Genomic DNA, 143,204 nt, shown 5'->3' with positions numbered 1-143,204 from the left:
ATTCTTCGATAGAGAAAATTGAATAGAGTTGTGGAGCAGCTTGGTTCAAACCAAACATGGCCATAGTCTTCCTGGTTTTTAAGATTTTTTTAGAATAAATAATGATTGTTAAGCTTGAATACTTAAATAATACTGATATCTTCTTCAGGTTAGCACGTGGACCCTTCAAGATCTCACTTAAATCTCCGTAGAGCAAGCTTAAACGAGTTTATAACATTGCAGTAGTTCAGAGTGTACTCTAGAACCTATAATCTTGTTTTAATAAATGCAAAAGGAAGAATTAAAAAAAAAGAATATACAATAAGAACTAGAGTTTCAATTTGACAAGGGCCGCAGCAAAGTCACCCATTGGTGTGATATTATGGGAAGAAAAACAAGGATATGACGTATAGATGGAAAACATAGAGTAATTGATAAGTTTATTACAACCCGATAGAGATTATATAGTATTGAGATGAATATTGAATTGACTGAAAAATACTGTTCTGGCTGAATTGTTGTGAGAGAAAAACACTGTTTCGGCTAAAAAAAAAAGCTGAATAGTGTGAATTATAAGGTAAGCCAAACGGGCCAAAGATGAAAGCAGCGTAAGCTGTCACCTCAAGTCATCAAAGGATCCGTTCCTGCCTCCCTCTTGGCCAGAAGGTTCATGTTTTCATATCTTTGGAAATTTTGGGGTGCACGAAAATTAGTTGGGAATGAGACATTTTGGATCCGAAAGCCTTGGACCTGTGAAAGCTCAAATTTAGTTTTGGCTAATTGATGAAACCTATTGGACTAACCCTTTATCTAAGTGTGAAGATGAGTAAGGGTGGTCCAAGTCCAAGATGTGGAGCAAGATGATACTCATGGTGATACAGGTGGCCAAAAGATGGTGAATAATGTGCTCCAACTTGAAAAAGGAGAAAAAAAACAAAACCCTTTTGAAGATCAAGGCAAAGGTATAAATAAAGATTTTGTTTTGCCGGTCAAGACACTATAGAGAGTGTGACCGGGTTTAGGATAAATGGCCGCACTATTAAGAGGGGAGCTCTATTGGACAATTCGGTCATCTAGTGCCACTAGGTGTTGGAATATTATGCATTGCATATAGGCCTAGTGCACAATGGTGAGCAAGCAAAAATATTTATGAAAAATGTTTTGAAAATGCTCACTTGGCTCTAAACATGTTTGTGAAAACTTTTGAGAGTTAGCATCACTTACAAGGGCTTGTTTGGGATGTCGGTGTCGACACATGGGTGGCACCGGACAACTATCAGTGCGCGCAGCCAAGTGAGGGACAGGGCACCGCCGTGTCTGGTGTACACTGGACAGGGCACCGAACACCCTATCCGGTGCACCGCCGCGGCCACCGCCATATTTTCCCCAAGACTTGGTGTTTGTGGGCTTTGTGAAATGAGGTCACCGGACAGGCTGTCCGGTGCACCGCCATAAAATTTTAGAGAGCAGGGAAAACTTGAAATGCGCGTTTAGGGTCACCGCTAGGGCTGTTTGGTGCACCGGACAGACTGTTCGGTGCCACTGGCGCGTTGGAATTCGACCGTTAGGGTCACCGAACAGGCTGTCCGGTATGACACTGCCCTGTCCAGTGACTACACAGAAAATTTCTCCATGGGAACAACAGCTCTATCGTCTCATGGAGGGGCTTATAAATAGCCCCCTTGGCCGGTCATGGCCACTCTCTTAGACCCCCAAATTGCTGAGAAAACACGTTGTGAGCAATAGAACACAATCCACTCCATTGCATCACTTGGAATCACATTTTTGAGTGAGATTGAGAGTCTCTAGTGTATTGCATCGATTTCTTGCATCTTGTGGCACTAAGAAGGGCGAGTTGGGCCGGTGGTGCACTTGTTACTCTTGGTGATTGTCGTCACCTAGATAGTCCGAAGCTTGGAGGATCATTGAGCGGAAGTGGTGATTGTTTCCGGCTCCGATCATTTGGTTGTGAGGGGTTCTTGTGCTTTTTTCCCGGCTGAGCGCCAAAAGCGACTCTAGTAAATTGCTTGTGACTTGTGTATCCTCATCTTGTGTTGGTTCTTACGGCGCCTTTGTGTAAGGCTAGGCTTGTGTATGCCTATTAGCATGTGAACCACCAAGTGAGTGTGTCGTCACAATGAGGACATAGATTGCCGGCAAGCAACTAAACCTCAGGATAAATCATCATGTATCATTGGTATTCTTGTGTGTGATTTGTCTCTTGCCTCGTTTCTATCACTTGTATTACATTCTTTCATTAATATCTCTTGTGCAGTGATAGTTTGTGTAGCTGATAGAATAGAGAAGCAATTAGTTGAGTAGTTAGTTGTTTTTAGTTGTAATTCTCTTGCTAGCTAGCTCACTAGTTTGTAAAGTAGTGACATAGCTCAATTGATTGTCATAGAGATCATAACATAAGACTATATAGGTAGGTGGCTTGCATTTTTAGTAGAGTGTTGACGGTAGTTATCAACCATTATAAACCATCAATAAAACCTGTATAAATGATCTCCAACATAGGTTTAGGGGTTTAAACTGAAAAATTCTACGAGTTTTGGTGAATCTGTGTTTTCAGCAGGGTTTATTTAGAAAACTATCAAGGTGGACCCAATTGGCAGAATTAATCGTAATTATCCACGATGAAAACAACTTCAGAAGGTTCTATAAGACACCAGAGGGTAGCCCACCGAAGAAGACCACGAGAGGATACTAGGTGGGGCCTGTAGGCCAGCCAGCCCTGGGACCCACTTGTCACCTCCTCCTTCCTACGTCGGTTCTCCACCGCCTTAGGGTTTGCATCTATGCCGTTCTTTTATGTCGGTTTGATCCAAGGGTATAGAATTGGCGCTACCCCCTATATATATATATGTATATATACATACATATATATATATATATACATATATATATATATATATATATATATATATATATATATATATATATATATATATATATATATATATATATATATATATATATATATATATATCAGCCCCTTCCCCCTCCCTGAGGCATCTACAATAAGAAGAAGAATCATATCAAAAGTTAGGGTTTCCAGAGAGAATAGAATAGATTTTCAATTCTTCAAGTTCTAGTATAGACTAGCTAACAAGATTCAAGTAGAGTTGGGCTATTGCTTAGGATTCCAGATTCATCATCTGGAGGCTGGTATAGCCATTGCATCTCTCTAATATTCATGACTTTGTGCTATTTAGATACTATGTTTCTATTTATTATATTCCTAGTTTGCTCTAGTAGTATGCTTGATATAGTCATGATTGATAATGAATTTATGCATAAGTTCGCAAAGCGCTTAGCTTAGTACTTGAGTGAGTTAAGTGGTCGACATTATGTAAGCGTGGTGCTTAAATATTGTTTCCCTATGGATGCACCCTACATTTCGGTTCGTGTGGTAGATCGCGAGTGTGACACTCTCGTTGAGTCCTTTATAGTCCACTCCCCGTTTGTAGGACAAGTAGGACCTGGTTGCGAAGAGAATCAAGTTTTGTTCTTGATCTTCCTTAGTAATATTTCTTATGCTTAGATGCAGAGTTAATTATGCTATAGATGAAAGTATATATATACTAGGGTGTACAAAAGACTTAGTAAATAAGAAATGACTAGGAAATCTTATCTCTTAACTAATCTCCTGCCTAGCCATTCTACATTTATGAGTATCTATTTCTATCTTTGGATTATTATCAATGCCTTACACTTATCATTTATATATCATCTAGCTTACCCCTGTTAAAGCATATGTTTAGTTAATGATCTGATCATAAGTATATATATTTGTCAATATCTCTAGCCACCACTCCCTCCCTGTGGAAAAATATAAATAACGATACCTGGTATACTCCCGGGTGAAATGCTACAATGGTATATTATCTGTGCGCTTACGGATTACTTCAATATATAATTTTTTCTAAATATACAAGTGTCATTAATAATTACCAACAAACATTAATGGCATCATTGCTAGGGATGACAACCTAGTAAAAGGTGATGTTAAGAAATGTCAACATAGAGCTAGAGCAAAACCGCAATTATCACTTTGTTGTTATCTAACCTTTTGCTCTAGTGATTTGTAGAATTTTAAATTAGGCTATTCACCCCCTCAAGACATTTAGGACCTTTCAACCCCGTTGGGTCACGGACTAGGCTTTAGCTACTGAAAGGTCCTTAATGGCTAGAGGGAGATGAATAGCCTATAAAAATTTCTACAACAACACTTAAGTAAAGTGGTTAGACAACTAAATGGCGAAAAGCGTCTTGCTCTAGCTCTATAAAAAATGCAAGCCACCTACCAACAATTCTAGTCAATTATGATCACTATGCACTCAATGGCTATGTTGCTACTCTCTACACTAGTTGAGCTAGCTAAGTACTAATTACAACTAAGAAGCTAAGCTACACAACTAGCTATAACTACCACAAGCTCTACACAAGATAAATACACAAAGTAGTACAAGAGGGTGGTAGAGAAGATATACCACCATGGCAAGTGATCAATCAATGAATGCCAAAGAATACCAAGGAGACAATAATGACACAATGATTTTTCCTCTAAGGTTCACTTGCTTGCTGGCAAGCTAGTCCCCATTATGGTAATTCACCCACTTGGAGGTTCACGCGCTAATATAGGCATCACATGCCTAACCCGCAATCAGGTGCCGCACAGCCAACACAAGATGGGGATCACACAAGCCATGCGCAATCCACTAGAGTTGCCTTTGGTGCTCCTTCAGGGAAGGCACAAGAACCCCTCACAATCACCATGATCGAAGCCAAAGATAATCACCTTCCTTCGCTCGATGATCCTTCAATCACCAGGCCATCTAGGTGTCGGCAAACACCAAGAGTAACAAGATCTCCACTAGCCCAAATCGCACAACTAGTGCCACAAGATGCAAGATCACTATGCAATGCACTAGAGGCTCTCCAATCTCACTTAAGATGATGAAATCAAGTGTAGAAGTGAGTGGAGTGTGTTTGCCTGCTCACAATATAAAATCTTAGTACTTTGGGGTTCAAAGAGAGTGGCCATGGCTAGCCAAGGGGGCCATTTATAACCCCACCATGAAATAGAACAATTACCCCTTGGAGCCAAGATCTACGAGGGCACCGAACAAGGCGGTGGTGGCACCAGACATGCCATGGCAGTGCCCCCCAACGGTCGACTCAACAGCTAGTTTGACTGGCTGTAGGGGCACCGGATAGGCGGTGGTGACCACCCAGCCAAACCCCCTAAAAACCTGCTCTCTGAAAAAATAGGGCGGTGCACTGCCCTAGGCACGACGGTGCCCAGGCGGTGACCGATCCTATTTCCCCCACTCTCTGGATAAAAGGGGCGGTGGCACCGAACAGCCCCCGATGGTGCACCGCTGTGCTAGGGGCGGTGCACACCGGGCAGGGTGGTGCCACCCCCTTCTTTGCTGCTCACACTAGAGGCCAGGTGGGCACCGCCCTAGGGGTGGCCGTGCCACCGGATAGGCAAGGACGGTGCCCCCAAGGTAGCACCCCAAGCTCGATTTCGCCTCATGTCTTCACCTTTGCCAATGTGCTAACACTCCAAGTGTTCCACCATTATGTGCAAGTGTGTTAGCATTTTCACAATCTTTTTCAAAAGGTTAATCACTTCTCCCTAAATGTGCACTAGGCCTAAAATGCATTGCAAGTATTCCAACACCTAGTGGCACTAATGATCGACTTGTCCTATAAGAGCTCTCCTCTTAATAGTATGACCATCTATCCTAAATGTGATCACACTCTCTATAGTGTCTTGATCACCAAAATCAAAATGGCCCTATCAAATATACCTTTGCCTTGAGCCCATTTTGTTTTTCTCTTTCTTCTTTTCCAAGTTCGGAGCTTGATCATGATCACATGTCACATGTCCACTGTGGACTTCATCTTGCTCCATCACTTGACTTGGACCAACCTATCTCAATTCCACACTTAGAGCATAGGGTAAGTCCTAATGGGTTTCATCAATTCACCAAAACCAAACTAGGGCTTTCAACTACCGAGTTTTCCTCCTCCACGTTGGATGTTCCAAAATGCTTGGGGTATGATTGGTTCTACCTCCGTGGTAGTCATCTTGGCTGCTTTCATGGCGGTTAGGACAATCATCGTCTCTACGGTGATATTGGTTGGGCTATTCGGAGTGTTGTCCCTTACATTGATCGTATCATGGGTATCCCTGTTTTCCTCAATCTTGCGTTGGACCAAGCCATGGTGTTGCAATCTTGTTCTTCGACTTCCTCTAGCATCTTTGTTGGCATTGTTCTGGGGCACTAAGTCATGATATGTTGATGTGTCATGTCGGTACTAGTGACTCCTTGAAGTACTTGACGGTGTTCACCGCCTTGAAGATGATGCTAGAAAAGCAGCTTGTTTGATGAGGATCTTAGTTTTTCGATGTGATCGGGGCAACTTGGGTCGTTCAACACCTAGAGGTTATGTAGAAGGCTGTGATAACGATGTTTTGGCTATTTTGGTTGAAGACTAGCACAATTTCACCATCTTGTACAATCTCATTGTAAATGTTGCGTCCTTAGTGGTGCATATCTTCAAAGTCATACTGGTGCTGGATCTCAGACTATTCATCCTCAAGTCAGTGCCTTTCCAACTCAAGCTTGACTTGCTTGGACTTGAGTAGATCTTGTTCTCGTAGTTACTCATTATACTCTTGTGGACCTTGTACTTGTTCTGGTGTATCCTCCATGTAGCACTCTCGCTATAGGTGATAACTTTGCACTGCTTTTATCATACCATGTAGCACTCTCGCTATAGGTGATAACTTTGCATTGCTTTGATCATAGGAATTAATGCTCAGGATGGAATACTCAGATACTTTGATGAGAATCTCTAAGAGAGTTATATTTGAAACATTGATGTCTAGGTGGTCATCTGTCGCTAGGGTGATCATGCTGATGAATGCTGAGTGGAGCTCAATAGTGAGATCTTGATGGATCTGTTTGTGGAACATGACCTAGAAAGAAGATGTCGTGTTTCTTAACCTAAAGGGAAACTTGGGGAGAGAGTGTGGCGATTCTTCTGCTGACAATATTGGATTTTGGCCTGGAGTCAAATCATGGCATTGAATGCCTCCTATCGGTTAGCGATGGAGAAATTAGTTCAGAGATGTAGATTCATGTGCTAAACCAATGCGCTAGTGCCAGCGAATATGGCCTCTTCGAGCCCAGTGATGAACTCGAGGTAGCGATGTGGGATCTTCTTTGTAAATGGATCGATTTCAGATCATAAAGGTGAAAGCTTGCCAAACTGACTAGCGATGAAGTCTAGGCCCCCAAAGCAGAAACTGATTGGTGATGAAAGTTGGGGCACAATGAAGTTGGCACGCTTGAATAGTGACAAAGTCCAAACTTAGAAGGTGATAGTGCTACCTGGAGCTAGGTTACCTATGCTATTATCGAAGAAACCCGTCTGATCTATTCATATGGATCCGTGCACGACGATCCCCCTACCTTGCGCATCAATATTCAGTGTTTTTGACCTTATACAAGTAATCCAACGGATCACACCCACTAAATTAGAGGGGATGCTTAGGGGACACATATTTATAATGGTTGTGGCATAGGGTACGGTGTCATGTCCTATTTGTGAGGGGAGCTTTATTGCTTATGTGTAGCATGCATGGGTTTGTAGGGGTGTCAATGTGTGTTCGTGAAGATGTTTCTCAATCTATTTCATGGTCTTGATTTGGAGACCCCCGTCTCTCCTTATATAGTCCAGGAGGTAGGGTTAATATTGCTTCCACCGGTGGGATGCAGATTGGTTTTTGAGTCATGTATAAAGAGTTCTAACCAGATAAGATTACATGCATGTTAGCCTTTGGTCTTGATGAGGATACCTAGCTCCCTCGCCGGGCCTTCAAATTGGTGATGAAAACACTACCGGTTTGAAGATCACTATGCCACCTACTAATCTACTAGTAGTGAAAATGTCCTAGTAGAAATAAGCCCCATTGTGGGGTGTCACACCCGATTTTAAAAATAAAACCAAGTGTAGAACCATATGTGTGCCCAAAGATCAATCACACACATATAGAGACAAATTACAAAAGTACCAAGCATTGTGCATTATTACATCATGTTTAATATTCCATTACAATAATATCAAAGTCTCAGCAAAGCGTAGATGATCACTCAAATCTCTGATAGGCGCCTCCATAAGCCACAGGGACGGTCGACTGGTTGACCACAAGCTTAATAGTCCTCAGAAAACTCAGCATATCCATCATTATCTATTACCCATCTGGGATTTTTATCCGAGTACTAAAAAATAAACAAGCGTTAGTACATCTCGTTCTCAACAATTATAACATGGGGTTCATGAAGCTCAAAAGGTAGACAGTGGTTTAACTACAGTTAGCTTTTAATAAGTCATAATTTTAAGCAATTGAGTAGCAACAAGGTATCACAAGCCCACATAAACGAATGATCAGGTAAACATGAATAATGAATAGCATAAACACAATTATCATTAATGGTCATCTATTCCATAAGGAGTCCAAGGCCGCTCGTGCATATGAGCACAACTAATATACCAATTTTACACTCTACAGAGGTTGTACACTTTTGTCATGAGCCGTGATTTACCCTTTCGCCTGAGGGGATCAACCTCTTGACCCACTACCAAGGAAGGTTGGCAGGGTTCACTATGAAGTCTTTCAAAGGTTCGTCTAACAAGTTAGTGACCGCTTGGTTCCAATGGCAGGCAGATATAGAGCTCCCCCTTTAAAGTGGCACACTCACGCAGAAGTACACAAGTTAAAAGAGGCCGCACTATACCCAATGGTGGAAAACCCCTTTTGTCCCTTTCGGTAAGCACTAACAAGCTAGAAAAGGTCCTTCTACTGAACTAAAGTCAGAGCCATATAGCACTCATGGTTGTACTGTAAGTCCCGGATGATCACTTACAAATAAGTCCTTAAGAAGAGGAATCTAGAGCAACACAAAAACTGTGCTTTAGCCCCCTTATTCCTTGTAGCTAAAAAGCATCTTTTATTGTTTATTGCATATACCATTAGTCAAGTTACAAGATCATGGTCTTTAATTGAGCACTAGTATCAGCTACCCGCATGCAAATAATTCCCAAGGTGAAAAGGAATCAAGGAATCAGGGTATCAAATAACTAGGATAATTCCCTACGGGTATCAAGGTAGACACATGCATATATTAAGGTGAATAGGACAATAAGGATGATCCCATGCTATACTTGCCTTGCTCAAAACACTCCTGCCGGTCGTGGTCGTCAAAATACTGCTCCTGACCACCGGCTTACTGCATCACTGTCTATACTCGATCGATCGTACAACAACATACAAGCATCGGCAAGCAATCATGCAAGCAAACAAGAGCAATAAATTAATAAAGTACACCAACAGTGGAAAAAGATGTCAAAAAGTTTATAAAACTAATCTACGCATTACTACGAACACACAGACACGAGAATCACTGAAATCAGAGCTAATACGGTGAAGATATGATGAATATAAGCTCTGGATGGCAAAACTATAATTACTATGAACAAATTTTTGAAATAAATAAGTAAAATCAGATTTTAAAACTGAGCCAGGGATGGCGAGCACAATTATGAGAAAACTGAGGGACTCTTATGCTAAATGGCCCTAGCAAACGAGCCCGGTGCATCATTGAGATAGGGAGCAGAGACCTAGCGGTTAGCTGCACAAAGGGAGAAAGGGAGCTAGGCCGTGTTGGTGCGGACTGGGCCTACGGCTTCGAAGGGGAGAGAGAGGGGGCACGTTAGGCTGGCCCGAGTGAGAAGGCAGGCCAGCAGGCCGAAAAGAAAACAGAGAGGGAGGGAGAGATAGGATTCCTTTTCCCTTTTCTTTTCTGCAAACTAAATTTTCAAATCCATTTTCAAAGAGGTCTTCAAATCAGTTAGAGCTTTGAATCAAAACCACTCAGCACTAAAATAATCATGCACTAGCATGTTTGCATCAACATGTTCGTAGCCTTATGATTTATTTTATAAATTCATCAAATTTTTTAATTTCCCTATGTTTCAATGCACACAAAAAACATAATAAAATAAAAAATAAGCTATTTGCAGAAATCGATATTTTAGGGTGTTACATGGGGAGGAATGAGAAACTCCACCTCCCACCGACTAATAATCTACCAGTAGTGAAAATGCCCTGGGGGAAGGAATGAGAAGCTCCACCTCTCACCTCCCCTGTAAAAAGGGGTGAGGGGCAAGGCAGAGGAGTTAGTTGCTCACTCCTTCACTCTCCACTCCCGCTCTCCCATGTTTGCTGCCTAACACCAACAATATCTAAGAGATTTCCAAATAAACAATTTACATAAATATGTCGATTCCTTATGAATTTCAGTTAAATAATTCAATTAACAATTTGAACAAATGTAATTCAATTCAAATTTAAATTAGACTCATGATTATAATGGAGTTCAAATGTAAATTAGACTCATGTTTATAATATTTTAATTGTTTATCTGCCCAAGTATATATATTTTTTGCGATTCATTTAGAGTTATTATTTCAATTTAATCCAGTCCTTAGTTGCTGAGAAGCAGTAGGGCACCCGAGAGAGCATGTAGATAAAACCCGTACTAGCCACTGTTGAGAGGGAATGGAGTCTCAGCATAGGGGTAAGGCGCAGGTTGCTGAAGGCTGCGATGTACCACTTGTGGCACTCGGCGGACGCATGTATGTGGTCACGTACGAGTAGGGAGAGCGAAAAATTGTGCATAAAAGGTCGGTGGCAAGCGTCGACTATGGCAATGGTGTCTCCATACGAGCGTGCTTTGCCACGAGGTCCATGGCCATCCCTGGGCGTTCGGGTCACGTAGTTCAGGTTTTATTAAATTCGGCTAATAAAAAGTGTAACCCGATATCAGCTAAAAAACAGTACCCGCAAATTCGGGTTCAGGTTCGGGTATACCCAATATACCTGAAATTATAGAATCATAGCAAAAGAATTTGCATAGAATTTGAACAGGACAGAATAAGTGAACCAATAATTGATAAGTTCAAGTGAAACACAGAGACAAAGGCATAGTCGCATAGTCTCACATCTCAGAGCTGACTGACGTCCTGACAGACATGATACTTAGTAGTCTTCTACACATGCATGCAAGTGCAAACCATGGCACAGTCACACAGACGCAGGTACTCGACAAGAGCACAAATTCAACAGTTCAAGGCTTCAAACCTGCTTCCTGCCAACACATCACACAAGAACAGAAGTTCAAACATAACACATCACCCAACTGACATCAGAGCAAGTCACTGTCCCGAGTCCAGAGTCCAGACTCCAGACTCCAGACTCCAGTCCTCCATACTTCAGTTGCAGTAATCCAGTCCACTTGTAGTCTTCAGAGTTTAGTGCACTGCAATATAAATTCACTCCAGTGGGGTGGCGGCGTCGAGCTCGGGACTGGCGGGGATGTGAGGTGTCGCGTGTCGGAGTGAGAGAGGGCGGCGCTGAGGTGGGCGAGGGAGTAACAGCGGTGTCAACGAGAGAACAATATAAGCAGAAACAATCACGGAGGATGAACTAAAACATAGGGGCGGCTAATTTGCCTAATCCGAAATAATAGTTACACTATTTCTACAGTAATGAGTGCTTTTGATTAAAAAAATGAATGGATAGCTTCCCCTCCCGTCCCACTTTGTCTCCTATTCGCATCTGCCTGGCTTCTTTATTTGCTTGCTGCTTTGATCTAGCTGAGCACTCATCTGGTGCACTCCATCGCGCGCCTTGATGTTTTGCTTTTGTTTAAAAAAATGAATGGATAGCTTCCCCTCCCGTCCCACTTCGTGTCCTATTCGCGTCTGCCTGGTTTCTTTATTTGTTTGCTGCTTTGATCTAGCTGAGCACTCATCTGGTGCACTCCATCGCGCGCCTTGATGTTTTGCTTTTGATTAAAAAAATGAATGGATAGCTTCCCCTCCCGTCCCACTTCGTCTCCTATTCGCATCTGCCTGGCTTCTTTATTTGCTTGCTGCTTTGATCTAGCTGAGCACTCATCTGGTGCACTCCATAGCGCGCCTTGATGTTTTGCATGCGCTGGTGCACTGCCATGTTGCCACACGATGTTTCTATCAGCTAGCCTGCTGCAAGGTTCCAGACCACGCTGATACAAACGAGCAGCCATTCATGGATGCGCCAAGCTTGTGTTCTTTGGATCTACGGTGATCTGGCGTTCTGGCAGAGAGGTGAACGTTCAAATTTTACAGCAAGCAAGCGGGGCCGGAGCCTAGGTTGTAATATCTTTTTGTTGCTACCTACCAACAAAGAATGCAATGTAGTCCGACCGAAGAATCTTGATTCTTCTTTATAAGATCCGTAGGGAGGGCCTAGAATAAGAGGTATAACAATCAGTATGGTTAACCTTACATTTGAAGGGAAAACTTTTCTTACAAATTGCATCCGGTTCGAATTATTGGAAAGCCAAAATATGAACTAAGTTGCAACAAAAGCTAACATAACTCAAGCAATGTTTTCAACTAAACACATGTAGGATAGATATGGATGACAATTACTAATTGGGGTGGGGGTGAAAATGCATATATTGAGTAATTTTTTTTAGAATTACATAGTACAACATATACGCCCACAACACGCACGCACACTTATCCCCTATAAACACACGTACATAAACCCTATCCCTATGAGCACCTCCGAAGGACTGAGCCGGCAGATTTCGAGATTTATGAAGTCACCACTGGCGCCTCGCTGTCGACGGAGACGTCACCTACCACTGAAAGCATAGCACCATTAAATCCTAAAATAAATAAATACAAAAAAATACGAGCACCCGTGCCAACTCGAGGACTTAAACTCAGATAGGCAGGTTCCACCACAAAAACCCTAACCAACTGATCTATGATCGATTATTAACCGAAATGTATCACCATTCTAAGAGATCGATTACAAAGTACCTGTATGAAAAATAAATATAACACAATGACAAGCAATTTTAGTTAGTTATTGTATGGCCCAAATCTGTCCATGGACTTTTAATGCTTAAATCGTACGTGGGCCTAGACTTTGCAAATAATAATATGCAAGAGATCATAGTACCAAAAGGCCTGCAATGTAGTACTCCCTCCATTCTAAATTTTAAGATGTTTTAATTTTTATAGATATATAATTTTTACTATATATTTAAATATATACTATGTTTAGATATATAGTAAAAGTAATATATTTAATAAAGTCAAAATATCTTATAATTTGGAATGGACGTAGTAGCCTATTAGCCGGCTCTCTATATACGGAGACGTATGTGGGTACTCAGAACCCTTACTGTCACTATGGTGTGTTGATACTACGGTGCTGATCGGCTGTTCGGCTATAACAGGCAAGGTCAGGATATGTTCTATTCGTTTGGACAGGGTTGACCATCAGCAAAACTTGTACGTGTAGGGTGCTTGGTTGCTGACCATGTCTGATATCCTGCAGGAAAACTAGTACTCCGGGAATTATGTGCCGTACTTGGGCATCACGTTGGCACATGCATGGTGATGATGATATGTGTTAGACGTGGTGTCATACAATGTACCAGGTCATGTCTACCCATAGTAAGCAATTAAGGATTTCTTGTTACGAAACAAATCATGGAGGCTACTTGAAGAACTGAATCACTGATTTATGATGAGGTCCTGCAGTTCTCCTCAATCATGCTGCTAACTTCTCATGTCTACAGAAAATTGTATCAGAATTTAAACGGATCGGAGAAATATAATCCATCAGTGCAAACGAACCGATTCATCTTCTGATTTACAAATCTGGCAACATAGTTGATAGTTCTTGTCTCGATGTGACTGCATACTGCATAACTCTGATGAATCAAATTGAAGATCATCATACATTCAGACACTTCTTTTTGCTCTGAAAGGACACTCTTCAGACTTTCAGAGAATGTAATAATAAACCACTAGGAAGACAAGTTGTTCACAAGTTTCACAGAGGAACAAAGTAGCAACCAAACACTTAATTAATAAGTGGGTCGTATGAGCATGGATAAGACAATCATCGAATTTACTTTGCTTGATCATTTCAGAGACCAGAATTTATCTTCTATTTATAAAGATACCTAGTATCTAGGTCCTATTGTAGTGTTGTAATATAATACATTGTCATCAATTTCAATTGAATATCACAATAATCACTACCCCAGATCATGACATCACTGTCGGTTCAAAATCCTCCTTCACTGCCGGTATAAAGAACCGCCAGTGATGTGCAGGCAAGACTGTCGGTTCCTGGCACCACCCGGCAGTGTCAGTTCAGCCAACACTGTCGGCTTGTGGCACAAACCGACAGTGATGCTCAAGCCAGCACTGTCGGCTTATGGCTCGAGCTGACAGTGATGCTCAAGCCAACACTACCGGCTTGAGCTTTGAACCGGCAGTGTTGCTCAAGACATCACTGCCGGCTTGACATGCAAACCGGCAGTGATATCTTTTTCACATTTTATTGTTTTATATATATTTTTTATGAAATCAGGTTTCGCTTTATATTCGTTACGTAGACGACAGGTACATCAACATTAAACATTACAAATGTTACAGTTACAGTTCAAATGTACTTATGAAGCTCTCGATCCCTTGAAATAAAAAAATTACAATAGTCTAGCGAGCCGCTCTGGCTCGTACTGCGCCTTGTACTTCACAGACTGTGCAATGGAGAATGTTCTTTTTTTTCAAGCACTCTGATACGATGAAGGCTGCTAGATACGATGACAGTGCTATGACCTCTATTTCTAACAGCCTATTGTGTTTAAATTTCTTGCGTTGTCATTCAAAAAAATTGGTTTCGGAAGGCAGAAATGTTAGAGAAATAAGTAGATCGTTTTATTGAATTAACGGATATAAATAAAATGGAGATTATATACACCAAATGATATGCCGTCTCTGATTTTATGCCGAGGTAGCGAAGCATTGCCCAGATTATGTAGAACCCGCATTCATTGTTTCCCGCCGACCATTTTTGCCTGGACACTGTTCCACCTGGAATGAGACCTTCGTCCCACCGACCATTCTATGGTCTCCAATTGCATTAGTGCAACCTGGAATGGGACCTTCGTCCCACCGACCATTCTTGCCTGGACACTATGCCACATTATAAAGTGTGAAAAAGGGGCAACATTAGAATATGCTATGTGCGATTAGAAAATAATATGTTATTAGGTTCGTTTACGCATTAAGCACTTCGACTAGGGGATCGAGCAAAGAAAGTGGTTTTTTCTTCGAGTCCCACACCTTGATACAATTTTTTTTAATATCGACAACAATGAAGATGAAATGGTAGCTGTAATCAAAACCCTAGTTAACAAATAATCATAACTACAAAAAACAAGCATAAAAATAAGAGCAGAGAACACATACTTGCGGTTGTAGGCTAGAAGTATTTCGGTTTTATTACTCATCTTGAAATTTTCGAAAATGGCCGTCAGTGTCTCCGTCAGATCTTCCACTTTATTTCCATACATGCCTCCGCATGTTCTCTCATTGACTAGCTCGGGGTCTAGGAAAGACATATGAGCGTACTTTATTTTGAAGCAATGTTTTTCTACACACCTTTATAATTCATGGAGAATGTGCAGTCATTAACTATTTGTGTATCGAGAGAGTAGTTAATTATAATATCGTGCGAGTCCACAGCGTCAACATTTGTGTATCAAGATCGTGTCTCTAGAATAGTTGAAACAAGTGATCCCAACCGACAAAGTGCTTCTCTTCATTAGGATTATGGAAAACATGCGGCGGGTGGATAATATATTGGAAACCCGCCTGCCTCGTCTCAAGTGCTTGGGCCATGTAATAATCATGCAAGTCACGCATACATGTTGTCAATTTTTTATACTTCTTGTCCACCAAGAAAATGCCTCTTTGAAACTGTATTGCCGGTCTTGCTGTCTCATATAGTGAATCATAATAGATGTTCACAGCATCATCCCTGGTTAATCTGCTGTTGTTTTCGACAATCTTGTTTATCTTCCTTTGATCTTCATGGTGTATTTCTTCGACTCTTAATTGATTGTGCTTACTCTCCGTTTGCCTATTGAATTCGGACTGCACCCTCCACTTAGGCAGTGAGGCAAATAGATTCTAGAACCTAACTTTGTCTTTCTTGGAGGCTACTTCGGGCTTTTGTTGGTTCATCAAGTTTGTAACGCTGCCACTCATCGTCCTTTTCTTTTTTTTGTTGGTCCACTTTGGGAGCATTAGCAATTGAATCCGAAGACCTTTTCTGTGACTGCGAGGATGCCTTAGATCTTGTTTTGGGCTATTGTGGAGGAGGATGAGAATTATGTTTTCTCGGGGGTGATGAAGAGGGAGGAGGAGGAGTCTTCTCTTTTGTCGAGGCTGATGAAGATGGAGGACGAGGAGGAAGAGAAGGAGACTTCTGTCTTCTCGGGGCGATGGCAAGGAACCAGGGAAGGTAGTGTGATCTCCTCTGTTGGGAGATGGTGAGTGATCATCTCTGGGCGGCGAAGATTCACCGTCGTCCTCATCATCATCCGAAGACAACTGGTGATCAAGTTTAATGAAGCGCTTGCGCCAGGCCACATGAGCGCCCTTGTTCTGAACAAGACGTTGCATGTCTTCCTATGCGGGGTAATCAATGTGCATCTTGTTACACTTCTTATCAAGTATAGTATCAATGCTGGCATGGGCATATCCCATTGGAATTGGGCGGCCATTAATGGCCCCGTCTCCCATAGGCCAGGCCAGGCTGACCGCCACCTTGTTAGTTGTCTATTATTGACGGATGTATAGCCTGACATTGACGGGTTCGGTGATGATGTCTATTAGATGAGACGCATTTGCCTCTTCATCGTCGAGCGGAGTCGATCTGCAGCTGGTGCGACCCCCGAACTATGGGCTAAAGCTAGTCGGAATAGGTTCTTGTGATACTATTCCTGATCCGATGGACACCATAAGTACATTGACTTTTTCTTAAACCCTCTCATCAATCCGTTTTTTGAATTTGTCACATAAAAATGGAGACACTAATTTTTAAAAACAATTATTGCATAATAAGGAAGAACAATTATTCTACTTGATGCCACATAAAAAAGGATACACTAATTTTTTAAAAAAGACTAAAATTAGAGACATGACCATGATCAACAATATAGCTCCAAACAATGTGTTGGTAGGTGACACATGGATTAATTTGCTCACCAAAATTGTAAAAGAATCTACTCTACTCTTATTAAGAACTAATTATAGCATCACATACTAATAATGATCTTAGCCACCATGTAATTAGCTAGGATTTTAAATGTGTTCAAAGTCACCAACCTTTTAGATGATGGATTCACCATAATTTGCTTGGAAGCCTTGCACAACGTCCAATTGGAAAAGTGTTCTCTAGAATGGAGAAAGAACTAAAATGAGAATCAAGCAATGTAGCCATCAAAACAATGCTAATTAAGCAACAAAATCAAAGGAGTGGATGCTTGTTACTAACCTTAAAGCAAAAAAGATCAAGCCATTCTTCCAAATCCAAGAGCTAGCTTGAAATGATCCTAATTTCCTCAAAGGGAAATCCACATATTCGAAGTATAACATGATAGTCCTAGGTGATCATCCCATCACATTATCAAATGACAGTCGATATCATAGTCATACATCGAATTCCTTTCTTAAAGAGAGTACAAATAACAAGGTTTACTCATTATTACATCGCCACTTGGCAGAATCACTTAGAGCATACAACATCTAGAACATCATTAAGTAGAAAGGCAGCGGATGTCGACTCCATCTTCTCAACCAAACTTGAGCGTAGGAACAAGACCTCTAATCCTCCCAACTGTCTCCTTGGTAGTTGTACTAAGGCTCGGAACCTGTCAAACAATTATCAGTACGATTTGTACTGGCCACTGGCTCCCACCCAATGCTTTGTGTTTGCTTTGTGGTGGTGGAATGCAAGGGTAGAGCAAAAGACCTATTTGTGGTTGTAGTTTCCTATACGAGTATGTCAAGTTTTAATAATAATTCATCAAGTTTTAACCCATCTCATCCATACGTTCTCCCATCCCATCACACACATCTCACCACTCTCACACTCTCTAGGTGACAAGGACAACTCCTGCTCATACCTTGTCTCATTGGCCAAAGCAGGAAACCAACACAAGAACCCAGGGGAGAGAAGAAAGGACTCCACTCACTAATCAAGGGAAGCATAGGTCATAGGAATGTCCATATCCGAGGACACGGCTATACATATAGATCGATCAGCTTTGTAGAGCATGTACACCTAGAACCACAAGATCACCATCATCGGTGATGCCCCGCCTAGGCTAATACCGACTGCCTCCCAACCGGTATGGTGCCATCCTACCACTCAGCCCTGAGCCACCCTAGAGTCCACCGGCACACTGAGACTATGAGATATAGTACCAGGCCCCTAGAGGTCACTACGGTGTCTTAGGAGGGTGTGGGCCATATGCCCGTACCTCCCTACACTATCCACTTCCAACCTAGTAGTAATGGCACCATCCTAGTTGGTCGAGTAACCGCCCCCCACCCATTCAGGAGTGAGTGGTGTGTACGTAGGGTCCTATGATCCGGTTCTCTCGACATACCAATCCTTAGGGGGACCGGACATGATATCTTCTCAAAGGTGATAACCAACACCTCGTGCCTCGATGGCACCTCCATCCTAGGGCTTCATCCCATAAAGACACTCCACCCTAGGATCTCCTAGTCTCACATGCACTGGCCATAGGTACCTCTCATAGGGGATGCCCATGTCGCATCGCCACCGGCAAGACTCGTCCAATGACTCATCATAAGATCCTACTCGATTGACTCAACCCTCACCACACACCCAAAACACACGCCAAGATCTCCCCAGTTGTTACCACATTACCGGCACCCAGTCCCTTAACCACTCACATGCAATCCTCCACCAAGCATCACATCATAGATATAATGCGTAGTAGAAGCAGTAGCAAGTAAGTAAGCGAGTGTCTAACCTAACAACGGGTGTGCAGGGGTATAGGTTGCGATAAGGTAATGGCTCACAAGCAATTCTACCATGCAACCTATCACAAATCATTTGCATAAAAGTAAAGCACTAGCATCTACATTGTAGCATGTCTAATAGGATTCTATAAGGTTGGGTGAGACGTGGCACCTAGCAGGTCATCTCCAAGCTCCTCAGTGTAGTCGGGGTCATGCTCCTCAGTATGTGGCTCCTCCGAGTCTGTCAAATGAGACATATAGCATGATAAGCAACCCCTATAGATGATCACAAAGAAGCGACATAAATTCAAAAGATCCAAATGCACTCAAACACAAGCATATGACGTAAAGCTCATTTTTAGAAAAATTGGGGCACTGGTTTCATATTTTTCAGAGGTCATATGAATTTTCTAAGTTTAAATCATTTTCTAAAAAAGAAAAGGAAAATTCTAGGGCTTGACATGTGGTAGCACGTAATTGGGCGAGGCGGTTCCAGTCGCTGACAAGTGGGACCGGGTCCATGGTCAACGATCAACGATCTTGGGCTAGGCTCGACGGGCCAGATATTGGGTCGGGTTGGGCTGGTCTAGGCCGGGCCAGGCCCGGACACGTGTCACGCAGGCAGTCGAACATGTGGCACAAGCGGGCTGCTACTAGGCTCGGGTCCACAAGGCTAGTCCATGGTGGACAATGCCGTGCGGGTCTATGCACCGCAGGCATGGTCCGCGGTGGACCACGTCCACTTCTCCCTCTCCTCTCTCTGGCTCATGGTGCGCCGGGTGCACCGAGCGACTTAGGCATGGCGGCTCTGAAAGGTCCTAATGGCTAGAGGGGGGGTGAATAGCCTAATAAAAATTTCTACAACAACACTTAACCAAATGGTTAGACAATTATGAGGTGAAGCGAGTGTTGCACTAGCCTACTTAAAATGCAAGCCACCTACCACAATTCTAGTTTAGATAGTGTCTATTCACACAAAAGCAAAGACACTATCCTATGTTAGTGTGCTCTCAAAGACTAACTAAAGAGCCACACCAACCAAGCAAGCAAGCTCTCACAACTAGCTACACTAAAGAGCTTGTCAACTAGTTTGCGGTAAAGTAAAGAGAGTGGTTAGGATAGTTATACCGCCGTGTAGATGAAGAACCAATCAATCACGAAGATGAATAACAATGATGACCAATCACCTCGGAATCAAATGATGAACACAATGATTTTTATCGAGGTTCACTTGCTTGCCGGCAAGCTAGTCCTCGTTGTGGCGATTCACTCACTTGGAGGTTCACGCGCTGATTGGCATCACTCGCCAAACCCTCAATAGGGTGCCGCACAACCAACACAAGATGAGGATCACACAAGCCACAAGCAATTTACTAGAGTACCTTTTGGCGCTCCGCCGGGGAAAGGTCAAGAACCCCTCACAATCACCACGATCGGAGTCGGAGACAATCACCTCCTCCACTCAACGATCCTTGCTGCTCCAAGCCGTCTAGGTGGCGGCAACCACAAGGAGTAACAAGAGAAATCTGCAGCGAAACACAATCACCAAGTGCCTCTAGATGCAATCACTCAAGCAATGCACTTGGATCACTCCCAATCTCACTATGATGATGAATCAATGATCTAGATGAGTGGGAGTGCTTTGGCTCAGCTCACAAGGTTGCTATGTCAATGAAAATGTGCAAGAGTTAGCCCTTGAGCCGGCCATGGGGCTATAAATAGAGCCCCCATCAAATAGAGCCGTTATACCCCTTCATTGGGCAAAACGCGCTCTGACCGGACGCTCCAGTCATACTGACCGGACGCTGGCCCTCAGCGTCCGGTCGCCCGATGGACGCCACGTGTCATCGCCTTCAAACGCTGTTCGTCAGATTCCAACGGCTGCGAAGCTGACCGGACGCTCCGATAAAACTGATCGGACGCTGAAGCCCCAGCGTCCGGTCGTTTCCAGTAAGCTCCCCAAGGCATGTTTTTTCGACCGGACGCGTCCGGTCCACCTTGACCGGACGCAGCCAGCGTCCGGTGCTCAACCCTAGCCACCGTGCCGTCTGACAGCTCGACCGGACGCAGCCTTTCAGCGTCCGGTCGCTGAGTGACCCAGCGTCCGGTCAGTAGACCGATGCCAGCATCATTTCGATCAACTCCATTTCAACTCTAACTTCTTCACCCTTGCTCAAGTGTGCCAACCACCAAGAATTTTGCATCCGGCGCAATAGAAAATAGACATTTCATTTTTCCAAAAGCGCCGAATCCCGCCTCGCAAGCTCGGCGGGAGGGAGAGAGGGACCCAAACCCATCTCAACCCTACAACCACCTTGTGCACATGTGTTAGCATATTTTCACAAATATTTTCAAGGGTGTTAGCACTCCACTAGATCCTAAATGCATATGCAATGAGTTAGAGCATCTAGTGGCACTTTGATAACCGCATTCCGATACGAGTTTCACCCCTCTTAATAGTACGGCTATCAAACCTAAATGTGATCACACTCTCTAAGTGTCTTGATCACCAAAACAAAATAGCTCCTACAAGTTATACCTTTGCCTTGAGCTTTTTGTTTTTCTCTTTCTTCTCTTCAAGTTTAAGCCCTTGATCATCTCCATGCTATCACCATTGTCATGTTATGATCTTCATTTGCTTCTCTACTTGAAATGTGCTACCTATCTCATGATCACTTGATGAACTAGGTTAGCACTTAGGGTTTCATCAATTCACCAAAACCAAACTAGAGCTTTCAATCTCCCTCCTTCCCCTGTCTCATAGCGGCGCTCCATGCCCGACGTCCACTTCTCCCTCTCCTCTCTCTGGCTCTCGTGGCTCGGCGAGGCTGCTAGGGGGCTCTACGACATTGCGGGGCCATAGGGAGTTCACCGGTGGGCTAAAAACGATGGCTTAGAGATCTAGGCGGCCAGCATAGGCGGCACGGGTCAATGACAAGGGTACTTAGGACATTGGCACAGCCCCAACGGGGCTCCCATGGCTTCTTGGTGCTCCGGCAGACATAGCTAAGGGGCTAGGTGAAGCTCTAAGGGCTCCGGAGAGGTTGGCCACGACGGTAGTGGCTCGACGGTGGCGGCGGCAGGCTGTGGCGAGGTGGTTTCGGCCACGATCAGAGCCAAAAGTGGCTCTTTTCCTTCAATTGGGGCCACGGGAGGCTAGATGACTCGCCGGCAGTGACCTAGAGGCACGGCGGAGTGCGCACCACGGTGAAGTGCGCAGAGGAGCTTCGGTGAGCTTGTGGCTACAGCAAAACAAGGAAGGGTAGGGGCTTTCCATTCATCCAGCTATGCGGCGAGGTGCGCAAGGTCACGACACACATCAAAGGCCCCTCCTCATGACACTATGTAGCCAGGATCATCAGGAACATCCTTCATATGGCGGCGCGGCATGGTGTGTCCATGGTGGTGAGGTTTACAATGAGCAGAGGAAGCAACGGCTCACTGTGGGGCTTGGGGGTGGTAGGCTAGCGGTGTAGGGGCGAGTTGAGGCCGTGACAAGGTGAAGCAGTGTCGGTAGAACCGCGATGGCGACAAAGACGAGCGGCATTGTCTTTGGCTCCGATGGCTATGGGTTGCACTAGGGCTCATCCTTCCTCCTTCTCCTTCCTTCTACTTCCTTCTCCCTTCTCCCTTCTCTTCCTTGGCCTAGTATGGAATGGGCAAGGCCACAAAGTGGCGGTGGGTTGAAGGGAAGGCGCTAGGGCACCGGGTGTGCCCTTTTATAGGGAGTTTGCAGCCATGGCGACTGGTGGATGGTGGATGGAGGGGAAAAGGGTACATGGAGGGCAATCAAAGGCTCTAGCTTAGGGTTTTAGGGAGCAGGGGTCAGTGTGGCTGCCTTGGTGCTACCATTTTCGATCGACGCCAGTCAAGGCAGGTACGGTGGTGGTAGAGGGGCGCGGTAGGGGATGGGCCATGGCGACTATGTAAGTGGGTAGGCATGCGCTAGCTAGGGCATGTGGTGGTGCAGATCACCAACATGGTGGCCATCCAGGGCGTGCGCGAGGTAGTAATGAATGGGAACGGCCGTGATGGCCTTTGGCGTTCTTGGCTTCCCACCAATTTTGAGCGCTGCTGAAAGCAGAGAAGTGATGAGATTAAGAGGATGACAGGTGGGGTCCATTGGTTAGTGGTAGAGAAAAGGTGATGGCAGGGCGTGTCGCGATGCGGGTGGGCATGGATGCGGGCTGTTGCTGGGCCAGCTTGACTGCACAAGTGCGAGCATGGGCGCGAGCGGAGCTAGGCCGCGACGCTGGCTGGTCGGCTGGTGTCACGTGCACAGGAGCGGGAGCAAATGCAGTTGCTGGTCCATGAGGGTGACGTGGGCTGTCGGCTATGGCTGGGCTACTTTGCTCTTTCTATTTCCCTCCCTTTTCCAATTCCTTTTCTATTTATATTTCTATTTCCACTCTACACCTAGGGCTCCTATGCATGTATACATGTGTTGCCAGCATATATACATCCTAGTGGGGTCCTCTAGGGGTCATCTAGGGTCCTAGGGTCTAAGCCAAGGGTAGGCAACTCACACAACAAGTTATTTATAAAGGTTGATTTTATTTTATTACATCACATAAAATCATAAAGAAGCAAGTCACAAGTTGAATTAAATGCAAAATGCTCAACCATGCTAACTTGGGTTCTACTTGTGCAACTACATGGGTGGTTTCCTAGTATGCACACTCACCATGCATGGGTTTTGTTAGAAAAAATTTTATGTCTAGATTTTTTGGTTATTGGAAAACCTAGGTTGTTACAGTCCTCCCCCCTCACAGGAATCTCATCCCGAGATTTAAGGTGAGACGTACCTTTCAAAGAGGTAGGGGTAAAGCATCCGAAGTTCTGACTCTTTCTCCCAAGTGGCTTCTTGTTCAGTGTGGTTGCTCTACTGAACCTTGCACATAGGTATGATCATGCTTCTAGTTTCCTTCTTGGCTCTGTCAAGTATTTGTATCGGGTGCTCCTTGCACTCTAGAGTGTTCTATATATCAAGTGCCTCTATAGGTACTTGCTCATCTGGTACCTTCAATCACTTGCATAGTTGAGATACATGGAACACTGGGTGCACTCTGGTCAATTCCTCAAGCAGTTCCAACTCGTAGGCTAGTTTGCCAACTCTCTGACAAATCCAGTAAGGTGCTACATACCTTGGTGCCAACTTCCCTTTCACATGGAACCTGATGGTGCCTCGTAGTGGGGAGACTTTGTGATAAATGTAGTCCCCAACTTCGAACTCAAGGTCTCTTCACCTTTTATGTACGTAACTCTTCTATCGGCTTTGACCAATTCTCAGATTCTCTCGTACTTGGGTGACTCCTTCCTAGGCATCCTTGATCTTTGCGGGGCCAAAGAACAATCTCTCCCCAACTTCTGACCACATCAGAGGGGTCCTACACTTCCTCCCATACAAGGCCTCAAATGGTGACATCTTGAGACTAACCTGGTAGCTGTTGTTGTAAGAAAACTCTATGTGTGGCAAACTCTTCTCCTAGTTAGACCCATATTTTAGGACACAAGCTCAGAGCATATCCTCCAAGATCTGGTTCACTCTCTCTGTCTGGCCATCCATCTAAGGGTGGTTAGCGGTGCTATAATCCAGTTGAGTCCTGATTGCCTTGTGGAGACTCTTCTAGAACTTGGACACATATTGCGTCCCTCGATCAGACACTATGCTCATATGGGCTCCATGAAGCCTGAGAATGTTATCCACATAGAGATCTGTGAGCTTCTTAGTTCTGTAGTCATTCCTCATAGCTATGAAGTGAGCTACCTTGATCAATCTATCAACAATTACCTAGATCGAGTCATGGCCTTTCGAGGTTCGAGGTAAAACCACTATAAAGTCCATGGATATGCTTTCCCACTTCCACATCGAAACATCTAAGGGCTTCAACAGTCTTGCCAGTCTTTGGTGTTTGGCCTTGATCCTATTACAAATGTTGGAACGTGCGACATGCCCTGCAATATCAGCTTTCATATTCTTCCACCAGAAAAGCTTTTTTCAAGTCGGCATACATCTTGGTACTCCCTGAGTGGATACAATACTTAGAGTCATGACCCTCGGCTAGGATCTCCTCTCACAAGGCTGCATCAGAGGGTACACAGATTCTATCCTTGTACCAGTACACTCCCTGTTCATCTTCTCTGAACTCAAGACACTTGCCTAGCTCTATGAGCTCTTGGATTTCCCATATTTTGGGGCATTCTTGCTGGGCTTTGCAGATTTGATCTTCAAGATTGTACTACAATTGAAGCTCATTTAGCATTCCCTTCGGTAGGATTTTGAGTCGAAGGTCCTCCATCTCTTGACTTAGCTCCGGTGGTATGGCTTCTACCATCAGACTGTGGCAATAGCTCATATGGCTTAGGGCATCTACGACTACATTAGGTTTGCCTGGGTGATAGTGTATCTCTAGGTTGTAGTCCTTAATTAGCTCTAGTCATCAACATTGTCTCATGTTTAGATCCTCTTGAGTAAAAAAGTACTTCAGGCTCTTGTGATCGGTGTAGATGTCACATTTATTCCCGATCAGATAGTGTCTCTAGATCTTTAGGGCGTGCACAACAGCTGCAAGCTCAAGATCATGGGTAGGATAGCATTGCTTGTGGTCCTTCAGCTGGCAGCAAGCATAAGCTATAACTCTCCCATTTTGCATCAGAACATAGCCGAGTCCCTATCTAGACACATCACAATAGACCACAAAGTCTTGCTAAATGTTAGGCAATGCTAACACATGAGTGGTGGTAAGCTTATGTTTCAAGGTCTAGAAGCTTTGCTTGCACTTGGGCGTCCACTCAAACTCATTAGTCTTCTTTAGAAGGTTGGTCATCGGCTTAGCTATCTTGGAAAAGTTCTCAATGAAGCAGCGGTAATATCCTGCCAACCTCTAGAAGCTTTGCTCGTACTCGGGCATCCACTCAAACTCATTAGTCTTCTTTAGAAGGTTGGTCATCGGCTTAGCTATCTTGGAAAAGTTCTCAATAAAGCGGCGGTAATATCCTGCCAACCCAAGGAAACTCTAGATATCAGTCGCATTGCGGGGTTGTTCCCATTCTTTTATAGCTTCAATCTTGGTGAGATCAATAGCTACTCCCATAGCAGTGAGAATGTGACCTAAGAAGGTGACTTCTTCAAGCATAAATTCGCACTTGCTGAACTTGGTGTACAACTGATTCTATCTCAGCTTCTCCAGCACTACCCTAAGATGCTGCTCGCGTTCTTCTACAGAGGCTGAATAGACAAGAATGTCATCGATGAATACCACCACAAACTTATCCAGCTCCTCCATGAACATCTTGTTCATCATATTCATGAAGTAGGCGGGGGCATTGGTGAGTCCAAAGGACACAACGGTGAACTCATACTGCCCATACCTAGTGACAAAGGCTATCTTGGGAATGTCCTCAGTCATAACTTCATCTGTTGGTACCTAGATCGGAGATCAATCTTAGAAAAGAACTTGGTATTCCTCAGCTAGTCTAGAAGATCATCTATCCTCGGCAGTGGATACTTGTTCTTAACAGTCATGACATTCAAGTTTCGGTAGTCAATGCAGATTCTCATGGAACCATCCTTCTTCTTCACAAACAAGACAGGGGAACCCCAGGGTCAAGCACTGAGCCTAATGTACCCCTTGTCAGACAACTCCCTGAGTTGTTTCTTGAGTTCCTCCAGCTCATCAACCGACATGCGGTAGGGCCTCTTAGCAATAGGTCCCATACCAGGCAGAACGATCACAAACTCCACATCCTGATCAGGTGGCATACCGAGCAGCTCTTCGGGGAACACATCAAGGTACTCACATACTATGAGCACTTCCTCAACTGACTTGGATTCCAAGGCACACAACATGGAAACTATCCTATCAATGTTGGGCACACATTGGATTATGTGACCTCTCGGGTGTGTTATCTCCACATACTGTGGTGAGCAAGATATTACTTCCTTATGTTGAGTCAGCCAATCCATCCCTAGTATGACAACCAGTCCATCAGAGGGAAGCAAGGTAAGATCGGCTAGAAAAGGGTGACCTTCAATGATGATGCTCACTCCCTGACATCTCTTCATGCATATAATGTGACCCAAGGGTGAACTAGTGTCTATAGGCTCCTTGCATGGAGTTACTAGTATGCTATGCCCTCATGCAAACTTGGCGGATATGTAAGAATAGGTAGCACCAGAATCAAACAATACTAAAGTTGTAGCTCCATGCACAATGAACATACCATACACCACATCGGGGGCGTTCTAGGCGTCCTCCATGGTCAGATGGGTGAGGCGACCATGGGCAATTCTAGCAACATTCTTGTGTGGCATACCCTAAACCAAAGCCTGTCTCACTGGGGTCAGAGCAGGTGGTGCGGTGTTCTTCACAGGGCAGTTAGCGACCTTGTGGCCCGGCTGATCACAACCAAAGCAAGTGAAGGGCACACTACCTATGGTGGTGGGCGTAGCGGTCTTCCACATGCTAGGGCTCTAACCAGGGTGACTCTGAGTGGGGCAGTGGTAGTTGGAGGTGTGGGTACCACCTCCATGGATCGAAGCAAGTGCGGTTCCCTAGATGGCATGAGGGTGAGGTTGTGAGGGCATGTGAGCACGTAGCCTCTGAGATGCCAGGGCGCAAGAGGTGCTCTCGGACCGGTGCTTCTTCTCCTTGTAGACAACGTTAGCCTCCAGACGATCCCTCTCCATCACCAGGACCTTGTTAATCATCTCCTAGAGGGTGTAGCAGGTATGACCCAAGAGTGCCACCATGAGGCGTGTGTTCAGACCCTTCTTGAAGAAGTACATCTTCTTCTCAGAGTCTGTCTCACCAGGAGCGTACCTTATCATGTGAGTGAAGTGGTTGGCGTACTCCTAGATCTTCTAGGATCCCTATGAAGTGTTGTGGAACTATTCCACTTTGGCATCCATCATGCCCTTAGTCACGTGGTGCTCATGGAAGGCTTCGATGAACTCCTCCCATGAGATGTGCGTGGGGTCAGCGTGGGTGTCATAGTAGCTATCCCACCAAGCACGTGCGGTGCTAGTGAGCTAGTGGGCTGCAACTCCAACACACTCCTCATCGGAGAAAGTGGTTAGGTCCAACTTCTTCTCCATCTCATGCAGCCAGTCCTCAGCGGCGATGGGGTCATCGTCAGAGCAGTCGAAGGTAGGGGGCCTTAGCATGAGGAAACCCTCCAACTTCCATTGGAAGTCGTTGGGCGGTCCCCCATTGCAGCGTAATAGCCGCTCAGCCAATGTCTCCATGAGACATGTCTGGCGGTCCATCACCTCAGACATAAGTGCTGGTGGTGCTGGAGCATCGTCACCCTTAGGTAGAGTGTCCTCGCCCTCAGGCTGGGCTGGGCCTGGCTCCTCCACGTATTACTCTCTAGCAGGCGGTACCTCCTCCTCGAGGTTGATGGTAGTGTGGGCAGCAGCGCGTCCTCCTCCATGCCCACGGCCATGACCATGACCATGACCATGGCCAGTGAGCATAGGGGATGGAGAGTGATAGTTCAGATGTTCTGAGCAGTGACACGACATCTTTGCTACAAACGTTAGGTTACAAGTTATTATCAAGTGGTTAGATGATTTATTAGCAATTCAATTAATGATTTAATTCTAGCCATACACTCAAACAAAGAAGCAGGAACAACCATAAGAAGCATTAAGTTCCAAACATTCATTACATGAGTTTATTACATGGTGATGTCCCCAGTAGCTACACTAGAAACTTGCGAGGAATCGCACTACACACAGGTAGGCTCAAAAAGAGGGACATTCTACTCTACTCCTAAAAGTGAGTCATGTCTCATAGCCACGCAGGGCTCATCATCAACACTATGACTACTACATTATTAGAGCATCACTAGGAAGCTAACTCTGACTAGGTGGTGGTGAAGTGCTAGCATCCATTTCCTAGAGCTCTGCATCGGTGCGGTGCATCCTCGAGATGTACTCTAGGGCCTCCTCCAACTACTCGGTCTTCAAGGCCTCGGGGTAGTCCTCGGAAGGGCACGCCTTTAGATTGAGCTTAGTGGGCTCAACCCAGAAGGACTCCTTGCATGGCCTCTTGCACAACCTAGGGGGTAGGAACTTCTACATCTCCTTAAACTCCTTGACTCGCCTGATGTCAGCGTCATCCCATGCCTAGCTTACCCTGTCTGCCCTATCCTTCTAGAACTCCGTGTACTTCATGTACTCAATAAGGTGGCACTGGTTGTGAGCAGTGTTAATGCTCAACTAAACCACCTCCCTCTCCAACATGTTGTAATGGCTCTCCAACATCATCTTCCTAAAACTATAGTTCTTCTTCATCTCAATGTGATCCCTCAGGCACCTCTTCTTGCACTCGAGGGCATCCTCAAGCTCAAGCACCTTGCAGTATAAGTAGTCATTATGGAGCCCAAAGTCTCTAGTCTTGTCTCAAATATCTGCAATCTCCTCATTCAACTTGCTCTCACATGCCTTGTAGTAGGCCTCCATGCAGTCGTAGCCCTCACGCTCCACACAGATGGTCTCCTTGAGTACTTCCTTCTTCTTCTCTTCCTCCAGGAAGGCCTCGTCAGCCTAGAACAACATGTCCCAGTACCGATGGTTCTGTGACTCGACCTCCATGATGTACCTATCCTGGTAGAGGATGTACTGTCCAGACACCTAAAGGCAAGGGCCCTCCTTGACATAGACAGTCTACTTAGCGGCCAAGACCTACCTCCTAGTACTCTAGGTAAGGTCTAGGGCTCAGGGAAGCAAGCAGTACGGTCCCCTCCTGAGGTGTTCATGGGTGTCATGCATCATGCGACGAAGGGCCGAACGTGAAACAGACTAGACACATGCTGCGATGGAGGTCTCCACCTATAGCTCCTAGAAGGTGTGCAGCTTCAGCAGGGTCTCACTCGTAGGAACCCTAAAGTGGATGACGATGTGGCCCTACAATCCGTTTGGTCCTGCCTCGCCACGACAGATGTACTCGACTTGCTCGGTAGGGACACCAAGCTCCTCAAGGATGTCATAGAGCATCTAAGCAAAACACTGATAGCTAAGACCGTTAACAGGAAGCTCAACTGCTGGTGCCATCTGCAAATCGGTCCATAAAAAAAGAATCAACAGACTAGAAAAAGATAAGCCATGCATAAAGAGATGCAAGGTCGGTACATATAACCGAAAAAGATAAGTTCCACTCCTATTTCTACCATCCAATCCTAAGGGTCTTGTCTTAGGGTCAAGTATGGATCTGATACCAACTAAAACAATCCCGATTTCCTCGAAGGGAAATCCACAGATTCAAAGTATAACGTGATTGTCCCAGGTGATCATCCCATCACATTATCAAATGACAGTCGATATCACAGTCATACATTGAATTCATGTCTTAAAGAGAGTACAAATAACATGGTTTACTCATTATTACATCACCACTTGGCACACTCAAAGCATACAACATCTAGAACAACATTAAGTAGAAAGGCAGCGGACGTCGACTCCATCTTCTCAACCAAACTTGAGCGCAGGAACAAGACCTCTAATCCTCCTAACCGTCTCCCTGGTAGTCATACTCAGGCTCCGAACCTCTCAAACAATTATCAGTATGATTTGTACTGGCCACTGGCTCCCACCCTATGCTTTGTGTTTGCTTTGTGGTGGTGGAATGCAAGGGTAGAGCAAAAGACCTATTTGTGGCTATAGTTTCCTATGCGAGTATGTCATGTTTTAATAATAATTCATCAAATTTTAACCCATCTCATCCATACGTTCTCCCATCCCATCACACACATCTCACCACTCTCACACTCTCTAGGCAACAAGGATGACTTCCGCTCATACCTTGCCTCATTGGCCAAAGTCAAAAACCAACATAAGAACCCAGGAGGAGAGAAGAAAGGACTCCACTCACTAATTAAGGGAAGCGTAGGTCATGGGAATGTCCATATTCGAGGACGCGGCTATACGTATAGATTGATCAACTCTGTAGAGCGTGTACACCTAGAACCACAAGATCATCATCATCGATGGTGCCCCACCTAGGCTGATACCGACTGCCTCCCAACCGGTATGGTGCCATCCTACCACTCAACCCTAGGCCACCCTAGAGTCCACCGACATGTTAAGACTATGAGACGTAGTACTAGGCCCCCAAAGGTCACTACGCTGTCTTAGGAGGGTGTGGGTCATATGCCCGTACCTCCCTGCACTATCCACTTCCAACCTAGTAGTAATGGCATCGTCCTAGTTGGTCGGGTAACCGTTCCCTGCCCATTCAGGAGCGAGTGGTGTGTACATAGAGTCCTATGATATGATTCTCTCAACATACTAGTCCTTAGGTGGACCGGACAGGATATCTTCTCAAAGGGGATAACAACACCCTCTGCCTCGATGGCACCTCCATCCTAGGGCTTCATCCCACAAAGACACTCCACCCCGGGATCCTCCTCGTCTCACATGCACCTGCCATAGGTACCTCTCATAGGGGATGCCCATGTCGCACCCCCCGACAAGACTCGTCCAATGACTCGTCATAAGATCCTGCCCGATCAACTCAGCCCTCACCACACACCTAAAACGTATGCCAATATCTCCCGGGTTGTTACCACATTACCGACACCTAGTGCCTTAACCACTCACATACAATCCTCCACCAAGCATCACAACATAGATATAATGCATAGTAGAAGCAGTAGTAAGTAAGTAATCGAGCGTCTAACCTAACAGCAGGTGTGCAGGGGTATAGGTTGAGACAAGGTAATGGCTCACAAGCAATTCTACCAAGCAACCTATCATAGATCATTTGTATAAAAGCAAAGCACTAGCATCTACATTGTACCATGTCTAATTGCATTCTATGAGGTTGGATGGGACATGGCACATGGCACATGGCAGGTCATCTCCAAGCTCCTCAATGTAGTCGGGGTCATGCTCCTCAGTCTGTGGCTCCTCCGGGTCTATCAAACGAGACATATAGCCCCGATAAGCGACTCCTATAGATGATCACAAAGAAGCGATAGAAATTCAAAAGATCCAAATGCACTCAAACACAAGCCTATGACGTAGAGCTCATTTTTAGAAAATTTTGGGCACTAGTTTCATATTTTTCAAAGGTCGTATGAATTTTCTAAGTTTAAATCATTTTTTTGAAAAAGAAAAGGAAAATTCTAGGGCTTGAATGTGGCAGCACGTGATTGGGCGAGGCGGTGCCAGTCGCTGACAAGTTTGACCGGGTTCACGGTCAACATTGACTGAGCTCAGGTTGGGCTTAGCGGGCCGGATATTGGGACGGTCTGGGCCATGCCGGGCCCAGACACGTGTGGCACAAGCAGGCCGCTACTGGGCTCGGGTCCACGGGGCTAGTCTATAAGGAAAATGGACCCTAGGCCCATTTACTTTGGATTTTAGTGTTTGATGACCAACACAACCAAGTTGGACTAATGAATTTGCAAGTAATTATTTTGTAGTTCAATAGGGTGCAAGACGTGACTTGGACGAAGGCGACGTGATGATCCAATGATCAACACCATAAGTAAGGCCCAAGATATCAAGCAAAGTCCAAGCATGAGGATAGGAACCAAGTCGGACGCAAGATCGCGAAGATACGAGCTCATAGAGGTGACCGAACGTTGGCAGAAAGCGACCGGACGCTCTGATCAAGAGGCTCGGCAACAGCAGGCGTGACCGGACGCTGGCGACAAATCGACCGGATGTAGGACTACAGCATCCAATCAAGTACAGAAAGGTTCTAGAGCGGCGAAATTGCGAGCGAACGTGTCCGGTGGCATGTGACCGGATGCTGGCAGCGTCCGATCAGTTGATCGCGGCTCTAATGGTCGGGACGACCGGACGCGTCCGGTCAGGACGTGATCAGCGTCCGGTCAGTAGCAGAAAAGCGGGATTTCGTCCCCAACGGCTACTTTCTCAGTGGGGCTTATAAATAGACCCCCCCAACCAGCCATTTGAAGTGTGTGGAGCTGAGGAAACATATCAAGGGTGTTGATACACCATTTTAGTGATCTCCACTTGCATAGTGCTTAGTGATTCATTAGGTGATTAACGTATGTGCTTTGCGAAGTGCTTAGGTTGATTAGACCACCGCTTATGCGCTTGCTCTAGGTTTAGGCCTAGTGTTTAGTGAGGTTTGCATACTCTTACCACTCGGTGCTTGCTCGCACCATTGTTGTACATCAAAGGGGCTTGTAGTCTTGCGAGATCACACCAACCGCGGTTGTGGTGTGGCCACCACCGTGTACCAGAGGGAACAAGGCCCACGGCGTTTCGGCCGGAAGCTTGATAGTGAAGACAGCGGGGAGCATCCAGGAGAGGCTTGCTGGAAGGCACGTCAGAGACCCACTTGCGTGTGGGGAAGGCCCGAGGCTATCCATGGAGTTACCCGAGTAGGAGCTTGGCCCTTGAGAGGGATTCCTTGCGAGGGGCTCCAACGAGGACTAGGGGGAAGCTTACGCGCTTCTCGATACCTCGGTAAAAATACTGGAGTCGTCGATGGGAGTTTGCATATCTCTACCTTGCTCTTTAGCTTCCGCATTTACATTGATTGAATTACTCCTTTTCTGGTAGAGATAGCAACACACTAGCAAAACCGTAGTTGCACATTTAGATAGTTTATCTTTTGCATAGGCTTTGCTAAGGTTAAAAAAAGGGCCATAGTTTAGAGTTAGAATTTTAAGTTGCCTAATTCACCCCCCCCTCTTAGGCGTCATGGTCCCCTACAAGTGGTATCAGAGCCGATTGGCTCAATTTGGACCTTTGGCTTAACCGTCGTTGAGCCAACGCTATTTAGAGTGGTTGGGATGGATACCTCTAGGCCTCCGCACTTTGATGGCACTAACTTTCCCTATTATAAAACTAGAATGGCTTGCTACCTTGAGGTGGTTGATTTGGGTGTTTGGAGAGTCACTCGTGATGAGATAAAACCCATTAAGAATCCCGATAAACCCACGAAGAGTGAAGAAAAGGAAATTCATTTCAATGCTAGAACTAAAAATTGCTTGTTTGAATCATTTAGTATGGATGTGTTTAACCAAATGTTCACTTTAAATATGACACATGAAATTTAGTTAAAACTTCAAGAGCTCCATGACGGCACATCTAAAGTCCGTGAGCAAAAACATTGTCTAGCTAAACAAAATTGTGATTCCTTTACAATGAATGATGATGAGCTTGTTCGTGATATGTATTCTCATTTGAATCTAATTATCAATGAGCTCCATTCAATAGGATTAACAAAGGTAGATGATGTAGACATCATGGGGAAGATCATCTCCGTGCTACCACAAAAGAAATATGCAAGCATCATCACCATCCTTCACAACATAGAGAACTTGAGCACCAAGACCCTAGGCATAGTCATTGGCAAGATAGTGGCATTTGAAATGTCACGTAAGATGGGTCAAGACGAAGCCTCTTCATCAAGCAAAGGCAAAGCTCTCGCATGTAGCGAGAAAAAGAAGATGAAGGGCAAGCAAGTTGAGACAAGCTCAATCTCAAGCTCCTCAAGTGAAGTTGAAGAAGAAGATGAGGACGATGATGAAGATTCAAGTGAAGATGATCAATCTTCCTCCTCCACCTCCGACCTTGATGAAGAATCAATCAAACTAATCAATAAGGTAGAGAAGATGATCCAAAGGCTAAATGTCAAGGGTGTGCCCATCCAAATCTAAGATCTCATTTTCACCAATCAAAGAAATGAGCAAAGAAAGAGAGGATGCTATGGATGAGGCGTGTTGGGGCACTTTGTGGAAGTTTGTCCAAACAAGCCTACACCCAAGACAAAGAAGAAGGCATGCAAGAACCAAGCCCTCATATCAATAAGGTCATGGGATGATTCTTCAAGTGAAGAACACCATCACAAGAGGCGAGGGCGCAAGCACTCATCATCAAGCTCTTCTCGTATGTGCCTTATGGCATGAGGTAACAAAAGCTCATCCTCTAGTGAGAGTGATAGTGATGATGAAATGCCTTCTTATGATGAAATTGTGCAACAAAATCTTAATTATGCTAAAGTTTGCACTAGTCAACAAAAGAAGCTCGAAAAATTAAAAGAAAAGCTAGATAGTTTACAAGAAGCATACAAAACTTTGCTTGAACAATATGAGAACTTTGCTAATCTCAATGTTGAACTATCTACTAAAATTGAGCAACTTGAGGCTAGTGCAACAATAAATGCATGCACAATCAATGATGAGCAACTTATAAAGAAAAATAAAAAATTAAAAAAAAGTTAGCTAGCTCACAAGATGCTTATAAAAGTTTGCTTGCTAAAATGGAAACCATGTGTAAACATTGTGATGAGCTAACTAATAAAGTTCCTAATCTTGAAGCCATTAGTACAACCCCCACCAAGGCATCTAAAAAGAAAAGTTCTATCTTTAACATGTTTAAAAAGGATGCCTCTACTTCTTGTAATGATTTATGTTTAGACTCATGTTTGTGCAACCAAGTTTGTGTTGAGAAAGTTGTTGTAGATACATGCACACAAGAGGTTGCAAAGGAGAATGGGCAACTCAAGCAAGAAGTAGCTCGCCTCACCAAGGACTTAACTCAAGTGAAAGGCAAGGCGAAGCAAGCCAAACTTCATCAAGATAACACCGTTAAGGGAGTGAAGAAGCTTGATGAAGGACAAACTGTGGTTTGCTATGTATGCCACAAGGAAGGTCACAAGTCCTATGAGTGCAAGGTGAAGAATGGGGGAGGAGCAAAGAAGAAAGAGAAGAAGCAAACAAGCAAGCTCTCCAACACCTACACCAACAAGGTGGACAAAAAGGCCTCCACACCTTATCTTTTGAAGAAGAAGAAAAATGACAAGGTGGTGGCCATCAAGGTGAACAAGCAAGCCATCAATGAGGTCAAATGCTTTTGGGTGCCAAAGGAAATCATTTCCAACATGAAGAGCACCAAGAAGGTTTTGGATCCCAAAAGGGAAGTGAGAAGTCCAATGGACTTCGGAGAATTTGGAGACTTGGCAAAGTATGGGTGCATTTCATGGGGTGCATCACGATGGACAAGATCATTGCCAAGTGGGTTAGTGAATACTATGGACTCAAATTCCCCTTCCCATGTTAGGTAACTAGATTCAATTTCCTTCAAGTAGTATCAATTTTCATTTTCTACAAGTGGTATTTCTTACAATTTGGTATCTTTAAGCATCTAGTTACTTTTCATGCCTATGTTTGCATTTGCATGCTTATATTTTTTGTCATGCATACACTAGGTATATCTTATGGTAGGCTTGCTCGGTTTCATTCTTAACCCTTGGAGCAAACCTACATGGTTTAAAATTGTTTAGAAGCACGGCACATAGCTTGTCTTTCGATTGTTCATCTAATATGTGCCAAAGTCCAAATTGTAGATAATTTCTCCCGAATATCACCTTCAAAAATGACTCTCACATTCATGTGATGTCATCCTTCAAGTGGTATTTTTTATTCTAAAATCAATGTGCATGTTTCCTACAAGTATTCCATACTTGTGTGCACAAATTTAGGGGGAGGTTACTCTACAAGTTGGATGCTTTGAGACTAACATCTTTTCAAGCTTATCATGTGTGTAGTAGTCTCAGTGCAAGGAAAATGGAGTCCCCGGAGTTAAGCATCATGCTTCAAATATCCACCACCTATTGCAAGTGGTAGAAATCAAATTGGTTTCCACATGTGGTATTTCTAAACCGATATCATCATGTTGATTTCTTTTTTATATTTATATGCTTTCTCCATGCATTTTATAGATTAAATTCCCTTGTGCAAAAATTTGCCAATTATGCATAAGCTTTGTCTTCTACCATATGTATGCATATATTTAGGGGGAGCTTAGTCTATATAATATGAGAGTCAAATTTTGTGACCTATTCCACTCTACATACAAAGGATCACAAAGTTTGACCATCCTTTGTGCTACTAATGTCTTCATTTTCAGTGTTTGATTCTAAAGGGGGAGAATTTAGAGGACCAAAAGCAAGCATTAATTTGTAGGACCAAAAGCTTGATCATAATAATTTACAAGTGGTAATGGTCTACAAGTGGTAATGGTCCGAGAAAGGGAGGATAGTGGATTATGGATTAGTCTATGTAACGGGGAGAATTTGTAGGAAGCAAGGCTTAAATCCATAATGCCACGTAGGGACATTTGCAAGGGCAAGATAAGTTTTTTATGTAGTATCTTTTAGTCTTACAAGTAGTATCTTTTAGCATCATATAACCTTGCCCCTTGCATTGCATCCTAGCAAGTAGGTAGTCTTCAAATTTTAAAATTATATTATTTGTTTGCTTTGGTCGTGTTGTCATCAATCACCAAAAAGGGGGGGATTGTAAGGAAAATGGACCCTAGGCCCATTTACTTTGGATTTTAGTTTTTGATGACCAACACAACCAAGTTGGACTAATGAATTTGCAAGTAATTGTTTTGTAGTTTAATAGGGTGTAAGACGTGACTTGGACGAAGGCAACGTGATGATCCGATGATCAACACCATAAGCAAGACCCAAGATATCAAGCAAAGTCCAAGCATGAGGATAGGAACCAAGCCGAACGCAAGATCGTGAAGATACGAGCTCACAGAGGTGACCGGATGCTGGACCGGACGCTGGCAGAAAGCGACCAGACGCTTCGATCAAGAGGCTCGGCAATAGCAGGCGCAACCGGACGCTGGTGACAAATCGATCGGACGTAGGACTACAGCATCTGATCAAGTACAGAAAGGTTCTAGAGTGGCGAAATTGCGACCGGACGCGTCCGGTGGCATGTGACCGGACGCTGGCAACGTCCGATCAGTTGATCACGGCTCTAATGGTCGGGACGACTGGACGCATCCCGTCAGGACATGATCAGCGTCCCGTCAGTAGCAGAAAAGCAGGATTTCATCCCCAACAGCTACTTTCTCAGTGGGGCTTATAAATAGACCCCCCCCAACCGGCCATTTGAAGTGTGTGAAGCTGAGGAAACATATCAAGGGTGTTGATACACCATTTTAGCGATCTCCACTTGCATAGTGCTTAGTGATTCATTAGGTGATTAGCGTAGGTGCTTTGTGAAGTGCTTAGGTTGATTAGACCACCTCTTATGCGCTTGCTCTAGGTTTAGGCCTAGTGTTTAGTGAGGTTTGCATACCTCTTACCACTCGGTGCTTGCACGCACCATTATTGTATATCGAAGGGGCTTGTAGTCTTGCGAGATCACACCAACCACGGTTGTGGTGTGGCCGCCACCGTGTACCGGAGGGAACAAGGCTCGTGGTGTTTCGGCTGGAAGCTTGATAGTGAAGACGACAGGGAGCATCCGGGAGAGGCTTGCTAGAAGGCACGTCGGAGACCCACTTGCGCGTGGGGAAGGCCCGAGGCTATCCACGGAGTTACCCGACCGGGAGCTTGGCCCTTGCGAGGGATTCCTTGCGAGGGGCTCCAATGAGGACTAGGGGGAAGCTTGCGCGCTTCTCGATACCTCGGTAAAAATACCGGAGTCATCGATGGGAGTTTGCATATCTCTACCTTGCTCTTTAGCTTCCGCATTTACATTGATTGAATTACTCCTTTTGCGGTAGAGATAGCAACACACTAGCAAAACCGTAGTTGCACATTTAGATAGTTTATCTTTTGCATAGGTTTTGCTAAGGTTAGAAAAAGGGCCATAGTTTAGAGTTAGAATTTTAAGTTGCCTAATTCACCCCCTCTTAGGCGTCACGGTCCCCTACATGGTCCATGGTGGACAGCGCTGTGCTGGTCTATGGACCGCAGGCATGGTTCATGGTGGACCACGTCCACTTCTCCATCTCCTCTCTCTAGCTCACTTTGCGCCAGGTGCACCGAGCGGCTTAGGCACGGTGGCTCCCTCCTTCCCCTGTCTCATGGTCGTGCTCCTCGCCCGACAGCGAGCTTGCATGTTCTCGCACCATGGTGGCTCGGCGAGGCTGCTAGGGGGCTCTATGGCACCATGGGGCCATGAGGAGTTCACTGGTGGGCTAAAAACAATGGCTTAGAGATCCAGGCAGCCGGCGTAGGTGGCATAGGTCAATGATGAGGGTACTCAGGACATTGGCATTGCCCCCAACAGGGCTCCCACGGCTTCTCGATGCTCCGACGGATGCAGCTAAGGGGCTAGGCGAAGCTCTAAGGGCTCCGATGAGGTTGGTCGTGGCGATAGTGACTCAGCGGCGGCGATGGCGAGCTACAGCGAGGTGGCTTCGGCCACGATCAGAGCCAAAAGTGGCTCTTTTCCTTCAATTGGGGAAACGGGAGGCTAGATGACTCACCGGCGATGACCTAGAGGAGCGACGGAGTCTGCACCATGGCGAAGTGCGTGGAGGAGGTCCGGCGAGCTTGTAGCTACGGTGAAATAAGGAAGGGCAGGGGCTTTCCATTCATCTAGCTAGGCGGTGAGGTGCACATGGTCATGACGAACATCAACGGCCCATCCTCACGATGCGAGGTAGCCGGGATCGTCGAGAACGTCCTTGAGACGGTGACGCTCTGACTTGCGGCCATGCGGGTGAGGCAGTCATGGGCTACGGCATCTAGGCCCTCTACAGCCAAAAGGTGGGCGCTTTAGTAGCTACATGTCAAGGCAAATCCACCCGTGGTGGTTCGGGAACCGCTACCAGCCTGGCATGGCCGGAACATCTCCGGCGTGGCGATGGCATGGGTGTGTGGTGGTCCAGCAAGGAAGACATGACCAGTGGCCCCCAGTGCTCCTCTTCTCCTACCATCTAGCACATGACGCATCCCTCGGTGAGGCGAAGCTTGCCGAGGCACCTTTCTTGACTCTACCAGCGCGAGGTGGCTAGAACGGGGCAGTGGCGCGGCGGATGTCGGCCATGGCAACTGCGGCGGGTGCACTGCGTTGGCACCGGTGTTTCCGAGCGCTAGTGGCTCGGCAGGCTAGGCCTTGGCTCGTGTGCATGTGTGTGTGTGCAGATCATCCCAATGGCAAAAAAATGTCGGCCTTTGGTCCTCCCAATGGGGAGAACACGATGGTGTGGCATGCCGTGTCCATGGCGGTGAGGTATACGATGAGCAGAGGAAGCAGCGGCTCACCGTGGGGCTTGGGGTGGTAGGCTAGTGGTGCAGGGTCGAGTTGAGGCTGTGACAAGGTGAAGCAGTGCCGGTAGAACCGTGACGGCAATGAAGATGAGCCGCGTCATCTTCTGCTCTGGCAGCTATGGGTTGCACCGGGGCTCCTCCTTCCTCCTTCTCCTTCCTTCTCCCTTCTGCTCCTTGGCCTAGTATGGAACGGGCAAGGCCATAGAGTGGCAGCGGGGTGAAGGGAAAGGCCTAGGGCACCGGGTGTGCCCTTTTATAGGGAGCTCACGGCCATGGCGAACGGTGGACAGCGGATGGAAGGGAAGGGGGTACATGGAGGGCGATCAAGGGCTCTAGCTTAGGGTTTTAGGGAGTGAGGGTGAGCGTGGCTGCCTTGGCGCTCCCATTTTCGATCGGCGCCGGTCAAGGCGGGTACGGTGGTGGTAGAGGGGCGCGACAGGGCACGGGCCATGGCGACCGCATCAGCAGGCAGGCGGGCGCCGGCAAGGGCAGGTGGTGGCATGGATCACCGATGTGGCGGCCATCCAGGGCATGCGCGAGGCGGTAATGGACGGGAACGGCCATGATGGCCTTTGACGTTCTTGGCTTCACGCCGATTTTGAGTGCGGCGGAAAGCAGAGAAGGTAGGGGAGGAAGGGGATGATAGGCGGGGTCCATCGGTCAGTGGCAGAGAGAGGGCGACAGTGGGGCATGTCACGACACGGGTGGGAGTGGACATGGGCCATTGCTGGGCTAGCTCGGCCGCGTGAGCATGAGCTCGGACGCAGGTGGAGCTAGGTTACGGCGCTGGCTAGGTCGGCTGGCGGCAAGCATGTGGGAGCGGGCGCAGGTGCTAGGCCGTGAGGGCGACGTGGGATGCCTGCTGCAGCTGGGTTGCTTTGCAATTTCTATTTCCCTCCCTTTTCCAATTCATTTTCTATTTCTATTTCTATTTCTATTTTCATACTACACCTAGGGCTCCTATGCATGTATACATGTTTTGCCAGCATATATACATCCTAGTGGGGTCCTCTAGGGGTCATCTAGGGTCCTAGGGTCCAAGCCAAGGGTTGGCAACTCACACAACAAGTTATTTCTAAAGGTTGATTTGATTTTATTACATCACATAAAATCATGAAGAAGCAACTCACAAGTTGAATTAAATGCAAAATGCTCAACCATGCTAGCTTAGGTTCTACTTGTGCAACTACATGGGTGGTTTTCTAGTAATGCACACTCACCATGCATGGGTTTTGTTAGAAAAAATTTTGAGTTCAGATTTTTGGGTTATTGGAAACCTGTGTTGTTACATAGCTTCACGGTGAAGAGCAACCACAACAATGGAGGGAGCGGCCCAAACGCGCACCTCTGTGCTCGGGATGGAAGAGAGGAGAAAGAAGAGGATGGTGCCAGCTTTTTGTACTGCTATTTTATCTCCGTCGGTTCTTGGCTCGAACCGACAGTGATAACACCAAATCATTGTCGGCTCTTAGTTAGACCGGCAGTGATAAGTGGCCGCCAACTCATTGCCGGTGCAAGCCACAAACCGGCAATGATGTGGCCCTTAGGGAAATAAAATATTCCTAAACTCTTACATAGAGACACACAAATATTTTGATAATCGTTGAACGCGATGTCATGATAGTTGACTTTGGTCGTGCTACTATCATACTCCCTATTGGTACTCAAATAATAATCCTTCCATCGTCTTACGGACTTTATCTTCTTCTATGGAATGTCCTCTACCTCTCCCTTTCAAGTGAGTTCAGATAGAGCGATGCAGTGCTGATAACGTGATAAAGTATGAAATGTAAATGGAATAATAGAAAAGGAAGAACTTATATCTTGCATTGATCTTATCATGAAAATATATACATGGTGAAGTGATGTGGTGAAAGGGTGTCTTGTCCCAAAGGATAAGGCAACCATTCACACTCTCTATGCTAAAGGACATGCCCCTTTGGTGGCTATGCTAAAGGACATGCCTACTCTAGTCTTGATGAGATCACACATTAAGAGGTGTCTATTTAGAGAGGCATCTTGAAGAGGTGTCTATTCAAAGAGGCACTTTGTTTCACAACAAATTTATCCATCACATAATTGCTATACTATAGAATTATCAATTTACATGTAGTAAAGTAGAATGCTCAGAAATCGGAAAACTGCAAAAGATGCATGATCATATTCATAGACAAGTTCTAGCATGAAATGGTTCAGAAATTAGTATGTCACTGTAGGCAATGTACTCCGCACGAGACTATCAAACAAATACAAGCAATGTCCATCCTCTGCACGACAGAATCGAGACTACCAAACAAATACAACTCCATCAGGGGAGGAAATTCTACACATTTCTAATCTACAATTGCACAGGCAACCACAGATTGATACTCCATCCGTTCCAAAAAGAAGTCATTTTAGTATTCAAAATTTGTCCCAGAAAACAAGTCGTTTTACCCGTTTGGTATGTGCATGTGTGCATGAAGACATGCAACAGTCAATCAACACTAATTTTGGCTAATAAACAAAGGCAAGCATGGTCATTTTACCTTTTTATTAATCTATCCTAATCCTAAAATTCCTTATGGCTTTTTTTTTGAACGGAGGGAGCAGGTTAAAACCATCTCGCTCTAATAAAATAAGTACCATAATACAAGCCAATATAAAATATGTTACCATACAAGTTACAAGTTCGAGCTAATAACCATCGGTACAGGAGGTGTTCAGATTGCAAGACTGTAAACATCATTAAGCTTAATCTTCATGCCTCTTATTTCACCATGTTGATGCAGCAAATCACCAGCAACCTTCAAGTTTCCTTTGTCACTGCATCGAATGAGAGATAGCATAATTGCCTGTTAACAGAATATACAAGAAGGCACTAACATATCTATAGGTTCCGAGTCTCATGAATGAGAGGTTGGAATACCCACATTTGTCAACACACTACGATTTCATTGTCAACCCTACATGCAAACGAGTCCTATGTATGATTAATTAACATATCCAAGTGTTACCACTGTACAAGGACACCGTAAATAAAAGAGAGATATCTGGCTCTATTAAGTACGGAATTAATCATAGAAAGACCAAGTCTTTCATTAGCTTAATCAACCATCTCAGCCCAATACCCCCCCCCCCCCCCCCCCCCCCCCCCCCCCCCCCACCCCCACCCAAAAAAAAAGAAAAGAAAGAAAGGGTCATTGGTACACAAGGCAGCCCTTTCAGTCCGTATGCGATGCTTGGAGCACTGACCAGGTGAGTTGCAAAAGTGACCAGAAGACAGCAGAATCAACAGGGAAGCAGTGGAAGATCAAGCCGGAGGGCCAATAATAGCAAAATCGAGCGGGATATGGGTGAAAAGTCACATACAAAGAGTCACATAAGTCAGGGAAGATAAGCAAATGCCCTCAGCATCATGCGCTGGATTCTCCCTTTATAACTATGGAATTAGTTACCGAGTAATTGTAGGGGTATACCTAGGAAAACTCTGCAGAAATGTGCCACTGGTACCGTGGGGATTGGAAGAGGGGTTTCGCATATTTCAAAACAACAGGTGAACTGTAAAGACAACAAATTGCATGATACATAAAGCACGAACCCCCTGATCCAAATTGTACAACCAACTAATATGAGATTGCTATACTAACCAAGAAACAACAAAGTGTTTGATTTGATCACTAACAAAGCTTAGTATCATCTCATTTCTTGAAAAATAGGACCACACTGTTAGCCCACAGGATCGCCGGCTCAGGTGAGTCGACCACTCATCAGCCTCGCCGACCATGGCCGAGCACGATAGATGTTGTCCGACCACACACTATGGCTAGAGGTAGAAGAAGAGAGGGAGAACAGAGCATACACACACAGCCAGAGACACCAGCGTTGGCCGGAGCCCTGTATAGGAGATGACAAATCTGAACTCTCTCTTTACTGAGTTGCAGTGGCAAACTATTTATACAACTCTATTCATCTAGTCCTAGTACAGCTGTCATGCTGCTAGAGTGACTAGATGTGACAGTAGGACTGACTTTGGCACCTACCCCTGCTGTGGCAACAATACGACAGGTGAGCCATTCGGCGCCTGCCCCTGTAGTTGCTACAGTGCAACTGCAGGGACCCCTTTTCGACGTCGCCTTCACCTGTTGTGCATTCACACATGGGATGCAAAAGATTATCTAATAATTCTTTCAATAATCCTTCTGCTACCCTTGAACCCCCTCTATGCCGATCATCTTCTTCAGCTCCGTGAGTCGAATTTGGCTGAGCGGCTTGGTGAGGACGTCCGTGAGTTGCCGACCAGTTTCGACGAACTCGATGATGATCTGCCCTCCATCGACACAGTCCTTGAGGAAGTGGAACTTCACGTCGATGTGTTTACTCCGGTCATGGAGAACCAAATTCTTCGCGAGGGCGATGGCGGGCTGGTTGTCCACCATCAGTGCTGATGGGTGAGCTTCCGCACCGGTCAGCTCGCCCAGCAGCCGGCGCAGCTACACAACTTGGCACGTCGCTGTGACCGCCGCTACGTACTCTGCCTCGCACGTAGACAGCGCCACCACCTTCTGTTTCAGTGACACCCATGAAATTGGAGCCAACCCGAGAAAGAAGAGCATGCCAGAGGTGCTCCATCATCTGTTGATGTCCCCCACCATGTTTACATCGCTGAACACAGTGAGCTACAGCCTGCTTCCGCCTGTCTTGGGGAAGACGATCCCTTGATCCACCGTCCCCTTGACATAGCGCAACAGTCGCTTCACCGTAGCCCAGTGATCCTCTCGAGGATCCTCCATGAAACGACTGACGTAACCCACGGCGAATGCAATGTCTGGCCTCGTGTGGACTAGGTAGCACAGACCGCCAACGATGCTCCGGTATAGTGTTGCATCCACCTTTGCCGCGGTGCTGGCCTTTGTTAGCTTCAGCCGCTCCTCCATCGGAGTCACGCATGGCTTGCACTCAGCCATGCCACTCCGCTCCAACAGCTTTGAGGCATACGCGCTCTAACCGAGCGTGAGTTCCTCTTTCCCTTGTCTCACCTCGATGTCGAGGTAGTAGGAGAGTGCCCTAAGATCGCTCATTCGAAAATGAGCTACCATCTCGCACATGAAGCTGTTGATGTCCTCCGCACGCATACCGGTGACGATCAAGTCGTCCACATACACACCGACAATGAGCTCCTCCTTCCCTCGTCGCCGTGTGTAGAGTGCGTGCTCGGTTGCGCACCGCTGGAATCCAAGCTCGCCCAGCGTAGCATCAAGCTTGGCGTTATATGCTCGTAGGGCCTACCGCAGTCCGTAGAGTGCTTTGCGCAGTCGGAGCACCCTATGCTCCGCTCCCTTGACGGCGAAACCCGGAGGTTGCATGACGAAGACCGTCTCCACCAGCTCACCGTTGAGGAAGGTCGATTTTACATCCAGGTGATGGACGCACCAGTCCTTTGCTGCTGCCAAGGCTAGTAGCAAACGGATAGACTCCATGCGCGCTATAGGCGCAAAGGCTTCCTCGAAGTCGATGCCCTCGTGCTAAACAAAGCCTCGGACGATGAGGCGCGCCTTATGCTTGAGAATGGTGCCGAGCTCGTCTCGCTTGACCTTGTACACCCACTTTAGGCTGATCGGACGGCATCCTGGAGGTGGATCGACGAGCTCCCAAGTCTCGTTTTCCTTGATCGTCTTCATCTCCTCCAGCATCGCCCGTCGCTAGTTTCCATCGTGCTCGGCCAGCGCGAAACGTGGGTGTTCCTCTACACTGACGAGCAGCAGCTCTTGATCATTGAGCAGCCAACCCGCCAGGCTTGAGGGCCCTATGCCACCGACAATGTCTTCCAGCTTGTGGAACCGCACCTCCTCACCTTCGTGGAAGGCATCCACAAACTCATTGATGTCACTTGGAGGTGAGGCAAACTCGATCGGCGTCGATGGAGTTCCCTATTCCGCCGGAGTGCTCAGCATAGCATCTGGAGTGCTCGGCACTGCGGTTGCAGTGCTTGGCACTACTCCTGGATAGCTCATCACCACTCCTAGAGTGGTCTGCACCCCTCTCGGAGTGCTTGGCACCAGTCTTGTAGTGGTCGGCACCACTGCAAGACTGCTCGACTCCGCTACGGGAGTGCTCGGCACCCATCTTGGAGTGGTCGACACCACTGCAGGACCTTCTGGCTCCACTCCTGGAGTGCTCGGCACCTCTTCCAGAGTGCTCGGCACCTCCCTAGGAGTGCTCGGCTCTATTGCTAGAGTGCTCGGCACCCCTCTTGGAGTGCTCAGCACCTCCCTAGGAGTGCTTGGCTCTGTTGCTAGAGTGCTCGGCACTCCTCCCAGAGTGTTTGGCACCTCTTCCCCAGCGTCTCTACCACCATGGATGATCAGGTGCTTAATGACGAAGGTGCTGGTGAAGCCACCAGCTTCCCCCATGCTCAGACTGTTCCAGTCCCAAGCCGCCTTCTCGTCGAACACGACATCGCGTGAGACAAATACCTTGTCTTCGCATGGGTCATAGAGCCAGTACGCCTTGGTACCCTCCATGTAGCCTAGGAACACCATCGGTGTGCTCCTGTCCTTTAGCTTGGTGAGAATCAGCTTCGTCTTCATGACGTGGCCGATGCAGCCGAATGTCCGGAGGAAGGACACGCTCAGCTTGTGCCCATGCCAAGCCTCAAATGGCGGCTTGCCCTTCAGGGCCTTGGTGGGAGCGCGGTTGAGGATGAATACAGCCGTGGTCACCGCCTCACCCCAGAACCTTATCGGCATGCCTTTGGCCTTCATCATGGATCGAGCCATGCCGACCACCGTTTGGTTCTATCGCTTTACCATGCCATTTTGTTGTGGTGAGTACGGCGTGGTGTGGTGGCGCACACCACACCCTGATCCGCGTAGTACGCAGCGAACTCCACCAAATTGAATTCGCCGCCTCGATCAGTCCTCAGCATGTGGAGCTTCTTGCCACTCTCGGCCTCCGCGCGCATCTTGAACTTCTTGATCGCCGCCGCCGCTTCATCCTTGCTCATCAGGAGTTGCAGCCACATGTAGCGACTGCAATCATCCACAAGCAGGAGGAAGTACCACCTACCACCGTTTGTGGCTGGCATGATCGGTCCGCAGAGGTCGCCGTGGACAAGCTCGAGAGCGTCCTCCGCGCGATACTTGGCCACCTTTGGGAACAGCAGCGGCCTTTGTTTCCCGGCTAGGTAGCTGTCACACAGCTCGCCTCCGTGCTCGATGTGAGGTAGCCCACGGACCATCTTCTCTAGTTGACCAAGTGCGTCAAAGCTGAGATGTACGAATCGGGCATGCCACAGCCACGGTTTCTCGGTGTGCCTTGCCGTCAGGCACACCGGCTGCTCTACCTTCAGGTCGAGTAGGTACAACTGGTTCAGGGACCTCTTCACCTTGGCAAGAAGTCGCTGCTCTAGGTCCCTGATCCTGAGGACTCTGTCCTTGATCAGTACCTCGCTACCGCGCTTATCCAGCTGAGCAATGTTGATGATGCTTGAATGCAGCTGTGGGATGTAATATACATCCGTTAGCGCATGCTGCTCCCCGTTCTGGCACCTGAAGATGATGGTGTCGTGCCCTCGGATAGCCACCCTTGAGCCGTCACCAAACTTCACCGAATCGGTAACATTGTCGTCGAGCTAGGAGAAGGTTGCCTTGAAGCTTGTCATGTGGTTGCTAGCACCAGAGTCCAGATACCACCGCTGCTCCCGCTCATCGCCCACACGTCCAAGGTGGACTTGGGCGCGTGGTTCGTCGAGGTTGATAGCTTTCAGGGCCTTCCTAGGTCCTTCCACCATCGTCACCTCTTCCTTCTCCTCAGCCTCGATGTCGTGCAGTGCATAGAATGTCGCTATCAGGATAGTGGCTTCATCATCATCATCAGCTTGCGCTAGATGAGCCTCAACCTTCTTCTCCTGCTTGCGATTTGGGCACTCATGTGCCCAATGGCCCGTCTTCCCGCAGCGTCGGCAGGCGTTGGGGTCATCGGCAGGCGTTGGGGTCGACCTGCTTCTTCTTCTCTGAAGAAGCCTTGTCGCGGCACTTGCCATCACCATCGTGGCTGGAGGAGGCCACTCCTCCTCTGTCAGTAGTAGTTTGTCGCTATCCTTTGTTGTTGTCGCCTGTTCTAGGTGCTTGTCCACCGCCCGCAGATGGCCTGTCACATCCTCAATGGTGAGGGTGGACAAGTCCAGCATCGTCTCTATGGAGAGAGCAATCTAGATGTACTTTGCTGGCACGGAGTGGAGGTACTTGGAGACCACCTCCTCTTCGTCGATGCTGACGCCATGGCTCTACAGCTTGCTGATGAGCGCCTGCAGGCGGAGGGAGAAGTCCTCCACTAATTCAACATCCTTGAACTTGAGATTGTCATACTCCTGCTTAGAAGCTAGGTCATCGCCTTCTTTGCGTGGTCGGAACTGACGTGCATCGCCGCAATAGCCTCCCATGCCTCCTTAGCAGAGCTCTTCACCCCCAACGGCTCCCTGTACTCTGCCGGTACAGCAGCGAGGATAGCATCCAACGCTGATATATCATCTTCCTCATTGTCGGTGACCTTGTCAACAGCATTCCAGAGCCGTCGGGCTCTGAACTTGACCTTCATGGTCACCGACCACTCTCCATAGTTGGTGCGAGTCAGCGTCGGCAAACTGGTGCCGCTGACCTCCCGCACCATGCGAACAACGACCTCTTGTCGTGGCTGGGCAGCCACAGCAGTGCCACTGCTGCCGCCCATCTCCGAACCATGCGTCATCGCCTATGGTTAGTCCGACGACGGCGTTTGTATGGCTCCGATACCACTTGTTAGCCCACAGGATTACTGGCTCAGGTGAGTCGACCACTCACCAGTCTTGCCGACCACGGCCGAGCACGACAGATGTTGTCCGACAACACACTATGGCTAGAGGTAGAAGTAGAGAGGGAGAGCAGAGCATACACACAGCCAGAGACACCAGCGTTGGGCGGAGCCCTGTATAGGAGATGGCAAATCTGAAGTCTCTCTTTACTGAGTTGCAGTGGTAAACTATTTATACAACTCTATCCATCTAGTCCTAGTACAACTGTTATGCTGCTACAGTGACTAGATGTGACAGCAGGACTGACTTTGTCGCCTGCCCCTGTTGTGGCTACAGTGCGGCAGGTGAGCCCTTCGACGTCTGCCCCTGCAGCTGCTACAGTACAGCTACAGTGAGCTCTTTTCGGCGCCGCCTTCACCTGCTGTGCATTCACACAAAGGATGTAGAAAATTATCTAACACACACCGGAGTGTATGTAGCTAATACAACTGTAATGAAATAGAAATAGCAGTTTCTTAACAATACGAACTGAAATCAGACGTCATTCACATAACATATCCATGCTTGGAAGTGGGTGATTGAAGCAACAAAATCAAGCTGCTACAGTATATCGATTACCTGGAGCGGGCACTGACTTCATGTACTTGGAGATAATGCTAGGGCGATAGGTGACACATACATCCCGTCCACTTTCAGTGCTAAACTCAGCCACACCTAGCAGTGTGCTGTTCCTCATGTCAATAGAGAGAGCCCACGCCTTGGGGAGGAAGAGCGTGGTCCTTGCCATCAGGTACAGGACATCTTCATCACCATTCTGGCTCGGTGTGGGCTCAGACACCGCGAGGTTCTGCAAGGCGAGCTCTACCGTGGCAGGCTCCTCGCCATCATCCCGCGTCGGTTTACGGTGCAGCAATCCAGAGCTCAGCAGCTCTGCACATGGCGTCACTGATCTTGATCTGGGAACCACGGACTGTGAATTCCTGATGCCAGTCCTCGAACAAGCCAGCCATCTCCATGTTGCTCCAAGTGGTGACGATCCAGTCATCGACTTCAAATGCAGGCAGCTGGGTCTCGATGTCATTGTAAGGAAGACGGCCGCCAATGGTTTGCAGGTCAGCGAACTTGAGGAAGGTCTTGCCTCTCTTGTTGGTGGCGACAGTGATGCCACGGTGAGAGCGTGGGCAGCCTAGCTTGGCGCCCGCCCCACGGTTGCAGGTGATAGCGTGCATCTGCAGCGGTACCAGCATGTGCCGGATCGTGGGCCTACTGTTGTCTTGATGATCATGAAGCAGGTCGTAGAGCAGGATGCCGCTCCAGAGATCGACCCAACCAATGGAGCCAGCTTCACCCCCAAGCGTGATCACGGTGGTGGTGAGATGGTAGGGGGAGCCGGGCGTTAACGGGGGATCCTCACCGGGAAGGCCCTCTTTGGCGCGTCCAGCCACACCGACTTGGAGGTAAGGCTGGGCAAAATTAACCGAAACCGAAAGAATCGAAACCGAAAAATTCGGTTCCTAATATTGAGGAACCGAAATAACCGAAACAAATTCGGTTCATACTCTCGGTTAACCGAATTAACCGAAAGAACCGAATTATATCAATTATACTTCACTTACTTGCATTTTGTAAGATTATGTTTGGTTTATGTGTGATAATTCATATTTGAACTATTATATATTTGTGTTACTATATTGGTATTGTTCACTTATGAATTATTATTATCTAAAATGTATATAGTGTTGCATAAATTTACTTTAGAACATACATATTTATCATTGTCTTAGCCTCTCCTGAAAAGTTTGGTTAGTTCGGTTAGAACCAGAACCGAGCCAAAATAATCGAAAACCCAAATGGTCGGTTCTAAGAATTTTCGAGAACCGATCGGTTCCCATTTTCAAAGAACCGAATTTCTTCAAAAATCGAGGAACCGAACCGAGAACCGAATGCCCAGGCCTACTTGGAGGTCCATCTCCCGGACTCAGAGTCAAAACGATGGAGCTCATACTCGTTGCCAAGGTTTTTTTACCGGTATGAAAAAAAAATTCAGTCCCTGGCAATAAATATGAAATTTCAGAAATATCGGATCAAATTTAAATAAATTCAAATTGTTTTTTAAAAAATGGCATCATTTCACTGGAAAAAATGTCTAATCCATCATCCATCACAAATTTATATAACATCGACGAAATAACACAATATATCACCGCAGTAATACAGTGTGGTGATGGTGGGTGAGCTGCATATGCTAGAGCCATCGAATGTGTGAGTGAGAAAATTAAATAAATTTGAAGAAATTTAGGGCTTTGATAAAATTAGAGGATATGGAGGGTCATTTTAGTGTTGTTTAGTGTAATTTTAGAGCGGAAAATGAATTTAACCGAAAAAAATTTGACCGATATAAAAAAATCGGGGCTCAGCGAAAAAGGCGATATTTCGGAGATATTTCGTCGAAATTGTAAACCTTGTCGTTGCTGGGAGGCCTGGCGTGCAGCGCCGCGACGGTGTACAGATCCCCACCACGGGGAAGGACTCCGAGAGCAACGTGGAAGATGTTGGGGTTCGGATCTAGGATCAGCGTGAGCGACGGGGGCCTGATGACGCCACCGGACTGGCAGACGAAGTAGTCGCAGTCATTGTAGGCGACGGAGCTTGATGCAGGACCGACGGCGACCGGGACACGGAAGAGCAGTAGATCTTGGGATGTGGAGAGGATTAGGGTGGGACTGGGGAATTTCAAGCTGGGGCAATACACAAAGAGGTTGGAGGGGAGCGGCAGCTGCGCCGGCCAGATGGACGCTTCAAACGTCAGGTTGTCACTCCCCTCACCGACGGCGGTTGTGGCGTTGGGGCGGCTGCCGATGTAGCCTTCGTTGTTGAGAAGGATCCAGGGTGGGAGAGATTTGCAACGGCGGCGCCGACGGCTGGAGGAAGCGGCGGAGGTATTGGTGGGCATAGAGAAGTCGTTTGATTGATGGGGAAAATTTCAGGACGAGTCGTCGGTATCGATCGAAGGCCGACGGCGGAGAAGATGAGGATTATGGAGACAATATGGCTGGATAGGCGCATGGTTTCCTTTTTCGGCCGAAATCTCTTGATATTTCCGATATATCATTTTTATCCGTAGGTGCCGATAAGAAAATATCTATTTTTATGTACAAATTTTGTTTAAATTTACTTAAATTCAAATTAAATTTTATTTGAATTTGGTCCGATATTTTTGATATATCTTGTTTATCCTCTTTATCTGTGACCCTCGATAAATTTTAATTTCCGAAAATAAAAACCTTAGATAGGCAGCGGCGCGGAGGGGAAAGGGCAGCGGAAGTACTTGAAACCAACGAGGGTTAGGGTTATATGAATCCTAATAGAATTGTTTTTTAGACAGGGTTGACATCAGCAAAACTTACGTGTTGGGTGGTGATTGGTTGCTGACCATGTCTGATGTCCTGTTCGGCATCACGTTGGCACATGTGATGATGATATGTGTTAGTTATGTTAAACAACTCATGGAGGCTACTTGAAGAGCTGATTTTTGATGAGGTCCTGCGGTTCTCTTCAATACTACTAGTATCATGCTGCTAACTTTTCAGAAAATTATAGCAGAATTTAAATGGATCAGAGAAATCCATCGGTGCAAACGAACCGATTCATCTTCTGACTTACAAATCTGGCAGCATAGTTGATAGTCCTTGCCTCGAGCTGCCTGCATACTGCAAAACTCGGAAGAATCACATTGAAGATCATCACACATCCAGACACTTCTTTTTTTTTACCCACAGGATCACCGGCTCAGGTGAGTCGACCACTCATCAGTCTTGTCGACCACGGCCGAGCACGAAAGACGTTGTCCGACCACACAGTATGGTCAGAGGTAGAAGAAGAGGGAGAACAGAGCATACACACACAGCAGAGACACCAGCGTTGGCCGGAGCCCTGTATAGGAGATGGCAAATCTGAAATCTCATTACTGAGTTGCAGTGACAAAATATTTATACAACTCTATCCATCTATTTCTAATACAGCTGCTATGCTGCTACAGTGACTAGATAACACATGGCGCCTGCTCCTGCATGTGGCTACAGTCCGACAGGTGAGCCGTTTGGCGCCTGCCTCTGCAACAGCTACAGTACCACAGCAGGGAGCCTTTTTGGCGCTGCTTTCCCTTGCTGTGTGTTCATACAAGGAAGCGGTAGATTATCTAACAATTCTTCTCCTAATCCTACTGCTATCCCTTGTACCCCCTCCATGCCGATCATCTCCTTCAGCTCCGTGAGTCTAAGACGTCCGAGCGGCTTAGTGAGGACGTCCGCAAGTTGCCGACCAGTTTTGATGAACTCGATGACGATTTGCCCTCCATCGACACAGTCCCTGAGGAAGTGGAACTTCACGTCGATGTGTTTGCTCCGGTCATGGAGAACCAGATTCTTCACGAGGGCGATGGCGGGCTGGTTGTCCACCATCAGTGCTAGTGGATGAGCTTCCGCACCGGTCAGTTCGCCCAGCAGCCGGCGTAGCCACATAACTTGGCACGCCGCTGTGGCCACCGCTACGTACTCTGCCTCGCACGTAGACAGCGCCACCACCTTCTGTTTTAGCGACAGCCATGAAATTGGAGCTGACCCAAGAAAGACGAGCACGCCAGAGGTTCTCCGTCGTCCGTCGATGTCTCCCGCCATGTCTGCATCGTTGAACACAGTGAGTTGCTGCCTACTCCCACCGGTCTTAGGGAAGATTATCCCTTAATCCACCGTCCCCTTGACGTAGCGCAGTAGCCGCTTCACCGCAGCCCAGTGATCCTCTCTGGGATCCTTCATGAAGCGACTGACGTAGCCCACGGCGAACGTAATGTCCGGCCTCGTTTGAACTAGGTAGCGCAGACCGCCGACGATGCTCCAGTAAAGTATTGCATCCACCTTCACCGCGGTGCTGGCCTTCGTCGGCTTCAGCTACCCCTCCATCGGAGTCACGCATGGCTTGCACTCAGCCATGCCGCTCCGCTCCAACAACTTAGAGGCATACGCGCTCTGACCAAGCGTCAGTTCCTCCTTCCCCTATCTCACCTCGATGCTGAGGTAGTAGGAGAGTGCACCGAGATCGCTCATTCGAAAATAAGCCGCCATCTCGTGCTTTAAGATGTCGATGTCCTCCGCACAAGCGCTGGTGATGATCAAGTCGTCCACATACACGTCGATGATGAGCTCCTCCTTCCTCCATCGTCGTGTGTAGAACGCGTGCTCGGTTACACACCTCGTGAACCCAAGCTCGCCCAGCGTGGTGTCAAGCTTGGCGTTCCATGCTCGTGGAGCTTGCCGCAGCCCGTAGAGCCCCTTGAGCAGTCGGAGCACCATGTGCTCCTCTCCCTTGACGGCGAAACCTAGAGGTTGCTTGACGAAGACCGTCTCTGCTAGCTCGCCATTGAGGAAGGCCGATTTAATGTCCAAGTGATGGACATGCCAGTCCTTTGCTGCTGCCAAAGCTAGTAGCAAACGGACAGACTCCATGCGCGCTACTAGCGCAAAGACTTCCTCGAAGTCGATGCCCTCGCGTAGAACAAAGACTCGGGTGACGAGGCATGCCTTGTGCTTGACAATGGCACCGAGCTCATCCCGCTTAACCTTGTACACCCACTTTAGGCTGATTGGACGGCATCCTAGAGGTGAATCGATGAGCTCCTATGTCTCATTTTCCTCGATCGCATTTATCTCCTCCAGCATCGCTCGTCGCCAGTTTCCATCATGCTCGGCCAGCGCGAACATGGGTGGTTCCTCTGCACTGATGAGCAGCAGCTCTGGGTCATTGAGCAGCCTACCCGCCATGCCTGAGGGCCCTGTGCCACCGACGATGTCATCCAGCCTGTGGAACCGCACCTCTTCACCTTCGTGGAAGGCATCCACGAACTCAGTGATGTCACTTGGAGTGCTCGGCACAACACCTGGAGTGCTTGGCACCCTGAACGTAGTGCTCGGCACTACTCCTAGACAGCTCGTCATAACTCCTGCAGTGCTTGGCACCACTGTAGGAGTGCTGAGCTTCAGTCTTGGAGTGGTCGTCACCACTGCAAGACCTCTTGGCTCTGCTACAGGAGTACTCGGCACCTATCCTGGAGTGGTCGCCACCACTGTAGAACCTCCCGGCACCACTCTCGGCATGCTCGGTATCCCTCTAGGAGTGGCTGGCACTCCTCCCAGAGTGCTTGGCATCCCTCTCGAAGTGCTCGGCACTGCCCTAGGAGTGCTTGGCTCTATCGCTGGAGTGCTCGGCGCCCCTCCCAGAGTGCTCAGCACCTCTTTCCCAGTGTCTCCAATACCGTGGATGACCAAGCGCTTGACGATGAAGATGCTGGTGAAGCCGCCAGCTTCCCCCATGCTCGAACTGTTCCAGTCCCAAGCCGCCTTCTCGTCAAACACGACGTTGCGCGAAACCAGCATCTTTTTTCCGTGTGGGTCGTAGAGCTGGTATGCCTTGGTACCCTTCGCGTAGCCTAGGAACACCATCGGTGTGCTCCTGTCCTCCAGCTTGGTCAGGACCGGCTCCGTCTTCCTGACATGGCCGATGCAGCCGAATGTCCAGAGGAATGACACGCTCGGCTTTCGTCCATACCAAGCCACGAACGGCGTCTTGCCCTTCAGGGCCTTGGTGGGAGCGCGATTGAGGATGAACACTGTCGTGGTCACCGTCTCACCCTAGAAGCTTGCCGACATACCTTTGGCCTTCATCATGGATCGAGCCATGCCGACCACCGTCTGGTTCCATCGCTCCACCACGCCATTCTATTGTGGTGAGTACTGCGTGGTGTGGTGGCGCACCACACCCTAATCTACGCAGTACGTAGCGAACTCCACCGAAGTGAATTCGCCACCATGATCAGTCCTCAGCATGCGGAGCTTCTTGCCGCTCTCAGCCTCTGTGCGCATCTTGAACTTCTTGATCGCCACCGCCGCTTCATCCTTGCTCGTTAGGAGTTGTAGCCACATGTAGCGACTGTAATCATCCACGAGCAGGAGGAAGTACCGCCAACCACCGTTTGTGGCTGACATGATCGGCCCGTAGAGGTCACCGTGGACGAGCTCGAGAGCATCCTCCGCGCGATACTTGGCCACCTTTGGGAATGGCAGCCTCCTCTGCTTCCCAGCCAGGCAGTTGTCACACAGCTCACCTCCGTGCTCGATGTGGGGTAGCCCTCGGACCATCTTCTCCAGTCGACCAAGCGCATCGAAGTTGAGATGTTCGAACCGGACATGCCATAGCCACGGCTCCTCGGTGTGCCTTGCCGCCAGGCACACTGGCTGCTCTACCTTTAGGTCGAGCAGGTACAACCGGTTCTGGGACCTCTTCACCTTGGCGAGAAGTCGCTGCTCTCGGTCCCTGATCCTAAGGACTCCGTCCTTGATTAGAACCTCGCTACCGTGCTCATCCAGCTAACCAATGCTGATGATGCTTGAACTCAGCTGCGGAATGTAACATACATCCGTTAGCATGCGGTGCTCCCTATTTTGGCACCTGAAGATGATGGTGTCGCGCCCTTGGATTGCCACCCTTGAGCCGTCACCAAACTTCACCGTACCTGTAACATCATCGTCGAGCTCGGAGAAGGCTGCTTTGGAGCCCGTCATGTGGTTGCTGGCGCTAGAGTCCAGATACCATCGCTGCTCCTGGTAGCCACCCACACGTCCGAGGAGGACTTAGGCGTGCGGTTTGTCGAGGTTGGTAGCTTTTAGGGCCTTCCCAAGTCCTTCCACCTTTGTCACCACTCCCTTCTCCTCGGCCTCGATGTCATACAGTGCACAGAACGTCGCCATCAGGATAGTGGCTTCATCCTCATCACCAACTTGCGCTAGATGAGCCTCAGCCTTCTTCTTCTGCTTGCGATTTGGGCACTCCCGTGCCCAATGGCCCATCTTCCTGCAGCGTCGGCAAGCGTTGCGGTCGACCTGCTTCTTCTTCTCCAAAGAAGCCTTGCCGCGTTGCTTGCCATCGCCACAACGGCTGGAGGAGGCTACCGCAGAGTTCCTCCGAGCAGCTCACTCCTCCTCTGTCAGTAGCAGTTTGCCGCTGTCCTTTGTTGCTGTCACCTGCTCCAGGTGCTTGTCCACTGCCCGCAGACGGCCTGTCACATCCTCAATGGTGAGGATGGACAAGTCCAACATCGTCTCTATGGAGAGAGCGATCTAGATGTACTTTGCCGACATGGAGTGGAGGTACTTGGAGACCGCCTCCTCTTCATCGATGGTGACGTCGTGGCCCTTCAGCTTGCTGATGAACGTCTGCAGATGGAGGGAGAAATCCTCCACCATTTCATCATCCTTGAACTTGAGGTTGGCGTACTCCTGCTTTATAAGCTGGGCCGTCGCCTTCTTTGCAAGCTCGGAACCGACGCGCATTGCCGCAATAGCCTCCCATGCCTCCTTAGCAGAGCTCTTCACCCCCAACGGCTCCCTAGCCGGTACAACAGCGAGGATAGCCTCCAACGCTGACATGTCATCTTCCTCATTTTCGGTGCCCTTGTCAACAACATTCCAGAGCCGTCGAGCTCTGAGCTTGACCTTCATGGTCACCGACCACTCTCCATAGTTGGTGCGAGTCAGCGTCGGCCAACTGGTGCCGCTGACCTCCCGTACCGTGCGAACAATGACCTCCTGTCATGTCTGGGCAGCCACAGTAGTGCCACTGCTGTCGCCCATCTCTGAACCGTCCGTCATCACCAGCGGTTAGTCTAGTGACGGCGCTTGTACGGCTCCGATACCACTGTTGGCCCACAAGATCACAGCTCAGGTGAGTCGACCACTCACCAGTCTTGCCGACTACGGTCGAGCACGATAGACGTTGTCCGACCATATACTATGGTCAGAGGTAGAAGAAGAGGGAGAACAGAGCATACACACACAGCAGAGACACCAGCGTTGGCCGGAGCCCTGTATAGGAGATGGTAAATCTGAACTCTCTTTACTTAGTTGCAGTGGCAAACTATTTATACAACTCTATCCATCTAGTCTTAGTACAGCTGCCATGCTGCTACAGTGACTAGATAACATAGTAGGGCTGACTCTGGCGCCTGCCCCTGCATGTGGCTACAGTCCGGCAGTTGAGCTGTTCGGCATCTGCCTCTGCAGTGGCTACAGTACCACAGCAGGGAGCTTTTTCGGCGTTGTTTTCTCTTGCTATATGTTCACACAAGGAAGCAGTAAATTATCTAACACTGTTTGCTATGAAAGGACATTCAGACTTTCAGACACTTCTTTTTGCTCTGAAAGGACATTCAGACTTTCAAAGTCGTTAGGCCTCAGCTTCTCTTTTTGAATGTAATAAACTAAGCAAATATGCGCAAGTATAATAGAGGAGAGAATCAAGAACCCACAGTTTTATCGTCTCACACCGAGGTCATGAGCTGTGATCAACCATGGATATCAACATCAGTCTCACATTGACCAATAGTGTACACCTGTTATACAAGAGGTTAATTAATAGGTGAATGGGTAATAGCGCGGGGATGCCACACGCCGCCTCTTGTCTTCTATATAAACCCACGCTGTCATCGCTTGCAAACCACCTCGAGCTCATGCAGTTTAACGGCATTAGCTAATTTAGGAGAGATTAGTAAACAAACAGCAGCCTTAAGAGCGAGCCTAGCGGCAGTACCATGAGGCGCCTCCAGTTCCTGGCCGCCGTCTTCCTCCTCGCGCTCGCGCCGATGGCGGCGGCGGCGGCCCAGCCCCAGCTGAGGCCGGACTACTACGCCGGCGTCTGCCCGAACCTCGAGAGCATTGTCCGCGGCGCCGTAGAGCAGTCCGTGGCGCTCTCTCCGCTCTCCGCGCCGGCCACGCTCCGGCTCTTCTTCCACGACTGCGCCGTCAGGGTATGTGCGATTGTATTATTACTGACGCCGATCAGAGGATTGATGCCATGCCGCCACTCTTGTGATCTGTGAATTAAGGGCTGCGACGCGTCGGTGATGCTGATCAACGCTGCCGGCGACGACGAGTGGCGGAGCCCCGACGGCATGACGCTGAAGCTGGAGGGGTTCAGCACGGTGATGAACGCCAAGGCGGCGGTGGACAGCGACCCGCAGTGCCGGAACAGGGTGTCCTGCGCCGACATCCTGGCCCTTGCCGCCAGGGACTCCGTGTTCCTGGTAAGCACGCGAACACCAACGAAGCATGCATGCTGCTCTGCTCTGCTCCTCGATAGCATTCGTTCTCGAGTTGATCGGACTGTCTCTCGTCTCGGCGTGAACACGTACGTACGGCCGCCGCAGAGCGGAGGGCCAGACTACAAGGTGGAGCTGGGCAGGTTCGACGGCAGGGTGTCGACTTGTGGCAGCGTCGTGATTCCTCATGGCACGTTCGACCTCGACCAGCTCAACGGCTTCTTCTCCAGCCTCGGCCTCAACCAGACCGACATGATCGCGCTCTCAGGTACATATCCACGCGCACGTGTGCATGCATATATAAATGTGTCAGCTACATCAGCTAGCCAGTGGAACACGCCAAGAGCATGCATGCATTCCATGTTTAGTTTACTCCTACTCCTGCGAACGAACACCTGCAGTGCAGTCATGCCCGTCGCTAACGGCCGTTCTTGCGTGGCACTACGTACTGCAACTCTGCAAGCAGGGGGTCACACGATCGGCGCGGCGTCGTGCGGCTTCTTCGCGTACCGGGTGGGCGCGGACCCGGCCATGGACCCGGCGCTCGCGCAGCATCTCCTGGGCCGCTGCCCGGCGGGAGGGCCGGCCGGGTTCGCGTTCCTGGACGCCACGACGCCGCTGCAGTTCGACAACGAGTACTACCGGAACCTGCGCGGCGGGATGGGAGTCCTGGCCTCCGACCAGGTGCTGTACGCCGACCCGAGGTCCCGCGGCGCCGTCGAGCGCTACGCCGCGGACCAGGGCGCCTTCTTCGGCGACTTCGCCGCCGCAATGACCAGGCTCGGCAGGGTCGGGGTCCGCACGGCGGCCGACGGCGAGATACGCCGCGACTGCAGGTTCCCCAACTGATGGAATTGGATCCACGGGTTCTTCGTTCGCCTGCTGCTTGTGGTTGCGCGACGGTTTTGTGTTGCTTCTCTGAACGTCACTCATGGACGTGGCGCGAGTGGGTGTCTGTGTTGCGTTGTTGTTGACTTGATTGACTGGAGGTTCAGATGGCCGCGTGTCTTTTGGACCAGGAAGGGTCTGGGCCTGGTGGGCTGCGTGGCTGCAAGTAGAGTGTGAAGGTCCAGGTGTTCACAGAAAATGTAAAGGTTGGCGGTTGGCCCAAACCGGCCCATCTACATTACTAGGAATAGAAGGAACACTTTGTGTCTATATCGTCTTGTGTTCTACGTATGAATCCTTCTTGTGTTGTATGATCCAGCTGAAACCGACTCGGGTGCTCAAAAAAAGCTGAATCTTGTGTTGAGTAGCTCTTGTTCACCCTAGGCTTGCAAAATCTTAAGTTGGATGTAGTGCTTATTAGGGCTATCTTCTTGCTCGCCGTTTTACCTAGTGTTGTGCCTTTGCATGAAATTTTAATTAGGCTATTTACCTCCTCTAGCCACAATAGATCCTTACAAGTGATATCAAAGCCAAGCCTCCAACTAAATCAAGATTTCACAATCTTTGGAGTAAACTATGGCTAGCAACAATGTTGGCAAGCCCCCGCACTTTGATGGCACAAATTATGAGTATTGGGGAGAAGGATATGTGCACATCTAAAGGCTATGGAGAGGAAGATTTGGGGAGTTGTCGAGGATAACTTTTGTAGTGCTTGACTTGAAGGCTCCAACCCCAAGTGAGGAACAAAAGCTCTAACTGAATGATCAAGCACTCAATTGCATACATCCTTGATCCCAAGGTCTTCAAGTCTATCAAAGACTTGGAGATGGCACAAGGTTTGGAAGAGGTTAGAGGAAGCATATGAGGGTACCTCCACCATAAAGGATGCCAAGTTGTACCTCTTTAAGGACAAACATGCCAAATTCAAGATGCTTGAAGGTGAAAATGTGCTAGAGATGTTCCACCGCCTTAATGTCATAGCCAATGAGTTGAGGGCACATGGGCACAAGGTATAGATGATGAGGATTTCTCACATAAGTTCTTACGGTGCCTCCCCTCCAAGTTCAAGATCATTGTCACCGTGATATCGAGAGAGGGACTAATGGACTTCACTCCCACATAAGTGTTGAGAGAGATCATCACTCATGACACCTTTGATCAAGAGGAGAGTGATGAGCAAGAGGAGAAGGAAAAGAAGAAGAGCATAACATTCAAGGAAAAATCATCAAGATCTAGAAGAAGATTGAGGTGGAGTCATGATTATGATAGCACCGTGTTCTTCTTCTTCAATGTCATCAGGTTATCCTCGTCCTCCTATCCCCTGTCTCGTCTTGTAATAATAGCAACAGCTAGAGCCGACCCTCATTTGCATGGAGTGGGGGAGAGGAGATGTGGACCTTACATATGAGCCCCACATGTTGGTCCATGTCAATACAAAGTTAGCAAGTCACATTGTCATGTCAGTAGAGGAATAGCTCAAGACCTGTTTGGGCTCGAATGCCACCTAAACACAAGTTTAAGGATATGAAAATGGTAATTTATTAGTTGGGAAATTGGATGACACCTGATGCCAAGTTTAAAGACTTCAAAATAATAGTTTATGAGTTAGAGGACCAAAATAACATGCCAAATTTAAGGATCTCTCATAAATTTTACTACAAGTAATAATGCTTCACGCGTGTGAAAAATCACTGACCGGGCAAAAACACATGACAACATCAATTTGAGTACAACTCCCCATTATATGTTTTCATGCCCCAAGCCCAAAGGAAATTTCAAGTGAAGGAAGGAAAACGCAAGAAAAAAAGTACCGGTTGGCGCCGTGCCATGCAGCCTTGTTCAGACATCAGAGCAACTTGGGCTAGAGAACAAAGGAGCGCTCAAAAGATCTCTCCCCCCTCCAGAAGCTCTAATTTCACCATCCACTCCAATTCGGCCAAGTGGCGTCTTTGCCATCTCAAGATAAGCCTTCCTCTCCTACCACCACCGCCTATTCTTCTCTTCCTCTTCCTAGTTCCTACTTGACAATCAGGATTCAGGAGAGAAGAGAAGCTAGCGTTCAACCAAGGAAGAACCGAGCGAGCTGACAAAATCGAGAGACCGTCGATCCATCATCCATGGCTCTGGTGCCGGCACCTCTCCTCACGGGCAGCAGCAGACCGGTGTGCACGGCGACGCCGCCCAGGCACGCGAGGAGGCCGTCGAGGATCTCGTGCAAGGCGTCGGGCGATGACAAGGACAAGGTACCGTCAGGAGGGAATGACCTTGGGGTCAAGCTCGGGAAGCTGGCGATGGTCGCGCTGGCCGCCGGCGTGCTGGCGCTAGGCCCCGTCGACGGCGCCATGGCGGCCAAGTCCGGCGGCAGGGTCGGCGGGCAGGCGTTCCGGTCCGCGCCACGGTCGTCCGGCCCTCGGATAAACAACTCCAGGTAATCTTTAGCGCCTTCTAGAGTGATTTGAATCATTGTATCTAATCTGTCTGAGCTCATGGATGTTTTGCCAAAGTTCAGTTCTACTTCTAGCCGTGTTCAGTTCAGAGCTCAGACAAGATGACGTCTTCCTCCCACCGATTACGAGCTCTGAATGTCTGAAACTGAATTATTGTGAAGTTGGATAGCTTTTGATCGTCCTTGTGCAACTTGATGGTTCAGTTTGTTTTCAATCATTTGCAAGAATCTAGAGTAGCACGACAGGCGACTGAAATCAGCTGTGACATGTATCTATGCATGCTGCGTCTGCTGATGCAAAAATGTTATCTTGTCTGGTGCATGCGCAGGACGAACATCTACATCAACCCGCCGGTGGCGCCGCCTCTGGGCGGATACGGCTACGGGAGCCCGTTCTTGGGCGGCTACGGCTACGGGTGGTCGCCGTTCAGCTTCTTCGCCCCCGGGCCGAGCGTCGCCGTCGGGGTCGGCGGCGGCTTCGACACGCTCGTCCTCTTCTTGGTGCTGGGCGCCGTCGTCGGAGCTGTCAGGCGGTTTCTCAACAGGAATAACGATGATTACGACGACTACTGATGATTATCAATGACAGATCCAGCTAGGGGATGTAGCGAATCTCATCCTTCACCTTCATGTGTAATATATGGAGAGATTTTTTTCGTGTGGAATACTAGAAACAGAGTGTACTGATGCATCATGAAATGTATGTAATAATTTTGTTCAGTGAAATGTAATGAGAAAAGCATCTATAGTTAGGGACAGTTGTAAACAGCCAAATACTCCATAGCATCGAGCCAGCGACTACGAAGTGCATGATTATGTTGTCAAAAAAAAGTGCATGATTAAAATAGATTCAACTGTATATATATAGTTAATGCTGGGGTTGAAAGTAGCACCGGTAATTCTCCGACCTGAACCGAACTCAAATTTCGAGGATATAGAGAAAAGCTTTTAATATCTATATATATACGGATAATTTGCTCCGATTATATTTTGATACAAGACAAGATATGAAATTGGCAAAATCTGACGGATATGGATTAGGATATCGGATAATTTCACTCCTTAGAAAGAATTCAAGATATACGAGGTTTGGGTGGTTGACCGCCTCGATCTGCCACGTGACGGCGTAGGCCTCCTCGGAGCCCAAGGTGCACGCGGGGCGCATAAATCGGAGTAGCACCACGCGCGGCCTCCTCATACTATCGTGTGGGCGCACTCAGGAAGGCCGGTGGCAACGGCCTTCGTGGGGAGGGTGGCGTGGGGTGGTGGCTCGTGGAGGTGGAATCGGTGGCGTGTGGTGGTGGACTCGGGAAGACCAGTGGCAGCATCCATCGTGGAGAGGGCAACGTGGGGCCGTGGCTCGTGGGGGCGGAATCGAGAGTCTGCAATCGTCGAGTCAGGGAGTCAGGGTCGGGACTTAGAGAGGTCAAGCCTTAGAAGCCATATTCCTATACGGGAATAGGAACGTGGAGCTATACTTTATAATGTAATTGTACTATAGGAATGTAATTGTTTTCAGATGTTATATTCCACGTTTCCGGCTGCTAATGGTCGAGCGATGCGATTGCCGGCCGAGAAGGGGCGACAGATGCATGCTCTCGTAATCTTGTTTTTAGACCTAATATTTATGACCCAATATTAGGTAGGAATAGTAAGTGTTAATAGACCACAACTAGGGCTCCGGCCCTAGAGACCTTCGGCCTCGGTCCACCCCGGCGAACAAGCATAATCCATGCACTAGGCTTAAAATGGACTTATTTGGTATGGTTTGTAATGGCTCCAAAAAGTTGTGAAAAATGGATACAAACGGCTACACTCATGTATAGTTGGGTGCTCTTCTTTCAACAAAGTCTGACAATGAGGTGGGTGTTTGCAGAAAACAATGTATTATGAGATGGCATCTCAAAAACCAAGTTGCATATATAGCGGTTTTTTTTCAAATTTTCTCCTAACTAGGCCATGTTTAGATTGCAACTTTTTACAACTCGATGAATAGTACCACTTTCGTCTTATTTGGCAAATATTGTCCAATCGTGGACCAACTAGGCTCAAAAGATTCATCTCGTGATTTCCAACTAAACTGTGCAATTAGTTATTTTTTTTAACCTACATTTAATGCTCCATGCAAACGGCTAAAAATTGATGTGATGGAGAGAGAGTGAAAAAACTTGGAATTTGGGGGTCATCTAAACAAGGCCCTAGTCGAGGTAGTAAGTTAAGATAAATGTTAGACATTCATGGATGAAGTTAGGACCCGCAGCTAATTAAAAGTTACGATGTTGCTCTTCTTAAAATGTTCATATATTTTAACACACCGCTACGAAAATGATTTATAGAAACGCTCTTTTTTTAGGGGTGGCTCTATATTGAGCCGCCCCTACAAATGATGCCTAAACAAGCCACCCTATAGATCCATTTGTAGGGACCGCTAGTGTTATCAGTCGCTCCTACAAATCTGATTTCCAGAGGCAGTTCGCCGGCCGTTCCTACAAACCAGACATTTGTAGCAACGGTTCGAAAGGAGCGGCTGACAAAACTGCCCCACAAACCATTCTGGACCGTCCCAAGAAATCGTTAATGGCGTAGTGACATGTATGTAGATGCTTTTGTATTTGTCTAGTTGTAATATCTTTAGTTATCAACTATTCTGTATATATATACTTTTCTATCCTTATTTATTCTTGTTCTATTTGCACCACACCTCTACGTGTGTTTAATATATATTTAGTTGAAACTTTAATTTGAATTTAGTGTTTGACGTGAATACTTTATAACTATATATATAGTACTTTGGGTCAATTTTTTATAACTACATACTTATGTTATTTTGATATAGATTTAGGGTTACTTTACTTTTATGGTTAATATAATAATGGAGGCGTCGGTAGCTTATATGTAAATTTAAATTACTTTAGATTATTTTTCATAATGGTATAGATGAAAAATTCTTTACATTATATCTAGTGACATACCTGAATAGATTTTTAGGAAACAGAATAGAATAAATAATTATTATTGTTGATGATAATTATATTGTATTATAAGGCATCATTTGGCATAACTCAACTTTAGCATTGAATCATTTTTTTTTTTTTGCTTCAGCTCTATGAATTAATCCTTTTATTTTATAGCATGTCTAATAAAAATTAACGTGGGGAGTTTAGAAGACAAGAAGTCTTCGCGGGACGTACTTACGTTGCAGAGAGCCCAAGTAGGTTGATCCAGCTGATGACATTCACAACGCACATAAGCCCTAGAATGTGACAAAAAACAAGAAGAGACAACTTTACAAGAATTTAGCCCTTGTTTAGTTGCCAAAGCTGGCGCCGCCGGAACCACTGTGCGGCACTGTAGCACACTGTAGCATTTCGCTTGTATTTGGTAATAATTGTCTAATCGTTGACTAATTAGGCTCAAAACGTTCGTCTCGCAAAGTACAACCAAACTGTGCAATTAGTTTTTGATTTCGTCAACATTTAATAATCCATGCATGTACCGCAAGTTTGATGTGACGGGAAATCTTCTTTTTGCATAGTGCCAAAGTTTGGATTTTGGGGTAACTAAACACACCCTTAGTATACGGAGGAAGGGGCTAGCGTCCGGCCGCAGGACCCGTCTGGCCGCAGCTCCCGTACCCGCGCATGTCCACATCGCGCACTAGCGTCTGAAATAGCGCCTGTCCCACGCTCGTACGGGAAACCCACATGGGTCCCATGTCAGCTACCCCGCCTGCGGATGCGCGCCGCGGTGGTGTCTACCGGCCTCAGGCGCCTGCATGTGAACCACGACGGCACCCCAGAAGCAACAATAGACGACTGCGGCAGGCCACTGTCTGCTAGCCACCGGCGCCATTGCAACATGTGCAACACTAGATCTACATTTGAAACATACAGATGAAAAAATTGCAACATATGTCTTAAACATACGAAACACCTGAAACATGCTCTTGAAACATGCGTGTATAGTCATAGCAACATATACAACATCTATATGAAACACTTGTAACATAAGTCTAAAACATCTAAAACACTTGAAAACATATACTTGAAACATGTGTGTATAGATATAGCAACATATGTAACATCTAGGTGAAACACTTGAAATATATATCTGAAACACTTGAAACATAGGCTTGCAATATGCGTATATAACCATTGCAACCTATGAAACATTTAGATTAAACACTTGAAACATACACCTAAAACACTCAAAACATGGCATCACCGGCGGGCCTGGCCTACCTGATGGGGAACTGTGGTAGCCAGCAAGCTCGGTGGAGGATGGGGCACGGTCGCTCGATGCATGGCGCGGCGCAAGGGCCCATGCGGATAGGGCGGGGTTGGCTCAGCTGCCACGGCAGTGCCTAAGCAGCCACAGGCGCCAGGTGATCTGCATGCCACATGCAAGGGAGGCTGGGCAAGGGGCGCGTCCACGGGGTAGGGACACGCTGGGCCTAGGTGACGATTGCCCTAGGTGGGGCGTCGGTCAGTTGTAGGCGTGGGGTGGCCATATAGATGGCCATCGGGCCGTGACGGCCCGACGCGATGTCGTGCCTCACCGGGCCACCGTGCCCGCCGTGCCGTGCCTATGGCGTGCTCGTGCCCGACCTCCGGCCCAAGGCACGGCCCGTGGGCCGTTTGGCCATGCCGTGCCGCCCGTTGGGCATGACCATTTTCACCGGGCCGTGCCGGCCCATAGCCCGGCTCACAACTCATAACACAAGGACAAGGGACAAAAGACAAGATTATATCATTATATGAATATGAGCTATTTTGTGTAATGCTGCCTCATTAAAAACCTTTCTAGGTAAAACTCACCCTTGTGAGAAACCCTAGAAAGGAAAAAAGAGTACAGCCAGCTCTAAAGTGTCAAAGTCTTAGTTCTTCTATCCTATTACAATAGCCAACATCAGTGACAAAGTCATTGTGACAATGTGACTTAGTGAGTTCACAGCAGCAAAAGTTCTATCCTATTACAATAGCCAACTACCAACATCAGTGGCAACATTCATAGTGACTGTGACTCACTGTCTCACTCTATCGTCTGTCACACCAAAAGTACCTACAATGCAAAATTGTACAGAAGCAAGCAATGTTAGTGAACTTGAATGTAAAGAAGCAATATGGAACTTGAAAGTTTCAGTTGAGTGAGTGACTAGCTCTCCTCTTCTCTTCTTCTTCTTCTATCCACCAGGACCACCACCAGCAGTACCGCCGCTGCCACTGCCTTTGCCTTGTTCATCGAGGAAGAGGTTCTTGAATGCCTCCTCTAGGTCCAGGTCTAGCTCCTCAGGCGTATGTTGTTCCCTTCTTGCACCTTGCTCCCAGTCCTTGATGCAGGTGAGCATCTCCACATGCTCAGGCAACAAGCGCCGCCGCCGGTCTTCGAGTATCCTGGATGTACAGCTGAAACAAGACTCGGAAGAGACAGTAGATGCAGGGACAGACATGATATCTCGAGCCATAATAGATAGGATTGGATAGGTTAGCTTGTGGTCACGCCACCAGAGGAGTATGCCAAAGGATTCCTCATAACATGTGACAGGGTCACTGTCCAAGTAAGCTTTGAGCTCACTGACAGCAGATGGAGTAGATGAAGATGAGGGGGAACCGATAGGGGATTCACCAGGACCTCCAAAGATCATTCCCCATGCCTGTTTTGTCTTACCAGTATGAGTTGAAGGCACTGAAACCCTCTGAGACCTAACTGCACCAAATTTCTGTTCATACTTGGCAAACAATCTATACAATTTATCTTTCACATCACCATAGTATACACTATAAATGCATCTAGTTGCCTTACTAAGCAATTCAAGCACATTAAAGAACCCCTTCATCTTAGCTCTAGGATCAAGAATGAATGCATATGAATAAATCAGTGGAATTTTCTCCCAATATTTAAGGAATTTAAGCTTCATAGGAGTAGCAATCATTCTAAAATTAGCATCTCTTTCAGCATTTTGCAAATGCTCAGCCATGTCAAGCATATAGTGCAAAACAAGTGGAGCTGTGGGATAATAAACACCAGACAGGACAACAGTGGAATTATAGAAGAGTTCTAGGAATATCATTATTTGTTCAGCAACATACCAATGCTGTGCAGTCAACAAAGTAGAACCATAATTAGAGGTAATGAACACATGAAAGACTTCCTTGTATGGCAGCAAGTGTTTGAGCATCAAATAAGTAGAATTCCATCTAACATCCATATCCAAGCCAAACTTTCTAGGTCTAAGACCCTGAACAGTGCAGTAGTTCTTAAACAATGCAATTCTTTGATTAGATGAATTTAAAAAACTTATTGCAGTTCTGAAATCTTCAGTATAAGGTTTCAACCTCTTCATGCCAGATTTAATAATCAGATTAATGATATGGCATGCACAGCGCTGATGCACAAGCAAGTACTGCACCTTGTTAGGATCATCTCTTGTAGGTGCAGGATAAGAACCCAAATAACCAAAGAACATAGGTTGCAAAATCTCATAAGCCCTAGAATTAGCAGAAGCATTGTCTAGAGACACAGAAAAAACCTTGTCAATCAAACCAAACTCCTCAACCACACTAGAAATCCTATCAGCAATGTTTTCACCAGAATATGAAACATCAATCAGCCTAAGACCAACAATTTTTTCTGTAACTCCCAATCTGCACTAACATAATGAGCAACAACAGAAATATAATCCTCCTTAGCATTACCAGACCAAATATCAGATGTCAAAGAAACAGAAGATGCAGCAGGCAACACAGATTTCATAAGCATAGCACGTTGTTCATCAAAAAGTTTACACATATCTCTAGTGGTGGTCTGCCTAGAAACCTTCTCGAACAAAGGATTACGAGCACGCTTAATGTAATCCTCCCAAGCCTGTGTCTCACCTATCCCTAAAGGAAGGTCTAGCCTAGCAATCAAACGGCACAACTCAGTGCGAGCAAGCATAGGATCATACACCCAATTTTTCAAACCATCAGGATTCAGAGCAAGCTTAGACTGGACCATACTAGCATGATTACGTTTTCTCATACAGGAATACATGTGCCGTCTCAAATGGCTAGTGCCAGCAGACGATCTAGCAGTGTATCACGCCCGACAATGTTTACAGATGGCAGTAACTCGAATTTTATTCTCCTTAATCTCATGGAAGTAATCTCAAACAGTAGAAACTTTCTTACCAGAGGTGGTTGAGGTACCATGAGTGTCAGTGAAGACCTCAACTCCACCATCACCGTCATCGCCATCGAGATCGATAGGCTGGTTGCCGTCACCGAGGTCGATGCCGAACAGACCGGCTGCATCATCACGTAGGTCATCATCGTCCTTGACTTCCAGCTCGTCATCCGGGTGCGGCGCCTGGTCCTCGCCGTCGCCGAGGGGATGCTGATCCTCCCCCCGCATTGCGAGGCCGGAACCTTAACCGCCCGCGGACGAGCCGGACAGCCGTCCACGACCTCGACCTCCAGCAATTCCAGCACTATCCCTCAACGGGCGCTTTGGCGGCCTAGCCATGTATACTCTAGAGGAGGAAGATGCAGCGTCAGGCACCAACCTGCACGCAAAGAAGAAGAAGAGTGAGAGATGACACTTGAGAGACAGAGATCAGAGAGAGACAGAGCAGATCTAGGGTTAGGGAAAGTGACGAACCTGCTTTTTCGAAGCCTGGTGCCGGATAAGAAGAAGAGTGAGAGATGGCACTTGAGAGACAGAGATCAGAGAGAGACAGAGCAGAGAAGAGTAGATCTAGGGTTAGGGAAAGTGACGAACCTGCTTTCCCGGAGCCCGGTGCCGGAGAAGAAGAAGAGTGAGAGATGACACTTGAGAGACAGAGATTAGAGAGAGATAGAGCAGAGAAGAGCAGATCTAGGGTTAGGGAAAGTGACATGAACACGAACTCACATGGTTCATTGATTCCGAGCGAGAGCGAGAGGAAACAGCCAAACAGGAGAGGAAAAGGAGGGAGGAGACAGGGTTAGCGAACTCAGTGCGAGGTGGAGGAGCGCCAGCGAGGTCACCGGTGCCAGAGAGGATGGACGATGATGGTCAATGGAGAGTGGCGGCGGCGGTGGATCATGAATGCGAGAGCGACAGCGAGGCAGCAAGCAAGAGCAGACAGCTCGGTGGGGGAGGAATGGGGATTAGGGTTAGGGAGGGAGGCAGCGCCGTGGTGGGCACCGGCTTATATATATGCGGTGCGGCGGGGTGGCCGGGTGGGCTGGCTGCCAGGCTTTCGTGGCCATGGGCTGCCTTGCAGCTTGCTGGGCCAAATGAAGTCGGGCCGCCACCGGGCCGCCTCTTTGCACCGGGCCGTGCCCATGCTGTGCCATGGGCCGGGGTGGCGGCCTAGGCACGGCCTAGTGTCTTGGGCTGTGCCATCACGGGCCGTGCCGTGTCCGTGCCGGGCCAAAACACCAGACCACGGGCCGGGCCGGTGGGCCGTGGGCTGCATGGCCAACTATAGGTGGCCGGCACAATGCAGCACGGAATCAACTGCTGGTAATTAAGAGGAGAAGGACACAGGATAGGACGTGAGCGAATGATAAGACTTCATGACGGAAGTTGAGCGGTGGGCTGTTTAGTGGGATGTGAGCCTACGTTCGATGCGTCCGGACGTCTGGTAAGGCTGTGTTTAGTTTGCGAAATTTAGGAATTTGGCTATTGTAGCACTTTCGTTTTTATTTGGCAATTAGTGTTTAATCATGGACTAATTAGGCTCAAAACGTTCGTCTCGTGATTTCCAACCAAACTGTGCAATTGGTTTTTTTTGTCTACATTTAATGCTCCATGCACGTATTGCAAGATTCGATGTGATGGCTAATGTAGAACTTTTTGGAAAACTTTTTGGAAACTAAACACAGCCTAAGTAAAATTACCATTTAATACAGTACATCCACAACAAAAAATAATATTCTATCGAGTCCTTCCATCGTATTCTTCTCTAGCTAGTGGATTCGTCGATGCATGCTCTAAGTAAATAGAGGATCATCCAACATCGAAACCAAAGTACAATTCTCATGCAGAATACACCTACCAACTGTAAAATCTTAGACATTTCATAGGATGCAACAATCCAGAACCAGAGCAAAACACATCTCAATCAATGAATAATTAACACTAGCGGCTAAATCAACAAGTATAGCACATGCACTACATTACAACATGTGATCACTAGCGGTTCCAAACTAGTTTTCACTGTCGGATTTCGAAGTGGCAATGAGTAATTGATAGTGTTAGCCTTGGTGTTCACTGTTGGCTGCCATTTTCAAAAAAGTAAAAGAACAGCAGAAAGGGGGGAAATTTGTCAGAGAGGGGCGGCAGAATCGAGGGTGTGTGTGTGACTAAATCAGTTTTGATATGAAGGGGGGAGATTAGAGTTAATTGGATTTGATGTTATTATTATTGGGTCCATGTCTCATGTCATTGTCAGTCGTTGTTAAAAACAACAGTGATGCCTGTTTTTTATCACGCGATAGTGAAAGCTTTATCACTGCCGGTGGCGAAGCAATTTGGCGGTGATAGGTCGACAATAATTGTGTGTTCTATAGTAGTGAGGTTGTAAATTCAGCACTCAATCCTTGATCCATCAAGTGAATGTCTGATTTCCTCTCCATAGCCATTGACATGAGTTCAATGACCCGGAGTTAATATACCCCGAAGGAATGCGCACGAGCACCCTTAACCTTGCAAATAGTAACAACAAATTGACCTCGTGACCATAAAATTGACTATCGCGTTAGTGATCCAATCGTTGCCATTGTTGAAGTCATCTCAGATAACAAACTCTCATGCAAAAATCAATGATGATTTTGTTGATAGATTTATTTATTTTCCCCACAAGAGTCCCATCCTAACCCACGTCGCTCTCCGTACAGGGCGACATGGGGGGTGACTCCTCCTCCACCGTCACCACCCCCACCGGCGTGCTCCCTCGGCCGCCGCCGCTCCCCGACCAGCGGCGGCGGCGGCCAGCTGTGGCACCCAAAAAGGCACCCCACAGCACCTTCCCCTCCCCTCCCCTCCCCTCCTCTTCCTCTAACCTCAGGCTTGGAGCTTGGATGGCTGGTGGCGTGCTCGGAGCTTCAGATCTAGGACCCCTTGACCTAGATCCATCACCCCCGCCCTGGATCTGGTTTGCGGACGGCACTCGGGCGCAGCGACCCATGCGTGGCAACCGGCCCTCTGGTTGGGCCCCTAGGCGTGCCTATCGGTAGCGGCCGCGGTCGGCCAGCTTCTTCCTAGGCCGCATCGGGCCGAGGCTCGGCATCTGGCGAGGCGGCACCATCACGGCCTCGGGCTCCCTCGTCTTCGCATCTGTTAGCTCCATGGGCGATCCAGGGTGCAGCCTCATAGGCGTGGTGACGATGCCCTGCTCGGCAGCTAGAGATGGTGGCCGATGGGACACGAGTCAGCGTGGCGGCACTGCGTAGTGCGAAAACCGCCTCCACTAGCAACGCTTTGCCGATGTCGCGATAGGACTACGTCAACGATAGCTGTGCTTCCCTCCCGTTCCTAGACCTCGTCGGGCCGTGGTGGCATCCATGGCGCTGCTAGTGTCTGCTGGGCAGTGGCGTGCTTTAGCCAGGTCGGCGCCCCGCGTTCACGCTGGATCTGGTGGCTACACTGAGGCGGTGGCCAAATCCACCGCGGGTGGCTGCTAGAGACGGGGGCACGCACCTATCCACTGCACTCTGGCCGGACACAGGTGGCGCAGTCCTGTCTCTAGGGGTTGGCGGCCGAGGCAAAGGGACACTCTAGCAACCATTGGTGAAAAAGCTCCTAGGTGAAATCCCTGCCTAGCTTCTCACTTTGGGGTGGTGGCGGTGGTGCAACATGCATCATTCACCTTCCTAAAGGCGTCGCCGAAGGATCTGTTCATCGCACGGGTGAAAGCTCTAGTTTGGTTTTGGTGAATTGATGAAACCCTAAGTGCTAACCTAGTTTATCAAAGTGACTATGAGATAGGTAGCACTACTCTAAGTGGTGAAGCAAATGAAGATCATGACTTGATGATGGTGATGCCATGGTGATAATCAAGTGGTTGAACTTGGAAAAGAAGTAAGAGAGAAACAAAAAGCTCAAGGCAAAGGTGAAATTGATAGGAGCTTTTCGGTTTAGTGATCGAGACACTTAGCAAGTGTGATAACATTTAGGATCGATAGCTATAGTATTAAGAGGTGTGAAACTCATATCGAAATGCGGTTATCAAAGTGCCACTAGATGTTCTAACTCATTGCATATGCATTTAGGATCTAGTGGAGTGCTAACACCCTTGAAAACATTTGTGAAAATATGCTAACACATGTGCACAAGGTGATACACTTGGTGGTTGGCACATTTGAGCAAGGGTAAAGAAGATAGAGTTGAAAAGGAGTTGATTGCGCTGGTCAGACGCATCCAACATGCGTACCGGACGTGTCCGGTACTGTCTCAGGCGGTAGTGTTCCTGACATGATTGAACGAGTCTGATATCCATACCAGATGTGTTCGGTATTCTGTCCAGGCATGGCAGAGTTGACGAGGTGACCGTACTCTAGGTGGTAGCAGTGATCGGACGCTGAGCAATCACTATTTAGCGTCCGGTCGAGGTGACGTGGAGCATGGGTGTTGGTCCAGAGATGACCGGACACAGGGGTGCGTCTGGTCTGCCACACCAGACATGTCCGATCATAGTTGAGCGACTCTAAGATCTCTCTGGACTCGACCGGACGCAGCAACCAGACGCAGCGACCGGACACGTCCGGTCGCCACACCGGACGTGTCCGGTGTGAACCAGCAAGTCTTGGGTTTTCAGCGCAATAATTGATCGGACGCTGGGAGCGTCTGATCCGATGTGACCAGACGTGTTTGGTCGGCCTAGAGTGGCTCTGGCAGCTCTCTAGACTCGACCGAACGCTGCGTCTCCCGCGTTCGGTCGTTTTCTAATAGCGCGTCCGATTATGTAGTTTTAGCCATTGGGCACGAATGGCTAAATAATTTGAAAGGGACATGTGGTGGTTAGGCTACGACCAGACACAGCGACCGAACATGTCCGGTGCACACGACTGGTGCGTCCGGTCGTCCCGCAGTCAGCCCAATAATTGAGCCAACGGCTCTATTGTTTGGGGGTGTCTATAAATATCGTTTGGCTAGATCTAGCTCACTCTCTTGGCCATTTGCAATGACATAGCAACCTTGTGAGCTTAGCCAAAGCCCTTCCACTCATCTCCACCATTGATTCATGTTCTTTATGAGATTGGGAGAGAATCTAAGTGCATTGCTTGAGTGATTGCATCTAGAGGCACTTGGTGTTTATATTTCGCTACGGGATTCCCTTGTTACTCTTGGTGGTTGCCACCACCTAGATGGCTTGGAGCAGCGAGGATCATTGAGCGGAGGTTGGTGATTGTCTTTGACTCCGATCGTGGTGATTGTGAGGGGTTCTTAACCTTTCCCCGGTGGAGAGGCAAAAGGTACTCTATTAAATTGCTCGTGGCTTGTGTGATCCTCATCTTGTGTTGGTTGTGCGGCACCCTATTGAGGGTTTAACGTGTGATGCCAATTAGCGCGTGAACCTCCAAGTGAGTGAATCGTCACAATAAGGACTAGCTTACCAGCAAGCAAGTAAACCTTGGTAAAAAATCATTATGTCATCATTTGATTTCGAGATGATTGGTATTCATTCTTGTGATTGATTGGTTCATTCCTCGACTAGGCGGTATAACCATCTTGCTCTATCTCTTCTCATTACCGCAAACTAGTTGTCAAGCTCTTTAGTGTAGCTAGTTGTGAGAGCTTATTAGTTTGGTTAGTGTGGCTCTTTAGTTAGCCTTTGAGAGCACACTAACTTAGTGTAGTGACATAGCTATTGTGGATAGAGACTATATAAACTAGAATTGTGGTAGGTGGCTTGCATTTTTAGTAGGCTAGCGCAACACTCGCTTCACCTCATATTTGTCTAACCGATTTGCTAAGTGTTGTTGTAGAAATTTGAATAGGCTATTCACCCCCTCTAGCCATTAGGACCTTTCAAGTGGTATTGGAGCCATGGTCACCGTAATTTGAGGCTTAACAACCTTCGGTGTCAAAATGACTCAAATCAATAACACCAAGAAGCCACCCTAATTTGATGGCACAAATTATCCATATTGGAAGTCAAAGATGACCACACATATCAAGTCAATCAATAGAAGGGTGTGAAAAATGGTAGAAACCAAAATTGAGATTGCCTATCCAGAGAATCCCACCACGGCCGAAGAAGTGCTTCTCCAAAACAATGACATTGCTCTAAGTGCCATTCATGATGCAATTGATGAGAGAACATTTGAGCAAATCAAGAACATTGAGATGGCTCATGAGGCTTGGAAGAAGTTGAAAGAATCATTCGAGGGCACCAAGGCAATGAAGGGTGCAAAGGCATACATTCTCAAGGAGAAATTTGCTAGCTTCAAGATGAAGAAAGATGAGAGTGTGTCAGACATGTTCCATTAGATGGAAGTGCTTGTCAATGATCTCAAAGCACTTGGTGAGAAGGTGGAGGACAAGGACTTCTCTCATAAGTTCTTGAAATGCTTACCCGCAAGATTTGGCATGTTGGTCACCTTGCTAGTGAGGACTGATTTGGACACAATGACACTAGACCAAATCTTGGGAGATATCATGACCGATGATGCTTATAGAGATGATGATGAGAAGGAAGAAAAGAGGGAGAAAAAGGATGACAAGAAGAAGAGTGTGGCATTCAAGGCTACATCATCCAAGGGCAAAGCAAAGCAAGAATCATCAAGTGAAGATGAAGACTTGAGCTTTGATGAGATGGATGATGAGAAGATGGCTCTCTTTGTCAAGAGATTTGGCAAGTTCATGATGAAGAAGGGCTACCGTGCTAGAAGAAAGAAGTCTTGATCCAAGAACAAGGAAGAGTCAAGAAGGTGCTTCAATTGCGGAAGCAAAGATCATCTTGTTGCTCAATGCCCATACAATAGTGACAATGATGATGACAAGAAGGACAAGAAGGAAAAGAAAGAGAAGAAGGACAAGATGACCTTCAAGAAGAAGAATGGTGGTTCATATGTGGTCACTTGGAATAGTGATGCTTCCTCAAGTGATGATGACAAGATCACCAAGAAGGCACTTGTAAGCATTGCTATCAATGAGAAGCCTTCTCTCTTTGACACTCCATCATGCTTCATGGCTAAGGCCACTAAGGTACAAACTTGTGATGATGGAAGTGATGAGGAACATGATAATGAAAATGAAAATGAAAGTGATAGTGATGATGATGAACCAACTAAGGATGAACTACTTGACATGCTAGTTGATGCTAAAGAACACTTCGGCATTAAGAGAAGAGAATACAAAAGCTTGTGTAAGGAACTAAAAGCCCTTAAGCAAGCCTTTAATGAGCTCAATGCATCTCATGAGAGGCTAGAGGAAGCCCATAAGAAGCTTGGCAAGGCTCACAAGAAGCTTGAAAAAGCTTATTTCTCTTTGCTTGATGTGCAAAATAAGAAGTATGTTGAGACATGTAATGTAGGCTTAACTTGTGGCTTAATTGATGAATCATTATATAAGCCTATCATTGTTGCTCCCACTAATTCTTCTTGTCGCACTTCTACTTCCACCTCATCTAGTAGTGATGGTTTCACTTGTGATGCCTCACTAATGGTTGAGAATGAGACCCTTAAGAAGGAGGTCAATGAGCTCACTCACACCTTGGCTAAGGCCTATGGTGGTGAGGACCGCTTGCTTATGTGTTTAGGTAGCCAAAGAGCTTCTCTCTACAAAGAGGGATTGGGCTATACCCCCAAGAAAGGCAAGGCTGTCTTTTCTCCTCACAAGACTAGTTTTGTGAAGAACAATGGTCGATTTTGCACTAGTTGCAAGTAAGTTGGTCATAAAGAGCATGAATGCAAGAACAAGAGCAAAAATACTAATGTATCCTCAATTAAAATCAATTCTTTCTATGTGCTTGCTAAGGGTGCAAATGGTGTAAAGGCTAAGTTTATTGGTACACCATGGATGGGCTCAAAGAAGAAAGCTATTTGGGTGCCAAAGAGCTTGGTCACTAACCTTCAAGGACCCAAGCAAGTTTGGGTACCTAAAAAGAATTGATCTTCTTTTGTAGGTCAATTACAAAGTCAAAGGAAGGCATTAGGTTCTTGATAGTGGGTGCACTCAACACATGACTGGTGATGCAAGAATGTTCAACTTAATCAATACCAATGGCAATAATAGTTATGATAGTATCACATTTGGTGACAATGGCAAAGGCAAGGTCAAATGGCTTGGTAAGATTGTAATATCCAATTACATGAGTATATCCAATGTGTTGCTAGTAGAGAGCTTCAACTTTAATTTGCTATCCATGGCTCAATTATGTGATCTTGGATTCAAATGCATATTTTGGGTCGATGATGTAGAAATCATAAGTGTAGATGGCTCTAACTTGATCTTTAAAGGCTTTAGATATGAGAATCTATACTTGGTTGATTTCAATGCTAGTGAAGCTCAATTATCTACATATTTGTTCACTAAGTCTAGCATGGGTTGGTTATGGCATAGAAGGCTTGGTCATGTTGGAATAAAACAATTGAATAGATTGGTTAAGCATGACTTGGTTAGAGGCTTGAAAGATATTGTGTTTGATAAGGATAAGCTTTGTAGCTCTTGTCAAGCCAACAAACAAATTGGAAACACCTATCCTAAGAAAAGTATGATGAGCACTAGTAAAGCATTTGAGTTATTGCACATGGACTTATTTGGGCCAACTCAATACACTAGCATTGGAGGAAACAAATATGTCTTTGTGATAATGGATGATTATACTAAATACACTTAGGTATTCTTTCTAGTGGACAAAAGTGATGTGTTTGCAACATTCAAATCATTTGTCAAGGGCATTCACAATGAGTTTGAAACAACCATCAAGAGAGTTAGAAGTGACAATGGTAGTGAGTTCAAGAACACTAGAATTGATGAGTCATGTGATGAATTTGGAATTAGACATCAATTCTCGGCCAAGTACACTCCACAATCAAATGGCCTTGTTGAGAGGAAGAATAGAACACTCATTGATATGATAAGGTCTATGCTTAGTGAGTACAATGTGAGTCAATCTTTTTGGGCCGAAGCTATCAACACGGCTTGCTATTATAGCAACCATCTTTATTGTCACCCATTGAAAGAGAGGACACCATATGAGCTCTTGAATGGTAGAAAGCCCAACATTGCATATTTTCGTGTCTTTGGTTGCAAATGCTATATCTTGAAGAAAGGCACTAGATTGGGTAAGTTTGACAAGAAATGTGATGAAGGATTCTAGTTGGTTATTCCACTACAAGCAAAGCATATAGAGTTTGAAATTTGGATAGTGGTACTCTTGAGAAAGTTCATGATATTGAATTTGATGAAACCAAGGGTTCCCATGATGAGAGTGAGAACTTGGAAGATGTTAGAGGCATTTAACTTTCAAATGCCATGAAGAACATGGATGTTGGTGAATTGAGGCCTAGGCAAGTGAATGATGATGATCAAGTGCAAGTGCTCTCTAACTCACATGTGCAAGATGATACAAATCAAGTTAGTACAAGTGGTTCTCATGATAATGAACAAGATCAAGTGGCTAGTGCATCATCTCAACCCAATGATCAAGCAAGTACAAACAATCAAGTTCCAATCCTTCAACCAACCAATATTACAAGGGATCATCCATTGGACATTATCATTGGTGATATTTCAAGAGGTGTACAAACTAGATCAAGATTAGCTTCATTTTATGAGCATTTCTCATTTGTGTCATCCATTGAACCAAAGAATATAGATGAAGCATTGAAGGATGTTGATTGGGTGAATGCTATGCATGAAGAATTGAATAACTTCACAAGAAATCAAGTAGGAGAATTGGTAGAGAGATCAAAGGGACACAATGTGATTGAAACCAAATAGGTCTTTAGAAACAAGCAAGATCAAGATGGAATAGTAGTAAGGAACAAAACAAGATTGGTAGCACAAGTTGAAGGTCTTGACTTTGGAGAAACATATGCCTCCGTTGCTAGATTGAAAGCAATTAGAATCTTACTAGCCTATGCTTATGCCCACAACATCAAACTCTATCGAATAGATGTTAAGAGTGCATTTCCCAATGGTTACATCAATGAAGAAGTATATGTTGAGCAACCACCCGGTTTTGAAGATGACAAGAAGCCCGACCATGTGTACAAGTTGAAGAAGATATTGTATGGCTTGAAGCAAGCACCTTGAGCATAGTATGAGAGATTGAGAGACTTTCTACTCTCTAAAGGGTTCATGATGGGCAAGGTTGACACTACTCTTTTCACCAAGAAGATTGGTAAAGACTTATTTGTGTTGCAAATCTATGTTGATGATATCATATTTAGATCAACCAATCAAGACTTTTGTGAAGAGTTTGGAAAGATGATGGCTAATGAGTTTGAAATGTCCATGATTGGAGAGTTAAGTTATTTTCTTGGTCTTCAAATCAAGCAATTGAAAAATAGTACATTTGTGAGTCAAGGCAAGTACATCAAAGACATGCTCAAGAAGTTTGGCATGAGTGATAGCAAAGCCATTAGTACACCAATGGGAACAAATGGCAACTTAGATAGTGATGCAAGTGGTAATATGGTGGATCAAAAATTATACTGGTCTATGATTGGAAGCCTACTCTATGTGACCACATCAAGGCTGAATGTCATGTTTAGTGTATGCATGTGTGTAAGATTTCAAGCCTCACCAAAAGAAAGTCATTTGAAGGCTATAAAAAGAATATTGGGGTACTTGAAGCATACACAAAATGTTGGTTTGTGGTATCCCAAAGGAGCAAAGTTTGAGCTAGTTGGTTACTCCGACTCGGATTATGCGGGATGCAAGGTTGAAAGGAAGAGCACCTCGGGCACATGTCAATTATTAGGAAGATCACTTGTTTCATAGTCATCAAAGAAGCTAAATAGTATTGCATTATCAACCGCCGAAACCAAATACATATCTGCCGATAGTTGTTGTGCACAAATACTTTAGATGAAGGCCACCTTGAATGACTTTGGAATCAAGTTCAAGAGAGTGCCATTGCTATATGACAATGAGAGTACAATCAAGTTAACCAACAATCCGGTTCAACATGCAAGAACAAAGCACATTGGTGTTCGCCACCATTTCATAAGAGATCACCAACAAAAAGGAGACATTTGCATTGAGAGTATAGGCACCGAAGATCAACTTGCTGATATATTCACCAAGCCATTAGATGAGAAAAGATTTTGCAAGCTAAAGAATGAGTTGAACATATTGGATTTCTCAAATATGTGTTGATGCACTCCCCACTTAAATGGCATGCCTCTCCTTCGAGCAATCCAAGGTAAAAGTTGATTGGCATGGCAAACATTCTTACTAAGGACATGTTTAGTGCATCTAGTTATCTTTCACATTTGATAGGCTCATTCATAAAAATCAAATGATTTTGATGTTTGTATGGTACCACTATTGCTTCTATGCTTAATTTAGTCTAGTGGTAGCATATGACATGTTTGTGGGCTGTAAACCTAGTGTTTGATCTAGAAAATGAGCTATAAGTGTTTAACTCAACATGGTACAAGATAACCCTTATTTGGAGGTGTGAAGAAGCTTGTCCTTGGATCAAACCGAGTTAAATATCTTTGGCAAGTATTCTAGATTGAACCAAATTTGGGAAAATGATCCTCACTCCATTGATTGACGTTGATATTCTCAACTTATCTATAACTTAAGCCTTTGTGGTCATTGATGACAAAGGGGGAGAAATAGTGTACAAAGATAGTGAAAAGACAACAAAGGGGGAGAAATTGATATAGGGGGAGAGATATGACAAAGTAAGGGGAATTGACATAGGGAGAGAGATATGACAAAGTAAGGGGATCAATTAACTTTTGAGCACACAAGTAGGGGGAGCAAGCTCATAAACTTGATTGATGCATTCGAATGTGCATTTCATATGTTTGCTTGCATGACACAAGTTTTAAATTTCAATATACATGCTTGTGTGGTGTATGCTAGTTGTAGGTTTGAACGATAAAATGAAAAACTAGCATGCATAGGTTAAGTAACTAGAATCATGCTCATATCATGAAAACTAGACCCTTGCTTCTAATGTTGATCTCACAGGGTATTTTAGTTTTTGTGTATGTCTAGTTACTAATGGTGCTAAGGATGGTATAATGGTGCACTCCGATTTGTATTATGCTTTAAAGGTCCATCTTTTATACCTTAGCATCATTTGGTAGACATTATCTAATATATTTCCCATCTAAGCATATGTGCAAGCTACAATCCAAACTCTTAGCACATATGTAGGGGGAGCAATTGCTACCATTTGGGATTCATGAAACTTGTCCATATCCTTTTACACATGGTAAATATGCTTGGACAAGCAATATGGATTCAATTTAATTTCAATTCATATCTTTGTGTAAGGGTTGTCATCAATTACCAAAAAGGGGGAGATTGAAAGCTCTAGTTTGGTTTTGGTGAATTGATAAAACCCTAAGTGCTAACCTAGTTTATCAAAGTGATTATGAGATAGGTAGCACTACTCCAAGTGGTGAAGCAAATGAAGATCATGACTTGATGATGGTGATGCCATGGTGATAATCAAATGGTTGAACTTGGAAAAGAAGTAAGAGAGAAACAAAAAGCTCAAGGCAAAGATGAAATTGATAGGAGCTTTTTGGTTTAGTGATCGAGACACTTAGTGAGTGTGATCATATTTGGGATCGATAGTCATACTATTAAGAGGGGTGAAACTCGTATCGAAATACGGTTATCAAAGTGACACTAGATGTTCTAACTCATTGCATATGCATTAAGGATCTAGTGGAGTGCTAACACAATTGAAAACATTTGTGAAAATATGCTAACACATGTGCACAAGGTGATACACTTTGTGGTTGGCATATTTGAGCAAGGGTAAAGAAGATTGAGTTGAAAATGAGTTGATTGCGCTGGTCACGAGGTGACCAGACATGTCCGACATGCGTATCGAACGCATCCGGTACTATCTCAGGCGGTAGTGTTCCCGACATGACCGGACACGTCCGATATCCATACCAGACGCATCTGGTATTCTGGTCAGGCGTGGCAGAGTTGACGAGGTGACCAGACTCTGGGTCGTAGCAGTGACCAAACACTGAGCAATCACTATTTAGCATCCGGTCGAGGTGACGTGGAGCGTGGGTGTTGGTCCAGAGAGGACCGAACACAGGGGTGCATACGGTCTGCCACACCGGATGTGTCTAGTCGCAATTGAGCGGCTCTGGGAGCTCTCTGGAGTCGACCGGACACGTCCGGTCGCCACACCAGACGCGTCCGGTGTGAACCAGCAAGTCTCGAGTTTTCATCGCAATAATTGATTGGACCCTGGGAGTGTCCGGTCCGGTGTGACTGAACTTGTCTGGTTGGCCCAGAGCGGCTCTGGGAGCTCTCTGGACTCGATTGGACACTGCGTCTCCTGTGTCCGGTCGTTTTCTAACAGCGCGTCCGATCACATAGTTTTAGCCGGTGGGCGCGAATGGCTAAACAATTTGAAAGGGACACATGGCGGTCAGGCTACAATCGAACGCAGTGACCGAACGTGTCCGGTCGCCACACCAGACATGTCCGGTGCACATGACCGGTGTGTTCAGTCGTCCCGCAGTCAGCCCAATAATTGAGCCAACGGCTCTATTGTTTGGAGGTGTCTATAAATATCGTTTGGCCGGCTCTAACTCACTCTCTTGGCCATTTGCATTGACATAGCAACCTTGTGAGCTTAGCCAAAGCCCTCCCACTCATCTCCACCATTGATTCATCATCTTTGTGAGATTGGGAGAGAATCTAAGTGCATTGCTTGAGTGAATGCATCTAGAGGCACTTGGTGTTTGTGTTTCACTGCAGGATTCTCTTGTTACTCTTGGTGGTTGCCACCACCTAGATGGCTTGGAGCAGCGAGGATCGTCGAGCGAAGGTTGGTGATTGTCTCCGGCTCTGATCGTGGTGATTGTGAGGGGTTCTTGACCTTTCTCTGGCAGAGAGCCAAAAGGTACTCTAGTAAATTGCTACGCGGCTTGTGTGATCCTCATCTTGTGTTGGTTGTGCGGCACCTTATTGAGGGTTTGGCGTGTGATGCATATTAGCGCGTGAACCTCTAAGTGAGTGAATCTCCACAACGAGGACTAGCTTGCCGACAAGCAAGTGAACCTCGGTAAAATCATTGTGTCATTGTTTGATTCTGAGGTGATTGGTCTTGATTGGTATTTATTCTTGTGATTGATTGGTTCATTCCTCGACTCGGCGGTATAACTATCTTGCTCTATCTATTTTTATTACCGCAAACTAGTTGTCAAGTTCTTTAGTGTAGCTAGTTGTGAGAGCTTGTTAGTTTGGTTAGTGTAACTCTTCAGTTAGCCTTTGAGAGCACACTTAGTGTAGTGACATAGCTATTGTGTGGATAGAGACTATATAAACTAGAATTGTGGTAGGTGGTTTGCTTTTTTAGTATGCTAGTGCAACACTCGCTTCGCCCTGCGCCGTGCTCCGTGCCACCCCATGGCCGCGCCGCCCCGTGCTCGCTCCCCGCGCTGGCCTCCCGCGCCGCGTCGATCCCCTCGTCGTTCCCCGCGCCCGCCCCTCACCCGGCCCCTGTGCACCACGTTGCCACCGCGGAAGCACCGTGCCCCGCGCACCCACCGGACCACCGCGCCGCGCCGCCCCCGCAACCCCATCGGACCACCGCGCCCCGTGGCTGCGCCGGTCCCCGCACCCATGGCTCGCTCGACGTGTCGTCCGCGGCCGTGGCAGCCTTGGTCGTGCCCCACCGCGCCAGTGTCAGTGCCGTGACCGTGCCGCCCACCACCGCCGGCCTAGGCCATGCCTCGCCACGTGGAGCGCCAGACTTTCCACGCCCGCCACGCTCCACCGCCGTCCTTGGCCGCGCCCCTGCCGGCCTCAACACCTACAGTGCCCTACCGTGCCACCGCCGGCCTGGCTCGTCAGCCTGACCCACACCTGACGTCCGCTATGACTCCATCGACGTCCGCGACTCCATCGTCGGACAGATAAAAATTGTGAATTTGCAATGTGCATACTTAGTTAGCTTTGATTGTAGTGTAGTAGTTTTGACATTTGTTATTTACTAGTTAATGTGATGACTCAGGTAGTTGATTTAGTTAGTGATCTAGTGAGATAGATATGTAGATAGATAGAAACATAGATACATAGATACATAGATATAGTTAGATAGCTACTTAGATAGGTAGTTACATATTTAGTTAACTAAATAGGATCTAGCTATTTAGTTAGTACACTATATCTATGTATGTAGTTATTATCTTATTTACTTAGTTTGTAGTTAGAAAGTACTTGTTAGGTACTATCTATCGTCTAATTTGGACTAAAAGACATGTGTTTTGTTATGTATTTGAACTAGATGGACAACCTAGTGACCATATATCATGGAGGCACCGTTGAATATGATCACTATGGATATATTGAGTTTGTTGACATGCAAAGCGTGCCTGTGCTATTCAATGATAGGCCTTCATTTAGTAAGATGGTTGCAAGGGCTCGGGAGGAGCTGCATTGCCTTGGAGATGATGGTATTGCAGTTGAGGGTGTACTGCACCTAGGTTCTTCTCTCAACATCCTTAGGCGAATGATCTCAATTGGGTGTGCGGATCAGTGAGAGAACTATATGAGATCAGCTATGAAGAGCCAGCTGCAATGTTTGGACATGGTTGTGCGTCGGGTGTTAGTTGATCCCATCCCTCATGGGTTTTCCCCACCAATGGGTCAGCAGGCACACATCGAACCTCCCGTCCTGGAACCTGATATGGATGTGGAGGTTGCACCTACGATTCCCGAAGCTCAATCTGCCTCTAATGCGGTAATTGGAGATGCTTGTCAGACTCATGTTGTTGTGGCAGATCCTTCTCATGAGATCCCTTTGACACAGAATCATCCGAGTAAGTGTCTTAACCGCATGATTATTTGGAGCTTACCCCCTTCCTTACATCCATTTCTTTCATTCTTTCCTCATTTCTCTGCTTATGTTGTAGGAGACATTCCTAAGAATGTGGATGTGCCCCCTATTGATGTGCAAGTGCACTATGGAGATGGATTTCGTGGCTCCAATAGTGTTGAAATTATGAATGATTTAGAGCCATATGAGATGGCAATGGCTCTTGATTCTGATGATGATCGCCCTGTTGGAGAACTGATAGAGAGTAATGTTGAGATGCTGAGGCGTATCTTTCCCGGCCATCGTGATCCAAGAGTTCACGAGTTCAGCGATCTTGCTCATTCCGATCAGGCGTGTGCAGAAGGACGTGATAATGAGCTCCTAGAAGCTCCTGACATGGTAATTGAGAGTGGGAGGGTGTTCAAGGACCTCCCTGCATTGAAGAGGTGGTTGCAAGCATTCGCCACCACCAACAACAATGGGAGGCTACTTTGGAGAAGGTCCTCCGCCGCCAACAATGGGAGGCTACTTTGGAGAAGGTGCAACACAATTTGCTATGTGGCCACACTACTAGGATGGATTTATCTTATTCACATGCCACATCTATGTGTTTGTTGTTTTGTTTAATTACCTAAGGCATCTGTACCCTAGTTCGCTTCATGTTTTTGTGTGTTGAATTATATAATGCCCTACTTCGTTAGGTTTTATTTGCAGCACGTGATCACATTTCAATACGTCCGTAATATTAAGCTAAATATTATGACCACAAATAATGAAAACAACCACATAATGAAAAGTCCAATACTATGCCAAATATAATAATACTAGAAGTACGTGCCAACAGTAGATATAGGGGGCAAATGCACTTTCAAATCCTCAGTCTAAAACATACTAAGTAAGCAACTCATCATCCGAGTACCAGTCCTCTACCATAACCCTATTGTTGTGGCTAGACTCACCTGTATTGCTCTGACCTGCCTGTTGCCTGTAGTAAGCGGCCTCCACTTCATCTATGGCATCTGTGGCCTGAGTAAAGAACGCGTCGTCATCCTTCTCCATCTATAAGCCCGCCTCTGCTAGAGCGATGAGCTCGCTCAGTCTGCCAGTGTCATCCTCAGCCTCCTCCGCCTGTAAGCCCGCCTCTGCTAGAGCGATGAGCTCATTCAGTCTGCTAGTGCCGTCCTTAGTCTCCTCCGCCTGCAAGCCCACCTCTGCTAGAGCAATGAGCTCACTCAGTCTGCCTGTGTCGTTCTCATCCTCGTCCCCCTCATCAGACAACACAATCGGTGATTAAACGGTGCGACCAGCTCACGATCTATGCTCATCTAACTTCTTTTTCTCATACCTTACACGAGCCACCTCTGCGGCATGTTCCTCGCTGCATCCAATCCCTTCATGTATAAAATGCAATCAGTTAGCAACGCGATTATATTACATTTAAAATCAAGCAACGAAAAAAGGCTTTCAAGCACTCACTGGCACATAATGCAACAACATGCTCGTTCAAGACTTGCATCTGTACTCTTGTCTCCTCCCTTGCCTCCTTCCTTGCCCTCTCTTCCTCTAACGTCATCCGTCTCTCTAATCCCCATTTGTCAAGCCCAACATCGATCGGGTTATAAATATCACACTGTCTAGCAAACTCACGCATCTTTTCTTTGTGATGTTTAACGAATAGGTTGACGTAGTCAGGTCCATATCCCCTCTTTTGTGCAATTACTTGCCTCCCCTTCAGTTCATCCAAGAACTTAGCTTGACCATCATAACATTCCCACCTGCATTTCCTAGTGCTCTGTTCAAATGAAAAATTATATCATATATGTCTTAGCAAAAGAAACAAAATACGATTTTATGTTTACCACAAAAATAACCAACCTCATCATAGTCAACCATATGGCCACAATAATGGCCTATTCCAAGCTCCGAAGGGACTAGGTCATAGTTGGATTTAACACCACATTGGTACATGACATGAGGTGCTTTATAAATTACCCTTTCTTTTTTCTTTTCCTTAACCTTTTGTGGTTCTTCCGGCCATTTGTTCTTAAGACCATACAACCACTCCTTGAAACGACACTTCGCCATTAAAAACACCTAAATAAGGTTACATTAGTATATGAACACATATAGCTCAATATTTCAGTATATACACTTTGCACTTACTTCATGCTTGTTTGGACACACAAACTCCAACGTATTCTTAGGGTTTATCATAGCTCGAAATCCACAATCGCACAGAGGAGGTTTCTCGAGTCATCTAACTGCGGCTAGGTGCTTCTCCTTAGCCATCATTGGCGAAGGGTTAGGGGGGTGGAACCCACCGCTTGAAGTGCTCACGTGGATGTCTCCCTCTAAACCAATCATCGAAAATGAGAGGATCAAACTTGTTTGCACCACCGATCCCTTGAAAGAAAAAACACCTCTCATGGTCCTACACAACGAGATTTCAACAAAATATTAGTAGCATACTTACACAAATAAAGAAAAAAGATAGTGAAAATAATTTCTTACATTAAAACGACTGCATGTGTAGAAGCACCGCGCAGCTGTGTCCAGATGTTTCGATTGAAAAACATGAGCCGAGAAACCACAGTTACAGTTAGGGACAGGGAGGTCAGGAGGGACAGGGGCATCTTTGCTAGACGCGTCGGGGCATAATTCTCGAGGACGACCCCGTTTTTGCCAAAACTCCTCCCGATGCAATTTTTGCATCTAACAAAACGGATGTAATTTAACAAACAAAAATTAAAACATTACAAATAAATGTAAATGAGAACCATAACTACAATACAACCAATTTCGTTCTAAGAACCGAAAGCAATTAACATTAAATCCTAAACCTAGGGTTTCTCATTTGATGCACAACAATGAACCCATAACACAACTACATGCGCTGCGGTTACCTAGGTTTGCTAGCTTTTTCACGCCTTGACATCATCATACGGTTGTATAATACAAATATTGAGGGATAGAATGAAACCCTAAGTAATGACGATTCTTAGGTTGAAAAATCTAACTAATATATACTGAATCGATTCGAAAAAAATTAGGAGGGGTGCAAGGATACCTTGCTCTCGAAGATCTACGGATCAAATCAAAGTTTCCAAGATCCAATATGCCGATTCGTGAGGTAGAGCGAATTGGGGAGAGAAAAAACCCAAGAGGGAGGAGAAAGAAGGCTCGGGTAGAAATGTTGGGGCCGGGATTAAAACACAAGCTCGGTGGCGCCAGTCACCCTTGCGCTGAGCTCGGTGCCAGGATCTACGACGCCGAGCTTGACGCCAGGGTGACTGACGCCGAGTTTTCTGCCATGTCACCTCCACGTCTGCTTCGAGCCTAAGAGTTCGGCGCCAGGGACGCTGGCGCCGAGACGTGTAAGCTCGGCGCCAGCAACGATGACGCCGAGCTAAGGGTTCTGATTTTGAAATATTCCCTCAAAAGACATATTTGTGAAAAAAATTCAAAAAAAAGAGCTAAAAAATAAAAAAAAAAATTCGGACGAAACGACGCCCCCTGCGTTCAGCAGAGCAGCCAGGTACACACTTTGACGTTGTACTTTCACAGATTAAAAGCTTTAGCCCACAAGCAAAGCCGTATCCTTGGCCATGGCTATGGCTAAGAAGCAGGGAGGAAACAGCCTTCTCCTCCTCAGCCTGTCCTCGTACTACCTGATGCTCTGCCGTGTTCCCCATGCCACCTCGCTTAGCTTCAACTACAACTTCTCCAACCCCGGCGTCCTGACCAGCGCCGACCTCACGTACATGTCCAACGCCACCGCCGCAAGCGGCCGGATCGACCTGACCAAGGACACGATCTGGAGCACCGGCCGGGTGGCGTACGGGCAGCCCGTGCCGCTCTGGGACAACAGCAGCACCGGCAAGGTCGCCAGCTTCACTTCCAACTTCACCTTCGCCATCACGCCACGCAACAGCACCGGCCAGGGCGACGGCATGGCGTTCTTCGTGGCGCCGTACCCGCCGAGCCTGCCGCAGGACTCCAACGGCGGCTTCCTGGGGCTCTTCAACAACCCCAACAACACGGCCAACGCCTACTTCCCGCCGACCGTCGCCGTGGAGTTCGACGCGTTCAAGAACGCCTGGGACCCGGAGAACACCGTGAACCACGTCGGCGTCGACGTCAACAGCATCGTGTCCCTTGCGTACGCGGCGCTGCCGGACGCGAGCTTCAATGGGACCATGTCGGCGTGGGTCAGGTACGACGCCAACGCGAGCACGCTCTCGGTGTCCCTGCGGTTCGACCATCTGCCGGAGCTGGGCCTCTACAACGTCAGCGCGACCGTCGACTTCAAGGAAGCTGGGCTGCCGCAGCAGGCGGCGGTCGGGTTCTCCGGAGCCACCGGAGATTTAGTCGAGCGGCATCAGATCCTTTCGTGGTCGTTCGAGTCCACTCTCGTCAGCGTCGCCGTTGTCAACACGACCGGCAAGTGCCTTTCCCTGCTTGTAGCTTTGTTATTTCTCCTTTTTTTCTCTCTATTAGATTAGAAATTCGCGTTGCTCAATATATAATATGAATCTTATGTAATCTGTGAACATAGGTGTGCATTGCTTCGCTGAAATCAAATGCGTAAATAAATCTGGGAACAATGTTTTTATCTATCTTCGATGCATGATTTGTGCACTCTCACTATATATACATAGTGTTGTTGACAAATCACTGGGGGGAAATGTGTATGCTCATAAGCCAATGATGTGTGTTTTTATAAGCTTTTGCAGTGTTTTTTTTTTAATCAGTGGTTTTGGTACTTATGCATCTTTATTAAATGACAGGAACCAAAACATCAAAGATGCGAAACATAGGCCTAATAGCCGGACTGGCATCTACAGGAATCGTCATACTACTCATTGTAGCAGCATGGCTCAGCTACAACAAATACCTGAAACGAAAGGGCACCAACCAAACGCAAGGGGCTCCTCTCCACCTCCATGGAGAAATGGACGATGAGTTCGAGATGGGGGCCGGGCCTCGGAGATTCACCTACAACTAGTTGTCACAGGCGACGCGAGGTTTCTCCGACGAGGAGAAGCTCGGCGAAGGTGGCTTCGGATCAGTGTACCGTGGGTACCTGCAGGATCAAGGTCTCCATGTGGCCATCAAGAAGGTCTCCAAGACGGCAAAGCAGGGGAGGAGGGAGTACGTCTCCGAGGTCACGATCATAAGCCGTCTCAGACACGGCAACCTTGTGCAGCTCGTCGGGTGGTGCCATGACGCCGACGAGCTCCTGCTCGTCTACGAGCTCATGAGCAACGGCAGCCTTGACAAGCATCTGTACAGCACAGACAACATTCTAACGTGGCAAGTCAGGTAAGAACGAACTTGATCAATCAAGGGAGCTGATAGTTTATGCTTGTTTTTTTTATAAGAATAGGTTGTCAGATATTACAAGTTCAATTTTCTTTTTTGGGCGTCGATCAGGTACAACATCATCCTTGGCATGGGCTCTGCGCTCCTGTACCTTCACCAGGAATGGGAGCAGTGCGTGGTGCACAGGGACATCAAGCCGAGCAACGTGATGCTGGACTCGTCGTTCAACGCGAAGCTAGGCGACTTCGGCCTCGCGCGCCTCGTCAACCACAGCCGCGCCGCGCACACCACGTGGCTCGCCGGCACGATGGGCTACATGGACCCAGAGTGCGTGGTGACCAGCCGCGCCAGCGTCCAGTCCGACGTCTACAGCTTCGGCGTCGTCCTCCTCGAGGTCGCCTGCGGCAGGAAGCCCGTCGTCCTGGAGGAGGAAGACGAGAGCAGAGTGCTGATCGTGCAGTGGGTCTGGGATCTGTACGGGAGGGGCGAGCTCCTCGAAGCGGCGGACCCCCGGCTGAACGACGGCGGGTTCCAGCCGCTGGAGATAGAGCGGGTGCTATGCGTGGGGCTCTGGTGCGTGCATCCGGACTACGCGTCCCGGGCATCGATCCGACAGGCCATGAGCGTGCTCCAGTTCGAGGCGCCGTTGCCGGAGCTCCCGCTGGAGATGCCGGTGGCGACGTATGGGCCGCCTGTCACTGTTGCCAGGGGTCACAACTGGTCAAGCACCACGTCGTCGACCGCAAGTGCCAACACCGGAGGCCACTAGGACCGGACGGCGGAACACTCGTTTGGCTCGTCGGCCAAGAGCAGCACCCATGGCCTCTCGTCACTTCCAAGTTCCAACACGAGGAGTGCAACGAAATAAGGGGTTTTTCCTTTTTTTCGATTACGATCCTGTGAGAAATATGTAAATTGCATATGGAACAAGGCGTTGATCCCGGACACTGAATGCCCGACCTGTAAAGTTCTAGGATTCTGCCTGTAGCAAGTTTGACTAATTCAGTGACCGAAACCAATAGGGCTAATTGGAGGTGTTACTTTACCGATAGCCTTTAAAGTGTACACCGAGACTTGTCCTAAATTACAGTCGCCCTAGAGGCTATTGGATTGGCTAGCTGATGTGTAGCTCGTCTGTCTGTCGAAAAAGCCGAACGACATCCTTTTGAGGTTGGTTTCTGGGCTCATAAGTCTGATTTATACTGGTTTGTTGTGAAAGAAGCTGGCAAGCGAATAGGATAGGCGTCCTAACGTTTTGTAATTTGTTTAGTTCTCCTTTTCCGACTAAAATTTGAATCGAATCTGCAGAGGAGCCCTTGCCATGGAATCCGATTACTTAACCAGTCTATTTACTGTCCTCGATGAAAAAGATTTATTGGATTGTATTGACTATTGAGAATTCTGAAATAGTAATGACAGACTTAACCGAAACCGTAGCCTGTTTCTCAACTTGCCGCATCTAACCGCACATCTTGCTGCGCAACACGGGAACATCCGATCACCAATGGCTGGTGCGATATTTCTAGGCGTACTCGCGGGTCTCGTGGTGCTCTGCACCATCATATGTGCTGTGCGCCATTGCCAGGATGGCGCGGGAAGCGCGAAGGGCGGCGGCGTTTCGTCCGCGGCAGGGAAGCAAGAAGCGCTGTTGAACAAGAACAAGGACGACGTCGTCGTCGCCGTCCCTCATCAGCCGGGTGGGGCCGGCCAGCGGGGCCCGGAGCCGAGCGACGGCGACGTGGATCTGTGCGCGATCTGCGAGGCGCGGCTTGCCGACGCGAGCTGGGGCCGGTGCCGGCGCCTGCGGCCGTGCGGGCACGTATACCACGCGGACTGCATCAGCCTGTGGTTACAGCGCAAGTGGATCTGCCCCGTGTGCCGGGCTGCCGTCGCCATGTCGCGGACCGAGATCCTCGACGCGATGGTGTGACCCGGTCGGCTTGTGCCGGGCCGGGGTCATGGCCATGGCCATCGAACGGTGTCGGTGCGTGGACAAGCAAGCGCCACGGTGTCTCCCTCGCGCACGGTGCGGCTGTTTACACGTTCGTGTCCGTGCGCTGAGGCTCTTTATGACGGAGATAATTGTAGCGTTGAAAGGAGCTAGCATTATTGCATTAGGTTCCTATGTAAGTACAAGGTCAACGTTCTATTTATTCTTCCCAAAATTGTGTTGGCAGAGAGTATCAGTGAGACCGTAAAATTATCCTTTAATCTTTCAGAAAAATACGAGCCTCTGTCAAATCGAAAATTTAAAAATTAGGTGAGTAGATTCCATCACAACAAATGGTTTGTTGGTGCATCGAGCCATCGAGGACAGAGAAAATTTTCTACCATCGCATGTTACAGTGGCAAAAATCAGTGCTCCGATGTTTCTCTCTCCTCGTGGCATCATTTTTTTGCCACAACGTGGTTTGACTTATTGCTAATGCTCTCGTGAGTCGTGAGGGTGTCCATAGGGGCGGACGCGGCTTCCCAACTCGCTACCGCGTGTCCGCTCGCTCCCATCCGTGCCTCCTAGCAGGGAAAATTAATCACTCCACTGTGTTTTTTCTCCACCGTGCCGCTCACCAGCACTGTGCTGCCCACTCGCCGTGGCCGTCTCCACCGAGCCGGCAAGCCTCCACAACGGATGCTCTAGCAAGCAGGCGAGAGGAGGAGCTTTGTGTGACGCCGCCCCGCCGGCGAGTAGCCCGCGCCACTGCCGCACCGACGAGCTCCATGCACTGTCACCGACCCCGGCTCAGACTATCAAAACCGGCTCAAGCCGGTTTCAAAACCAGCATGGCATGCTATATGATTGCACTAACAACCCTCGAATACAAAAGGTTAATGTTTACATCACAAGTTGGTTCAGGGTTAAAAATGCTAAATCCAAGTATCATTGCCTTGAAGCATGCTATATGATAATATGAATACGATTGAACTTACCTGCTACACCGAGATTGAGCCTGCAACAAATTCTCCAACCACATTTGCACAGTATGTCTACAACCTTGTACCTTTTCCTCAATTAGAAATGCATTCAGCCAAAAGTAATTTCTTGAGTACGTTCTTTTTTTTGGCGTAAAAGTATAATGATGGTTTACCGTTTATATTTCCATAATGTGTTGGTAAGCCAAAATTAAATTTCTGTCAATAATTAGATGTCATCGACTTTATTACCAAAGTAACAGAGCTCATACCCTGCCCGGTACTGTAAGATAACAATCCCATTTAGAGCATCTTCAAGAGTTTGGCATATTTGGCTCCCAAAATATGGTGTTTGCTAACTCCTAAATAATTATGGGAAGGAAAAAAACCATCTCTAATAATACCCATAATTGACTTTCAAAATATCAGATTTGTGGACCCACCCACTAATCCTTCGCGGTTTTTCTTTCCCCCGTCGCGAGGTTGGGACTCCCGTGTCCCATCTACGTCGCCGCCGCACGCCTTCGCTCTTCTCCGAGCAGCAGCCGGTGGCAGCCAGGCTAGGCCCGCACCCTGCTGCTGGTCGCCGGTGTTCCTCCCAGCCTCGCCGCCGGACCTCCCAGCCGGCCGCCATCAGCTAGCAGACAAGCACAGGTAGCCATCAGGAGCAGCAGAGCAAATTTCCGGCCAGCACCAGAGCAGCAATCTTCTCTTTCCCATCAGCAGGTACAGTAGCATGCACGTCGGCCAAGTAGCGTTCAGCAGCAGCCAGTACTCCCTCTGTCCCAGTTTAATTGTCGTTTCCGGTTTTCGTGCCACAAGTTTGACTCGATTTGTAGAAAATACTAGCAACATTTGTATCTCCAAATAAATTTATTAAAAAACTAGATTCAAAGATCTTTCCGATGATACTAATTATGTACCATAAATAATAATATTTTTTAATATATATTTTGTTAAAGTTGTTTCTCGGGAAGCGAGAACGACAGATATTCTGGGACGGAGGGAGTAAGCAACATATACATTCAGGCAACAGTATCAACAGGCAAGCAACATATACAATCTAGCAAGCGACGAAGGAACAAAAATAAAATTAAGATCTACACTCCTGTGCCCACAGCTTTCCATGGCCAGGCCATCGCCATCCACGCGGAGGCAGGCAGGGGCACCCAGCCGCGGCCTCTGCTAGGCCACACGCGCCAGCGGCCGGGCCTTCCCGTGCAGGACGCGGCTGCGGCCGGCTATGGCTGCCGCTGCCGTTGGCCAGCGACGGCCATGGCCTACAGGCGACGGCAACGAACAGCAACAAACCCTAGCGACCAAGAAAGCACCGTAGAGAAGCAATGGACGATGGCGCGAAGGAGACGACGCACGGGAAAGAGTTGCGGTCGAGCGCGGGAAGGAGGAGGCGGCGCGGGGAAGGGCCGATGCGCGCGATTCCTCTCCGCGTATTTTTATGCACGGAGGAGGAGGCCGGTTTGCCGAGTGCGGAAAGATGGCAAAAGGATATGGAGAACTCTTGAAGATGAGTTTTTCTCTTTTTTTTCTCCATAAAACATGGATGAGGAAGGAATAAGAGGCAATTTTGGAGATGCTCTTACTTTCTTTCGCATTACATCGTAATCACACATCCAACACTTCTTTAACAGGCTATTCAACAGGGTTCAGCCACATACAGAACGCATGTGTCGCCACATATTTGTATTTAGATACTCAAATTTATATACATATGACATCGATATTATCGATTCAAATCTGTAACCGAATATGATAAATACTGTGGCTATCCACAGTCCGTATTCCGTCTGGTCACTAGTCTGAAATGAACGCCCAGGCAAATGCCCGCCGTTTTTCATTTGCGCACGAGCAAAAAAAAAAAAAAAAAAAAAGGCAGACTATAGCGAAGGAAAAAAAATGCTTGCTCTTATTCCTCCCGTCTGCTGCATCGGTGCCCTCGCCTTCCACCGCAGCCTCCCACTGCCCCTCCTACTGCGGCGGGCGCCTCCCCTCGCGCGCTCCCTCATGGCCTTCTCCACCGATCCGGCAGCGGTCGAAGAGAAGGTGGAAGCGGAGGACGAGGCCCTCCCCACGGCCGTCGCCGGCGGCGGGGATTGGTGTGATGTGAGCCACGAGGAGTGGCGGCGCTGGGGCACCTCCTCGACGCTCCCGGCCGCGGTGGCCGGTGTAATGCACGAGCTGCTCGAGATGGAGGCCGCCGCCGGCGAGAAGATGCGCTTCGGCGGCGTCGGCTCCAAGCTCAAGGTGACGTCATCTTCCTCCCTTATTGTTTTATTTATTACCATTTACCAACCCTCAGATTTTGGAGATTCTTCAGGCTTCCGTGCGAGCGCAGCAGGAGTCGAACTGATGCATCTTGGTTTGATTTCTTCTGGATTTTGCAGGGCAATTTCAAGGACGTGGAGGACAAGAAGCACAGGGCTGTCTACGAGAGGCTCGCCGACTCCGACCAGAAGCTGCAGTACTTCTCCGCGCGGCAGATTGGCTGCCGTTTGCTAGGGTGCAGAGGGTATCTGTGCCAGAAGGTACTGTGGTGTCCAACCTGAGCTATGCAAGCGCTTGAGCAGTGCTGCAAAACAACGCAGCGATTTTAATTTCCACTAGGCTGAACCCTGATTTACTGGCATTTTACCCTTCTTGATTCCTCTCCTTCCCAGAGTGTGGTTAAGTGATCCGTCTGTCTCTGAAATTGCAGTGCTGGCTACCAACTGAAGACTGTATGTGCACAAATATTGTTCCTTGCAATCTTTGGAAGGGGATGAAATTCTGGCTATACATGCACCCAAAGGTCTGTCCATAGAGGGTTGTGCAGTACTCTCTTATGTTTCCTCCTATTATGTGTAACCATATCTCTTTCTGCAGGATTTTTTGCGCCAGAATAACACAGGAAAGTTACTCTGGCAAGTATTTGGCATCCAAGCTGCACAGTTATGCCTCTTTGGTATCCAAGAGCATGAAGATATCATGTGGGATGCATTTCAGAGTTCAGGTGCTTGGAACCATCCTTGATTTCTCAAACATATAAATTGTTGAATGATATTGTTTGGTAGTTTAGATTAGCTTTCACTTGCTGCGATTGATCCTCTCAAGAGTTGTAAATTTCTTGTTTGATGAGCAAAGCATACTTTGTCAACTAAACTCACCTAGTATATTGAATCCTATTTAGGAAAGAGGCACGTAATAATGCTTTTAGATCTGTGATTTTGCTGGTTATGCTGTCATTGCTTAATATGGAAACAATGCAAATAAGAGTCATGCTAATAATTTGATTACCAAAAGTTGGGCATGTGCTAGCTTAACCCACAGCTCTAAGTAGCGGCGTTGATAACTTTGATAGTCTCCATTATCATTGGTCGTAGGTCTATGTGACATCCGGCCCACTTTGGAATTTGGGCCATATAGGCCCATGTGTATATGTTGATGTGAGATTGTGGGGATCTAGTCCCACCTTGGTTTTTGAGTGTGGGTTAGACCAACATATGAGGCCTCTAGATTGGGGGGGGGGGGGGGGGGGGGGGGGGGGGGTTATTGGATCTATCGCTCTGCCTCTCCTCGCCTTACTGGGTGAGGATAGTTGTTTGGTACAGCAAAAGACCCTTGCTTTGCTGAGCAATCTCGCCTGTCATGCCAAGGTTTTCCCTGCCAGCGCAGGAGAGCCAAATCAGCTCTCCTGCGTGGGAAAGGTCACGCGGCGTTGGTTCTTGTTTCCTTCTCCCTCTAGTCAATCGAGAAGATGACCTCGGAATCGTCACCTGCAGCAGAAGTTTAAGCACGGACGGTGCAAAATCCAGCCCCATGCGGGGCAAATCGATCGCAAGGCGGCACAATAAGTCCTGGGTGCTCGAATTGAAGCCTGACGGTGGCCCAATGTCTTAAATAGTTAAATGGTATTGCCACATGAGAAGCTAAGGACCTCTGCGTTTGCGCAATCCATTTTCATCGTCTGCTCTGTTTGCTTGTTTTTACACCACAGCACAGCAGCGGACATGGATTTGATCCACTTACTCGGCAAGGTCGCAATCATCTTCAACCAGCGTCTCGTCCTGTTTTAGCAGCTGCAGGAAGGCCAGTGCTACTGTGCTAGATTGGTGCTCTCGCTCTGTTCCATTTGAGAAGAGGAAGTGAAAGAAAGAGCTAGCTACACAAGGAAACCAAATAGGTTGCTTCCCCTTGCTTTGTCTGTCCTGGTCTGGCGAGGTGAGATGGGCGAGGCGAGGCGGGCCGTGTGAAGGATCCAAACATGCCCTAGGGTTACAGTTCTAAAGTGTCTCTTATGCTGTTTTGGTCACATTGCACTTAAATTCTGTTCACTTTCCCGAAATCACGTTAGTAGTAACTAGCATCATGTTCTCATTTAAAGTAAAGGCAATATATGATGTGTTTTCTGACCCAATTTTTTACATTTCTACTTTTCTTTTTAACTCATATGGCACATGCAAATATTTATGCTTTCCAGTCTGCTTACCACTATAGGGAGGTGCACTTGCTGATTTGTAACATGATATATAATAATGTATGGACTAATTTGGAATATTCAACATATTTTAAATGAACGTGTCACTTGTATTACCTCTTTCACAGTGGGTTGTCATGTTTATGAGAAATGGAGATTGGGGCCTGTAACTGTCCATATTTACTGACATTCAGGATTCTATGGTTCTGTTAATGTAGTTTTCACATTGAAATTCTGTGCATTGTTTGTTCTTTTCTGTTTGCATGTGCTCCTTTCTATTTTGATCACTGTGAACTGTTCTATTGATGCATTGTATGCTTGACCTGGTCCTAACAGCTTGAAACTGCATCCTTTGATGCATTGATTATCTATGGTACAAATTGATATTTCATATAAACAAATGCAGATTGCAGAATGCATTTAGTTTTGTATGATCTGCAGAAGATTTCAGCACTAATCAATCATTCAGCATAAGTCATATTTCTATCTTCAGCTAGGACATGTGTTTTTTTTTCCTTCTCTTCATCGTTAAATGTCTCACTTCCATTCTGATGTGGTGTTCGTTCAGGAAAGGGGAAGATCTCAGTTCTATATCCAAACAAGAGTAGCACCCCCAAGTCAGTTAAAGACCTTGAATTTGATGGTTTGTCCTTGACTGCTGACCTTCATGAGGTGGTGTTTGTTTTTCAATGGCATTCCATGATTTCCACTGCAGCAAAGTAGTAGTGCTCCCTTCTTTTATACATATATTCCATGTGGATTTTTGTTCATGAAGTGCTCCCTTCTTTTATACATACATTTTCCATGTAGATTTTTTTTCCATGAGCACCTTCCATCCATCATATCAAGTATCCATAATGATTCAATTCGTTGAGTCTTTAGTGGTTTTTGCAACTAACACCTATCAACTTTCAACATTTGGGTAAATGGTAATGATTTAACTTTTGCAATGCAGAGTCTGCAGGACGAACCTTTCAATTTTGTTTTGCTTGATGGTACCTGGAGTAATTCTGCTGCATTGTACAGAAGGTTGAAGGTACAGTTCAATGCATTTCTCATTTGGCCCAAGCATTCCTTTATTAGGCTGTCTAGACTACCAGTAAACGCAGAACTGCTCCTATTTCTTCAGCTGGCTGCTGGGTCTGACATGTAGATTACATTTACACAGACATGTTGGTCCCACCAGTTGAATTCATTCACATTCAACTAAATCGCTGGATGTGTACATTATTAAACATTTGGCCAAGACTCCAAAGTTAGGTACATACTCCCTCCAGATTCATATCTGAAGGGTCATCTATTTTGGGACGGAGGGAGTATAGCTAATGAACGTCAATTTCCAAAGGTTTAGTTCTTGACTATTATGTCAAATACTTATAATTTTATGAAATTGGCTCAATTTAAGTAGAGGTTTAATGATAAATGCTGTCTGATGGAACTAGACATACAATACTTTGGCATTTCTCATACCTAAAGAGCTGCATGGTAATCTTGTAGGTTTCACATCAAAAGTTTTACCTTAAGCCTTTAGATTGTATAATTTCGTAGATGATTCTTGATTAGTTCCTACAAATATGTACTTGCAAATCCTTGACCAAAAACCATTCAGAACAATCCAAAAGCAGACTACAGTTGGATTGATGTAGAATAGGGTTGGGTTGCAAGGCACTTGCCACTATCCAATCAGGAGTTTTGAGATTTGGACTCCAAATTACCAAGTAGGTATGTTCACATGTGAGAAACAAGTAGCTAAATATGACTTATATCTGTTACCTTGTACAGGAGAGATGGACTGCAATATGGGGAGATGAAGATATACCTTGTATCGCACTATCTACACTTAGTGCCTCAGTGATGCATAAACTACGGTGAGCTAAAAGCTTTATTTGTTCTTATCGTCTCCTTCATTTGTCATAACCTTTTCCCCCTTTTCAAATGCTTATTTGTGGATACTATGTTCCTTCATAAACTGAACAGACCGCAGCCTGCGTGGGATCGTACCTGCACTGCGGCAGCTGCAGCTGGCCTCCTCTGGGAGTTGAACTTGCAGCCTGAGCTCAGCGCATTTGAGTTGGAAAAGCAAGCTGAGGCAGTGGAGTGCTCGTTGGATATCTTGCTGGATGCTCTCACTGCCAGGCGGGTTCGTCTGGGCCGATCAATCACTCGAAAACAGAGACATAATAGAAACTGCGTATAGGGAAACAAACTCACAGTAGCAGGGAAGCATGGTATGCCCTTCAAGTGGAAGGCTGATTTTCATTCTTTTTGTAGAACTTAGGAGCTGATCAGCTTGTCAAAGAGTTTTTCCTTTCTTTTTAGGTCACTAAATCTTCAGTTCAGTGCTGTAGATTTTTTTAATGGTCACTGACGTGAGCTGTTACTGCTAATGTTGAAGAAAAATTTTGGATTCTCACAAAAGTGGTTCAATACCCTTTTTGATTTAGCTCTCGGTTTTGACAATTTTTGTCCCATTCTCTGTCATATGAAGGTGAGCCCAAGCAAGCGAGGGAACCATAAGAGTATTCACAACTACAAAGATAAAGATGTTGAGTTATAAACTCTGAAATGTATCAGATATACAAGGGGACGCATATTCTGCCAATATCAGTGCGCTGAAGCTTGGGTTATCGTAGCCCTGTTCGTTTGTCTTATAATCCATACTTTTCGGCTTGTCTTTTTAATCGGAAGAGTGTTTTTCTCTCGCAACGAATCAGCTGGAACAGTGTTTCAGCTTATTTTTTCAGCGAAGCGAACGGGCTTGTAGGAGTACTAGCAGAATGCAAGTAAACCATCAAGAGGTATAGAACTAGCCTGACAAAGGCAACCGCCTCCCTGCCTAATAACTGATCCTAAATGTTCAGTATCGCCTAATAACTGATCCTAAATGTTCAGTATCACCAAATGGCATCAGAGCATCATCTGTGCAAATCTAAGTTTGTAAGACTGTTACAACAAAGCATGCAAACCATGACCCAAATGCAAAATAGGCCATTCATGGTGTTTTGCCTATAAAAAACAACGCTCCAATAGAAAAACCCAAACACCTCACCCATTTTACATACGAGGTTTGCCAAAACACAAATCTGCGTCGTCGAGAGAGACCAACGCAAATCTCTGGCATCGTAGTGGTGAGCATGTAGGAGCGGGGCGCGGCGAGGTCCGCCTCGGGGCGTGGCCAGCGGGTACTGCGACGAGGCAGGGAGCAGGGCACGGCCATCGAGGGCGGGGATCTGGGGTCCTCGTCCGCGACTGTTGGATCCGGGAGGGAGGGGAGGGAGGGGTGCCGCCGCCGCGGGCGGCGCCGGGGTAGAGAGGGAGAGAGGGACGGGAATGGGCGGCGCGGGGGAGAGAGAGTGAGGAGAGAGTGGACGTGCGGCCGGGGGTAGAGAGGGAGAGAGGGATGGGAACGGGCGGCGCGGGGGAGAGAGAGTGAGAAGAGAGGAATGGGCTTTTGGGTAGGTGTCAGAGAATGTGAGTTTTGGATGCGTAATCGTTTTGCTGCACCTGACCTAAACTATAGAATAAGTCTCCGATTTGGATCCGTGGTGGTGTTTCTCAGGCTTGCTTGATGACCCAATACGTCAAACAGCTCACAAACAATCCTCGCATCCTCTCTTTCTAGTCGTACCCAACATGCTCCACCTCGCGCGCGTGCGGCGTCCAGCCGCCGGCGCCGGCGTCTCGCCCATCCGCGCGACCCGACCGCCTCCCGCTCCCTTCACAACCACCACCACCTCCACCAGCGATACCTCTTCGTCCACGGCTGCCGACCCGGACGGCGTGGCCGCGGACGTGGCCATCCTCCTATCCCGCTGCTCCGGCGACTGGAAGCTCGCCATAGCCGCCTCCGACCTCCCTTCTCGCCTTTCTCCCGCTGCCTTATCCTCCCTTCTCCGCCGCCGCAACTCCTCCCCTCGCCTCCACCGCAAGCTCCTGCTGGATTTCTTCTACTGGTCCCGCACCCGCCTCGCGCCGTCGGCACCGGCCCCCGACGCCTTTGCCCACCTCGCCGTCTCCCTCTGCGCCGCCGGCCTCTACCCTCAGGCCAACGGGCTCCTCGACCAGATGATCTGCGCCTACCCCACCCCTCCCCTCGTCCTCAGCTCCGTCCACCGCGCGCTCTCCGGTTCCGACCAGCATCGCCGGCCTGTCGTCCTCGACGTGCTCGTCGACACCTACAAGAAGACCGGGAGGGTCCGGGAAAGCGCCGAGGTTGTCCTGCTGATGAAAGATCTCGGCTTGGCGCCCAGCCTTCGCTGCTGCAACGGGCTGCTCAAGGACCTGCTGCGCGCTGACGCCCTGGATCTGCTCTGGAAGGTGCGCGGTTTCATGGACGGCGCCGGGATTTCGCCCGATGTCTACACGTACTCGACGCTGATCGAGGCGTACTGCAAGGTCCGGGACTTGGAGTTTGCCAAGAAGGTGGTTGAGGAAATGCGTGAGACGGGATGTAGCCTGAATGTAGTGACCTACAATACATTGATTGGTGGTCTGTGCAGAACTGGAGCCATTGAAGAGGCGTTTGGATACAAGAAGGAGAATAGGAGATGGAGGATTATGGGCTGGTTCCAGATGGGTTCACTTATGGCGCAATCATTAACGGTCTGTGCAAGCGTGGCAGGCTGGATCAGGCAAAGTGCTTGCTGGACGAGATGTCTTGTGCTGGGTTGATGCCTAACGTGGCTGTTTAGTCAACTCTGATTGATGGGTTCATGAGGCAGGGCAATGCAGATGAAGCTTTTAAGATAGTCAAGGAGATGTCTGCTGCTGGGGTGCAGCCGAACAAGATCACCTATGACAATCTCATCCGGGGTCTCTGTAAACTGGGGCAGATGGGCAGGGCTTCCGGGATTCTGAAGCAAATGGCTAAGATTGGTTATATGGCTGACACTATGACTTATAATCTGATCATTGAAGGTCATCTCCGACAGCATAACAAAGAAGAAGCTTTTTCACTGCTTAATGAAATGAGGAATAGTGGTATTTCACCTAATGTATACACTTACAGCATAATCATCAACGGGCTATGCCAAATTGGTGAATCAGAAAGAGCAAGTGGTCTCCTTGAGCAAATGATTGCAGATGGTTTAAAGCCCAATGCGTTTGTTTATGCACCTCTTATCTCAGGCTATTGCAGGGAAGGTAGTTTCTCATTGGCTTGTGAAACTCTCAAAAAGATGACCAGGGCAAACTTAACCCCTGATTTGTACTGCTACAATTCTCTTATAATTGGACTGTCTAAGGTGGGAAAGATGGATGAAGCCATAGGGTACTACGACCAGATGCTGGAGAAAGGGTTTCAGCCTAATGAATTCACATATGATGGTCTGATTCATGGCTATAGTATGACTGGGGATCTAGAAAAGGCTGAACAGTTACTCCATCAGATGCGAAACAGTGGACTAAACCCCAAGGATTTTATCTATGCCCACATCCTAGAAGCTTACTTCAAATCAGACAATCTTGAAAAGGTTTCCTCTACTCTTGAATCCATGTTAGAAAAGGGGTTAATGCCAGACAACCGTTTATATGGAATCGTGATTCACAATCTGTCCAGCTCTGGACATATGCAAGCTGCTGTTAGTGTTCTCTCAGTGATTGAGAAGAATGGATTAGTTCCTGATTCGCTTATATATGGTTCCTTGATATCTGGTTTTTGCAAGGCAGCTGACATGGAGAAAGCTGTTGGTCTTCTTGATGAGATGGCTAAAAAAGGTATAGAGCCTGGTATTTCATGCTATAATGCCCTGATCGATGGGTTTTGTAAGTCTGATGATATTTCTCATGCCCGTAATATCTTCAATAGCATATCACGTAAGGGATTACTCCCAAATTGTGTGACATATACAACTTTGATGGATGGATACTGCAGAGCTGGTGATATCCGTGATGCTATTGATCTGTATAATGAAATGCTTACAGATGGGGTAACTCCAGATGCTTTTGTCTATAGTGTGCTTGCTGCTGGCTGCTCAAACTCCGGAGACCTTCAACAAGCTCTGTTTATAACTGAGGAAATGATTGTTCGGGGATATGCAAGTATTTCTTCTTTCAACACCTTGGTCCATGGCTTCTGTAAACGTGGAAAATTACAGGAAACTGTGAAGTTTCTCCATGTGATGATGGACAAAGACATAGTACCTAGCCTGCTGACTGTTGAAAATATTGTGAGTGGACTCGGTGAGGCTGGGAAACTCAGTGAAGCGCATACAATTTTTGTTGAGCTGCAACAGAAGAATGCTTCACATCGTGATACAGATCATTTGTCCTCATTGTTTACAGACATGATAAATCAAGGACTAGTTCCTTGAGATGTGATACATAACATGATCCAGGCTCATTGCAAACAAGGCTATTTGGATAAGGCTTTGATGCTACATGATGCTCTTGTTGCAAAAGGTGCTATTGCTGGCTGCACATCTTATCTTGCTTTATTGGATGGCCTTTGCAAGAAGAGCAAACTGATTGAAACTTTAAATTTGCTAAAAGAAATGAAAGAGATGGGTATTTGTCCTTCTGAGGATCAGTGCATGACACTCTTAAATAGTCTTCACTCATCAGGATTCATCCAAGAATACAATAAAGTGTTTGATACTATTGTCGGTGTTTCGAATAAGCATCGGTAAGTAAATTTATAGTTATGCGCGTTAGGCCCGGATGGTGCGCTAATGGACACAAGATTTATACTAGTTCGGGCTGAATGTCCCTACGTCCAGTCTGTTGCTGCTCGTGTTATTAGCACCGAAAATGGTTCGTAGTAGGGGGTATAAACGGTCGAGAGAGGGACTGGTCCCAAGTCTCTGATGTAAGGGTCGAAAGGATGCCAAGAGCTTGGTAGCAGCTTAACTGTGTGTGTTGTGTGCTCAAGAGTCGGTCGGCTCCGACCGGAAGGGTCGCGGTCGGAACTTGGCAGTCCTGTGGTTGGGAGCGTTGATGTCGATCTAGTGAGTCTGGGCTTGAAGAAATCGATCTCCCCCCTTCGGGGGAGGGAGCGCATCCCCTTTTATAGATGAAGGGGATGGCTTTACAGGTGAGAGGGGGAGAGTACCGATATTTCTAAGTCTTGCTGCCTACGGTGATGAAAACTGGATAATGGTTGAAGCCCCCCAATACTGTCGATGTCGCTGTAGGATGTCGGATGTGCACGGGAGGTCGAGCTATCTTCTTCAGAAAAGATGACGCCGGTACCTGCAAGATACTTCTTGATGCCTAGTGGCATGTGAGGAGCTGTGCTACGTTCACCCGGTATGGCAAATCCTAGAGCCCATACCGCGATCGATGTCCAGAGACATGCGGGGGGGGGGGGGGGGGGGGGGGGGCTTACCATATGGGAGTTTCTAGCGGCCCCTACAATACTTTGTCAGGGTGGCTGCAGAGCACTGCTTCGTGCAGGGTATGGTCCCTGGTACAGTGGTGTTGACTTGTGAGCCATGCCTTGCCTTTCTCCGCACGCCTTCTGGTTCTTTCCGAGCGGGCGTCCCCGGTCGGATGGCTCCAGTCGGCCCTCAGTGCGCCGGTCGGAGAAGAGCAGTGAGCAGGCTTCCCGCGAGCCCCGGTCGCGGGGTCAGAGTCGCGGGGTCGGAGCAGGAAGCAGTGCTGTGGGTAAAGCCTTTTGATCGGAGGGGGCGTCCGGAGGCTGAAGCGAATACTCTGATCTAGTGGACCCGAGGGGCCATGAAGCGGGTGCCGCTCCCTTGGGATCATATCGTGGTGATAGCATATCCGTCATTTGTGGAGGACGCGAGTCTTTTTCTGGACCGTAGTGGTTGTCGTATGTCTACGTCGGGTTCCGTGCCCGAGGGCTGAAGGCGGCGCCCACAACTCTGTAGGGTGAAGAGCACGCGCCCACAACACTATTCAGGCTCTACTACGCCTGGAAGGGTCTAAAGCATCCATCCCGTCGTTCCCTGACAGTACTTTTCCTATCGGGACGCAGGGTATGGACTCTGGTATATTGGTTTTGACTTATGAGCCATGCCTTGCCTTTCTCCGCACGTCTTCTGGTTCCCTCCGAATGGGGAGCCCCCGGTCGGATGGCTCCAGTCGGCCCTCAGTGCGCCGGTCGGAGAAGAGCGGTGAGCAGGCTTCCCGCGAGCCCCGGTCGCGGGGTCAGAGTCGCGGGGTCAGAGCAGGAAGCAGTGCTGTGGGCATCCCTCGGGCGAGACCGAGCCCGTCCCTCGGGGGTCGGGCGAGGCGGAGTCAATCCCTAAGCTCTCGGGCGAGGCGGAGACTAGCCCTTAGCCCTCGGGCGAGGTGGAACTGGCCCAAAGGCGTCGGGCGAGACGGAACCAAACTCCCGTCATTCAGGCAAGGAACGTAGCAGCGCCCTTGTCCGTCCAGAAGTTTTTAACGTTCGATGGTTATTAGTTCCACCTCCTTGGGTACCCCGGTATTAGGTCCCCAACAACTATGCTGTCTTACCAGTGGTTACAAAAGGTAAGCAAATTCTGTAATTCGGTTTGTAATAGTCAGGAAGCTGTGAATGCAGAATAACTAAAGACTGCAAATTTATGAACCCCTTTTTGATAGATAATAGTTTGAACGGATTAGTTCACTCCATAGAATCTGTCTGCTTTCTTCTTACTGCAAATCAGAAACTATATGCCTGTGCAGCTTTAGGTTAATCTGTTTAGTGGTCCTGGTCCTGCACTTCTGGTTCAGGTATTACTGGTGGATGGTGAGAGGAGGCTGTGTCTGTGAGTAATGCAAAGAGTGCAACTGCATAACAATGATGCTAGAATTGATAATCAGAGAAGGAACATAACTGCAGATTAACAAATTTTCTTGCTTTGATTTACCCGTGTAATTAGTTTGGTTAACTGATTTCGTTTGTTGTCCAACTATAGGATTGCCTTGTATTGTATGGGATTGTTTCCCATTTTTCTCTCTTTAATACAAAGATACATAGCTCTACTGCGTGATCAAGACAAAAAATAACTACTATTTCTCAGCTTCATTCTGATCAATTGATTTCCAGATGCATCAGTGCTACTGACTACTGAGTTTGGTGATGCCTTTGATCAACCAGAAAACAAGCAGTTCTTCATGTTGTAGATGTAGGCCTGCCAATTTCTGTTCATTTATTTATTTGCAAAACGCAGATGCTCAATGCGTGGACCCCCTCAGTAAATTGATCTCTCATCTTTGGTAATCTGGACAGAGCTTTGATGGGAAGATTTCGATGATTCTTATATGATTTCGAAGTCAAGGAAATCCCCTTCCTGGGACGCAAATATACTTGGTCAAATGAAAGGTCTTCAACTCCTGTTAGGTTGGATCGGGCTTTCTGTTGCTCAGAATGGGAGGACATTTTCCCTGATGCTGTTCTGCAGAGCACCACCTCAGTTGTTTCTGATCATTGCCCTCTTATTCTCGGTTTGAAGGTTAGCACAAAAGGCAAACGGCTTTTTCATTTCGGAAGTTTCTGGACAAAAATCCTTGGCTTTCTGGATGCTGTTCAGCAGAACTGGAATGCTCCCGTTGCCTCATCTCTTGCAGCCGCTTGCCATGCACCATGTCAGTCACCGGGTTTCTTTCTTTGTGGATGATGCTGTGATGTTTCTGAGACCATCCTGCACTGATCTTCAGACCATCAAACTCATCCTTGATTATTTTGGGCACGCCTCTGGTCTCCGAATAAATTTGGCAAAAAGTTCAGTTTCTCCTATTCATTGTTCTGAAACTGATTTGTTGCTCACTTCAGAAATTCTGTCATGCCCAGTCAAGGATTTCCCATGCACTTATCTAGGCCTTCCTCTCTCCTTGCGAAAGCCTACTAAGACGGAATTCTTACCTCTCATTGACAAGGATGCAGATCATCTCCCAGGTTGGAAGGCATCCTTATTAAACCGGGCTGGGTATCTCATAATGGTCCGAGTGGTGTTGACTGCTACTCCCATTTATCTCATGACTGCCCTTGACCTCCCTAAGTGAGTAACTAAAGCAATATTGACAAGAAACGCGGAGGTTTTCTATGGAAAGGTCAAGAACAAGTTAATGGAGGAAATTGTCTTGTGGCTTGGCAAAGGGTTCAAATGCCTTTGCAATCTGGTGGTTTGGGTATACACAATCTTGAGACTTTTGGTTGGGCACTGCGTATCCGGTGGCTTTGGGTTCAGAAAACAACAAGACCTTGGGCTGGACTCCCAATTCAAGTTCCAAGAAATGCACAGGCTCTGTTTGATGTGGTTGTAGATCATGTGATTGGCAATGGTGAATCTACTCGCTTCTGGTCGGATTGGTGGCTCTGGTACTCCATTGCTGAGTTGGCTCCAAATTTGATCCAGTTGATTCCAAAAAGGGTCGCTAAATGCCGGACAGTAGCTCAGGCGCTCCATCACAGAAGCTGGGTGGATGATATCAAGGGGGCCTTAACAGTACAGATTCTCATTGAATATTTGTTAATCTGGGATCAAGTGGAACCCGATGTTAAGGATCAATATCGTTGGAAATTCTCCCAATCTGGAACATACAACAGCAAATCTGCATATGCTGCCTCTTTTGAGGGATCTGTCAGTTTCTTTCCTTCAAGAATTTGGCGAAGTTGGGCTCAGCTTCGCTGCAAATTTTTCATATGGCTGGCTATCAACAAGCGATGTTGGACAGCAGACCACCTAGGCAAGCGAGGGCTGCCTCACCCATCCGCTTGTCCATTTGGCGATCATCCATGGTGATGCTGCTTAATTGATTTGTTTAAGATGCTATCGCTCGGAGACGTGTTGATATTTCAGATGAGCAGCGAAGATATGTCCTGTTGACGTTTCTTTTGACCCTAACCTGTGTAATGCATGTCTGGTAGTGCATGCTCCACCTGTAGAGAATTAAGCTTTGGAGTTGCCTTCGTGCTAGAACTACAGTTGTTTTAAGTGATCTTGCCGGTGAGGTCCACGGCAACTGGCAAGGACCTTGCAAATTCTTTCAGCTAACTTCTATTCCTGTCGATTTGCCTGTCAGTTTGATTGACCATGTCGCTGATACTATCATATCGTTCCTATCTTTCAGCTAACGTCTGAGTAGCGCTGTTTCAACAAAACCTGTACTGAGTCTTTTTTCAGCATGTATATGTGTTATACGTCGTGCGCGTCTAGAATAATATGACACTTCTATGTGCTAAATGATGCATGCATGCGCCTTTGGAGTAAACATGACAAACAATATCGAATTTCGCTTCAATATGTAGCAGGACAAAAATTGCTCTTTTTCCAGTAGTCATAATCGCATCTCATTATACATACAGAGAGAGAACTGACATCAATACACTAATAGTAGTCATCAAAGAACTACCGAGCCCTAAATCAACTGAAGAGAGGGAAGCAAAGAACGACGAACGCCTGAGGAGGTCCTACATCTTGCTGGGACTCTATGCATCTTCCGTTGGCTTTGCTCCAAAAGCTTTGGCGCCTCCTTATCCTCGATCTTCTGAATCGTGTGAAGACGTTTGATCTTCTTGGCTTCTTCGTAACCCTCACGTAGCTTCCGTTTAGTATTCTCCATCTTCTCGCTGTGAGTGACGATCAGCTTCTTGGTCTCCATCTTCTCGCTTTGAGCGGCGACCGGCTTCTTAGCCTCGATCTTCTCGCTGTGAGTGACAATCGGCTTCTTGGCCTCCGTCTTCTTGCTTTCAGCGTCGACCGGCTTCTTGACTGCTGTAGAGATGACCTGGCGTGGGATCCGATCATCAGAGAGCTTGTCGAGCTCCTTCTCTGCTGTAGCTGTAGCTCCGTCAATGGCTGTGCTCCACCCGCGCACGACGTCGTCCGCGAGGGTACGGATCCGGGCCGACCCGTGCTTCCCGAGCGCGCCGACGGCCCTTGCGAGGTCGGTGGACGCCAGCGCGCTGTGCGGGACGGGCGCCACCCGCAGAGTATCGAGCGCTTCCACCATGGTGTCGTCGAGCGCGGCGCAGAGCTGCTCGGCTACGCCGTCGTGCACGGCGCCGCGAAGCAGCTGGACGATCCGGACCCTCACCTCCCGGAACGCGGCGCGCGGGTGGCCGGCTGCCTCGATTGCTTCGTCGATGGCGCCGAAAGTGCTGTAGAACGGCCTCCAGCGTCGGAGGGGGCTCCCGCTCTCCTCGTTGGCCATGGCGGCGGCGGGATGCGGGCAAGCAGCGTAGGTGCGTAACCTTGCGAGATTCAAGTTGGGAAGAGGGAGCTGAACACCGGAATATATGAGGTGGTGGGATGCGTTTCCGGAAAATCGAATCCGACTCGAGGTAAAAAAAAATGCTTAAAAAAGTCCAGTACATACACACCGCCATACTTGGTGAAGGCGGCACTGCACCGGGCCAGGATGGAAGGCTGGGAGCGCTAGATCCATCGACCATTGCCCCATCAGCATCTCCGTCCTCCTCCAGCTGAGCTGAGCCATGCCTCTAGTGCTCGCCATCGGGGATCCTCGCCACCGGACGGGTGCCCATCCAACCGGGATTGACGCGACACAGCCGCCGCCATCCTCCTCGCAGACGACAACTCGATGCTCATCCTCCCCGATGGTTCCCTACCCCAGTGCCAGCGGAGACGGAATCCGCCTCCCCATCTCTGTGTTTGATGCCGTCAGCCTGAGGTGCCGCCAGATCCAGCGCCACCACCGGTGGCCGCACGCACCACGACGTGTGCCTCCGCACTTCCCCTCTGGTACTAATTCATGCGGAGTGTGATTCCCTTGTCTTGCTGTGATTGATTGCGGCCAAGCAAACCCAACTTGTTTCGTTCCGTTCATTCTGATTTTGTTTTCTGCGGCTACTGTTTTGCAAGAAAATTGTGGCGGTTGTAGAGACATCATCATCCATTGACCAGCCTAAGAGTGTTGCCCAAACTGGTATGCTTCTATGATTTGATTTTTCTCCTCTCAATAGTACATATTGCACTAAGGTATATGGATCAACATTGTTCAGCTACTTGTGACTTTGAATTAGATAAATGAAATCTGTATATTTTTTATATCTCGGGATATCTAGGCTAATCTTCTCATTTGATCATCCACAGGGCATTCTCATTTGAGCACTCTTTATGGCTTTAGTTCAAAATTAATGTTCCTGAGCCTTTTCGTTTGGCTGTGGCTTGTCGTAAACGATCGTAAATTTCGAGCCAGAATAGTATTTTTCTCTCACACAAACCAGCCAGCAGTACTTCTTCACAAACCAGCAACGATACGAACCAGCCAATCGAACATGCTGCCTATCCCCGAGAGTCGCATCCTCTTATTCTGTATCAGTAACCACTCATTCTATTCTCTCACAACTTAATTTATATAAAAGAATTTTAGAAAAGGGACTTGGGGTACCATAAGTACTAGCATAGATTTACTAGAGTCTGTCTAACCAACAACAATGTATTTTATGTAGTTTCAATACATGAATTTTTTTACACCATAAAATTAAGATCCAACAGCCTCCACCCTTCTTCTACCTCCAGCCTCCAACCTTCTTCTATCTTCAGACAATCACAAGATCACAGATCCACAGATCACAACAAATAATTTTTGTCTAGGAAGGACAAATCACAGACCCAGCTGCCGGACGTGCCGAAGATGCCGTCCGTGCCTCCACGCACGCGCGGCTTCTGCTGCTTGTTGGTTGGGCTCTTAACACTGCCACGATGGTGGTGGTCCTCTGCTGCCGCTTTCGGATGCATGCTAGGATGGCGGCGAAGCAGGGAGAGGGAGTGCGTTGGTGTCCTGCTCCTGCTGCCGAAGCTGAACGCCGGCTGGAGGTGGGAGTGGGCAGACACTGGCACTGCCATGGGTTGCTGCAGGGCCATTGCAACACGTACTGTACGATATAAACCCACCCAGCCCAGGCTGCAAGGACCATGGAAGGACAGATCACGAGAAAAAATCCATGTTTTTTTTTTTGCTAAAACACATGTGTGTTGTATAGTATTTCTGGATTTACTATGCTTTTTTTTTCAAATATTGATGTGAAAATGGACTTCAACTGTAATATCATGCATAGATATGTACCCTCACAATGCAGTCCTACTGAGATGCACGTCTTATGAGAAATGATGCAGGCCGTTTGTTTGTGATACAGACCAGACCCGCTCAAACTGTCTTGAGAGATTTATATTTGCATATGAACTGCCATCCAATGTGAAAGTTTCATCTTTAGCTGTGCCTCCTCTTGATAGCATTTTTCATACTGTGCCTCCTCTTGGTAGTGTTAGCTTTGGAAATTTTATAGTAGCTCCATAGTATTATTATGTGTCATCTGTAATTTTTGTAGCCTCAGAATAATTAGTTTGCTAAGGTAACTAATGAGCCCTAGTTTTTATATATAGTAAATAAAAGGAAATAAAAGAAACACGTAGGGATTTTATAGCTAAAACATTATGGAAAATTAGCGCCTTGTTCAACAACGTGGATACATGGCTTAGTATGTTACTCATTAAGACTGACTCGTTAGCTAGTAGTGTAATTACATTTTAGAGTTGCAATCATCGTGATTATTTATATTTCCGCGTCGTGTCCACAAATATCAAAATAGACACAACGTCGGACCATAAAGTCATCTAGGGAAAACAGGAGCAACAGATACATGGATGTCCGTGTCACCACGATGGAATGCTAATCTTTTGGTTATATCTTACCCAGGCAAAGCCCTGGTGCATAACCCCTATTATTCTGCACTTTAATTTATGCTTGTGAATTAAATTTAAGGAGTTGAATGAAACCCACTTGCATATATATATATATACATATATATATATATATATATATATATATATATATATATATATATATATATATATATATATATATATATATATATATATATATCCTTATCCTATGAGTTTTACTAGTATGATAGGATCTTGTAGATTGCTATGCTTCAGGATTTCGATAGAAGTCGGGTGATTTACTGTCACTCGCGAGAGATATGAAAGATATTATTATTGGTATTATATTATTATCACCTAGACTATATATATATGAAAAGAAATGGAGACTGGGCAGGAATATGGTACGTGTATTGGTGGGTGTAAGAGGTTGTGTCCTACGGTCAACGGGGCATAGCTTGGTTACACTGTCCTTCCTGTCCGTGTCGGTTAAGGACCAACCGTTGAATTGGATTCTAGTCAAGTCACGGACTTATTATCCTGAGTACATACTTGTTTATGGGAGCAGGAAAGGCTCGTTGCTCTCTTATCGTGGGTTCTGGCTCTTTCTGGACCGACTGATTGGAGGCGGGGATGATGTAGGTCTAAGCACCATACTAAGTTCGGGACTCAGGTGTGGGGGCTTGGAGTCCAAGTTTGGACGGGGACCTAGACCCCTTGACAGGAGAGTGGTGGGTTGGTCCTGCTTGTGCCTGGGGTACAAGCGGGGCATGTGTTTCGGGATACCCAGGTGGGCACATTGATTCGTGAATCATCGGGTAATCTAGTATGACTTGTCTACAATCTGGCACCGTAGTAAGAACTAGAATATGAAAGATAAAAAAAAATGGTTCTGATTGCTTACCACCTGCTTGAAAGTAACACATGTGCTTACATAGAATAGTTAATTAATGAACTAATGATGACTACTAATGAAATTGAATATAAGGACGCACGTTTAGTAATGCTTCCTGTAGATGCAATAAACCATAAGCCAGATAGCCTTGCATATCCTTGAAGTCTTTTCTTTCCTCCTGGCGGGTAAGTCTTGCGGAGTACAATTGAGTACTCAGGGTTTGTTCTATCCTGTTGCAGATGACAGGAACATGTGGAGCTGACACTTGTGTGTGAAAACCTCCTAGTGGGTTCAGCGAAGATTTCCTTAACGTTGCGGACATAGAGTTTATTTGAAACATCCAACCAGAATATTTTACAATGAAAACTTATAACATGTTATGATATATATAACAGATCATCATGTTAAGGTTTAACTTGTCGTTAAATGGTTTTATTTTCGCTAAAACTCTGATAGCATGGTTATATTCCGCTGTTATAAACAATAAATATTATGCTCTGATGTTGCATGGAAAGTGATGTAAGAAATGTCTTAAGAATGTTATTAGCTTTATTCTCTCATTTGTGATCTTGATAGACCATGTAGGATCGGATAAAAAAATAGATGTTCTATACTTGTCAAAGTGGCTTTGCAAAAGCTGCATACGCTTGGAAAGAGAAGGTGGTCCATACTGAAAAGAAGAGAAAGAGAAAATAAAGGTGAGACATGATGAAAGAAAAAAGTTTCTTTATAAATCACAAATAGTGATAGTCTGTATTGTGTAAATAGTAGTCTCAATATTTCTTAGTCTATATGAATAACTCTATTTGTACTAGAACCATGTTAACCTTTATTGATAGTGCCCTCGTAGCTTCCTGCAGAAGAACTAGGTGCCCAATCTGACAAAAGGCTGGAGCCATCGCTGGGTAAGCGTTGTGAAGAGAGTGCTTGTTAGGCCATGTTTAGTTCCAAAAACTTTTCTCAAAAGTGCTACAGTAGTCATCACATCGAATCTTGCGATACGTGCATGGAGCATTAAATATAGACGAAAAAAACTAATTGCACAGTTTGGTTGAAAATCGCGAGACGAACGTTTTGAGCCAAATTAGTCCATGATTGAATACTAATTACCAAATAAAAACGAATGTGCTACAGTAGCCAAAATCCCAAACTTCACTCAACTAAACAAGGCCTTAGCTTGTGACATGTTTTCGCAGAAGGTGAGTGAGAAAGACTAAAAAGGTTCTGACAAAGGGGGTGTTCGACCGGTCAGGTTACAGCTTGTTCTAGCTTATATCAACCTATTTCAGCTTATTTTCTCTCACAAAATACTATTGAATCATCCAAAATCATCCAAAATCAGTCCAAACCTGACCAAACGTGTTTAAGTGTTGCCCTGGGATGGAATTAAGTTAGCCTCATGTGCTCTCTATCAACATGGCATGTTACTTTAAGCTGCACCATATGATATGATATGCCTACATTGCGCCTGCTCTAAGGCCTTGTTAGGATGTTATCGTATTCACCTCAATCCACGCGTGTTGGATGGATTAGGGTGGAATTTAATTCAAGTTACACTCCAATCCACTCAAACACATATGGATTGATGTGAATACGATAACATCCAAACAAGACTTAAACTAATTTCCCTTTATTTTAGATATCATGTTTTTCCTGTTTTCTCCATTTTATGTCGTACCAATCCTATCCTATTCATATACATATTTTCCATTCATATATGTCTTTTCATTTCTTGACTCTAGACAAAACCAAAAACTTTTTATGCAATCCATACACCCTAAGTTTTAATTTTCCCTTGTTTTGGAATCCTATAGTTTTTAAATTTTGTTCTTTCTTCCTATAATTTTTTTTTCATTCTTATGTTTTACCTTCCTGTGTTCCAAACACGTTCTTAGTTTTTTTTTACTTCCTTTCTTTCTCTTTCACCGTGAGGTTTCACTGCTTGAACACCGGTTCTCATTTCAGAATAAAAACATGGAACAAAATACAAAAAAAATAGCCCAAACATATTTTTTGAAAAGGTTAAAGAATTTATGCTTTGTTCGAAAGTTCTGAAAAGCTGAAAAATAAATGGAAGTCATGCCGCTGGTAGACAGTGAGGCAGATTCACAGATACCTCCCACAATTGGTTCCACGACCCGGCCCACGAACACTTTTGTATGGGCTCAGGGTAGCCCAACCTCAACGTCATCAGCCCACCCATCTCGAGCTCTCTCGTCCCTCTCCGCACCGGCCAAACCACACCACGCCCCGCCCCATGCCCCATGCCCCATGCCCCTCCGCCTCCTCCCGCCGCCCCGCCGCGCCGCCGCGCCACTCCTCACCCCGACCGTCCCCCACCTCGCGCGCCTCCTCCTCGCCCATGCGCCGGACACCCCTCCGCTCCTCCTCGCGCTCCTCCCGGCCTGCTCGGCCCTCCTCACGCCGCTCCTCTCCCACCTCCTCCTCTCGCACTCGCCGCCGCTCCCGGCGCTCTCCCTGTACCGCCGCCTCCTGGCGCTCCGCCACTTCTCCGTGCCGGAGAGCTCCCTCCCGGTCCTGCTCCGCCTCCTCGCGCGCTCCCGCCGCCATGTCCACCTCTCGTTCCCGCTGCTCGAGTCCCTCCCGTCCACGCACCCGCACCTCCTCTCCACGCCCGCGCTCGCCGTCCTCCTCTCGACCGCGCTCTCCGCGTCCGCCCCCGGTGCGTCCTTCGACGCCGCCGTCACCTGCTTCGACTCCGCCGCCCGCGTCTGGGCGCGCGCTGGCAGGGCCTTCGGCGCCGCCGAGCTCAATGCGCTGCTCCGCGCCTTCTGTGCCCGCGGCCGCGTCGCCGAGGCCCGCGCGCTGTTCCACCGCTACTGCGACGCGTACCCGCCTGATACGCGCACGTTCAACACGCTGCTGCTCGGGTTCAAGGAGGCCGGACACGCCCACGCGCTGGACATATTCTACCATGACGCCGTGCTGCGGGGCTTCGTGCCGGACGCCGTATCGTACTGCGTGAGGATGGACGCTTACTGCAAGAAAGGCAGGTTCCTGGACGCCCTCGAGCTGCTTGAGGAAATGCGCAACAAGGGGGACTGCAAGCCCACGCTGCAGGTGTTCACCACATTGATATACGGAGCTGGGATTGTGAGGAGTGCGGCGAGGGCACGCCACCTATTTGATGAAATGGAGAAGTGTGGAGTCACTCCTGACCGCGGTGCTCATAATGCGCTCATGGGAGCTTATGTGAGGGGTAGGGATCTGCAGTCTGCCATGGCGGTGATGGGTGACATGGAGAGAGAGGGGATCGGTCTAGATGATGTTAGCTACAACACGATGCTTTGCGGGTTTCAGAGAGTTGGCGACTTGGAGGGGATCTGGAAAGTGTACAGTAAGATGGTTAGCTCAGGGTTTATGCCGAGGACCAGGACGACGATGCTGCTCATGAAGGTCTTCTGCGAGAATGGACGACCTGACCTTGGGCTGGAGCTGTGGGATTATCTGATGGGAAAGGGATGTGTACCTCACCGGCATGCATTGGACATTCTGGTTACCGGTTTATGCTGTAGAGGTGTGGTTTCTGAGGCGTACAGGTGTTTCAGGGAAATAATTGAGATGGGGATGGCACCAACAGACCGAGCATTTAGGGTTTTAGAAGGTTTTTTAAGGCGGACACGGGAATACAGGAAGGTTGAGGAGATTAGTCAAATGATGAAGGCTGCCCAGCTGGAGGGGCATCAGATTGAAGAAGAGGCTGCGTGAGCAGGAGAACTACTGCAGTTGCTTTTCCTTGATGAAATCATCGGATTGTGTTAACCGTTGTATGATGGCCTGTGATATCAAGGGTGCAATGCTGCAGTGCCAAGCTTTTTACATCTGTGGATAACAGGGAATAAATGTGTATCTTGAAGCTGGCAATTTAAGAGTCCCAACATACCAGATACGGAGAAGCTCCTAACTATTAAGAGTTTTGGACCTGGTGAAGGGTTTATTGCTGGAAGTATGTTCAGCTCAAGAAACTGAAGTTTCAGTTCTGTGGAAAAAGCTTGGCCTTTGCCAAGAAGAGGCGCTTGAAATATGAAACCGATGCATTGGTATGATCCAGTGCGAAATGTAATGATTATACACTGAATTAACAACAGTTGGAACTTGGAAGTTTATTTCATTATCTTTCAGAGTTAAGGTTGTGAGTTCTATTTTTGTCAAACTCATGATTTCTGTTTTGTCGAGTCACAGAATTCTTGTACATAACAATTATAATTTTCACGTTGCACATAGGAATCAGAACTATAAGGCTGAAATAGGAAATGTCACCAGAAAGTGTGTGTGTATGTTTTTTTTTGGGGGGGGGGGGGGGGGGGGGGGGGGGGGGGAGGTTGATGTGGTACTTGGGAAGGTTGAGATAGAATTGTATGGTCATCAAACTGAAGAAGCTGTTTGAGCACTCTTGTGGTTGCTTTTCCTGAGGAAACGATGGCTTCTGATGTCAAGGGTGAAATGTAGCAATTGCCGAGCTTTATAGAACCCTAAAGAACAGGGAATGAATGGGTAGCTGACTGAAGCTGTCAATTGTGAGGAAGTGAAGGAGCTCCTATTTTCAGTTGTGCGGAAAAAGCTTTGCCTTTGTCTAGACAAGCCACTTCAAATTTGAAATTGATGTGAACCACTGTAAAATCCACTGTCAAATGTAATTGATGATTAGTCATTGATTTAATAACTGTGGGAATAATATCTTTTATATACTTGAAAGGGTTGTAAGCTTTGCTCTGTTCAACTAAAAGATCTTTTTTTTTGTCAAGTCAGAGAATTCTTGCATGACAATCTGTATTGGTCATCAGTTCGTTGATTCATTGCAATGACAGAAATATAAGACTGAACACTGGACATTCACCAGAAAACCGAGTTTCGTTGTGATCATTGATGCACAAATGAACTCTCGCGTTTCTATTCTGTGAGCTGAACAGCCAAGATGGAAGGTATTTTTTCCCTCAGTTTTTGTGTCACAGCTACTCTTACTGTCATTACACCAGCTGCAGGTCCACTGATCCGGATCTTAATGATATACCCATCAATCTGGAGAAGCTCGAGGCTTCCACCTCCGGTGCCGGAGAGGTACGGTCTGATCTCATCAAGCACCTGCACGAACAGACAGTCCTCAGAATCACAGTTTGATCACGATCATCTGCAGCAGCAGAGCACAGCTTTTTAATTTGCAGGCTTGCGTCCAATCGAGAGCTGACCTTCTCGACGTTGTCGGCGGTGAGGTCGAGGCCGGTCTCTGTGTCGACGATCTGCTCGACCTCGAGGATGTCGGGGATCTTGTCGCGGAGGCGCGTCTCGATGCCCATCTTGAGCGTCATGGTGGAGCTGGGGCAGGAGCCGCACGCCCCCTGCAGCTTGAGCACGACGACGAGGCCGTCGATCTCGTGCAGCGCCACGTTGCCGCCGTCCGCCATCAGGCTCGGCCGCACCTCGTCCAGCACCTTCTCCACGTTCTCCTCCGTCAGCGGAAGCACGCGCACGGCCCACCCTGCAGCAGGTTACACACACGCATACACTGATCGTTCAGACTTGCACCTTGTTGAATGCTGTGACTATGATTTTGCAGAAGAAAAAAGAGGAAAAAACTGTGACGAACAGACCTGCTCGGTGTCGTCGGTGGTCGGGCGTCGTCTGCAGCGACGTGTGGCTGAAGCTGAGCCGGCCATGGGCGAGGGAGCTTGGAGAACTCTGTGGAGAGAATCACGGGCAGGTCAGTGGCGGAGGCAGCCAAAAGGAAGAATGGGTGAGGATAAGGCTGGCGGCGATCGAGGTGAGGTTACCTTGCCGCGGAGGGTGGCTGCGAGGGGGGAGCTGCAGGTGGCCGCGGCCGCCGCTTGCCGGAGACAGAGCCTCATCTGAATCTCTGCCGATCTTTTTTCAGCAGCCAAGAGATGTGGCCATGTGGGGAGTTGGTTGTCCGTTGCTGATTCATTCGTTTCCTGGAGGGATGTGGTTCGCCGTCGCCGAGGCCTTGTTGGGCTGAAACTTTTGAGCATACGGATCCACTGTCCAGAGCCCATGGCCCACTATTACTTTATTTTTTGACGGAGGTAAACTCTACATTTACAGAAGGAAAAAGTCACGTTAGCTCATCAACTTTCGCAAAAGTCCATTTTTTCTTCCTGAACTCCAAAACCAGGCAAAACACCTCCCTCAACTTTTAAAACCGTTCATCTTACCTCACTGACCCTGTTATAAGCAATTTTGAAGGCGGTTTTATCTTTATCTTTTTTATTTATTTCGGTTGAATCTTTGAAAAATCATAATAAATCATAGAAAAATCATAAAATGGAAAATCCATTTTTTTACTACAACGAGTAGATCTACATAGTGAACATATAATATGGTATGCTTGAGTATAAAGTTTTTGCTATGGCTTTAGATCTATACTTTTATGTAATTAATTGGAATAATTTATAGCTGCAGTTTCTATGGTCTAATTGTGATAAATTTTTATGATAGGCTAATTATTGTATGATTGAACTGTAGTAAAAATTTCATACTCATTGGATCATGTATAGCTTAGTTATATATTTATTTATATTTAATAAGCATAAACCTAAATAAAATCTATAACTAAGTTATACATGATCCAATGAGTATAAAATTGTTACTACAATTTAAGCATACAATAATTAGCCCACCATAAAAATTTCACCACAATTGGACCACAGAAACTACAGCTATGAATTATTCTATTTAATTATAGAAAAGCATATATCTAAAAACATAGTAAAAACTTTGTACTAAATCATATCATATTATATGTTCACTGTGTAGATCTACTCATATGGAGTCCAACAAAATTGAATTTTCTATTTTATGATTTTTCTGTGATTTACTAAGATTTTTCAAAGATTTAGCTAAAATAAAAAAAAAGATAAAGATAAAACCGCATTCAAAACTGCTTATAATAGGGCCAAGGAAGTAAGATGAACGGTTTTAAAAGTTGAGGGAGATGTTTTGTCCGGTTTTGAAGTTCAGGAAGGAAAACGAACTTTCGCGAAAGTTGAGAAGGTAACGTTGATCTTTTTTTTCTTTATAGAAAGCAACCAGGGCCCACTATTACTGCCAACCCAGTCCATTCTTAACGATTGCAACCTGGCTAAGAAAAAGTCAGGGTTTTTTGGGCTGTTTTTAACGATTGAACTGGCCCTGGGCTCCAAAGGCCAGCTGAACTCGCCGACAATTGGCTTTGAACTGGCCCCGGGGGTCTCCCCTCCTACGTCACCATAGTTCGCAGTACCATCGCTTAAGTAAAGTCTTCGCCGCCGCCGCCGCATCCTCTCACCGCCGCCGTCGCCGACTAACCCGATTCCCCTGTTACCCTCTACCATCACATCTGTTCCTCTTGGGGCGCCAACCCCAGCGACCGCTTGTTACCCGATCCCCGTGATCGGGCGTGACTATCTGGACCCCTCTCGCAGTTCGCCGGAGGACGCGACGGGGAACTTCTGGCCACGGCAGGGGTAACTGAGTAAGGTGCGTACCACCGTGGTGGTCTAGCGCTTTCCGTTTCCTGGTTAATTGTTGTCATGCTTGTTTCACTCAGGTCCTTGGATATGGTTTATGCCGAGCTCTGATGTCAATGTTACGCGGGGAAGATCGTATTTTTGCCAGTGGCGCAACAGGATCGGATCCCAAACGACGAAATCACAGGGATCCTGTAGCAAAAATTGGATCTTTGGACAATTTTGGATCCCAAGTGACTGAATAAATAGGATCCTAGCAGAAGATGTATGCAACCCATATCTTTGGACAATTTCTCATCCGAAGCGGCTCAATAACTGGGATCCTCTAGCAGAAGTTGTATACTGCCCATTTTGATATTTCCACAGTTCTTGGATCCAGACTGTTGTATACTGCCCATTTTGATATACATCAGTTGGACGAGGGTTCACCACACACAAGTGGACGAGGGTTCACCACACCTCATCATCCAAGTATTTCATCAGTTGTAAAAGAAGCTACATCAGACTCCAACATTTTTGGTGTCATGTCAGGGGGGCTGCCGGAGGACGTCTTGATGAAGATATTTGCAACTCTTGAGGTTCCTGACCTTGTCCGTGCAGGCTCTGTCTGCTCCTCTTGGCTCCATGCCTACAATTGCCTTCGGAAACTTGGGGCTAGTATTCAGCCACAAACACCAAACCTCATATACACCAATAAGTCTTCAGGTGCAAGCGCTGCAGGTTTCTACAGCCTCGTGGAGAACAAGCCATACACATTTACTCTCCCAGACCCTCCTATCCGTAGCAGGTACCTGATTGGCTCTGCCTACGGTTGGGTTGTCACCGCTGACGAGAGGTCTGAGCTTCACCTTGTCAACCCCATCACTCGTGACCAGATTGCCCTCCCTTCCGTCACCACCATTGAGCAGGTAAAAGCCATCTATGACAGCGACGGTGCTATTCACATGTACAAGTACTCAAGGTACACCGGGACCCACGGTGAACTCGACCCACCATCAGTCTTGCGCCTTGACAAGCTGCGGGACTATATATTTCACAAGGCATTTTTGTCCTCTGATCCGTCCACAGGAAACTACATTGTAGTGCTCATCCATCACCCATACTGGCAGATTTCATTTGCAAGAGGCGGGGATGAACACTGGACTTGGTTGCCATATCATTCTTGCTATACAGATTGTGCTTTCAAGGATGAGCTATTGTATGCATTGTTAGTTGATGGAGGAATCCATGCATACAATCTATATGACCCTGCAGTAAAACCACGAGTTGTCATGGAGGGGCTTAAGGGCTGCCTCCCTCCTAAAGTGTACATTACTCAAGCTCCATGCGGAGATCTGCTGCAAATTTGGAAGGTGAGTGAATATTCTGATCAGGAGGTTGAAGATGTTTCTGAACCTGATTTAGACCCACCAGATGATGATGAATATTTCTCAGTATCAGAAGATGAATCAGAATATGAGGTAGACACTGTGCCATATAGACACTATACCACTGTGTTCAAAGTATATAGAGTGAACTTGACAGCAATGAAGCTTGTGGAGATAAGTTGCTTGGGTGACAACATACTATTTCTCAAAGTTCAAAAAGGCGACGCCTTAGGCGCGCCTAGTCGCTAGTCGATGGGTTCCTGCTTGGCCTATGGGGGTAGGCGGACATCCAGGCGCAAGGCGGCGATTCGGCGGGCTAGGCGGCGCGGAGGCGCGAACGCGCGGAAAATTGCCGCAGCGGGAGATCGCCGGTGGTGGAGGAGGAGCTGCGAGCGGCGGCGTGCGCGGGCGGTGGCGGGCGCGCACTAGAGCAGAGAGAGAGATGCCGGAGAGGAGAGGAAGAGGAATTGGTGGCGGCGGCGGCTGATGCGGGAGGAAGCGGATGCGGCTTGCGGCGTCGAGAGGATGCGGGAGACCGAGATGCGGCGTCGTGCAGGAGACGAGTAGATGGATAAGGTTGGAGACCTGGAGTGGGATAAGGATGGAATAGTGGGCTGGACTGTTGCCTCTTGGGCCTTTCTATCTCTCTAAGCCAGCCTTTCTATCTATCTAAGCCCACTATTCAGCTGTTTATTTTTTCTTTTAGAATATAAATATATGTATATTAGTATATATACAAAACGCCTTGGAACGCCTAGGCTGGCCTAGGCGCTAGGCTAAGGGTCAGCGTCTAGAAAGCGCCTAGTGCCTTCTTGAACTTTGCTTATTTCTTGGGCTTAACCAATCAATTTGTCTATGTGCCAAAGAATATCTGCAGTTGAAGGGGAATCATGTCTACTTTACTGATGATGATGAGCACGTCATATGGATTTAAGAATAAAGGCCATAAAATGGGAGTTTTTAACTTGGGTAATAAAATTAGCGAGAAAATTGTTTCTCCTCGGATTTGGTCCAACTGGCCAGCCCCCATCTGGATAGTACCAAATCCTAGAAAGATGAATTCGGCGTTCCTCAGGTGCCAGATCTTGTCCTCCTATAAATAAAATATTAATCTTGTACCTTCATATTATCATGCAACTTCAAACCATAGAGTATTGTGAAGAGCATATGAGAATATGTTTGTTGCTTGCTGCAAAAGGATTACCACTATCGGGCTCATCATAACTCTTCATCTTTCATATTTATAATTCTGCTGTGCTAGGAATCAGCCATAGTTCCCCAGTGGTATTGCGGAAATAGTTTCACTGTTCTGTGTATTTCTTTTTGAGGACCTAGTTCTTTTGGAGAAACATTTTTTGATCAGTGACTGGAAAAATCTATAGTGAATGGGGGTATTTGTTGGATGCTTGTTTGTTACATTAATAATGAAGAAATAGCCATCATATGTATGAGTTACTTTTAGTGTGAGTTGATGTTAATGGGAATCTTTGACAGCACAAGCATTTATTTCCTCAAATTCCACCCATGACTCAGTCTGGATATGTGAATTGATGCTGTATTTCAGAGCAGAGAGATAATTTTGCCCTTTTCGTGTATTTGATTGAAGGGGGGGTTGATAACTTTGAGTCAAATCATATGAAAATTCAGATAACTCTGTACATAATGTACCTATATTTGAAATTTTTCCCCAAGGAAATTGGTATTTTTGTGTGGGTGGTCATAAAGCACATTTGACGGCCCTCTCGTTGCTGATTCAGAAGTTATTTGATCGCTGTACGTGAGCATCATTTCGCCATATCACAGTAAAGAGTTGTGCATCTAAGATTTGGTTGTATCATAAGTCTATGCTTAGATAATAATGTTCGCACTTGCTGTTTGAACTGTCGCTGTTAACTGTTATTATTCTTGCAGAACTGTAATTTTGCTGCTCTATACTTTGTACACGATCAACAGATCTGTTGAATGATGGCTGTTTTTGCTGAATACCTGATTTGCTGATTCTGCAATGTTGAACCTTGGATCTGTGAAACTTATGTCCCTATGGCTGTTCTGCCTTTCTATGCTAGTCTTGGTAAGCTCTGAGTACATGAATTGGCTAATGATTTCAAACGTCGTAAGCATGCAACATGAAGTTATGGGGTTCAAATATAAAAGTTGATCCTAACAAGGTGGAAACAAACATGGTATGACTTTGCTCTATAGTCTATACTCAATCTGGTTTGAGTGCATAATTCTTCCTTGTTTATCTTCTGGCAATTCTAGAGAATCCTTCTCCTGGTGCTGCTGCTACATTTACATGAGATGCAGCAAATGGCTATAGCATATTGCTGCTACTGACACCAGATGCTGGTCAGCCATCTTATTCTAATCCTGAGTCAACCATACAATATGATACAAATTTCACAGAAATAAAAGACTATATCCCATTTGTTTCTTTAAAAGAAAACTCCATCTCGATGCCGGTTGCTGATCCTCTAGCTAGAGCCTGCAGGTACACGAACAGGCAGGCCGGCCGGTAGCTGGAACTGGAAGTTTCCATGTCCCCCCTAGTGTTTATCATCTCTTAATCCCATTTGTACTTTGTGTATCGCATCAACTGTCGGTTCGACTGTTCTCGGCTTTCGCAAGCTTCCCTTTCATAAGCGAACAATACTGTTTCTGATTAATATGAGGGTGCCAGATTGGAGCCTTATAGTCTCGATGGAAAATGAAATAGTTATGTTTCATTTCACTTTCTTGATATTATCATTCTTTACTTTTGAAGAAGGGAAATCTATGCATGTTTATCATGAGAACCCTGGGGGCGATATTAAAGGCAAATTGCACGCCAGGCACATATCCTACTTGCATATATCAGCATTACATATTAATAGTATTCTGATTGAGAGCAACTACTTGCATCTGTTCGCTAGTTGTGATCCGAGAATAAATTGCAGGTTTTGCTGTTTGGATTCTGTAGTAAGCAGCAACATTCTAAATTCAGGAACCTAATTGTTGTTACCAAGAATATCATACAGTGAGAAATTTAGTCTTCTAGAAGTAATGTATTCTGGATTACGCTAGTGCAAAAAGATTAATTCTGATGCACGCCAATACTGAAATTTGTAAATGTGATAAAAAAAATTCTGTATTGACCCTGTTGGTCTTCATCTGAATCTCTGCCGATCCATTTTTTCGCCCCAGTTCGTCGCGAGGCAAGGAGTTCGTTCTCCGTTGCTGATTCATTCGTTTCCTCTTTCTGGATGTGGTTCGCCGTCGCCGAGGCCTTGTTAGGCTGAAACTTTTGAGTATGCAGATCCACGGTCCAGAGCCCATGGCCCACTATTACTTTTTTTGGACGGAGGTAAACCTCTGCTATTCTTAACCATTATTACTGCCAGCCCATCCTATTCTTAATCATTGCAACCTGACTCAAAGAGAGAGAGAGGAGGAGATTTTCGGGCTGTTTTAAACGATTCGACTGGTCCTTTCTGGGCTCCAAAGGCCAGCTGAACTCGCCGACAATTGGCTTGGACTGTGGATTGTGCTATCTGCTATGTGCAGATTTCGATTGTAGAATGAGGACGACGATGATTACGTAGGATCGCGTTAAACCAGTATGGGCATAGACTGATTTATTAAAGAGAAGTAGGTCCCCGTCCATGCAAACTGTCGTAAAACATAAAGGAAAAGAGAAGGAAAGATCCTAATCTTAGTCAGTATATATGTGAGCTTTTACTAAACTCTTAAGTCTGGATAGGATTATATATACATAGGAGTTCTATGTTATAATTACTAATATTCAGAGGAATAAATAATAGTCTCCCAATTTTGTGACTATTTGTTTTCTACTTTCATCTATTGTGTTGATCATGAGAGACAGAGAGAGAAAGGTCCTAACCGCTGACAACATATTTTATAAAACGTTATCAGCACGACAAACTCTACGTCGACACTCATGCCAACGTCTCTGCCATGACTACTTCGACGACATCGACGTCCCCCGACGTTGTTAGCGAAACTGATCTGCTACCTCTACCTGCTGTTAATATGCACTGCATCAGCATGTACCGTCGCCGTCAAGCAGACAGTTCTACGATAATGATAAACGCCCTACGCGGTATGTATCTACTAACCACTGTCCTACGCGGCACGTGAAGTAGATCAACTGACATCATTGATCAATTGAGGTATGAATAATTACCTGATTAAATTAGCATCGCACAAAGTATAAAATTATTTGTGTTTTTGCTTTTTAATCTACTACCGCAATTCGGCCACGAAAAACACGTACGCATCTTGTCTTCTTGGATTGTAACGTGAAGGCCGACACCAGCATGAAGCTGTATATACGTATATGAATCCTGTACGATGGGACAAATTCATGTCACCACCGGCCAATGCGTTATTAGCACTGAAGCCACCATAGCGTTTTTTTTACGTTGCCGATGTGATTTTTTCCTGAGGCCTAGTTGCCTAGAAGCATCACGTACGTTTTGCTATTGATCAAAGCCATATCGCGAACTTGAGTCATAGCAAACAGCCGCAGCCTCGCAGGTTGTTATCGGCTGGTAACCGAGCACTAATCCTCACCGAAGCACCTCCACGCGAATACCTACACCTGTGCAGTTGCCGCGCCTCGCCGTTCGTCCGGCCGCAGCGAGCCGATGCGATCCACCGCCCGCCCGCAGCAAGCCGATGCTCACCCGCAGGAGATCTGCCGCGCCTCGATGTCTATCTACCCGCTCACAAGCGAGTCGCAGATGCCGTTTGCCCGACTGCATGTGAGCTACCACAACTCACTGTCACGGTCTGGAGAAGTCCAAAGCTGAAGAGGGAGAGAAGACCTAGTATCAGATATGTTGGTCCAGAATGAGTGACCAGCAGACCCATTGCATCGGAAGAGTCCGTTGTTCCCACAACAGCGGTAAGCGAGGAGTAGAAAAGGAGAGGGATGAAAGCTGATTCGTTTTGTCTTGGTTGGCGTCAGACTTAGGCGGCGAGCTGCGGCTCGAGAACGCCGGCGACCTTCATTACCGTCGATCTCTGTATCCAGCCACTCAACTGTTGAATCCTAAATAGAACTATCGTAGCTACCTCTGTCGTTACATTTAGTATCAGACTCAGTTCGATTCATCTCGTTCCCACCCTAATCCACCCTGTTCCGCGTTTCGATCCGCCGAATTCGAGCTGCCTTGATTACAGGATTACAGGAATCTTGAGATCATACGTATCCTAACAGATCTCGTATTATCTTTAGGATATCTTCCCGGTGTCTTACGGGAGACGCCGAGCAAAGTCGTGCCCCGCAAGGCTTGGTCTTGTGGGCTGGGCCACCCCTGGGGGCGCAGCCCATGTGGTCTGCCGTGGGTATCCGGGATCGTACCCCCACAACTAGTCCCCGAGCATCTTGTATCCGTGGTGCAACGCCGTCTTGAGCTTGTCCGAGTAGGTGCTGAAAGGATAAAGATGCCCAAGAGGGGGTGAATTGGGTTAATTCTATTTTTTTTTACAATAATTAAACTCTACGGTTAGCCTACTTCACCCCTTGTGCCTAGAAAGTGTTTCTATTGTTCTAACGCACAAAAATTTAGCAACCTATATTCCAATCCTACTCTAGCATGACAATTCTATGAATGTAAAGACAAGAATTGAATTGTTCAAAGTAAATGCTTAAAGTACAGAGAGAAGGAGGAAAGCGGCGATGTTTTACTGAGGTATCGGAGAGTCGTCACTCTCCACTAGTCCTCGTTGGAGCACCCGCGCAAGGGTATAGCTTCCTCTTGATTCGCGCAAGGATCAAGTGCTCTCTACGGGTTGATTCTTCGACACTCCGTCGCGGTGAATCACCCACAACCGCTCACAACTTGAGTTGGGTCATCCACAAGCTCCGTCGGATGATCACCAATCTTCCAATCACCACCAAGCCGTCTAGGTGATGGCGATCACCAAGAGTAACAACCACGAACTCTCACTTGACCACGACAAGCCTAATAAGAAGGGTGGATGCACACTTTGCTACTCTTGCTTTCACTAATGAGGCCTCTCTCTTGGATTCTCAAATGTCAATCACCTCGCTAGAACCTTGCTCTTCTTAGCACTCTCAAGGGTGTTTCTCAGCTGTTGTAATGAGCAAAAGTGATCCCTTGAGTGAATAGAGGAAGTATTTATAATCCCTCATTTAAAATGAACCGTTATGTGTCTTAGCACTGATCGGACGCGTCCAGTCACGAAAATTGCCCTCTGGAACCTTACCGATGTTGACCGGACTCTGGCACCCAGCGTCCAGTCACTTTGCTACTCAGCGTCCGGTCAGTAGCCAGAACCTGACCAGCGTCTGGTCAGCACTGTCCTGACGCGTCCGATCATGATTCTCCCTCTCTAGAACATTACTGGAGTTGACTGGACTCTGGCACCCAGCGTCCGTCACTCACCTCTTAGCGTCCAGTCGCATCCAGACGACTTTACCTTGATCAAATAAACTGATCGGACTCTGCGCCAGCGTCCGGTCACACCGGAATCAGCATCCGGTCAGCATTTGACCCTCCATTCACTTTCAACTCGCAATCATATGTGAATGAAGTTTGCTCTAATTGATCTTAGGGCTTTTTAGGAGCTACCTAGTGCTAGATTTGACAAGTGTGCACCACACCTAACCCACTAGACTCACCTAGGTCAAGCTACTCGTCCATACCCCCTTAATAGTACGACCAAAGGAAAAACAAAGTCCTAAACTACTCTAAGTGTCTCTTCAACTCTAAAAGACACTTAGAACTAGTTCATCCTTAACCTTGTCGTCCATCCTTTAAAAACCAAAACGATTTCCATCGTAGGGGCATGACAACCATGATTGCCCAATCAATTGCTATTACCATGACCTAACTTAATGGCATCTGTAAAAACACGTTAGTCACAGTAATCATGTATTGTCATTAATCACCGAAATCCAACTAGGGGTCTAGATGCTTTCAATCTACCCCTTTTTGGTGATTGATGACAATACAACCTTGAGTATGTGAAAGAGATGGGGTTTTCAACATGCTTGGTTCATATAAGCTTTTGACAATAAGAGCAAAAGAGTTATGCAAGCTTATATGACCCAAGCCAACATGATGTACTCAATAGATATGGAATAAGCATGAGTACAAGTAATAAAGCTCATTTGCATCAGAGTAAAACACGGAAGCAAAGCAAATAAGCATAACACAAGTGATATGACATATAATTAATTCAAAGTAGAGAGCACACATGCCACATATCACATGAATATCACGATCACGTAGATATCACTATCACATAAATATAGTTCGATGCATGAAAGTAAACATATGAATACATAATAGTGTATCACACATAAAAAACCAAATATAATAGATAGATTCCCCCTAAATGTATCGCTCCCCCTAAGTCTAACATACTCGATCCCTCTTCCCCTTTGGCGTCAAACACCAAAACCTAAGGGTCAGTCAGCGGGGCTGCAGCGGATGAGTTAGACGCTGAGGTGCGAGGAGTGAGCTAGAACTGCATGCCATCATCATCTGATCCTAAGCTCTAAGCAGTCTGACCCTCTGTAGCTAGAAGCGACGCTGAAGCGGTCTGGGTCAGATCAGGGACTGGTGCGGCCTGTGACTCTGTAGGTATGACTATAGCAGGCGACTCTGATAATGCAACTAAAGAAGGGAGCGTCTCTGTAGTCCCAGTAATAGGTGCAACTGTGGAAGGACCAAGGGCATGTAGATATGGCAGAGTAGGCTGCCCTATCAACTCACTGAATGTCGCACCGAGGCTCTTGGAGATTGAGGTATCTGGCACAAGCAGCGAGGAAGTTTGAGCTAGTGTGAAGCCCGTCTGAAGAGGTGTGAACCGCGGGGCTGGCACTGGCGAGACAAACCACTGGGACACCTGCTCTGTAGGTGAAGGAAACTGTGGTGTTGGCTGTCCCTGACTCTGAAGCCCACTGGGATGTACAACTAGAGTCTGTGAAGTGGTGGTAGGCTGACCAAGATAGGGAGTAAGCTGTGGCGGTGGAGCTCTAATAGCAGAGACGACATGCTGCATAAACCTAAGTAACTACTGTTGTAAGAGGAGCTGCTGCTGTCGCTGAAACTCGTCCTGTCTGGCCTGAAATTGTGCAAAAGTAGCTGCTGTCTCCTAGACCTAGCGAGCCTGGTCCTGCCTCATCCGCTCAAGGATAGCAAGTAGAGCGGGGTCTGTCTGTGGTGCAGGTGGAGCTGAATTGGAACTACCGACCTCATGGTCATGTCGTCATGTAGGCATCTGAGGGATGTCCTGGTAGTCATCAATAGTACTATCGCTGGGGTCGCTCTCATTCATACCCTCCTGCTGAGCATCTAACTGCTCCTCCTCTATAGTTGCAATGCCCCTGATAGTCTCATCCTGCTAGGCTGCAGTCTCTAGCACCTCTAGGCGATAGCTGGGCTGACTGGGTGCCCTCGGCCTAGTGTGATGGAGCATCTGGGTCAAGTTATATGCAGGGAACTCGATAGTAGTACCAGAATACTCTGCCAACATCTCTGGAGGCCTCACTGTAACTGCCCTGTGAATCAAAAAGGTAATCCAGTGTGCATATGGGAGCTGTCTGTGTCCTCTGAATCCCTCTACCAGGGTGTCCTCCATCTCAGAAAGAATGACATCCCATACATCAAAGATAGTCTGCTGCATCAGGGTGTTCAGTAGCCACAACTGAATGCGAGTCAAGCCCTCACGATATCCCATCCTCTGAAGCAGGGTCCTCCTCATGATAGCATCTAGCAATCTGGCTATAGGAGTAAGATCCCTAGGTGTCCTGCTCGACTCCTCGCCAAATAACTCTAGGAGGCTCTGTATGCCCATAGCAAACCTCGTGAATTCAGATGGGTGAATCATGTAATCTGAGAATCTCTCAGACCCTAAAGCTCATCAGCCTGTAGTCACATCATCCAAAGGCAAAGTGTATGAACCTGTGGCTCGGGTCAATATACAATGAAGCATAGAACTGATGGACCCAAGATGGAACATATCTGCCTATCCATCCAAGTAAATCTATCAGCCCTAGCAGGTAAGAAAGGTGTAGACGTATCTGCTCTCCTGCAGCTGCTATAATGGCCTCAATACAATAGATCCTCGGAGACCTGAATGCAACCCCACTGTTAAGATATGCATTATAAAAATCTTTCTACAGTGGTGTATAGAACCCCTTAGAAGCACGCTCATCCCTCCTAGGCGGGAACCACTCCTCAAACTGCACAAATCTGAGCTGCTGCACCTGCTTGGCCGTGGTGGCCCTCAAATCCAGGTGAGTCACTAGTGGCGGACCCTGTGGTCTGGGAGGCGGACGAGAACCCCTCCACTGTGTCTCTGCCCTCGGTGTCACCTAGGTACGGGTACGACCAGAGCGGCATAACTATGGCTGAGGTGCCTACTCTGTCTCCTCTATTTGCTCTGCCTGCTGGGTGCTCTCTAACTACTCTGCTGGCTCCCCCTGAGTCTGATGCTCCTCCAAAGCAACACGCCATCCCTCAAGCATGATAGTCCTAGCTGGACCACCATGACGACACTCAACCTGCTCTATAGCTGTCCTCTGTGCTGGTGAAAGCTGATCTGTAATCTGAACTCTACTCCTAGCACCTCCTCTCTCTGCACGCTCTACGGTGGCTGCCACTGCTGCTGCTCTAGCTGTATTAGCATCTGTATACTTCCGCTTCTTCGATGTGATCTTCTTAGTCGCCTTGCCTTCCACATCAGTAGACAAGCGAGGCGGAGGCCTCGAATCCTCATCACCAGGACCACCTCCGATGTTCTTGACACGTGCCATCTAGAACGATCTGCTACCTCGAACAAGAAATAACTATCACTGACACTTCCGAGGCTTGGCCTCGATCCGTACTCGTGAGCTTGACGCTGAGTTGATTGACAACTGCCAAAGTGACCTCGAAAACACCGACTCGCTGCACATTAGAATAGATCGGATATATATGAATAATTTAAATATACATCTAAAGATATGAAACCCTAAGAAGCAAGCAATAGGTACGAAATTAGAGAGAATGGCTTGCTACCTAACAAACCGGCGAACCGAAGAACAAGGAACAGATCATGGAGAACCACCGGGTTGGCACTGTGAAGCTAGGGTTAGGGTTGGCACTATGGCGTGGATCGGCCAATCAGCGCATTGCGACATGGATTGCAGCTAGGGTTCTGACGAGTCTCTGGAGGCAATGCTGTGATACCAGCGGCGCTAGGGCACGAGCTCGGTGGTGCGGTGGTGGCGCTGGAGTAGTGCGGGCGAGGCGGCGCGGGCACGGAGGCGCAAGCAGGGCACAGCGGCGTGTGGCTGTGCAGCACGGCGGCACAGGGAGCAGCATGGGCATGGCGAGGGCAGGCGGCACAGGTGAGGTTGCGGTGGCTCGGCGATGTCGGCGCGTTGCGGTGGATGCGGAGTAGGTCAAACACCGGCGTGATTTATAGTGGCCCCCAACGTGATGGGAAAGGAAACAGAGAAGAGTTGGAATCCCACATGATTACTATTGATCAGATGCTCTGGTGGCAACGACTGGACGCTGCCACCTAGAGTCCGGTCGACTCCGGAGAGGTCCAAAACCCCTAGAGTCATGACCGGACACGTCTAATCACCACTGACCGGACACAGCCAGAGTCCGGTCGATCCTATCTTCATCGTCTTCGCTTGACCGGACGTAGGGAGAACATTGTTCCAGCGTCCGGTCACTCCTTCGCAGCAAGGTTCACCTCGTGTGAACTGACCGAATGTAGGGGAGCAGATTCCGGTCCAACGTCTAGTCACTCCTTTTCAGCAATTCTTCAAAGTCCTTCGAGCTGCCTGTTCTCAATCAAGTCCCAACTTCAATAAGATCCAAATAAACACCAAATAGGACTGATGTGAGTGACCTCTCTTAAACCCTCAAATTTTTCAAAATATTTTGCCTTAGACTATAATTCTTTTTAAGAAAATAGGCAATAAAAGGGTGATTTGAAGAGATACGATAAAACAACATTCATGCATATGCAATGCAATACTTGAAAATAATTCTAGTTGCTTGTCAAGTTTGATCCAAGGTTAAGCTTCTTCACACGCTTTTCGGAGGTTATCTTAACCATATTAGACAAGCCCTATATGCATTACCAAGGATTAAACATGTTGTATAGTACAATGCAATGCAAGGGACAACACAAGCTCATTTTCTAGTAAAGTTGCTAAAATCAAGCACATTGAGCACATTCCTCAACCGACAAAATGTTGCCTCATCTAGCGGTTTAGTGAAGATATCCGCCAATTGATCCTCGGTCCTTACACCTTCTAATGAAATATCATTTTTAGCAATATGATCTCTAAGAAAGTGATGGCGGATATCTATGTGCTTGGTGCGAGAGTGTTGAACTAAATTATTAGCAAGTTTTACCGCACTCTCATTGTCACACAAAAGAGGTATTTTTTCTAGAACTGCACCATAGTCTAGCAAAGTTTGCTTCATGTAAAGTATTTGTGCACAACAAGCACCCGTGGCAATGTATTCCGCTTCGGCGGTGGACAAAGCCACACTATTTTGCTTCTTGGAAGACCAAGACACAAGTGATCTACCAAGCAAATGGCACCCTCCAAATGTGCTTTTTCTATCAACTTTACAACCGGCATAATCCAAATCGGAATAGCCAACTAATTCAAATATAGCTCCTTTGGGATACCAAAGGCTAATGCTTGGTGTGTGCTTAAGATACCTAAGGATTCTTTTAACGGCAATCAAATAAGTTTCCTTAGTATTAGCTTGAAATCTAGCACACATACACACACTAAACATGATGTCGGGCATAGATGCGGTTAAATATAACAAGCTACCAATCATAGAGCGGTAGAGAGTTTGATCAACCGTGTTACCTCCCTCATCTAGGTTAAGATGTCCATTAGTTGGCATTGGTGTCTTGATTGGCTTACATTCATCCATTTTGAATTTCTTGACAAGATCATTAGTATATTTCTTTTGAGAGATGAAAATCCCTTCTTTCATTTGCTTGACTTGAAAACCAAGAAAGAATGTAAGCTCTCTAATCATTGACATCTTGAACTTCTTCGACATCAATTCACCAAATTCCTTGCAAGAATCTTCATTTGATGATCCAAAGATGATATCATCAACATATACTTAACAAATGAAGATGTGTCCATCAAGCTTATTGGTGAATAGTGTGATGTCGACCTTCCCAATGGTAAAGCCCTTCTCAATGAGGAAGTCCCAAAGACGCTCATACAAAGCTCTTGGGGCTTGATTAAGCCCATATAGCGCCTTAGACAACCTATAAACATGATTAGGATATCTAGGACCTTCAAACCTAGGAGGTTGATCAACATAGACTAGTTCATTTATAAAGTCATTTAAAAATACACTTTTCATATCCATTTAGTATAGTTTCATTTTATGATGTGATGCATATGCAAGTAGGATATGAATGGCTTCTGGTCTTGCAACCGGTGCAAAGGTCTCTCCAAAATCCAATCCTTCAACTTGAGAGAATCCCTTTGCAACTAGTCTTGCCTTGTTCCTCACAATAGCACCTTGATCATCTTGTTTGTTGCGGAACACCCACTTTATTCCAATGACTCTTGCACCTTGTGGTCGCTCTTCAAGAGTCCAAACTTCATTGCGGGTAAAGTTGTTCAACTCTTCATACATGGCGTTTATCCAATCTGGATCTTGAAGAGCTTCTTCTACCTTAGTAGGCTCAAAGCAAGAGACAAAAGAGTGATGTTCAATAAACGAAGCAAGCTTTTGAGAGTGAGTCATTACTCCCTTTGATGGACTCCCTATGATGAGATCTTGTGGATGAGCTTGTAGTAGAGGTGAATTTCTTCTATCAACCACTTGTGGGGGAGGTTGTGGAGCATCAACATCATGTGCTTGTGTCACGATTTCCTCATGGGAGACATGAGTGTCTTCATTTTCTACTCTCCCATCTTTATCACCATCTTGTGGCATATTTGATGAAGGTGGATTGATCACTTGCATATCATCTTCATCATCATTAGGCTTGATGTCTCCAACCGGAATGTTCTTCATAGCCTCCCTCAATGGTTCATCACCTACATCATTAAGATTCTCATGTGCTCCTTGGGAGCCGTTAGATTCATCAAATTCTACATCATATGTTTCTTCAACTAAGCTTGTGGCATGATTAAATACTCTATATGCTTTGGACTTTGATGAGTAACCAACTAGAAAACCAATATCACAACATCTTTGAAACTTCCCTAGGTGTTCTTGCTTCTTGTAGATGTAGCATTTGCAACCAAACACCCTAAAGAAGGAGATGTTCGGCTTCTTCCTATTGAGCAACTCATAAGATGTCTTACCAAGAAACTTTTAAAGGAATAGGCGGTTGGATGCATAGCATGCGGTGTTGATAGCTTCCGCCCATAGAGCTTCGAGAGTGTTGTACTCATCAAGCATTGTTCTTGCTAGTGTGATCAATGTCTGGTTCTTTCTCTCAACTATACTATTTTATTGAGGAGTATATGTTGTGGAGACCTCATGCTTGATCCCAACTTCATCACAATAAGCTTCTATGTTTGTGTTGTCAAATTCCTTTCCATTGTCACTTATAATCTTCTTGAGCTTCACTTCAAACTCATTTTGTGCTCTCTTGGCAAACTTCTTGAAGCATGATGCAACTTTGGATTTGTCATGAAGGAAGAATACCCATGTGTATCTAGAGTAGTCATCAACAATCACAAGACAATAAAGATTTCCTCCCAAACTCTTGTATGTTGTTGGTCCAAATAAATCCATGTGAAGGAGCTCTAGCACTCTTGTGGTTGATATAAAAGCTTTTGTAGGATGAGTATTTGCAACTTGCTTGCCGGCTTGACATGCACTACAAAGCTTGTCCTTCTCAAACTTAATATCCTTCAACCCTCTCACCAAATCATTCTTCATTAGCTTCTTGAGTGAGATCATCCCAATATGAGCAAGTCTTCTATGCCATAGCCACCCAAGTGTTGTTTTGGTGAATAGGCAAGTCTTCAAATTAGCATCTTCGAAGGTGAAATCCACTAGATATAGGTTGTTGTATCTAAATCCTTTGAATATCACTTGATTATCATCCTTCTTAGATACAACAACTTCCTTCTCGATAAATAAGCATTGGAAGCCAAGATCACACAATTGTCCAACGGATAGCAGGTTGAAACTCAATGAAGCAACATATAGCACATTTGAGATTGAATGATCATTTGATATTGCCGCTTTGCCCAATCCTTTAACTTTGCCCTTTGAATTATCTCCAAATGTGATTCTTTCTTGTCCATCTACTTCTTCATCTAGTGAGGTGAACATACGAGGATCACCGATTATATGTTGTGTGCAACCACTATCAATTACCCAATGACTTCCACCGGTCTTGTAGTTCACCTACACACAAGAGATCAAGCTTTAGGAACCCAAACTTGTTGAGGGCCCTTGACTTTCTCAACAAGTGACTTTGCTACCAAAATTTTCTTAGGTCTGTTCTTGTTGGGAGGTCCTAAGAACATGATTTTCATCTTTTCACTAGAGTCCTTTCTAAGCATGTAATGAGCATTGAAAGCAAAGGGTCTAGCATGCTTGGTCAAGGGTTGTGGTGGTGGAGTTTGACACTCATGGGCAAAGTGGCCTTCTTGTCCACACTCAAAACACCTCTTTGGCTTTGGCTTTGACTTGTGTTGTTGTTGAGCTTGAGCCTTGTTCTCTTGGTTTGCCAAATACCCAATGCCACTTCTATCCATCTTTATGATGGTGTTCATTAGTAGCTCACTTTGAAGATGCTTGCCTCTTGTGAACTTGCTCAATCCAATCTTGAGATGCTCTTTTTCCAATTTGAGCTTCTTGTTCTCTTCCTTGAGTGCATCATTATTTTTTCTTCCTTGAGCTTCTTGTTCTCTTCTTTTAACTTCTCATTCACAAGAATCAAATCACCATCATGATCAAGAGTTTCTAGCACTATAGTGTTGGTGGTTTTGAGCTCTTCAAGTTCTTTTATGAGCTTTTCATTATCATACTTGAGCTTGACATACTCATCATAGTTGTTGGTTTCAACCACTTGCTTGCCTTTGCTACTAAATCATCACATGATGTAGCTATATCAATCTTAACAACATCGTTAATAGCATCATATGGCTCATTGGATAAAAATTCTTGAGCAATAACGAGATTATCATGATTTATTTTGAGAGTTATATATTCTTCTTTTAGCATATTGTGGCTAGTGATGAGCTCTTTATGCATCCCCTCAAGTTTATCATGTTTATCTCTAAGCTCTTTCTTAGAAGATTTGAGCTCCTTGAGTTTGGATGACATAGCTTCATTTGCTTCTCTAAGCTCAAAACTAGCCTTTTCGGCTATATCACATTTGGCTAAAAGAGAATCATTCTTAGCTTCTAGCTTGTCATTCTTAGCTCTAGTCTTTCTAATGATCTTAGTGTATTGATTTAGCAATTTAACAAGATCATCATATGAAGGTGATTCATATTCATAATCATCACTATCACTATCACTATCATCATTGTTAGCATGATCATCACCACTACTATCATCATCATTTGATACCTTTCGTTCACCCTTGGTCATAAGGCATAGGTGTGTAGAGGATGATGGCGGTGGTGTCGGTGAAGATGATGAAGAGTCAACCACAATTGTGGCCCCTCATTATCACTATCATCATCGGATGAGCAACTTGATGAATCAATGTCCGTGAGTCAATCACTGACGATGTATGCCTTCCCACTTTTCTTCTTCTTGTGGAAGTCCTTCTTGCCATCTTTCTTCTTGTACAACTTGTTCTTCTTCTTTTCATCTTCATCACTTGAGTCATCTTTCTTGCCCTTGTTCTTATTCTTGTACTTGTCTTTCTTGGGCTTTGTGCATTGATGTGCTAGATGACCAAGTTCTCCACAATTGTAGCAATCCATCTCGAAGATTGGCTTCCTTCTAGAGCTAGTGAAGAACTTCTTTTTCTTGCCATCGAACTTGATGCCACTCTTGTTGAGCTTCTTTAGCATCTTGGTGGTTCTTCTCACCATGAGAGCAAGACTTGCATCATCAACTTCATCATCACTTGAGCTCTCATACTCAATTCTTGCTTTGCCCTTCTCTTGGCTAGCCTTGAATGCTAAGTCTTTATCTTTCTTCATGGTAGAGGATGAGCCATCTTGTGGTGTGATGTGCATGTACATCTCATGAGCATTGATCTTTCCCAAGATTTGAGTCGGTGTAGCGGTGGAAAGATCACCTTGATGAAGTATGGTCACAATATGCCCATATTTATCAATGGAGAGGACACTCAAAATTTTTCTCACAACATTGGATGATTGCATTTGAGTAAGTCCAAGCCCATTGACTTCCTCTACAAGAACATTCAAGCATGAGTACATTTCAGTAGCACTCTCTTTAGGAAGCATCTCAAAAGAATTAAGCTTTTTCATAACAAGATGATAGCGTTCCTCATGCTTGCTCTTAGTTCCCTCATGGAGCGTAGAAATGTCCAACCATAGTGCATGGGTGTCCTTGTTGTTCCTCACCCGGTTAAACACATCTTTGCAAAGGCCTCTAAAGATGATGTTTCGAGCCTTTGCATTTCATTTCTCATAGTTCACTTCATCGCCTTGAAGGTTTATGGGATCCCGAGGTTTTGGGAATCCTTGTGAGGCGGCTCTAAGTATTCCAACATCTAGAGCTTCTAAATACACCTCCATGTGGATTTTCCAATAAGGAAAATCATCCCCCTCAAAGATAGGAGGAGGTCCATCCCCGTGAGACATCTTTCTCTAGGCGGTTAAGTCTAAATACGTGAGCACGAGGCTCTGATACCAATTGAAAGGATCAAGATGCCCAAGAGGGGGGTGAATTGGGCTAATTCTAAAATTCTTTGCAATAATTAAACCCTACGGTTAGCCCACTTCACCCCTTGTGCCTAGAAAGTGTTTCTATTGTTCTAACACACAAAAGTTTAGCAACCTATGTTCCAATCCTACTCTAGCATGGCAAATCTATGAATGTAAAGACAAGAATTGAATTGCTCAAAGTAAATGCTTAAAGTAAAGAGAGAATGAGGAACGCGGCGATGTTTTGCTAAGGTATCGGAGAGTCGTCACTCCCCACTAGTCCTCATTGGAGCACCCACGCAAGGGTGTAGCTCCTCCTTGATCTGTGCAAGGATCAAGTGCTCTCTACGGGTTGATTCTTCGACACTCCGTCATGGTGAATCACCCACAACCGCCCACAACTTGAGTTGGGTCATCCATAAGCTCTGTTGGATGATCACCAAGCTTCGAATCACCACCAAGCCATCTAGGTGATGGCAATCACCAAGAGTAACAAGCATGAACTCTCACTTGACCACGACAAGCCTAATGAGAAGGGTGGATGCACACTTTGCTACTCTTGCTTTCACTAATGAGGCCTCTCTCTTGTATTCTCCAATCTCAATCACCTTACTAGGACCTTGCTCTTCTTGGCACTCTCAAGGGTGTTTCTCAGCTGTTGAAATGAGCAAAAGTGTTCCCTTGAGTAAATAGAGGAAGTATTTATAACCCCTCATTCAAAATGAACCGTTATATGCCTCTACGGGGTGACCGAATGCTCCAATCAAGGTGACTGGACGCTCTGGTCAGTTCACCCACCTCTATGTAGTTTAAGTTGTGATCGAACACTGGCCAGCGTCCGGTCAGCACTGACCGGTCTGGTCACAAAAACTACCCTTTAGAACCTTACTGATGTTGAACGGACTCTGGCACCCAGCGTCCGGTCACTTTGCTGCTTAGCGTCCGGTCAGTAGCCAAAACCTGACCAGCATTCGGTCAGCACTGACTGGACGCGTCCGATCAGGATTCTCCCTCTCTAGAACCTGACTAGAGTTGATCGGACTCTAGCACCCAGCGTCTGGTCACTCACCTCTCAGCATCCGGTCGCATCCAGACGACTTCACCTTGATCAAATGAACTGACCGGACTCTACGCCAGCGTCCGGTCAGCATTTGACCCTCCATTCACTTCCAACTCGCAATCATATGTGAATAAAGTTTGCTCCAATTGATCTTAGGGCTTTTTAGGAGCTACCTAGTGCTAGATTTGATAAGTGTGCACCACACCTAACCCACTAGACTCACCTAGGTCAAGCTACCCGTCCATACCCCCCTTAATAGTATAGCCAAAGGAAAAACAAAGTCATAAACTACTCTAAGTGTCTCTTCAACTCCAAAAGACACTTAGAATTAGTCCATCCTTAACCTTGGCGTCCATCCTTTGAAAACTAAAATGATTTCCATCGTAGGGGCATGACAACCATGATTGCCCAATCAATTGCCATTACCATGACCTAACTTAATGGCATCTGTAAAGCACACATTAGTCACAGTAATCACGTATTATCAATAATCACCGAAACCCAACTAGGGGCTTAGATGCTTTCAGGTGCGAACAAAGCCAAGCAGTCAAACTCATGGTTCGACCACCGTGATGAGTTGCCGAGCAGTTGTGAGCAGTTGCTGTACAGCGTGATCCGTCGCCGAGCAGTGCGAACCAGTGTCGAGCAGCGTAACCCAAGTATGGCTTGCCATAAGGGTGTAAGGAGCTCAAGTTCAGAATAAAAAATTTCTTCACAGTGGACCAAGTGCCCACTTAGAGTCCGACCACGAGAAAGGGAGATAGTATTCTTTAGCTTCTGGAGGCGCGGAGTCTTCTAGAATAAAGCAAACACATTCACCGCGAGGTGAAGTGTGCCCATTTAGTCCTCGAGCCTGACAGCAGATGAGGTAGTCATGTGGTGCCAGGGTCCAAAGTAGAAGAATAGTAGAAGACCAGCCGAGCAGGCAGCCAGTCCCTAAGCGTAGCCTTGAAAGAAGAAAAAGCACATTCACCGCAAGGTGAAGTGTGCCCACTTAGTCCCCGAGCCTGATAGTAGGTGATGTGGTCACGTGGTACCAGGGTCAGAAATAGTAGTCTAAAAGCTTGCCGACGTCATCTGACATGTGCGTATCAAGACCCCAGACGTGCTGCCCAAGATCAACACCCTAATCCAAACAGCATGGAGTAGATTGATAGCACACCGATGCGGCGTAGCAAGATCCGACCATCAAGGGAGTCTCCGGTGTAGCTGGCGATGTCCAAGCACCGAGGAGTCCCTAGTGTAGCTGGTGATTTCCGAGCACCGAGGAGTCCCCGGCGTAGCTGGCGATGTCTGAGCACCGAGGAGTCCCCGGCGTAGCTGGCGATGTCTGAGCACCAAGGAGTCCCCGACGTAGCTAGCGATGTCTGAGCATCGAGGAGTCCCTAGTGTATCTGGCGATGTCCGAGCACCGAGGAGCCCTCGGCGTAGCTGGCGATGAAGCACGAGCGACGAATAGTCTGATCGACTGGTCTGCGGTGAAGTGAGCATTGAGTGGAAGCGACCGGCAAACAGTCAGATCAACTGGTTGATGACGAAGTCTATGAACCTAGCGGTCCGACCAGTTGATCAGTGGAGAAGTCCGAGCACCAGGTGGTTCGATCACCTAGACGATGATCCTGCAATACAAATATGTAGAACGGGTAGTACATGATGTAAAAATATATGATCTCTAGAGAAAAATCAGCAATGGCGATGAAATAGTGTATGCAGCTCGGCGATCAGTTGGTGTGAAGACGTATTTATATTTAATATAAACCGCCCGACCAGTTAGTGTGTAGTTGAGTCTCCAACCCTAGCTAGTCTGTTAACCATAACATCGACCGTGGAGCCCATGCACGTGTAGGAGGAACAGGCGTTGCTAAGAAGCCACTGCTGACCACCCATAACACAGAGGGCAGACGCTCGTGCATGTGTAGGGAGGAGCCAGAGACAGGGCCATCTCTGGAGGCGTCCGAGCATCAACAGGACTGTTCGGGGGTTCAGAAAATCATTTGGAGAGCAAACTTGGAGAAAATAGTTCAGAGAAACATTATGGCGATATACGGATATTGGAGAATATTTAGAAGAATATTAAAGCATGACTTAGCTTTAGATAGAATGTCTGGTCGGCGGCGTATGGTGTTATTTGGTCGGCGAGAGGATGGACGTCTCCAACTTGGTTAACGAATTTGCCCCTTAGGGCATCTTGGAAGGTGGCGGCGACGTTGGTGAACCTGAAAGGTTGGGACATAACCCCTGGAGTTTCCCGAGCAGCCTCCAATAGATCTGGATCGAAGGTTGGTCGGTGCTGAACTAGAGTGTCTAGAGCCGCAGGTGTTGGGGTGATCGGCCCAGCGTTGATCTACATCGGCTCGATGAGCTCTCCGACTCCTTCAGCGTTGATGACCCATGAGAGGGATCCGATCATGAAGATCTAGCTAGGCTATGGGAGGGACGAAGAGCCTATAGAAAAAGCCCTCTTGTTCGATAAGGAAACAACACGCAAACCCCTACCTAGCGCGCCAACTATCGATAGAATATCATCGGTAGTCCTCCGAGGGGTATCCCACGAATGTAGATTGATCGGCAGAGAAGCGTGTGATCAAGAACAAGAAGGCAATAGAGACACACGAGTTAGATAGGTTCAGGCCGTCAGTATGACGTAATACCCTACTCCTGTGGTCTATTGGATTGTATTAGCTATCGTATGATATTGCGTGAGTTTGAAGGAGGTCCCTACCCGCCTTATATAGTCCGGGGGGCTGGGTTACAAGTCGGTTAGATCTAAGAGATAACTGACAAGTAATAATAGATTACAGGAATCTTGGGATCATACGTATCCTAACAGATCTCATAGTATCTTCAGGATATCTTTCTGGTGTCTTGCGGAAGACGCCGAGCAGAGTCATGCCCCGCAAGGCTTCGTCTTATGGGCTGGGCCACCCCTGGGGGCATAGCCCATGTGGTTAGTCGTGGGTATCTAGGGTCATACCCCCCACACCAAGCTTGATGCGCAATCGAAGGGGATTTCCAAGAACAACCATTGCCTCCATGAGGTTAACGAGTCGGTGGCCGAGCTTACCGCCATGAAGGCTAAGTTCGAGCGCTGGCGGCCCAAGGT

General features: G+C 46.7%; 9 protein-coding genes and 3 pseudogenes across 9 annotated transcripts; 8 read left to right on the top strand and 4 right to left on the bottom strand.

Annotated features, from left to right (window-relative positions):
• Positions 1 to 42,711: 42,711 nt before the first annotated feature.
• On the bottom strand, positions 42,712 to 50,731 carry LOC136526514 (uncharacterized; annotated as a pseudogene).
• A 7,668-nt stretch (positions 50,732 to 58,399) lies between these two features.
• LOC136529792 (peroxidase 45-like) lies at positions 58,400 to 59,755 on the top strand. The gene is made up of 4 exons (XM_066522855.1): positions 58,400 to 58,615; positions 58,694 to 58,891; positions 59,015 to 59,174; positions 59,373 to 59,755. Exons 1-4 carry the CDS (start codon positions 58,400 to 58,402, stop codon positions 59,753 to 59,755), a joined length of 957 nt encoding a protein of 318 aa, XP_066378952.1.
• Positions 59,756 to 61,682: 1,927 nt separating this feature from the next.
• Positions 61,683 to 63,008, top strand: LOC136527892 (FLUCTUATING-LIGHT-ACCLIMATION protein 1, chloroplastic-like). The gene is made up of 2 exons (XM_066520747.1): positions 61,683 to 62,222; positions 62,570 to 63,008. Exons 1-2 carry the CDS (start codon positions 61,912 to 61,914, stop codon positions 62,811 to 62,813), a joined length of 555 nt encoding a protein of 184 aa, XP_066376844.1. The 5' UTR covers positions 61,683 to 61,911; the 3' UTR covers positions 62,814 to 63,008.
• Positions 63,009 to 67,422: 4,414 nt separating this feature from the next.
• On the bottom strand, positions 67,423 to 68,583 carry LOC136526513 (zinc finger BED domain-containing protein RICESLEEPER 2-like). The gene has a single exon (XM_066519159.1). The coding sequence runs from the start codon at positions 68,581 to 68,583 to the stop codon at positions 67,423 to 67,425; it is 1,161 nt and encodes a 386-aa protein (XP_066375256.1).
• Positions 68,584 to 88,799: 20,216 nt separating this feature from the next.
• On the top strand, positions 88,800 to 91,605 carry LOC136528965 (L-type lectin-domain containing receptor kinase IX.1-like; annotated as a pseudogene).
• A 415-nt stretch (positions 91,606 to 92,020) lies between these two features.
• On the top strand, positions 92,021 to 92,446 carry LOC136526512 (putative RING-H2 finger protein ATL69). Its single transcript, XM_066519158.1, has one exon. The coding sequence runs from the start codon at positions 92,021 to 92,023 to the stop codon at positions 92,444 to 92,446; it is 426 nt and encodes a 141-aa protein (XP_066375255.1).
• A 2,877-nt stretch (positions 92,447 to 95,323) lies between these two features.
• Positions 95,324 to 100,357, top strand: LOC136527074 (uncharacterized). The gene is made up of 8 exons (XM_066519695.1): positions 95,324 to 95,688; positions 95,829 to 95,969; positions 96,140 to 96,232; positions 96,307 to 96,433; positions 98,466 to 98,569; positions 98,853 to 98,933; positions 99,680 to 99,765; positions 99,875 to 100,357. The coding sequence occupies exons 1-8, from the start codon at positions 95,341 to 95,343 to the stop codon at positions 100,092 to 100,094; spliced, it is 1,200 nt and encodes a 399-aa protein (XP_066375792.1). The 5' UTR covers positions 95,324 to 95,340; the 3' UTR covers positions 100,095 to 100,357.
• A 1,140-nt stretch (positions 100,358 to 101,497) lies between these two features.
• LOC136528253 (pentatricopeptide repeat-containing protein At1g63330-like) lies at positions 101,498 to 108,847 on the top strand (annotated as a pseudogene).
• Positions 108,848 to 109,186: 339 nt separating this feature from the next.
• LOC136525170 (probable mediator of RNA polymerase II transcription subunit 26c) lies at positions 109,187 to 110,526 on the bottom strand. The gene has a single exon (XM_066518168.1). It carries the CDS (start codon positions 109,979 to 109,981, stop codon positions 109,187 to 109,189), a length of 795 nt encoding a protein of 264 aa, XP_066374265.1. The 5' UTR covers positions 109,982 to 110,526.
• Positions 110,527 to 115,621: 5,095 nt separating this feature from the next.
• On the top strand, positions 115,622 to 117,079 carry LOC136526511 (pentatricopeptide repeat-containing protein At3g61360-like). The gene has a single exon (XM_066519157.1). It carries the CDS (start codon positions 115,622 to 115,624, stop codon positions 117,077 to 117,079), a length of 1,458 nt encoding a protein of 485 aa, XP_066375254.1.
• Positions 117,080 to 118,120: 1,041 nt separating this feature from the next.
• On the bottom strand, positions 118,121 to 119,294 carry LOC136529356 (nifU-like protein 3, chloroplastic). Its single transcript, XM_066522429.1, has 4 exons — positions 119,140 to 119,294; positions 118,960 to 119,047; positions 118,558 to 118,847; positions 118,121 to 118,453 (listed from the first exon to the last, which is right to left on the bottom strand). The coding sequence occupies exons 1-4, from the start codon at positions 119,212 to 119,214 to the stop codon at positions 118,262 to 118,264; spliced, it is 645 nt and encodes a 214-aa protein (XP_066378526.1). The 5' UTR covers positions 119,215 to 119,294; the 3' UTR covers positions 118,121 to 118,261.
• A 1,250-nt stretch (positions 119,295 to 120,544) lies between these two features.
• On the top strand, positions 120,545 to 124,264 carry LOC136528658 (F-box protein KIB4-like). The gene is made up of 2 exons (XM_066521620.1): positions 120,545 to 120,841; positions 120,912 to 124,264. Exon 2 carries the CDS (start codon positions 121,356 to 121,358, stop codon positions 122,445 to 122,447), a length of 1,092 nt encoding a protein of 363 aa, XP_066377717.1. The 5' UTR covers positions 120,545 to 120,841; positions 120,912 to 121,355; the 3' UTR covers positions 122,448 to 124,264.
• Positions 124,265 to 143,204: the final 18,940 nt, after the last annotated feature.

This window comes from Miscanthus floridulus, chromosome 19, assembly GCF_019320115.1.
Source record: "Miscanthus floridulus cultivar M001 chromosome 19, ASM1932011v1, whole genome shotgun sequence".
Taxonomy (NCBI): Eukaryota; Viridiplantae; Streptophyta; class Magnoliopsida; order Poales; family Poaceae; genus Miscanthus; species Miscanthus floridulus.
This window is presented reverse-complemented; position numbering and strand designations above follow the sequence as displayed.

What these genes read in the sequence shown, in the direction of transcription:
- LOC136529792 (XM_066522855.1), top strand. Translation starts at nt 58,400, where the DNA reads ATGAGGCGCCTCCAGTTCCTGGCCGCCGTCTTCCTCCTCGCGCTCGCG. An exon ending in CCAGGGACTCCGTGTTCCTG is followed by an intron (nt 58,892 to 59,014) that starts GTAAGCACGCGA and finishes CGGCCGCCGCAG; the next exon opens with AGCGGAGGGCCAGACTACAA. An exon ending in CGACATGATCGCGCTCTCAG is followed by an intron (nt 59,175 to 59,372) that starts GTACATATCCAC and finishes CTCTGCAAGCAG; the next exon opens with GGGGTCACACGATCGGCGCG.
- LOC136527892 (XM_066520747.1), top strand. Translation starts at nt 61,912, where the DNA reads ATGGCTCTGGTGCCGGCACCTCTCCTCACGGGCAGCAGCAGACCGGTG. An exon ending in CCTCGGATAAACAACTCCAG is followed by an intron (nt 62,223 to 62,569) that starts GTAATCTTTAGC and finishes GTGCATGCGCAG; the next exon opens with GACGAACATCTACATCAACC.
- LOC136526513 (XM_066519159.1), bottom strand. Translation starts at nt 68,583, where the DNA reads ATGAAGAGGTTGAAACCTTATACTGAAGATTTCAGAACTGCAATAAGT.
- LOC136526512 (XM_066519158.1), top strand. Translation starts at nt 92,021, where the DNA reads ATGGCTGGTGCGATATTTCTAGGCGTACTCGCGGGTCTCGTGGTGCTC.
- LOC136527074 (XM_066519695.1), top strand. Translation starts at nt 95,341, where the DNA reads ATGCTTGCTCTTATTCCTCCCGTCTGCTGCATCGGTGCCCTCGCCTTC. An exon ending in GGATGCATTTCAGAGTTCAG is followed by an intron (nt 96,434 to 98,465) that starts GTGCTTGGAACC and finishes GTGTTCGTTCAG; the next exon opens with GAAAGGGGAAGATCTCAGTT. An exon ending in CATTGTACAGAAGGTTGAAG is followed by an intron (nt 98,934 to 99,679) that starts GTACAGTTCAAT and finishes TACCTTGTACAG; the next exon opens with GAGAGATGGACTGCAATATG.
- LOC136525170 (XM_066518168.1), bottom strand. Translation starts at nt 109,981, where the DNA reads ATGGCCAACGAGGAGAGCGGGAGCCCCCTCCGACGCTGGAGGCCGTTC.
- LOC136526511 (XM_066519157.1), top strand. Translation starts at nt 115,622, where the DNA reads ATGCCCCTCCGCCTCCTCCCGCCGCCCCGCCGCGCCGCCGCGCCACTC.
- LOC136529356 (XM_066522429.1), bottom strand. Translation starts at nt 119,214, where the DNA reads ATGAGGCTCTGTCTCCGGCAAGCGGCGGCCGCGGCCACCTGCAGCTCC. An exon ending in CAGCCACCCTCCGCGGCAAG is followed by an intron (nt 119,048 to 119,139) that starts GTAACCTCACCT and finishes TTCTCTCCACAG; the next exon opens with AGTTCTCCAAGCTCCCTCGC. An exon ending in CCACCGACGACACCGAGCAG is followed by an intron (nt 118,848 to 118,959) that starts GTCTGTTCGTCA and finishes AACCTGCTGCAG; the next exon opens with GGTGGGCCGTGCGCGTGCTT.
- LOC136528658 (XM_066521620.1), top strand. Translation starts at nt 121,356, where the DNA reads ATGTCAGGGGGGCTGCCGGAGGACGTCTTGATGAAGATATTTGCAACT.